General features: G+C 48.8%; 37 protein-coding genes across 37 annotated transcripts in view; 20 read left to right on the forward strand and 17 right to left on the reverse strand.

Annotated features, from left to right (window-relative positions):
* Positions 1-697: 697 nt before the first annotated feature.
* Positions 698-1,030, forward strand: F5Z01DRAFT_625067 (replication factor A protein 3; the record flags this gene model as incomplete). Its single annotated transcript, XM_046261401.1, has 1 exon — positions 698-1,030. The coding sequence occupies one exon, from the start codon at positions 698-700 to the stop codon at positions 1,028-1,030; it is 333 nt and encodes a 110-aa protein (XP_046116804.1).
* Positions 1,031-2,300: 1,270 nt separating this feature from the next.
* Positions 2,301-5,800, reverse strand: F5Z01DRAFT_624792 (uncharacterized protein; the record flags this gene model as incomplete). The annotated part of the gene is made up of 3 exons (XM_046261389.1): positions 2,301-5,526; positions 5,588-5,634; positions 5,684-5,800. 3 exons carry the CDS (start codon positions 5,798-5,800, stop codon positions 2,301-2,303), a joined length of 3,390 nt encoding a protein of 1,129 aa, XP_046116805.1.
* Positions 5,801-6,903: 1,103 nt separating this feature from the next.
* On the reverse strand, positions 6,904-8,049 carry F5Z01DRAFT_682427 (uncharacterized protein; the record flags this gene model as incomplete). Its single annotated transcript, XM_046265762.1, has 4 exons — positions 6,904-7,547; positions 7,601-7,750; positions 7,799-7,922; positions 7,978-8,049. 4 exons carry the CDS (start codon positions 8,047-8,049, stop codon positions 6,904-6,906), a joined length of 990 nt encoding a protein of 329 aa, XP_046116806.1.
* Positions 8,050-9,660: 1,611 nt separating this feature from the next.
* Positions 9,661-11,665, forward strand: F5Z01DRAFT_624955 (armadillo-type protein; the record flags this gene model as incomplete). The annotated part of the gene is made up of 6 exons (XM_046261397.1): positions 9,661-9,691; positions 9,760-9,845; positions 9,895-10,015; positions 10,065-10,178; positions 10,233-10,478; positions 10,530-11,665. 6 exons carry the CDS (start codon positions 9,661-9,663, stop codon positions 11,663-11,665), a joined length of 1,734 nt encoding a protein of 577 aa, XP_046116807.1.
* A 458-nt stretch (positions 11,666-12,123) lies between these two features.
* Positions 12,124-12,711, reverse strand: F5Z01DRAFT_624908 (peptidase S24/S26A/S26B/S26C; the record flags this gene model as incomplete). Its single annotated transcript, XM_046261394.1, has 2 exons — positions 12,124-12,309; positions 12,376-12,711. The coding sequence occupies 2 exons, from the start codon at positions 12,709-12,711 to the stop codon at positions 12,124-12,126; spliced, it is 522 nt and encodes a 173-aa protein (XP_046116808.1).
* Positions 12,712-14,712: 2,001 nt separating this feature from the next.
* F5Z01DRAFT_189720 (uncharacterized protein) lies at positions 14,713-15,233 on the forward strand. Its single transcript, XM_046257996.1, has 2 exons — positions 14,713-14,844; positions 14,908-15,233. Exon 2 carries the CDS (start codon positions 14,912-14,914, stop codon positions 15,140-15,142), a length of 231 nt encoding a protein of 76 aa, XP_046116809.1. The 5' UTR covers positions 14,713-14,844; positions 14,908-14,911; the 3' UTR covers positions 15,143-15,233.
* Positions 15,234-18,829: 3,596 nt separating this feature from the next.
* Positions 18,830-20,150, forward strand: F5Z01DRAFT_189878 (uncharacterized protein). Its single transcript, XM_046258000.1, has 4 exons — positions 18,830-19,104; positions 19,166-19,438; positions 19,501-19,659; positions 19,715-20,150. The coding sequence occupies exons 1-4, from the start codon at positions 18,956-18,958 to the stop codon at positions 19,992-19,994; spliced, it is 861 nt and encodes a 286-aa protein (XP_046116810.1). The 5' UTR covers positions 18,830-18,955; the 3' UTR covers positions 19,995-20,150.
* A 63-nt stretch (positions 20,151-20,213) lies between these two features.
* F5Z01DRAFT_189745 (uncharacterized protein) lies at positions 20,214-22,023 on the reverse strand. The gene is made up of 4 exons (XM_046257997.1): positions 21,699-22,023; positions 21,076-21,623; positions 20,948-20,997; positions 20,214-20,889 (listed from the first exon to the last, which is right to left on the reverse strand). Exons 1-4 carry the CDS (start codon positions 21,832-21,834, stop codon positions 20,307-20,309), a joined length of 1,317 nt encoding a protein of 438 aa, XP_046116811.1. The 5' UTR covers positions 21,835-22,023; the 3' UTR covers positions 20,214-20,306.
* A 313-nt stretch (positions 22,024-22,336) lies between these two features.
* Positions 22,337-23,851, forward strand: F5Z01DRAFT_189796 (P-loop containing nucleoside triphosphate hydrolase protein). The gene is made up of 2 exons (XM_046257999.1): positions 22,337-22,692; positions 22,744-23,851. The coding sequence occupies exons 1-2, from the start codon at positions 22,660-22,662 to the stop codon at positions 23,623-23,625; spliced, it is 915 nt and encodes a 304-aa protein (XP_046116812.1). The 5' UTR covers positions 22,337-22,659; the 3' UTR covers positions 23,626-23,851.
* Positions 23,852-24,850: 999 nt separating this feature from the next.
* F5Z01DRAFT_189776 (S-adenosylmethionine decarboxylase) lies at positions 24,851-26,820 on the forward strand. The gene is made up of 2 exons (XM_046257998.1): positions 24,851-25,266; positions 25,316-26,820. Exons 1-2 carry the CDS (start codon positions 25,152-25,154, stop codon positions 26,707-26,709), a joined length of 1,509 nt encoding a protein of 502 aa, XP_046116813.1. The 5' UTR covers positions 24,851-25,151; the 3' UTR covers positions 26,710-26,820.
* Positions 26,821-27,001: 181 nt separating this feature from the next.
* F5Z01DRAFT_659752 (H/ACA ribonucleoprotein complex subunit 3) lies at positions 27,002-27,499 on the forward strand. The gene is made up of 2 exons (XM_046263792.1): positions 27,002-27,246; positions 27,299-27,499. Exons 1-2 carry the CDS (start codon positions 27,072-27,074, stop codon positions 27,307-27,309), a joined length of 186 nt encoding a protein of 61 aa, XP_046116814.1. The 5' UTR covers positions 27,002-27,071; the 3' UTR covers positions 27,310-27,499.
* On the reverse strand, positions 27,500-29,194 carry F5Z01DRAFT_659753 (Nin one binding Zn-ribbon like-domain-containing protein). Its single transcript, XM_046263793.1, has one exon. It carries the CDS (start codon positions 29,012-29,014, stop codon positions 27,578-27,580), a length of 1,437 nt encoding a protein of 478 aa, XP_046116815.1. The 5' UTR covers positions 29,015-29,194; the 3' UTR covers positions 27,500-27,577.
* Positions 29,195-29,394: 200 nt separating this feature from the next.
* On the reverse strand, positions 29,395-30,711 carry F5Z01DRAFT_638052 (uncharacterized protein; the record flags this gene model as incomplete). Its single annotated transcript, XM_046262333.1, has 2 exons — positions 29,395-30,526; positions 30,608-30,711. 2 exons carry the CDS (start codon positions 30,709-30,711, stop codon positions 29,395-29,397), a joined length of 1,236 nt encoding a protein of 411 aa, XP_046116816.1.
* A 2,851-nt stretch (positions 30,712-33,562) lies between these two features.
* On the forward strand, positions 33,563-35,095 carry F5Z01DRAFT_624788 (putative amino acid transporter; the record flags this gene model as incomplete). Its single annotated transcript, XM_046261387.1, has 2 exons — positions 33,563-34,433; positions 34,488-35,095. 2 exons carry the CDS (start codon positions 33,563-33,565, stop codon positions 35,093-35,095), a joined length of 1,479 nt encoding a protein of 492 aa, XP_046116817.1.
* Positions 35,096-35,262: 167 nt separating this feature from the next.
* On the reverse strand, positions 35,263-37,214 carry F5Z01DRAFT_190061 (major facilitator superfamily domain-containing protein). The gene is made up of 3 exons (XM_046258001.1): positions 36,965-37,214; positions 36,691-36,908; positions 35,263-36,640 (listed from the first exon to the last, which is right to left on the reverse strand). The coding sequence occupies exons 1-3, from the start codon at positions 37,124-37,126 to the stop codon at positions 35,431-35,433; spliced, it is 1,590 nt and encodes a 529-aa protein (XP_046116818.1). The 5' UTR covers positions 37,127-37,214; the 3' UTR covers positions 35,263-35,430.
* A 7,011-nt stretch (positions 37,215-44,225) lies between these two features.
* On the forward strand, positions 44,226-44,802 carry F5Z01DRAFT_638055 (uncharacterized protein; the record flags this gene model as incomplete). Its single annotated transcript, XM_046262334.1, has 2 exons — positions 44,226-44,315; positions 44,365-44,802. The coding sequence occupies 2 exons, from the start codon at positions 44,226-44,228 to the stop codon at positions 44,800-44,802; spliced, it is 528 nt and encodes a 175-aa protein (XP_046116819.1).
* Positions 44,803-57,178: 12,376 nt separating this feature from the next.
* On the forward strand, positions 57,179-58,056 carry F5Z01DRAFT_638056 (uncharacterized protein; the record flags this gene model as incomplete). Its single annotated transcript, XM_046262335.1, has 3 exons — positions 57,179-57,319; positions 57,376-57,412; positions 57,611-58,056. The coding sequence occupies 3 exons, from the start codon at positions 57,179-57,181 to the stop codon at positions 58,054-58,056; spliced, it is 624 nt and encodes a 207-aa protein (XP_046116820.1).
* Positions 58,057-69,005: 10,949 nt separating this feature from the next.
* F5Z01DRAFT_190095 (uncharacterized protein) lies at positions 69,006-69,333 on the forward strand. Its single transcript, XM_046258002.1, has one exon. It carries the CDS (start codon positions 69,075-69,077, stop codon positions 69,285-69,287), a length of 213 nt encoding a protein of 70 aa, XP_046116821.1. The 5' UTR covers positions 69,006-69,074; the 3' UTR covers positions 69,288-69,333.
* An 813-nt stretch (positions 69,334-70,146) lies between these two features.
* On the reverse strand, positions 70,147-72,369 carry F5Z01DRAFT_682434 (uncharacterized protein; the record flags this gene model as incomplete). The annotated part of the gene is made up of 8 exons (XM_046265763.1): positions 70,147-70,473; positions 70,504-70,533; positions 70,555-70,568; positions 70,608-70,706; positions 70,773-71,112; positions 71,134-71,170; positions 71,234-72,045; positions 72,163-72,369. 8 exons carry the CDS (start codon positions 72,367-72,369, stop codon positions 70,147-70,149), a joined length of 1,866 nt encoding a protein of 621 aa, XP_046116822.1.
* A 1,056-nt stretch (positions 72,370-73,425) lies between these two features.
* F5Z01DRAFT_659765 (putative wd40 repeat pf20) lies at positions 73,426-74,937 on the forward strand. Its single transcript, XM_046263794.1, has 3 exons — positions 73,426-73,689; positions 73,735-74,579; positions 74,629-74,937. Exons 1-2 carry the CDS (start codon positions 73,633-73,635, stop codon positions 74,563-74,565), a joined length of 888 nt encoding a protein of 295 aa, XP_046116823.1. The 5' UTR covers positions 73,426-73,632; the 3' UTR covers positions 74,566-74,579; positions 74,629-74,937.
* Positions 74,938-75,022: 85 nt separating this feature from the next.
* F5Z01DRAFT_190329 (uncharacterized protein) lies at positions 75,023-76,191 on the forward strand. Its single transcript, XM_046258003.1, has one exon. It carries the CDS (start codon positions 75,101-75,103, stop codon positions 75,887-75,889), a length of 789 nt encoding a protein of 262 aa, XP_046116824.1. The 5' UTR covers positions 75,023-75,100; the 3' UTR covers positions 75,890-76,191.
* Positions 76,192-76,217: 26 nt separating this feature from the next.
* On the reverse strand, positions 76,218-77,035 carry F5Z01DRAFT_638061 (uncharacterized protein; the record flags this gene model as incomplete). The annotated part of the gene is made up of 5 exons (XM_046262336.1): positions 76,218-76,365; positions 76,432-76,518; positions 76,565-76,715; positions 76,768-76,903; positions 76,952-77,035. The coding sequence occupies 5 exons, from the start codon at positions 77,033-77,035 to the stop codon at positions 76,218-76,220; spliced, it is 606 nt and encodes a 201-aa protein (XP_046116825.1).
* A 168-nt stretch (positions 77,036-77,203) lies between these two features.
* On the forward strand, positions 77,204-81,415 carry F5Z01DRAFT_659776 (uncharacterized protein). The gene is made up of 5 exons (XM_046263795.1): positions 77,204-77,702; positions 77,752-77,808; positions 77,856-78,176; positions 78,236-78,437; positions 78,489-81,415. The coding sequence occupies exons 1-5, from the start codon at positions 77,289-77,291 to the stop codon at positions 81,272-81,274; spliced, it is 3,780 nt and encodes a 1,259-aa protein (XP_046116826.1). The 5' UTR covers positions 77,204-77,288; the 3' UTR covers positions 81,275-81,415.
* Positions 81,416-82,743: 1,328 nt separating this feature from the next.
* On the reverse strand, positions 82,744-83,289 carry F5Z01DRAFT_675696 (uncharacterized protein; the record flags this gene model as incomplete). The annotated part of the gene is made up of 2 exons (XM_046265178.1): positions 82,744-83,031; positions 83,077-83,289. The coding sequence occupies 2 exons, from the start codon at positions 83,287-83,289 to the stop codon at positions 82,744-82,746; spliced, it is 501 nt and encodes a 166-aa protein (XP_046116827.1).
* A 159-nt stretch (positions 83,290-83,448) lies between these two features.
* Positions 83,449-83,807, reverse strand: F5Z01DRAFT_659788 (uncharacterized protein; the record flags this gene model as incomplete). The annotated part of the gene is made up of 2 exons (XM_046263796.1): positions 83,541-83,807; positions 83,449-83,478 (listed from the first exon to the last, which is right to left on the reverse strand). A coding segment is annotated over exon 1 (250 nt), but the record flags the coding sequence as incomplete, so codon positions are not given.
* A 6,416-nt stretch (positions 83,808-90,223) lies between these two features.
* F5Z01DRAFT_638064 (uncharacterized protein) lies at positions 90,224-91,930 on the forward strand (the record flags this gene model as incomplete). The annotated part of the gene is made up of 5 exons (XM_046262337.1): positions 90,224-90,318; positions 90,367-90,465; positions 90,490-90,745; positions 90,859-91,353; positions 91,397-91,930. 5 exons carry the CDS (start codon positions 90,224-90,226, stop codon positions 91,928-91,930), a joined length of 1,479 nt encoding a protein of 492 aa, XP_046116829.1.
* Positions 91,931-98,949: 7,019 nt separating this feature from the next.
* Positions 98,950-99,516, forward strand: F5Z01DRAFT_638067 (uncharacterized protein; the record flags this gene model as incomplete). Its single annotated transcript, XM_046262338.1, has 1 exon — positions 98,950-99,516. The coding sequence occupies one exon, from the start codon at positions 98,950-98,952 to the stop codon at positions 99,514-99,516; it is 567 nt and encodes a 188-aa protein (XP_046116830.1).
* A 1,453-nt stretch (positions 99,517-100,969) lies between these two features.
* F5Z01DRAFT_689593 (uncharacterized protein) lies at positions 100,970-102,316 on the forward strand (the record flags this gene model as incomplete). The annotated part of the gene is made up of 8 exons (XM_046266082.1): positions 100,970-101,090; positions 101,268-101,693; positions 101,721-101,787; positions 101,818-101,844; positions 101,869-101,887; positions 101,915-101,917; positions 101,942-101,964; positions 101,986-102,316. The coding sequence occupies 8 exons, from the start codon at positions 100,970-100,972 to the stop codon at positions 102,314-102,316; spliced, it is 1,017 nt and encodes a 338-aa protein (XP_046116831.1).
* Positions 102,317-105,206: 2,890 nt separating this feature from the next.
* F5Z01DRAFT_659790 (uncharacterized protein) lies at positions 105,207-105,860 on the forward strand. Its single transcript, XM_046263797.1, has one exon. It carries the CDS (start codon positions 105,397-105,399, stop codon positions 105,847-105,849), a length of 453 nt encoding a protein of 150 aa, XP_046116832.1. The 5' UTR covers positions 105,207-105,396; the 3' UTR covers positions 105,850-105,860.
* Positions 105,861-106,002: 142 nt separating this feature from the next.
* F5Z01DRAFT_659794 (uncharacterized protein) lies at positions 106,003-107,060 on the forward strand. Its single transcript, XM_046263798.1, has 6 exons — positions 106,003-106,112; positions 106,171-106,270; positions 106,322-106,467; positions 106,521-106,577; positions 106,625-106,774; positions 106,819-107,060. Exons 1-5 carry the CDS (start codon positions 106,102-106,104, stop codon positions 106,752-106,754), a joined length of 444 nt encoding a protein of 147 aa, XP_046116833.1. The 5' UTR covers positions 106,003-106,101; the 3' UTR covers positions 106,755-106,774; positions 106,819-107,060.
* Positions 107,061-107,443: 383 nt separating this feature from the next.
* Positions 107,444-108,116, reverse strand: F5Z01DRAFT_659796 (uncharacterized protein). Its single transcript, XM_046263799.1, has one exon. The coding sequence runs from the start codon at positions 108,017-108,019 to the stop codon at positions 107,744-107,746; it is 276 nt and encodes a 91-aa protein (XP_046116834.1). The 5' UTR covers positions 108,020-108,116; the 3' UTR covers positions 107,444-107,743.
* Positions 108,117-111,537: 3,421 nt separating this feature from the next.
* Positions 111,538-112,747, reverse strand: F5Z01DRAFT_624786 (nucleoside phosphorylase domain-containing protein; the record flags this gene model as incomplete). The annotated part of the gene is made up of 2 exons (XM_046261386.1): positions 111,538-111,635; positions 111,691-112,747. 2 exons carry the CDS (start codon positions 112,745-112,747, stop codon positions 111,538-111,540), a joined length of 1,155 nt encoding a protein of 384 aa, XP_046116835.1.
* Positions 112,748-130,188: 17,441 nt separating this feature from the next.
* Positions 130,189-130,575, forward strand: F5Z01DRAFT_638071 (kinesin light chain; the record flags this gene model as incomplete). Its single annotated transcript, XM_046262340.1, has 1 exon — positions 130,189-130,575. The coding sequence occupies one exon, from the start codon at positions 130,189-130,191 to the stop codon at positions 130,573-130,575; it is 387 nt and encodes a 128-aa protein (XP_046116836.1).
* Positions 130,576-132,200: 1,625 nt separating this feature from the next.
* Positions 132,201-132,738, reverse strand: F5Z01DRAFT_606544 (uncharacterized protein; the record flags this gene model as incomplete). Its single annotated transcript, XM_046260771.1, has 2 exons — positions 132,201-132,455; positions 132,505-132,738. Coding segments are annotated over 2 exons (489 nt in total), but the record flags the coding sequence as incomplete, so codon positions are not given.
* Positions 132,739-132,780: 42 nt separating this feature from the next.
* F5Z01DRAFT_675702 (uncharacterized protein) lies at positions 132,781-133,123 on the reverse strand (the record flags this gene model as incomplete). Its single annotated transcript, XM_046265179.1, has 2 exons — positions 132,781-132,894; positions 132,917-133,123. 2 exons carry the CDS (start codon positions 133,121-133,123, stop codon positions 132,781-132,783), a joined length of 321 nt encoding a protein of 106 aa, XP_046116838.1.
* A 3-nt stretch (positions 133,124-133,126) lies between these two features.
* Positions 133,127-134,023, reverse strand: F5Z01DRAFT_190515 (uncharacterized protein). Its single transcript, XM_046258004.1, has 2 exons — positions 133,993-134,023; positions 133,127-133,810 (listed from the first exon to the last, which is right to left on the reverse strand). Exon 2 carries the CDS (start codon positions 133,718-133,720, stop codon positions 133,163-133,165), a length of 558 nt encoding a protein of 185 aa, XP_046116839.1. The 5' UTR covers positions 133,721-133,810; positions 133,993-134,023; the 3' UTR covers positions 133,127-133,162.
* A 429-nt stretch (positions 134,024-134,452) lies between these two features.
* The window catches only part of F5Z01DRAFT_624841 (uncharacterized protein), a gene marked incomplete at both ends in the record, with an annotated part of 1,152 nt that continues 755 nt past the window's right edge, over positions 134,453-134,849 (reverse strand). The window contains one exon of the mRNA XM_046261390.1: positions 134,453-134,849. This exon is cut by the window's right edge and continues 755 nt beyond it. Coding sequence (XP_046116840.1) covers positions 134,453-134,849 — 397 coding nt within the window.

Raw genomic sequence — 134,849 nt, forward strand, 5'->3', positions numbered from 1 at the left:
ATACTACGTACAATCTCGAACTGTGTTGACCATATTGTTCGAAGGAAAAGTTCCACAACAATCTTCTTTTTTGCATTATTCGCATTTTCAAGTAGGATTTGACTCTCACGGACCTGTGCTGCCCACACGTTGACTGCACCTGCAGCCAGTCCTAGTTACACCACGCGCGCCACAGCATGCAAACGCTGCCCGCTGCCGCTGGTGCTCTTTACCTGCGCAATGAGCCCCGAGTGTTCCTGATGCCCTAGCACTCTTCCATGTATTGTATTTAATTCCGCGCACCTTATGGCAATTTCATCCTGCTCTATTGGCAGGATATCTTCATTGATCGCGATTCGTGGCTGAAATGTGGCCAGTGATGTGGCTTGTGCAGGGGATTTTCCGTGCTTGCCGCAACGGCAGGCGCTGCTGCGTTGCTGCCCCGCGCCCCGTTTTGTTGATTTCAGGGTCAATGCCTCGTGAGAAAGTCCATCGCAACCCTTGCAGCCTAAGCGACCTCATCTAAGGCACCTTAGACCACATCACACTGGATTAGCACGGAACACACAGCCTCAACCACAAGTACTTGACCCTTCCTCACGCTTCCGAGTCCCTATCGACAAAATTCAGGCACACCTCGAAGTTGTCCAACTTGTCCCCCACAAGCTCACAACCGCTCAGCAAATACCTAGGTCCGAGCGACACTGTCCTTGGCATAATGAGCGACCAGATCGAGGCACCACGTGTCACAGCTCGTCTGTTGGACAATTTCATTGGGCGTCATGTCCGCATCGTCGGGCAAGTGATAGAGTTACGCGGTGACCAGGCAGTGATCAACTCAGATGGGGCCGTGACCATCCTGCTGAATCGCGACGCTCACCTCTCACAGAACGGAGGCGCGCAGATCATTGGCAAAGTGAACCCTGATCTCTCCATCAAAGCTCTCAACTCCGTCAACCTGGGGGACAACGTTGATTACAAGCTGTATGGCATGGTTGTCGAGGTCACGCACAAGTTCCCCCAGATTTTCCTCACGGGCACTTCGCAATGACTGGCCCGACCGGATCATGGCGCGCCAGCCTACGAACCGAACGTAGCCATGATCTGGTCACAGCCTGGCTCAGAAACAGAGCGCCCTCCGCAGCCCAACGCATCCCGACTGCCAAGGCGGTCCAGGAGATCTTCCACATCAACGGCATACACCGCAACCACAGCCTACACAGCAACCACAGATTCGGACTCGGACCAGACGCAGCGTAACACCTCACGCTCACGTTCGCGCCCAAGGTCACCATCTTCTGTTTCTCAACCCATCGAAATACAACCTGACCACTTATATGCATATTCCATTGATACCCGAAGCTCGAGAGATTTCACACAACCGTCGGGGTCACACATCTCGGCCACGCCTCAAGAAGACGAACTCATCTTATCCGCGCAGCCGCAGACTCCAATATTTCCACCGCCAGTCACTTCACAGACCTTTTCAGATCCCAGTCCACTGCCATCGCCCCCAGCTTCTCCCCCAGTCTCGCTCCAGCTATCGTCGGCGGGATCTCCTTCGAACTTCGACAGACATAATCGACACCCTAGAGGGGACATCACTCCTGCAGTTTTCGAAATGCATTCACAGCTAAGTCCGCGTCCTTTTCGACGAGAATCTCCAATCTCAGAAGCACGGGGCCAACCGAGCATCTATACGCCGGAGCCATCTCGGCAGGCCGCGCCGTCCGAGTCGTCGTTTTCCTCCGCAATTTACTCGCAACCAAGCATGCCTTCACCCACGCGCTCCTCCAAGATACCGCTTCGTACTGCACGGGAGGTCAACTACTTCGACGACGATGCGCTTCTTAACTCTGTTTTGGACGGGATCGGAAGGATGTCCGTCACAATGGGCCAAGATGGAGCGGGTCGATGGCGTATCAAACGAACAGACAGGGAATTTTAGGGGACCTCCCTCAATATGTTCCCTGTGTTTTCGGTCACTGCATGAGTCAAGCATTTGCATCGTTAGCGACGTCTCTGATACTTAGTTCGATTCTATCCACACGTTCTGATCAGCAATGAAGACTGTCTAGTTCTCATGCAATGTGCACTGAAACCCATTCATGTCTAAAATACCCAGTCGATACTGTTCTCCGTCCAGAAGTTATCGCATCGTCGTACGGATCTATGATACAGTGTTGCTTGACTCAAATTACAATGCTCTATAGGCAGACTGGCCAGATCGTTCAAGCGGCAGTTCTTTGCCATAGCTTCAGACACATCATCATGGTTGCTACCATTGAGGAGTGCTGCTTTATCGTCTGAGAGGCTGCACTTCACTCTCCCACATCAGCCTCGCGTACGCTCTTCAACTTATTCGCGAATCTTTCAAACACATGTATTCGTCGTTCCGCAGTTTCCGCCCGCTCTTTCCACATGCGTGACTCCCGTGCAGTCTCGCGGAGTTGTTCGCTCAATGTACCCACGTCTGAGTTCTCATGAGCTTCGATCTGGCGTCGGAGAGACAGCATCTCTTCAGTCTTCAGCTCCAGTTGACGCTGTAGGCTGCGAATCTGGATGTGCATGGATGTAGTCCGCCCGCGACGAGGCACAGGGGACAAAATACTCAGATCAGTTGAGTCCTGGTTCTCGTGCTGGCAGGCGGACGAATCTGGCCTCGTATAATTCAGGTGTTGTGCCACCGGAGGTTCTTCTCGGTGAGGCATCCACGTCCCCAAACTCGCAAAACCATGCTGCTGGCTCGGCTCAATAAGATGTCTGTGGTATTGAGAACCTGGGAGGTTTTGAGGCGACCTGCATCTCGGAGGAGGCTTCTTCTCAATGAAGTGGTCCTGTTTGTTTGCCTCTGCTCCCTTGATGGCCGTGGCGCGTGACGCCACGCTATCGCTGACAAGGAAGCGCCCTCCCGATGTTGTACTCCCCGGCTGTCGACTCAAAATCATACGTGGTAGTCTTGAGATCATCTTCGTATGGCTTTTGGATGGGGAAGAGTGTTTTGAAGGGCTGTCATTCTTCTCTGACATTGTTGCCGCTTTGGTCGAATGCGCTGACTTGATAGGGGGTCGATGCTTGCCAATAGCTCCGAGACTCTTCGGCCAATAATCCTGCTCGTGTTGAGAGGCGAAAACTTGCGGGTCGTTGTTTGCGCCTTCGAATTTCGCAGCTATTGCTCGAACCCCTGAATGTTTGCTTTCTGCATCAGAGGTTTTCGGTATGGAAGCCTCTTTGCCAATACTAAGCTCACTAGATGTGCCATCCATCCTCCCAGAAAATATGTTCCTGGAATCCATTGATTCAACTCCGCACACTTCTATTTGAACGGGATGGTCCAGGGCTAGGTCGCCGCGGGTCATCAAATAGGACCAAGGGTGGGGCGTCTGAGAGATATCGGGTACCATGTGTTGAGTTCTAGGTGCCTGGCCGTCAGCAGCTGTTCGGTATCCAGGCGTGACCTCTGATGTGTGTACTTGATTGTGCCCTGTCGAGTGGATTGCCGTCCTTATGGGGTTCCACAGGTGTCCAAGCGGACTAGAAGTTGAGGACCGAGGTACGGGCTTGAGAGTCTGCGAGTGTGAATATTGGGACATCTCGCTCTTGTATTTATTGGCTTGTAAAAGGTGCTCTGACCCCGTGGTAGGAAGCTCGAGACTTGTCTCTGCATCTTTAGGTGCATCTGAAGTCTGCCTGACATTGACAGGTAGCGGACCGAGTATCGATGTTTTAGGCAATGATGCCGCCTTATCAGCCTGACCAAGGTTGAGGGCTTTTGCAGGAAGTCCCCCTTGAGCCTCGAGATCATCGGGAGGAGCTTCGTAGCTTGCCGTCTTCGTGAGCTCGGAAGAACATGTCTCGCTCTGATCTGGCAGGTCGGATGAGACCGCTTGGGGATTCAGGAAATCTGTAATGTTGAGAGAGGAAGTTTGATCTGATGACTCCTTTGGGGCGTCCAGAGGGCCTTTGGTTGGTGTGTCATTAGGGGAGAGCTGCCTAGATGATGTACGAGGAGGCACGGCTTCCATGGGAATCCCAGGGCTACCGCAACCGCTCAACTGCTGGCGACAGCGTCCGGACTCGGACTGCTCGTTCTGCACGCGATTGAAAGGACTTTGATGTTCTTTGCGTGTCTGGTGAGTCGGGGTGGCAGGCAGAGACCTGGCTAACTGTGCGCTCTCGGTGCGTTGAGCAAGACTCGACGACGAGCTGGCCTCGCCATCGTCCACGTGTTCACCCTCTACCATGGTACTCAAAGCAGAGCCAAGAGGTTTGCCTGGGAGCCCCGTGGAACTCAAGCCCTTCTTTGACTGGGGCTTAGGCATGTGCATGTTGATACCGGCAAGCTTGGATAGTTCAGGACTTATGGCCCTGGAAACTTGGCCATCGGCGTCGCGTCTGTCAAAGATGCTATCATGCGGACGCTTAGTGGCCGATGGCCCTGAGATAAGAGGTCGGTCCGCATCGGCCTTGGACTCTGAAGTCGGCTTGGATTGGTGCACACCCATTGCTTTCATCTGTCTGACAATTTCCCGCCAATTTGAGATGAGCATCTCAGCGATATCGTTTGCAATGTGTATCTTGTCCACGACCGGTGTCTTCGGAGCTTCCTTGCGTGGTCCAGCAAATGGTTTGCGGCGGACCTTCTGTGCCTTCTGTAATTTCGTCGGCGATATTGGAAGAAGTAGTAGTCCCGATGCTGGAGTTGCGACATTCATCTTGTATTGCGACAGCAAGTCGCCAAGCAGCAAAGGCCCAAAGATAATTCCGAGTGCGTTATATCCCATCAAATCGCTCGTTGGCAACGGTCTCCCGTTATCATCTTCCGTCGGAGCTTCTTCTGCAGTTCTACCAACGAGACTCAGAAGCCCTAAAACTGCACAAATGAGCCCCCGTCGAAACTGCGACTCCACGGTTCCGATAGCAAGGGCTATCATTCGTGCTCGGACTTTTGTTTGCTTTGTACGCGGAGACTCTTGTTTACCGGCGAGTTGTGAGTGAGTGGCCACAAGAGCATCGAAAAGAGACAACGATCCCATTAGACCTCCTGGAAGCACAGCCAGAAGCCTTTTGAAAGTCGAGGCTACGTCGTGCACGGACGTAGCGAAATGGCTTGGAAGAGTAGGACATCGGACCGTGCCTGACACGCCTTCTGCTCCCTTCTCAGTCCTGCAATAGTATTCAAACAACGCATTCACGGCCTTGGTTGACCCTGGTATTCGAAACATACCCCCTGTAGCCGGATTCTGTGCCAGATGTTGCGCCGTAGCTCGGATGCATGTCGGAAGCACGAGTGAGCCGGGGGTATAGTCTTGAGGTAGATAGAGGACACTCTTCCCGCTAATCCGCACCATCGCCTGGAGATCGAGCTCTTGCGTAGACGGATAGGATCCCCCGACAAGACTCTGTGCAAACCCAGAAACGCTGCGCCGTCGTCGAAGCGCTTGATCGTTGATTATCGGTGCTAAAGGGGGTGTCGAGGCTGCGTGTGTCGACGTGGAACGGAGGAGACGAGATAGCCAGCTTCGCTTTTCACTACTCACAGACACACTTGTCTGCCCAAGGTGTCAACAAATCGCTTCAACCTTTCTTCAAAGGACTCACCTTGGACAATGTGTGCCGCCCAAAGTCACTAACCACCAACAACCGGACGTTGTGCTGCAAGAACGGTCAGTGTGGGATAACCTAGGCTCACAAACCAGCCTACCTTTTTAGCGAGCCGATTATATTCTTCGATAAACCAAGTTCGGTCATTGAGCTCGTCGGTGTCGCTCAGGAATCCCAGCTCCCCACTACTTGTCGTCCACGTGTGGCTGCTTGGCATCCGCGTGCCGTGGCGATGTCCTGGCAAGTTGTGAAATATCCAGCTGGCAGGGGAAACCAAAGCTGTTGCGCTTCTAGACGCAGCCAGCGGCCGGCGGTAAGAGTTGGTGCCATCGTTTGTAGGCTGCGAAGCCAACGTCGTCATGTTCGTCGTGTGCATGTGCGCGGACCACACTCTCGGGCGGGTATATATGCAGTTATGGATAGACAGTCGAGTATTGCTTCGATCTAATTCTGAAGATCAGATCGCGATTGATAGTACGACTCTGGGAGTGAGCTGGTGCAGATGTCTGTCCCGATGAGCGCAGAGTCTGCTATGAATCCGCGATTGCTACCACAAGTCAACACGGCTGCGACTCATCGCGGCCGACTACTGGCTTGTACCAGGTGTCTCAACAGTGCACTTACCTGCTTGAAAGCCAGCTGTAATTGGTCAGCTAATTCGACATGGAGCTGCCAGTCTTGTTTTCTTGTGATCATGACAAGAGTTGGAAGGTGAGGCGCTTCTGACATTGCACCTGCTGAACGTGTTTGTGTTGCGTGACGGGGCAACGAAAAGGAGAAAGAAACAACAGCCCGCAAACGTACAGGTGTAGTAAATATTTTGCACGTCACCCCATGCAGATTGCAAATCACTGCACAGGCAAGAGTGCATCATCGGTACGAGCCGAGGAAAAAGGCACAAGCGAGCTAAGCCACGTCGAACGGTGTGACACTGCATCTTCCAAGATTCATGTCGTATCATCGCGAAGTATACAAAAGATTCACTTTCATCTCGCATCCTGCGTGCTTGACGCGGCTCCGTCTTGCTACGTTGATGAAGCTCATGGGTAAGCCATGGGCTACTCTTTCAGATCTGCTGCTGAGCAAACCATACAAAATGTGCCAGGTGGCGATCTCCGACGCCCATTCAACAGCCATCGCCTTCATGTTGAAAGCTATCCCGGGTTACCACGGGCACTCGGGCCTTGGGGCCGGCTCCGGTGTCGTTGATGCCGAAACTTCTGGCATGCCTGTACCTCGAAAGGCCCAGCATCGACCCATTCCCATGTCTCCGTCTATGTGTCGTCGTCTCATGTCATCGTGAAAACCATAAAGGGCCTTTTACGCCTCCTCGGAAAGTAGCACCCACGTCAGAATATCCGACAGTGAAATGACACCCTTGAGCTTGTTGTCGTCATCCACAACAATGAGCCTGTGGACACGACTCTTGCGGATCGTGTCAAATATGGACTGCAGACGGTCGTGTTCCGAGCATGTGTATATCCCGGGGCTATCGTCGGGCCGTTTGCACAAGGCGTCGCCTATTGTGCCGTTCAACTCCTCGTACATACCGCCCTTGATGCACGGAATAATATCGACAGCCTCAAAGACGTTAAGGACCCGGCCTTTGTCATCGACTACTGGAACGCAGCTGATGTTGCGGGCGACCATTTGGTGAATAACATCCAGCACGCTGTTATCCATGCGTGTAGTTGCAATATTCTTGTAGGTGCCCATGTTGAGTTCGCGAACCGTTTTCTTGAAGAGAACGGTGTTGTGCTCGTTATTAACAGCGATGAACTTGAGAATTCGGTACTGGGTAATCACCGAAACCACCCATCCTTTCCCAGTCTCATCGTCGACGTCAATCAGAGGAATGCGGCGAGCTCGAGTGCTAAGCATCTGTTTGATGGCGTCGAAGAGTGGCATCAAGGGGTTCACGGATATGGTCTCAATGGGACTCGCGCCAATGGCCTTCTCAATATCTAAGCGTCGTCAGTCACTGGCGCTCTGGGCAATTGGTCTCGTGCTGGCATACCTGGTAGACTGCTCAAGCGGAACTGGTCCAGCTTGTACATTTCGTCGGGAAATTGATAGTAGTACTGAATCACGTTGATGTAATCGGTCGCGGTCAGCGTGCCCGCGAAACATGACTTTTGCGAGTCCCACAAAGGAGCAGACACAATTGCTGCACGCAGTCAGTAACCGTCAACCGTTGGAGGACATGAGCACATACAGTTCTGTATCATGATATTGAGACTCTTCTTAATGAGCAAGTCATGGTCGAGAACAATGAGTCGAAAGGAGAGTGGAAAGACGTCGTAGCCGCATCGAACTTTGAGGAACTCGCGGATATTTTGCTATCTCCAGTTAGTCGCGTGATCACGGCTTGACTTGCATAGAGGGATCACTCACCAGACCCTGAGTCTGCTCCCTGTCATGGATCGTTGGGGCAGGCGAAGGCTCCGGCGCAACGGCCGTAGCCATGGCGCTGCGATTGATGGCGAGGGGTCGCAGGTAGGACGACGGGGCGACAAAGTGAGGGACAGGTACTGAACGCTGTGGTGGCTGCGGCTGTTGCTGGTGTCCTCCCACTTGTTGAGGCTCAAAGGCAGCTGTCACAGGGACCGTCGCACTTTGATGGTCTGCCTCTCGATCGACTTCCGCCTTTGATTCAGTCGCTGTTACTCCTGGTTCTAGGCCGACGTGTCTAGTTGTCGCGGCTGGGGCGTCATCGATTGGCGGATTTCCGGAGGGGGGTTGCGATTGGGCTGGTATGAACGGATCTTGTGTGACCTGAGAAGCGTCGGCCTGAAGAGGTGCGTCGTCGCCCGGTTTCGCAGCTACAGGAACAGCGTCGGCTGAGAGATGCTCTGTAGCAAGAAGTCGAGGATCGTTGTGGGCGGGGGAGTCGACGCCGACGGCACCATCGTCTTCGCGCTGGTCGCCGCTAGTCGCGGGGCCATCTCCAAAACCTTCCTCCATTCCTCTTTTTCGTCCCTGTGACGTCGCCAAACCTCGCGGCTGGCTGGGGCGATGCCGTCAACTTGTGCGCCGAGCGATGTTTGTCAGGTGGTGGGGTTGATGGTATTGGTGAGTGAATATAATATCCAAGCGCGTTGACTAAGAACGGTTTCCGACACATTCAAGTGCCATTAGGCAGCATGCAGGGCGATCAGCGGGCAGGTGGGACGGACGCGAACCGGTTGGTGACACTGAATCCGATAACCAGCTGATAAGGCCAGGCAAGGTCAACAGGAGACCAGAGATCCGTGTTGCCGATGCCGCCGACAGTACGGAGTACAAATTATTATTGGACTAACAACCTGATTAATCAGTGAACTTGCCATTGCTAGTCGAGTCGAGGGCGATTGATCAGTCCAGTTATCTGCCAAGCTGGTGGCCTCGCGCCCAGCCGGGTCCTCAACCTTTTCGGGCGGTCAATTCGTCATCAAAGCTTTCATACCTATACGTCCTGTTGGCATCGTCATTCGGGCCCTCACATAGGCGGTGCATTACCTGTAGTACTTGTATTGATACAGAGGTACCTTACATATCGATAATGCTCATTCCGTCTCTTCAGGTCTGACTAGAGTGCGAGACCAATCAAGAAGCTTGCAGACAGCTCCTGTCCCACTAATAGCCGAATGGACACTAGCGTGAGTAGTGGATCCCTCAGGCCAGCGTCGAAGCTCTAGGTACGGCAAGAGCCCCAGTACCTTAGGTTCATGCACTCACATGAGGTCCCGCCGGAATGCACCTGCTCGCTTTGCTTGGGTCCGACTCCATCATCATCGGCCTCTAGTTGGGCTTCATTCCTCATTCTCCCGCCATCCCACGTCTACCGCCTTTTCCTGACCGCAACTGTCACGCAGTGCCAATTCTGCCTATCGAGAGCATCGAGTCCTTCCGTGACTGGATAGCGACATCGAAGGCCTGTCCTCGTCCTATCTGCGGCGCCCGTTGATCGCCCGACCGAGTCAATCGATTGCAACCAAAACAAACACTACGCGCGCATCACGCCTACCGCACATCACCGACTACTACCACGGAGCGATCGCACCGAGAAGCTGGGGACGTGGGCTTCACACATCTGCCATGGGTTTATGGAGCTCATGCTGCTGCGGAGGTTTGTTGTCGCCCTAGCCTTGCTCTCTCCCCACTGCACCCGTTTCTAACACCATTGTGCCGAACCAGGTCGGAACCGCGATGGCCTCTACGAGCCCGTTCTGGCTGACAGCGAACGGGAAGCTGTAGCTGACCTGCTGCAATACCTCGAAAATGTTGGTCATCGCCACACCGCCAACCCGAGTATGACTGACGTTATGGCAGCGCGGCGAAACTGACTTCTTTTCTGGCGAACCGCTCCGAGCTCTCAGCACCCTTGTCTTCTCAGAGAACATAGACCTTCAGCGCAGCGCGAGTTTGACCTTTGCCGAAATCACTGAGAGAGGTATGGCTTGACTGTATCCCGGGACTATACGGCCGCTAATACCGTTCAGATGTTCGAGAGGTAGACCGTGATACGTTGGAACCGATCCTCTTCCTATTGCAGAGCGCAGACATTGAAGTGCAAAGAGCAGCAAGCGCTGCTTTGGGAAACTTGGCTGTCAATAGTGAGTTGTTCATTATACACGTCCCCCGTTGGCGATGCATGCTGACTCAACTAGACGAGAACAAGGTGTTGATTGTTCAGCTTGGCGGCTTGACGCCTTTGATCCGCCAGATGCTCTCGCCCAACGTCGAAGTGCAGTGCAATGCAGTTGGATGCATCACCAACCTCGCCACGCATGAGGAGAACAAGGCGAAGATTGCTCGGTCCGGCGCTCTTGGACCGTTGACCCGCCTAGCCAAGTCGAGGGATATGCGAGTGCAGCGCAACGCAACTGGAGCGCTGCTGAACATGACACACTCTGGTATGATGGACTCAGATCCTGTCCAGATCATTTCGCTAATCACCCTGACAGACGAGAATCGCCAGCAGCTCGTGAACGCTGGTGCCATCCCTGTCCTCGTCCAGCTCCTTTCCTCGCCCGATGTCGATGTTCAATACTATTGCACCACAGCTCTCAGCAACATTGCCGTCGACGCAAATAATCGCCGCAAACTAGCGAGCTCCGAGACGAAGCTAGTTCAGTCCCTGGTGAACTTGATGGACTCGTCGTCACCCAAAGTTCAGTGCCAAGCTGCGCTGGCTCTCCGAAATTTGGCGTCGGATGAGAAGTATCAGCTCGATATCGTTCGCGCAAACGGCCTAGGCCCTCTCTTGCGTCTCCTCCAGTCGTCATACTTGCCGTTGATACTGTCCGCCGTTGCCTGCATACGCAACATCTCGATACATCCAATGAACGAGTCTCCCATCATCGAGGCAAATTTCTTGAAGCCCCTGGTGGATTTGCTCGGGTCTACGGACAATGAGGAGATCCAATGCCATGCCATCTCGACCCTTAGGAACTTGGCGGCAAGCTCAGACCGCAACAAGGCTTTAGTTCTTGATGCTGGCGCTGTTCAGAAGTGCAAGCAGTTGGTGCTGGATGTGCCAGTGACCGTCCAGTCCGAGATGACGGCGGCGATTGCAGTGCTGGCCCTGAGCGACGACCTCAAATCGCATTTGCTCAATCTTGGCGTGTGCGATGTGCTTATTCCGTTGACGCACTCGGACAGCATCGAGGTGCAAGGCAACAGCGCCGCTGCATTGGGCAACCTGTCCTCGAAAGGTAAGCTTCGCTCGGTTATGTTGGCATTGTCACAAGATTCTAATCATTTTGCAGTTGGCGACTATTCAATATTCGTGCAAAATTGGGACCAGCCACAGGAGGGCATCCACGGCTATCTTGGACGATTTCTGCAGTCAGGTGATGCGACCTTCCAACACATTGCAGCCTGGACACTCCTGCAGCTCTTTGAGTCGGAGGATAAGACTCTAATCAGTCTCATCGGCAAAGCCGAAGATGTTATTGAACATATCCGCAGCATCGCAAACCGCCATGTCGAGACTGGGCCCGAGGCTGAAGAGGAGGATGAGGGTGAAGTTGCCAGCTTGGCGCAGCGCTGCCTTGAGCTATTGGGGCAGACTGGCAACAAGACACACATTGAGGGCTGATCTGCTGCCGCCAGATGGTGGCATTTTTTAAGCTGACTTTTATTGATCCTAATCATGTCAGCCCTAGCTCACTCGGATCTGGGCTGGCTCGATCGCTTGGCGCGGACATGGCCAATCGCAGTGGTACGGCGTTTTCTTTTTTAACCTGGAGTTTCGATGATGCAGCACGGGGGCGATGGTGAGTGCGACGGCGCCTTATCGTGTGTAATTGCGCTGCTCCAAGGGAGCGGAGCGGTGCGGCTTTGTTTCATTTTGGTCTGAGAGCATGGTTTTCATGGTATTGATCTTTCTTTCGTACAAAGCATAAGCCACTTGCGCATATTATATATTACTCAACTTTAGTTGCTTGTTCCTAGATCGCGTTGCATCGGGAACCTCTCCGAACGAAGCAGAAGTACGTCCATTGCCGAAGGGGATCGCGTGCGTGTTACCGATCATTGTATCATCACCAAGCGCTCCTACGAACCCAGTTGGGATGTTTCCGCTGACTGCAGTGGATTGTGCAGCCACCCACTTTGTCCGTATGGCAGAACTCGCGCGACGACCTTGCCTTTGATGAGCGCGAGCGGCAAGGGTCCAAATATCCTCGAGTCTCTCGAGGCAGTCAAATTATCACCTAGCACCCAGCAATGCCCCTCTGGAACCTGGTCATGTGTCAGCGTCTGGTGTGATGAGGCGTTTTATGTGTTGCACACTAGGCATCGACTGACCTGGATCATCTGGTCCTCCCCCCTCTCCCCTGGTGTCCCCATGCAGACGTAGTCTCCCGGTAGGCCGACCAGTCTCTTGATGCCGTCTGCATTCTCCAAGATGGGGATGCGATACTGCACCAGGTCACCGATCCGGAGCTCCTTTCTGCGATTGCGCGCATGGGTCATGTCGGTGGCCACCCAGTCGCCATCCACGGCGAAGGTGGGACACATGGAGGGTCCGCTGGTCGCGCCGACGGCGAAGACGTGTGTCTGGAAGAGATGAACGGCGCACATGAGTTTGAAGGTCTGCAGGGTCAAGTGGAAAGGTCTTGCGCGGAAGTGAGTGAAGACCATGTTGGGCGGCGTGATGTGGGAGGAAGGAAAGAGATGGCGGTTTGAAGGGGATCAAGGAGGGCGCATTGTACGAATTGTGTGGGGATCGGGGATGGTGAAGAGCCGGAAGCCCTTGTGAATGCGTGAGGCTGTTGGCGATGAGAGATTATGAGGGCGACGAGGTGATGGATGGAGGTTTGTTTGGTTTGGACGGGAGATGAAGTTGCTGGGGATATACGCTAGCCGGATTGGGACACTAGCGTGGACGACTTTCAACGTGATGCGACTTGGAGTGCTCGATATTGGGCTTTAGAATTGTGAATGGAAATTGATGATAGTCGTATCAATGAAACATATTTAGTAAATCTGAGCTTGAAAGAGTGACTTCAGGATATAGGGAAAGGGTGTCGTTGTGAATGACACGGAGCACTTCGGACGGCATCGGTAGGTACCGTGAACTGTTCACGAACCAATGTCAAGCTATTTTCTCGAAGCTATTCGTGAATCAAAGTAGAATAATAATTCATAGCTTTTGTCTTTGAGAGATACTTGGGTGAGGGATATGTTTGTTGTGAGAGACGGACGAAGCAATGTCTATCGGTCTAAGTCGGGAGGCGGTAGTGATGCGGACAAGGCATTTGAATTAATCTTCCAGGGCTGAGTCTCAAGAGGACCAAGATTCCGCAAAAAGAGTCCGAGCGACAAATTTTCACTTGGTCGTAGACGGTCGGGTAGTCATGTGCCCTTTCTACATGTAGCAAGCCCACGCCAGCTTGGCGAAGGGGCCAAGGAAAAGCCTTCAGCTTCTACAACATGCACTATCCATCCAGCCCTTCTGTGCACTTGCATCGGAGAATACACGATCCGAGACTAGGCATCCAGATTCTACAAGCGATGCTGTCATGGTCACAGAGCGCCATCAAGGCCGGATGAGACCGGACTATTCATCGGCGTTAGGGGCTCCTCTCGATACAATGATCGAAATCCACCTTGAAAGATCCAATAGCAGCTACGTAGTACTCATTGGCAAGGCGTTTTTCTTGAACTGTGCAGTGGTATCTATCTAGGCCTTGGCGATCCGGGCAACAGAAGCAGTTGTGCGCCAGAGGATCGCGCTGAGGCGCGAAGTTCTCGCCTGACTCGTACAGGCTAGATCGAGCACGTCAACTATAACCCTCACTACAATAGTATCAGTGTTGCAGGGTTCACGCGCAACACTGGCTCAGATCCCATGGGACTTTGTCGTCGACATAGCGTCAGTGTGTTCATGCCGCTACAACGACACCACAGCAGGGTCAAGGACCTCTTTCACCGGGTATGGTACCCTCTTGGACAGAAGAAGGAGACTTGTGTCCCTTGATTTGCTGAGGAAGTATGCGGTTCATTGGAGACATAGTCGTGGCGGTACGGGACGCTTGTGGACGGGAATCGTCCGAGGCAGGGGAAGTGACGTGTGTTCCATGTATTGATTGTAACATGCCCGCCACATAGCGGCAGTGATAGGAAACTTTGCCCCTTTACCTAGTTGCCCTGGTTGTCTTTATCGCCGGGATAGCGGCCGATGTCTGGAATCTCTGGACTCCTCGCCTGGGGAGGTGGAACTAGGAGACGAGGAGTAAGGGTGGAGATTCCCCAGCACAAGGCTCGGAAGATGTATCCTTGCTTGAATCTATTAGTGTTTGCGCTACATTCATCTTTATCCTACTCACCACGGTGTGTAATCCGAGTGTTCATGTTGCAGCCTCGCAGATGCCAGTGGAATGGGATGTGGGGTTCCTTTCGCCTCCGCGCGTCAAGGCCAGCGCCAGCCCCTCCCGGCTCCGTGAGCCTCCGTCCACAATTCGACCCAGCTCTTCTTTCTCTTGCTCTCGGAGAAAAAAAGTAATCACCGACGACTCCCGAGGGCTGCATGAAGGCTGCAGATCTTGGGAACTTGTGCGCTTGTCCGCTGCAGGCGCCGGCAGTCAAGACGTCAGGAGCTGATGTGGCCCCGGGTCTACCTACAGTACCTTAGTTGTTCGCCAAGCACCCGAGGCGGTTTTGATCGATCGACGTCTGGAGGCTGGTATCTGACACACGACAGGAATGATTTTAACCTTATTTTTTGGCCGTGTCTCGAACCGCGCCGCCGGCAAAGAGCACAGCACAGCCGAGGTGTGATGGCCACAGGGATTGATCCTGAAGGGGGTGGTACTGATGACCCTATACGTCGCAAAGGTCGATGTCTCTCGAAACGACTTACTATTTGTTCTTGGTATCGTTTAGTTGGTACGCACACTGTTTCGGTCACAAGCAAATGACCATGCCCATTGTTGCACAACCAAGGCAGTGCAGTGAGGTGAGACGGGGCGTGTCATATGCCGATGCAAGGGTGAACGTTAGTGTCCAGAAGTGGTCGCTACAGACAGCACGATGCCATGCTTCGGAAATACATTGGCCGCCGAGGGCCTGATTGATTCACTGATAATAAGCTTATTTCGACAGTCGGGAGGTACGTAGTACACGTACGCAGCTATGCGCTCCAGTTTGGCGTGCGGTGGGTGACCGCGCCTAGAGGTTAGCTGGATGCAGTCACGACGATCATCCCCCCCCCTCCATCTCAGGGGTTCGATGAGGATGCACTGAGATGTCGGAATGTCCTTTGTGGTCATCCTGGATGTTTCTGGGCTTGGCTTGAAACTACCGACTTTTCCAGCGCCCGGTGCAAAGAGCCGCGGACTATCATGCAGCTGTCCGATTCAGGGCTCATGCTTGCGACTCGACTCAGACAGATCTATACTTGTACACACTGTCTACAGTAGTGCCATTGTGAGGCATTGCTGGAGCCTTTCAAGTGCCGGCGCCGGTGGGGTGCGGCCCCACGAAACGATTTGGCTGGTGAAGTGTCTCGTGGGGTATCTCGTGCTATTGATAGCGAAGTAAAGTCTGGTATGTGCGTGGATCTGATAGATAAGGGAGGAGAAGAGGATTACGAAACCTCCATTACTCAGGCGCCACTGGCTCGTGCGTCAGCGTGGAGTCAGAGAGGGCTGGCTGAGCAGCGATGTCACCGTAGATCAAATGGAGTGAAGCACGAATAGGTGCATCTCATCTCCAGACCAATGTTGACGCGGTGGAGTGTGTTATTATTCGTCAGAGGCGTGAGGCCTTACGATCGACCAATTGCGCAGACTCGCAGATTTGGACAAGCAACTCCACGCTGGACGCGCGTAATGTCCCAAGTTCATGTCCAGTCACTGACAGATCTGAAGTATCCGTACATCGATAATCAGTTTCCATGTTGCCAGCGGCCAGACGCAGCACCCCCTGTGGCTGGGCGGAACCCCTGCCGCGCTAGATAGGAATAGGCAAGGGCCTCATGTCATTTGTGGCAGGCTTGGCTGCCTGGACTGGACATCTGCGAAAAGCTTCACCTCATGGCTGAGTATTGTGCACCGTACCAGCTCCATCCGTCAACGACCACCACCGCATATCCATATACAAGATGCAATGAAATTCAACCCCCGCCAGGCCAAAGCTATGGCGAGGACACTGATCAGTATATCTGGCTGGCGTGGCACGTGAGCTCCCGTGGGAAAGACAAACTGCACAGCCTCGTCGCAGTGGGCCATGGGGAACGGTGAGATAGGTTAAGGTAAGTTAGGTGTCACCACCTTGGCGGCGCTGGAACGGCGTATCTTGGCGCTCATGCTTTGCTTCAGTCGATCGTCTCATCGGGACACTGCACTTGCTGACGTTGCATTCCGCGACAATGGGCGATAAGGCTACCGTGTTTGGTGGTTTGCTCTTTGAAGTTTGAGTTCAAAAATAGGTTGCATTGGTTGGAGAGAGGCCACGCGCTAGGGGACTGGAGCGTCGGGGGAAGAAGTAGAGGCCGGGGGCGTCGTAATCAGTCATCGTCACGGTATTAGCAGCAGTATGAACTTGATAATCATAATCATCGCAGTGGTCGATTTGCAGTATAATGATTAATACAAGCTCGGAGCCGCACCTCGATGTCCGATGTCGACTATCAAGCGCTGACGACAGCCGATGCAGCCACACTGCGCAAGATCCGATCTATGCACACACACCTACCTGCCGTACATGTAGATTGACGTGGCGCAGTATCTGTAGATCAGTCTGATAGATCTGGGAATCAGCGTCGCGAACATCCTCCCTGAAAACAGGCTACCGCACGCGCTTGTCAATATCTCCCTCTCATGATATCGTGCAGTCAAGCTCGTACGTAGATATGTCGATGGAGAACAAACGTGTAGAGTCATGACTAGCTTCAAGAGTAAGACACGGACCACTGCCGCAATCTTGATAAGATGCAACTCGGCAGCCAAGCCAGTGGCTGCTGCCACTGGCGTATCCGGGCGGTTGGACCCCTGTTCCGCTGGGCACTTCACCTACAGGCTACAGGCTACAGGGTGGTCTAGGTAGCCTAGGCTCTAGCCTGCCTGTGCCAATGATAATTCAAGCTACCACGCACATCCATTCGCCATAGTCCAATGCCATAAGCTACTCAATTACAGCGGATGCAGGCAGCCCAGACAACCCATGAGCAACCAGCAGTTTCGACATTTTGGTCCAGTCCCTGACGGCGGTCCATGCCCAACCCTGCCCTGCCCTGGACCTGGTTAGTGTTACCCAGTGGCTACCCGACCGGCTGTCTGAAACTGGATCCCCCAGCGCGAACGTGGGTTGCTGGTCTCGTGACATTCGCTGCTGACCTTTTTCCCATTGCGTCTCACCGTTGACGCCCACCACACCAACCAGGGACATGTTGCCCAAGCCCAGGAATGCCGGTACTCGACCCCTTGTTCCCTATATTAAGCTTGATACGCCATGTGGGTCTGAAACGAGACATGAGAATGCTTTGTCGTCGCGGGCCAATTTCACGACACCGGAAAGAGATGAGCTCTCTGCCCTCTTGCTGCCCAAACAATCTCCTCGTGTCATGGTCCGTGGCGCGCACAGGGCAGTGAGTTTGATAATTACTGCTTTTTCTCCTGATCTCCTCGAAGCCACGAAACCCAAGACACACAAGAAAGGAAACCTGAGACATGCGAGCTTCTTTTTTTATCTTCCACCTCCTGCGTGTTTGTATCCTGTGGTACCAAGACAACACGGGAGAAGGCGGCAAGCTCACGCATCCGCGTGATAGCCTCATGTCCATAGCAAGCCACAAACACCGACACAACGTCCATTGTCGACTTGTTGTTGACTGACTCTTGCGTCGTTCCCCCGAGCTGGATTAGCATAGCCACTTCAAGCTCAAGCATTCTCCAGGCTCGGCTCTCCGCGCCCCCGCGACCGTCCCGCAACAGCGTCCCGCCCAAGAGACTTGGCTCGTTCCCACTTTCCACCCGCCCTGCGATAGTCGCCTTGCAATGTGGAGTGGCGACCTTGTTGGTGTTGTATGTCTGCTCGACTAGTATCTCACTGAGGATACCCGCGATGGTGGAGAGGAGAGAGCCTGCAGATACTGCCCACGATCGGCGCCATCGTACGGACCTGTCTCAGCCCGCACACTCGTCGCTCCGCTGCTTGCGTGTCGATGGCGTACCTGTTGTGTGTCTCTGCCCTTTGACTCCTTCTCTCTGCTTGGACAGCGATGATGCGCTCTACGGCTGGCTACTGGCCCAGGAGCCACGTCCAGCCGCGATCTTGGCCCTGTGGACCGCGTAGCAGTCGTGCTCGCTGATGATGCACACACGTGCTTCTCTGTCGTAATTATGTTGGGCAGCAGGAAAGCTGTGATTGCCGTCCGGCACCAGTCACTTCAATTCCACGAGTGCGCTGCCGAGCAGGCTCACCCCCCGTCCCTAGACTCCCTACCCACACACCCTCCCCTGTCGTGGCTTCTCTTGACCCCTGCTGTCTACTGACAACGACGGGCGGCGAGCAAGGAGACGACGACGCTCGGGCAGATGCCGTGTCCCATAGCACAGAGAGATACTGATGGTCAAGTATATTAACATGTACCTTTCCCGCCGTCACGCTTCCATCTTTGACTTTGGACATGCTTGATGTGGCTTGACAAGAAATAGTACCACCGAAACCAAGGACCCTTCAACCTTCCATCCCGGCTACCTACCCTTCTGCATATCGAAGCACAATATTCTGTCATTCCACTGCACATCTAGTATATTCTCACGATATCTCACCTTGCTGGAACCCCCTCAGCCCACCCAGCCCTGTCTACTCCAACACCCTGGGCAACGAGCTTCGACAAACTTCCACTACAACCTCTTCTGGCCTGTACAGGGGAAAAAACATGTCACAATTTGTGAAGGATGAAGAGCTCTGTCAGCAGTACGCCCAGTTCGCATCGCACATGGTGGGGTGGCAGTTCAAAATCATCTACTGGACCATGTTCATGTCGAACCTATTCGTTCTCTTCTTAGCCTCATGGACTTTCACAAAGTATGTCACCCCCTCCATGAGCAATGTCATCTTTGCACATGTGACTAACGAGCACGAACAGGGGCCAGGAAGCAGCCGAGCGACTCAGTGACGATCTCAAGAAAAGGGCCAAGCGATTACGGTTCTATATATTCCTCTGTTTGGGTTGCGTTGCCGTTTCGGCTGTCATTGTCGTCATGGAGGCCTATGCACTGCTTGCACTGCAATTCTGCGATGGGGAGGACTTGATGTCCTTGTACTGGTCTACGTGGACAATGATCCAAGTGGGATCGTTGATCGCCATGGTGGGAATCATCCTCGCCATGTGCCACTCGTTGAAGCAAAGCCGGCATCCGTGAGTGTTCCTTCTATCGCTTGACCAGCAATCCGCTCTACAGTTGGCTAACTTCTTCTCAGCCCGTGGGCTCTTGCCCTTGGGACACCTGTCCTGGTCATCGCTGGCTTTCTGCATCTCTTCCACGCGTGCGGGAGAAAGGGCGTCAAGAAGATGAAGGCTTCCTTCGCAGCACGCGGCGACGACGACGGCAACCCCATGGGGGCCCCCATGAGTCAAGCGTAAGTTCGCTTCACACAAGGTATCCTCCCCCGTTGGGACTGACACGTTTCACAGCAACACGATTCAGGCACCAGAGGGCACAGAGGACGAAACGATCGAGGGCGAGTTTATCGGCTTCACCATTGACGGCGGTCCCATTGTCCGCTTCACCAACCGCTTCATCAACTGCCAATTCCCCAGCAACATGGAGCTCCTTGGCCATTGCAACGATGACCGACCCATCGTCGCGTACCGGAAGGACTCCATCCGGTTCATCTCTGATTCCAACAAGAAGGCCGTCTGCCCCGACAGACGCAACGACGAGCAGGAGGAGAAAGTGCACGAGAGCGTCTGAGGAGAGGGACATCCCGTCCATGGGGGGGTTGCAGCGTTCATATACATTCGGCGTTTGGGTCTTGGTATACCACGGGTTTCGAGGATTTCTTTTTACAGCATCAGATGCATGGATGGGACTGGTCATTTTGAACTTTTTGTCGCGCGGGAGGCTTGGCTTGGCTACGGAAAAGGCAGAGGCTGGCTGTGTGCGAGAATGCCCACTCGATACTCGGGGCCACGCGCGGCTCGCCGCCCTGGGTTCATGTTTGGTACACGTTTGTTTGATCTATATGCGCTTTCTATCAATATTGGTCACGAGAAGAACGTGGCCTCATCCAGTGAATTCCTCCTCTCTATGTCTATCATGCCTGTCTACCATGGTCATGTCATTCAGCGGTATCTCCGTGTCGACCCTCTTGTATCCCCTCGATCTACGCCTGAAGCGCTTCACGCCGAGTCGGACACATAGAGCCATGACGAGGACGCCAACCACCACCACCGTCGCGGACATCCATATCCTCCAGCCGCGCACGCAGCACGGGTACCAGGACATGAAAATGCCCACGGCCCACTGCACCCACGGCTTCTTGTGCCGCCTGTCGGGGAAGAGACCCTTGCGCACGAGCTGCTTCACGATCGGACCCTGCGGCCCCGTGACGAAGCGCTTCAGGCCAAAGTGCGGTACCGTCTTTTGGCGCGGGTCCGAGTCGGGGTACTGGATGTCCCCCCATCGGCCCTTGAAGTAGAAGAATGAGGTCTGATTGGTCTCTACAGCATCGTCGGCGTCTGCGAGGGCGAGACGGGTGAGATCAAAGGTGTCCGGGTCGAGATGGTAGAAGTTGGCCGAGAGCATCGGATCCCAGAGCTGTCCTGCGTCGCAGTAGTCTATCAAGGCGCTGTCGTGTATATGCTCGCTGTACGGAGATTAGCGGTCTGGAGTGAGGGTGACTGAGAAAGCAGCAGACGGCCTACCCGGGAGACTCATAGTTTGCGTGCGATCCATATGCGCTGAATACGAGGGGCTGGGGTCATCGCTTGTCAGTCACTGTCGTCTTGTTGTCCCGCCAAGTGGCCGGCTTGGACCAAGTATTTCTGCTTACCCGATCATCCTGTATCATCAAGCTATTGTCGCTCCAGTCAAATGCGGACCCGTCCACGTGCTGGCTGTAGTAGATCCCTGTGGGTTTCCCGTCACGGAAACGGACCATGTTGTGTTCCCAGTCGCCCACATGGTCACCAAAGTGCATACCGCCTCCGTCTTCCTCGATCAGCCGGTTCAGCGGCTCCATGACCTGCGTGATATTCGGGCCCCGGTCATATGAGTAGAAGTAAAAGTAAAAGGCGTCAAGATCACGGGCGCTCTTCTCGACGAGAATCACAATGCAGGCTGTCGCGTTGGCGATCCTTCCCGAGGGATCCGGTGTCTGGCCCAGCATCCACGAGGGCCAGGTCGTCACATCATCGTTTGAGGTCAGCGCGACGTGGGAGGTGCCGTTGCGCACATCGTTGAGCAATTCGAGGTTGTCCAGGTCGAGGGGGGGCAGATCCGGGATGCTGTCTCCGTCAATTCTGGGTGTCGTGTGCTGAATGTGCTGGAGCAGGTCGGAGGGTCTGAACGGATCTTCCGAGTGCAGCCAGATTAAAGGTGCTGTGGGTTGGGAAGAACACCATTAGCTCATGCCCAGCGAAGAATTGAGATTGACCCGTCCGTTGATTCTCATACCATTGCGCGTCACGTAGTCTGGCACGATGCGATCTGCTGACAAGCTAGACGGGTCCTCGTCTACATCGATACCACCAGGATGGCCGAAGACGAGTCGCACCGATAAGATGAATAGCACTGACGCGATCAGACCCATGTCTGCCTACACGCACACGGTCGACTTTGGGCTGTGCAAGCTGCGAGCATGCGCGCATTTGCAGCGGTCGTGGAGGTTGGAGAGGAAATGCTGCCCTTGACGTCAGACGCCAGCAGCAGAGCGCGTTCCATGCGATTGTTCTTATCGATACAAATACGATTTGAGGTTTATTCAGCATGGCATGATGAGACACGCCAGACTGTCCGGACTTTCGGTCGCTACCAAGCCCCGGATAACGTGGGAGAGGCCCGTATGGTCCATGCGTGTTTGACCGATTCAGCAAAGTGAGGATTAACTCGTCATGCGTCGGAGAAATACGACATCCACTTCAAAAGACGCCGCGCATTTTTGGTAATTGTGAGATGCTATCCGTACGGCTATGCAGTTTGAGTCCAAAGAAACTCTGCGCGGGAAACCATTGCAGTGGGTTTTGAGAGGCATTGACGCCAACATCCTACAGGGAAAACCAAGTACCAATGCTCTGGCACTTTCTTATATCAATTCTTCACTGTTATCCTGCCCAGCTGGCTATCGCGACACTCGAATACTGCCAGCTCGACTTGACCAAGCCCGTTCATTGGGCTCTGTACAGGGTAGGGAGAACATGGCGCTCACGGTTCACCCCACGGTCCCCACCAAGCAATGCCCCTCCGCCGTCATCGGCAACATTTTCTCGGTTCGCGACGGTTGCTTGCTTGATAAGCAAAACAGACTCATAAGAACCATCCTGGGGCCTTCTTAGATTCGCGATCAGAGAACTGTGCCCTTATTCCGTCGTACAAACCCCGAACCCGGCCATCAGCATCATTCAGATATTGCGCCACCATGGGCCTCGAGAAGGTCAAGCATATTGTGCTGGTACGTGAGAGGAACCTGCATGCCGACCTAGCTTATTAAATCTTCGGACAGGTGCTCTCCGGGAAAGGAGGCGTCGGAAAATCATCCGTCACAACCCAGCTCGCGCTGTCGCTCTCTCTCGCCGGCCACTCTGTTGGCATCCTCGACGTCGATCTCACCGGCCCCTCCATCCCACGCATGCTCTCGATCGAAACGTCAAAAGTCACACAAGTACCTGGCGGCTGGGCGCCCGTGCTCGTACACGATGCGATATCGGAGGAGAATATTGGCAGTCTGCACGCGATGAGTCTGGGGTTCCTGCTCCCAAACAGAGGCGATGCCGTCGTGTGGCGTGGGCCAAAGAAAACAGCCATGATTCGACAGTTTCTCAAAGATGCATTCTGGGGACCGACCGACTTCCTACTCATCGACACACCGCCGGGGACAAGCGACGAACACATCTCGCTTGTGGAAACGCTGCAGCGTGACGCCCTGCCGGGCCAGGTCGCAGGTGCCGTTGTCGTGACGACGCCTCAGGCGGTGGCTACAGCGGACGTGCGAAAGGAGCTCAACTTTTGCGCGAAAACCAATCTCTCGGTCCTCGGTGTGGTGGAGAACATGAGCGGTTTCGTATGCCCACACTGCTCAGAGTGCACCGACATCTTTGGGTCAGGGGGCGGCAAAGTCATGGCGGACGAGTTCAAGGTGCCGTTCCTGGGATCGGTGCCGATGGATGCGCAGTTTATCGCGCTGATCGAAGAGGGGAGGCGACCGAGATACCCAGTAGGGACAGAGGTTGCTGGCCATGATATATCAAGCAAGGCGGCGGAAGCTCCAGACGCGGAGGACAAGGGGTCGCTCGTGGACAAGTACAAGGACTGTTCTTTGTCACATGTCTTCAAAGGACTCACAGGGGGTCTTGTAGAAAAGATCACCGCGTCTGGTGGGAGGTGAAATAAATTACACTTTGATACCCGCGAGGAACTTAGGCTCAGGCGTGAGCAGAATCGGGCAGAGCCGCCACGCTGATCACCAATTCTAACTTCAAACCCATGCTACGATTGACGGACTTTTTGGAAATACTAATTGATTGAAAATAGGCAATACTCTTATACTGCAGGCTCACCAGAAAATTCTGCGACTCGCTCAGGTCAACGCAAATTTCCTGGGAGTTCACAGTTTCACCGAGCGCATGAAGAGCCCAGCTTGATATGACGTACCGTTGTTCGGAATTGCAGGGAATGACGGGCTTCACAGCTATCGGGCATCAACCCTACTGCGAATCTGATCCACGTCAACGCTTGGTGTAATTGGAACACCCAGCTCATTGATGAGAGCATACTTCATCAGGCCTTCAGCATCGGCAAAAAGTCCAGTGAATATGCCATTTTGATATCATGGCGGGATGCTGAACTTTTGTACCTGCTATTGCCCCTCCATCGGGGAAAGAAACGGGCGGGTGGGGCTCCTTCCGCACCTAGCCCGCCCGTGCCTGGACACAGAATTGACAGGCACTGCAGCTGCAGGTGCGAAATTCTGCCCAACCCGCAACCCGACTGCACTTGTGTCGAAATCGGTCAAATCCTGGACCTGGACCACCACCATTATTTTGAACCCAGCACACACGGTTGGTAGCTGTGAAAATCTCTCACCGACTCTCGCCAAGCTGCCTCTTCAGCTATTTCAATTAACACCACGATCTATTTGTCCTTCTCCTCGACACAGCGACGGCGCGCTTCGCTTCACGTTGACCCCGCGTGCGCAAAAAGTTTCTCTCCAGGCTACGTCAGTCGTCACACGATCTGCTCCCCCGAGCAAAACAGACTAAACTTTTTTTTGGTTAGGCTTTGGAGCTCTCGATGAAGGCATAAGAGAGTAGACCCTTGTCTCTGCTCTACATTTGACATCTGCCCACCACGGCCGGCCACTGGTTGTACTAGAATTCATCCTCTGGCCTTCTATGCGTTCGACTGATCTCCTACGCTTCCTCTTCTCGCGCCCTTCCAAGTATGTACCCAAGGAAGACGGCTACTCGCGCAACAGCTAACAGAACTAGGCCCCGATAACACGCCTTTCTCGTCTGAACAAGCAACAACACAACGCACCGCCTGCCCGTCTACCGATCCTAGGTCTTCTTCTACCAGATCCGATACTCCACCACAGGTATCGGACGACTACCTCCGTACCACCATTCCGTCGCAAGAACGGTTTCTTCACAACCTCCGCCTCCGGCCCCCTTAACGTCTATCTCTAGGCGTTTGAAAGACTTCTAAGCAGCTCATTGCTGCTGGCTTCCGCCAGCTCCTCGAGAACAACCACTTCCTGTGGGCCTACTCTCTCAGACAGACACCGCCAGGTCTGTTTGAGCGGCAGCTAGTGCTCCGCGGACTCTGCCATACGGGCAAAGATAGTCAGGCATCTTCCACCACAATCCTCATCCGCCTCGATTTCCAGGTGCTCCTGGCACTCGGTCAACCACGATGCCCAGCCAATCGGTTCCCAACAACTACACCTTCTCTCCTTCCGATGCGACACCTCATCTAACCATCAACCACGATGTCGCCGCCGACCTCGACTCGAGCAATGCTTTCGAAGGTATGTGATTCATAATTGTAAGTTTACACAGCTTGACTGACCAGCACAGGACCCGAGAAGCTTCTTGAAGTCTGGTTCTCTCCAAGCCCTGACGACCTGCCGGCCGGCGCCCAGCCTGATGGCCTGCGATCAGTTGCCGCTGATACGTGGGTGACCATGCTCGACATGGTCAACTGCAAGATCTTGTCGGTGCTCAAGTCTGACGCCGTCGATGCCTACTTGCTGTCCGAGTCCAGCATGTTCGTCTTCCCCCACAAGCTCATCCTCAAGACGTGCGGCACGACCACCCTCCTCCTTGGTCTCCAGCGTATGCTGCACATTGCCGCCCTTGATGCTGGCTTCCCGTTCCACAAGGCCGAGAAGGCGGACGAGACTTGCGCTACTGCGATTCCGTACCGTGTCTTCTACAGCCGCAAGAACTTTTTGTTCCCCGACAAGCAGCAGGGCCCCCACCGTAGCTGGAAGCAGGAAGTCAAGTATCTGGATGATATGTTTGATGGCGGCAGTGCGTACATGGTGGGAAAGATGAATGGAGACCACTGGTACCTGTACATCACCTCTCCCAACCAGGCTATGACACCACCTCGGACGCCCGAGGTGGAGGTCAACGGGCACCCTCCTGAGATGACCAACGGTCTGGCGACTATCAATGGCATAGCTGGGAACAACGACGAAACCCTGGAGATTCTGATGACCGATTTGGACCAGGAGAACGCGAAGCAATTCTACCTTGCCAACGCTAGTGCTGTTGCCAGCAGCAAGCTGCAAGCAGAGGCTGAGGACGCCAGAGGCAAGGCCCAAGAAAGTTTGGGAAGCTTGGATGAGGTCGACGTGTTCGACAATGTCGGCTCAGGCGAGGGAGCCGCCCAGAAGCTCGAAGAGACCGAAGCTCTGACCACAGAGGGCCACGCGCTGGGTACTGTTGTCTCTGAGAACTGCGGCCTCTCTGACGTGTACCCCACCAGCGTGTACCCCGATGCCTGCGTCGATGCGTACCTGTTCGGCCCTTGTGGGTTTTCGGCCAACGGTGTTGTGCCTCCCGTGTCCACAGCTGGGGACGTGGGAACGAAAGGTGGTCACTACTGGACGGTCCACGTCACGCCCGAGCCCGAGTGCTCATATGCCTCCTTTGAGACCAACGTCCCTGGCAGCCAGACGGGTCGCACCACGGCGGAGATTATCGAGAATGTGGTCAACATCTTCCAGCCTGGCCGTTTCAGCGTGACGCTGTTTGAGGCCAAGGGCAAGAGCGCAGACACGAGCGGAGCTGAGGACGGTATCTACAAGGGCCCGTCCCGCCGGACCTTGGTGGATCCTGTCAAGGGCTACCGTCGCGTCGATCGCATCGTTCACGACTTTGAAGACTACGATCTCGTCTTTCGTTTCTATGAGCGCGATGGCTGGGTTGGTGACAAGACTGCGAGAGTCGGGGAGGTTGAATGAGTCATTTTCTAGGTAGTTGTTGATTCGGAGCCATTTTTTGTCTTTTAGCTTGTCGACTGGATATAGTACATTGGGGATGTCAATACTTTTGGGATGAATATATCTTCTAGGTACGCGAGATCGCATTTGACACTTTCATACAGTAAGAGGCATGTGTGATTGGCTGCTGGACGACGGGACGTCGCTATGGGGCCGCCTATACGGATACTTATCGATAAAGCATGAGCGCACGTGACAGTAGATTTCCCAGGAAATTTTTGCCAGCCCCAATTGAACATCACCACCAAGAGCATAGCAAACGACGCCTCAAACCCCCAATCCCAACCACCTCCACGCCGCCGACGACATCCACTACCGCCACAATGCATCTCATGTACACACTCGACTCTGAGGGCAAGCGCCTCTACACCCTCAAGAAGGTCAACCACGGCCAGGTCACCAAGTCGGCGCACCCTGCGCGCTTCTCTCCCGACGACAAGTGGTCGAGGCAGCGTGTCACCCTCAAGAGGCGGTTCGGTCTGCTCCTGACGCAGCAGAGTGGGTGACCTTGCGGAGCTTTCGCAAAATACCTGAACTGACATTTTGGCAGAGGAGGAGTAAGCTTGATCAACATCTTGAGGACGACAAAAATATCAGAGGCCCATACATAGGCCACGACAAATCAGCGGAGGAAAGGAGAGATTTTGGCGCGAGAGATGTTTCGATGCGCAGTGTTTTGAACGGAGTTTGGGTCACGGCGTTATACACAGGACGCAAGTTCTAGGATCAAATGCATCAGAACCGTTGGGGGTTGATTCTCCTCCCCTTGGCGGATTCATTTCACTTTATTCATTATATGCTACGTGATGACTTGTTCTCTAGACTGAATCTACCGTTTGCGAGAATTGACATTCCGCCCAGCCCCCACGCGGATCTTGTCACCACCACCAGAACGGTTCCCGGTCAAGATGCCCGGCAGCATATCCTCATCCATGACATCCTTCTTGCGCGTCCTGCGCTGCTCATCCGTCGCCCTGGTGAACTCCTTCTGGTCCTCGGTGAGGATGAGCTCGTTGCCCCAGCGGTTCTTGCCGCCTCCATTCTGCTTTGTGCGCGGGGCCCGCCCGTTGGCCGTGCCGTGCACCGGCTTGGGGACCGAGAAGACGTTGCCCCTGTTGTTCCACTGAAAGTTCTTCTTGAGGTGGAGGGTCACCTGGCCGGTCCTGTCGTCGACGGTGCATGCGACGCGCGTGAGCGTGGGCTGGCCGCACGTCGGGCAGAAGCGGCGCTCCATGTCCCGCGTCGTCTTGAAGCAGCCGTGACAGCGGAGGATCCACGTCTTGAGGCGGGAGATGCGCGCCAGCGAGGGGGAGACGAGGTTGAGGTTCATGCGGAGGGCGACGTTTTGCATGGCGAAATCCGATGTGAGGATGGCGGCTTGGAGCGTGACGGGGGTTTGGCCCTCCTTTGCAGACGTGTTGGTGTCCTTGGCCTTGTGCTTCTTGATGTTGGTCGGGGTGATCCAGTCGCCGTCGTCGTCATCCTCGGGCTCGGAGCCCTCCTCGGTTTCAAGGGGGACCTCGTCTGCCTTTTCGCCCGATACAAGGGGCTTGTCTGCTAGATCTGTGGCTTCGACGGAATCGTGTGGCACATTGTGCGCCTCGAGCGTGGCCGTCTCAGCATCGGTGACGGCGTCCTTGTTGGGACCCTTGGCGTCAATGTCGAGCTTGGCGATGCCGTTGTCGAGTGCTGCCTCGTCTGCCTCCTCTCGTGACACCTCAGCCGGCGCGCTCGCGGACTGCTCCTCTGTTCTCTCCTTGGGTTCCTCTGCGACAGTCTGTTCAGCCGCTTTGCCCTCTTCTTGTTCACCCTTGTTATCTTCCGTCTGGTCCTGTTTTGAAGGAGGCTTTCCGTTCAGTGTCTTTTGCCCAGGCAGGTTCCGCAACCTCCAGTCACCTCCATTTCTCTCCAGCTCCAGCTCATAGGCGAGCGCCAGCACCTCTATATCCGTCCTGCTGAGCACCTCCAATTCGCCAGTGCGCCTCGCAAAGCCGATAATGTGGTTGACGCTCTTGGGCGCCGGGGACCGTAGTGTGAGGAAGGGTAGAAGCTGCGTTTCCACTCGTGCGCGTGTCGCCGCGTCGCGGATTTCGGGGATGACGGAGGGGAGAATGTAGAGTGCCTCGGCACGCGAGCGGAGGGTATCAGCCGGGGGATCGTTCTTGATGAGAGGCCCAGTGTCGACGACGAGACTGTGGATGGGCTTTTGGGTGGAGGGGGCCGCCTCGGCGGGTTGCGCAGTGGTTGTCGGCGCTTGATCAGCCATGATCGCAGGATCAACGCAGGGAAGGCTGAGAGGGGTTATGTAAGAGTCTCGAAGACACGGCGAGTTCGGCGACGTAATTTATTGATTCGTTATGGGCGTAATGTAAGAGATACTGGCAACGAGCGTAGGAGATATTTCGTTTGGAGATGGCGGGGCAATTTTTCTTATCGGAAATTTTCTTGGTGGGGGTGACGATAAGGGATGACTGTCACGTCCAAGTCCTCGAAAAGAAAGTATCGAATACCAATCGCGCAATTTAATAGAGGTCTGCGAAGACTATAGATTTATGGAAACGCGAGAAATATTAATACGATGGAAATCGAAAGTCGCGCACATGAGAAACCGGAGACCGCTCGTCTCTGCCACGCAACAAACATGGTCTACTCTCCAAAGTCACCTCCGCCAAAATCATCGCCTCCACCAAAGTCATCACCACCGCCCCCCGAGTAGTCGCTACCTCCAGGGTCCGAGCTGGAAACGGAGCCCCCGTCGCCTCCATACTCGCCCTGCTGCTGGTCGCCGTAGTAGCCTCCGCCATGGCCACCGCCCATGCCACCACTCAGGAGCGCACCACCAAGCATGCCTATGCCAGCACCGCCAGCCGCGGCGCCCAATGGCATTCCCCACTTGTTCTTCTTCTTCTTGTGCGGCATGCCGGGCGGGGCAAACCCACCCTGCTGAGGATAGTGTCCTTGCTGGGGGTACTGACCCTGTGACTGCTGGTATTGTCCAGGATACCCAGCATTACCGTGTTGGTTGTGGTGCGATCCATGCTGAGACATTCCGTACCCGGCGCCAGCTGCGGCACCTCCCAACCCAGCAGCGGCCAGCTTGGTCTTGGCCTTGCTCGTGAGCTTCCCCAGGAGACCACCACTGCCCTTTGACACGCTCCCTGAAGCCTCCTGCCCGTACTGAGGTTGCTGACCATAGTACTGTTGCTGATGCGACTGGCCGTGTTGAGGGTACTGTCCGGGACTCTGTCCGTAGGGCTGGTCTGGCTGCGGGCCCGGGCTTGACGGCTGACCATATGATGGCGGAGGCTGCAGGCCGCCGCCGTACGGTTGCTGGGGAGGGTATGGGCCACCTGGCCCGCCAGGTGGTGCACCGGAGTACGATGGCTGCTGCCCGAATGGCGGCGGCCCGCCTGCTTGAGGATAGCCATGCTGGGAGGGATGGCCTCGCGCGCGGGACTCTTCCTCTGCCTGGAGCTTAGCAGCCAGCTCAGCGTCGCTCCCTGCCGCGGCGGGTGGCATGGCGCCATGTGCTTGCGGCGGCGCCGGGGAATGCGAAGGCTGGCCGTGTCGCGCATTTTCCTCTGCCTGTAACTTGGCTGCTAGCGCCTCATCCTGCGCTTGCTGTGCGGTCGGATCAGGGCGGAACGGGTTCGTTCCAGTATTATGGCTCTGGGCAGGACGTCCGTCTGCGCCGGGTTGAGGTGAGTGCGCAGGAGGAGGTTGCGCGCCAGCAGGAGGCTCCCATTGCGATACTCCTGTCTGAGTGTTGACGAAGAACCTATGTATGCGGGGTTAGTCGGTGCTTCCAAGTTCGACGCCGGGCGCGCGCTTGCTGTATTACCCGAAGATGAAAACTTACCAGGCTCGGTACTGTTCGTTCCACTGAGATATCCAACCCTCGGGAAGCGGAGGACCACCTGCAGGATTAGAGGCCGCCGGAGAGGGCGACGCGTAGCCTTGCATTGCGAGTATGCGAGATGGGGGATTTGCGGGGTGCCCTGGCTGCCGATAACATTTCTGAGTGGTTTGGGCGGGTTTGTTGTCTAGTCGACTGCTTGAACGTGCGATGCGTCAAAGTTGTGTTGTTGGGAAGCTCTTGTAGAAAGAAGTATGATTAGTGCAAGATGTAGGTCCTTCAAAGAGCCAACAAGCCATCGTTGACGACGATGCTGATGATGTCAGTGAAGGCGGGGTGGCGAGCTCTATCTTGGTTTGAGCCTATAATAAGGGGCTCAGCCTCTAAGCTTGATTCTGGGGTGCGCCGCGTCGCTTCCCGTCAGGCTGAGTCCAGGTCACCGGACAGACTAGATTTCGTCAACCTGGGATGAGAATTGAGCAACGGCATGGCGCTGACTGTGGAATGAACATCTGCGCGTCCGTTTGGAGATTGAGCAAATGTCTGTGTGCGTCTACCCGTACGTACGAGTCTACGATCCGAGGCACAGGTTGCCAGCCGCGCCTCAACGCCGCTGGTAGCTCAGCCACGCCATCGCTGCGCCATGTGTGGCGCAGCTGAGACTGATAAAGTCACATGATGATTATTTCACGGAGTACAGGGTATTCAGAATCTCTGCTTTGAGACCCTGCGGCCGAGGACGCCACTGGGGTTCTGGACTACAGAGTACGTAGTAGTACAGACGCAGGGCCGGACGCTACTTGGTGATCATCCACCAAGGCTCGCCGCTCAGCAGACCCTATTACGATGACACGAGGCTATTAGTGATTCAATTACACATTCGCGATACGCTCAAGGCCCCGACCCTGGGCCAGACCCTGGAGTCGATATCGGAGCTCAGTAGAATTTGGAGTTGGAGCTCCGGACGAGCTTCTAGAAGGTTTCAGCCCCATTTACCGCAGAAGGCGCCGAGTGGGCTTCACGATGGAGAAGATGAGGCTCAAATCCACTGGCTGGAAATTCATTACGAAAATTGGTTCTCGTATGACACGACAAAACTCCAGCGTGGTGACCCTGACGAGAAGTTAATTTCGCTCGGGCATTCACCGAGACTGCTTCACGGGAATTTGCGAAATTCACGCAGGATTGTCAATGCGCAGTGGATGCCCGAGCAATCCATTTGTCATGGACTCAGCGCTTCGAAGATCTCGAGAGGATGGATACGTCAGCCTAGAAATAGGTAATCAGGCAGCACAGGGAGAAACAAGTGTTTACTAGGCTTGAAAACGTCCATCGTCCTGTGCCTGCCTCTCTGACTAGCAACTTGCCGTATACGTGTGAACGGCAATCGTTGTTCCCGAGGCGGCAATGTTCTCGAAGAATGCGATGTGGAAACGTGCAGTGATCCGGCATTCCCATGCGTGTCACCAACGCTGCAGGTGTGACTGGATACCCGTGGAAGCGCTGGTCGCGCCACGCGTCCATGCAACCAGGAGCTAATGAGCGGGATTGGTAAAACTTTGCTTGCACTCACCCGACCCAGTCTCCAACAGCGAGAATGATCTTCAGGTACGTTACTGGTCCGAACGAGCCACGACTCAGCAACGGCCAGAGGGGGCGAATGCCACCAGTGCTGCTGCCAAGCAGAGATTTCAAGGGTCCGTGCTTCTGCAAAGCCCTGACGTTGGAGGCTTGACGCGCCTCTGACATGGCTGTCGGCAGTCATCCCCCCCTTAGAGTAACGACACGCAGAATGCTGTGTTGTGAGAGGCCCAGGCGGTGCGGCCGTCCCGTGGCTGCCGCCTTGGCAACGAGATCGCTGCAGTGCCAAAACTGCCAATACTGCCTGATGCGGTATGTGGGCTGAGGGAAGAAAATGACTTCCGAGACTTCATCGCTTCACGTTCCGACATCGATGCAGTCTGTCACTCTCTCAGTGCGACGGAAACTACCTTCATCTATTACTAACAGGTCATGCGGACGATCACGGACCACCCACCGCATTCGCCCCCCGTGATGATACTTACTTAGGTACCCCAGAGGCCTTCGCAATGAGCCGGCGGTTTGCACTAGCCCGGACATGGGCCGGGACTGGGTTGCCGGGCGTACTATGGATCTACTATGGATCTTCGACATGACGTCTCGAGTCAATCCTCCCAAAGCTGGTGTCAGAAGATCCACCAGATTACCCTCACGAAAATGCTCAACACCTTCCGAATAGCCGTTCTCAGGGCATCACGACGCACAGGCGCGTAGGCCGTGACTGAAGCCTCTCCGATCCTACGAACCTGGGGCGGCTTTGCGGGGGACAATCTGGGGGGACCAGGTCGACGCAAGGGTCAGCAAGCTTTCGGTAACGTGCGTTTATCATGACATTGTCTTTTGACTACGTCTCCGTTCGCTCAGCCTATCCCGTCTCGCCAGAAAGGAACAGCCGGCCTAGGCGACGGCGCCATTCGAGCTTTCTGACCCACCCTTGTTCTCGTCGACGAATATGTCCGCACAGTAGCGGTCCCGGACGTGCCTAGGATCTGAGATAAGGCGACGTGCCTGGACAGGCCGTTCCGGGGTTGGCTGTCCTCCTGTGCCTTATCTAGAGTTTTGGCTACGAGGGTTGTTCCTTCCTTCACCGCGCTTGCGTTTATCTCCGTCCTACAGACTCCAGGAAGTTGCCATACAAGTACCTGCCATACCTCCGTTCCCCCAGCCCACTACTGTTGGGGCCCATTCACACACAAACTAGAACTTGAAAAGAGCAAGACCTCCCTCCAGTTCTTCCTTTCCTCTTCCCTTTCCCCCCCACTACTGCCTGTCACCACTTGCCAGTTTTCTTTTCAAACTCTTGACACGGGCTCTACTATTTTGTGCTCTCGTGAACTTCAACCACAGCACATTGCCCTCTCAAGAGCACCCTTCAACATGTCGCCCAACCAAAACTACCCCGAGACAACGGGTCAGGATGTCTCCCACGTCGTGTCCGACCCCGTGGCCCCCTCCCACTCCAAGAAGCACGGAGGCGAAATCAAGCATGATGACAGCGGCAGCGACACCATCGGCACAACGGTCGTCCTCGGCGCCAACGGCCCCATGTCGAGGCTGGCTCTCACCACAGACGAGGAGAAGCAAAAGGCCGAGGAAGGCCACGCCAAATTTCACCGCCTGGGGTGGAAGCGTCTCACCATCATCCTCATCGTCGAGGCCATCGCGCTCGGCAGCTTGAGTCTGCCGTCGGCGTTCGCCACCCTGGGCATGGTGGCCGGTGTCATCCTGTGCGTCGGCCTCGGTCTGGTCGCCATCTACACCTCGCACATTGTCGGCCAGGTCAAGCTCAAGTTCCCCGAGGTTTCGCACTACGCAGACGCTGGTCGCCTGCTGTTCGGACGCGCTGGCTACGAGATTGTCGGTGCCATGTTTGTCCTGCAACTCACCTTTCTCGTGGGCTCCCACTGCTTGACGGGCACCATCGCCTTCCAGACCATCTCTGGTGGTGGCACATGCGCCGTGGTTTGGGGCGTTGTCTCGGCTATCATTCTGCTGATTCTGGCCATCCCCCCTACCTTCACTGAGCTCGCTTGGCTGGGATACATTGACTTCGGTTCCATTGTTGTCGCCATTGGGATCACCATGATCGCCACCGGAATTCAGGCCACCGATCAGCCTGGTGGTATGGCTGCCGTGCCGTGGTCCGCCTGGCCCAAGGAGGGCTGCACCCTGGTCGATGCTGTCATCGCAGTCACCAACATTGTGTTTGCCTACAGTTTCGCCATTACCCAGATGAGCATGATGGCTGGTACGTATTTGACGGAACAAGAAACAACGTAATGGATTGCTAACTATTGGGCAGAGATGCACACTCCTACGGACTACGTCAAGTCCATCTGGGCTCTGGGTATCACCGAGATCATCATCTACACCCTCACCGGCGCCATCGTCTACTCGTTCGTCGGCGTCGGCGTCGAGTCCCCCGCCCTGTCGTCCGCCGGCACCCTGGTCGCCAAGTTCGCCTACGGATTCGGCCTCCCCGTCATCTTCATCTCGGGCTCGATCAACACCACCGTCGTCGGACGCTACATTCACGGCCGCGTGTACGCGAACTCCGTGACCCGGTACATCAACACCCCCAAGGGCTGGATCTCGTGGTTGATCCTGATCACCGTCATCACCGTGATTGCCTTTATCATCGCCGAAGTCATCCCCTTCTTCAACGACCTTCTATCGCTCTCCTCGGCGCTCTTCATCACCGGGTTCACCTTTTACTTCCCCGCGTTGATGTGGTTCATGCTCCTTAAGGAGGGCCCCTGGCACCAGGGCGCCAACCTCTACAAGAGCATCATCAACGCCGCCGTCTTCGTCGTGGGCGTTGCCATCCTCATCGGCGGCACCTACTCGAGTATCTGGGATATTGTACGTCACCCTCTCCTAACGCATTGCGTCTTGCAGCACCTCAGCTAACATACAATGTACAGGTTCACCAGTTCACAAACGGCAACGTGCGCGGCGTCTTCTCTTGCAGCCCTGTCTCATAAACAACGGGAGTGCAGGCAAGTCTCGTCCGCCACAGTTTGTACGATCATGACGAATGTCGAACGGGGGCGTTCTTGGCTGGTAGCATAGCGTTCCATTAGCGTATCATCAACTTGTTTCTCAAGGTTCACAATCAACATTTCCCAGGCGAGCAAGTGACTAACAGGTCCGATATCGTCGGACGAAGATAAGAGAAGAAAGAGCGCACACTATGGCTTAAAGTCAAACATGTAATTTGGCACGGTCCATCGGCCCGCCTCAACTCAGTTTGAAGCGCCAGAGTCTATGCCTTGGGTGCGTGCAACGGCATGCTTCGCCTCGGGAGCCTTTTTGCCGACATCCTGCTCGAGCATGTCGCCCCCCAACGACGGGGGCGTCTCCTCATCCGACCTCTGCCCGGCCGTCTGGACCGCATCACCGTCAAAGCCAGCCTCCGCAATCTCGGGGTGGCGTCGATGCCACCACAGCAGCCCCAGCTGGGTGAAGATGGTGACAGCGGCCATGGTGGTGGCGAGCGGAAAGCCAATGGGGTACCGGGGCGCGTCCTCGACGCGCCAGGCGCCGAGGGGGATGGTAGCGTGGCCGACGTAGACGAGGGTGACGGTCATGGCGACGATGATGGACCTAGCCTCGGGCTCCTTGCGCATAATCTCGGCCATCCAGGCCATGAGAGAGGGGTTCCCGGCGTTGGTGCCGTAGGTCAAAAAGTAGACGGCGAGGACAACCTTGTCGTTGGCGGGCCAGCCGCTGAGGATGGCGAGGAAGAGGGCGGAAGCGGCGTTGGAGGCGACGCTGACCTGCCAGCGCCAGTGCTTCCAGTCGGAGAGGGCGTTAAGGCCGACGCTGGTGACGATCTGGAGGGTGTAGCCGCCGAGGGGCAGGATGTTGACCTGGTAGGTGCTGTAGCGCAGGGTGCCGTCGGGGTCCTTGATGCTCTCGAGGTAGAGGACAAAGTAGGCGTTGGCGCGGTGGGCCCAGGCGCTGAGGGCGAAGGAGACCATGACGAGGTAGGTGACGGGATGGGCGACGAGGCGGCGAAGCTTGTGGCGCAGGACGGGCCAGGGGATGAGGCGGGACGTGGTGGTGCCGGCGTCACCCATGCGCGCCCTGCTGAGCCTCTTCTCGTCCTCGGTGAGCCAGAGGGCGCGTGTGATGGCGGGGGAGTCGGGGATGGCGACAAAGGCGACGAGACCCTGGCCGATGGTGATGGCGCCGGCGATGACAAAGAGCCACTGCCAGCCGGCGACACCGTGGACGCCGTTCATGTTGCGGTAGAGGGCGGCCTGGACGACGCCGAGGAACATGGCGCCCGCGACGTCGGAGACGTTGAAGATGGCGAGGCGGATGGCGAGCTCCTTGGGGGTGTACCAGTTGAAGATGAGGGCGACGACGCTGGGCCAGAAGGAGGCGGCGAGGAGGCCGAGGAAGAAGCGCAGGGCGAAGATGGTCTGCGCATTGGGGGCCTTGTACGTGCTGTGTACTGGTGTCAGATCGTGCAAAGGAGGTGTTAAGGGCTCGCTTACAAGAGCACGAGGAGACCCCATGTCACCTCGCAGAAGGGCAGGAAGAGGGACGGCCGGACCTTTGTCTGGATGAGCTGGCCGGGCACGAGACCAATGGCGTAGCCGATGGAGAAGTAGGTGTTGAACTCGACGAGCTCGTTGCCGTAGAGCTTGAGGTCCTCACGCATGCCGGAGACGTAGGCCTGCGTGGTGGCCGTCTGGTCAAGCTCCTTGATGAGCTGTGGTTCGTCAGTACCATGGCTCGCCTCACGCGTGTCAATTGGGATACACTCACACCAGCGACAAACATCCAGAAGAGGAGCATCACGTCGAGCTTGAATAGCAGGACGTGTCTTGGTTTGCGAAAGTATGGAATCACCTTGGCCACGGCCTTCCACACGCCTTGGACGCTGCCCTCATCGCCGACCCGGTGGGACTCGTCGATGGACGAAGTCATGGTGCAGCGGCCTCAGTTTCTTTTTCCCCTCGAGCGCAATGTACCGCAATGTACCGCAATCAATCAGTGTCTAGGCGAGAGGTGGTGGTAGAGTGCTGGTGACCAAGTCGGTGGTTGTGGTCCTTATTGGCGATGAGAACTTCGGAGAATTCTTTATCTAGAATTTCGCCTCCGCAACTATATCAAGCTTTTAGAAGCGAATTGGACGTTGCTTGGCATCGCGTAGGGGGTGGCGGCGTACTGCCGACGGAGGGGGAGGGTGCTGATGGAAATAGAGGAGCAGTGATGGCCAACTACCACATGGCAAGATGACTCTTTGTTTATGACTGGTTCTCCGCAGATCTGTGGCGGACGCAGGGACCAATGGCGGCCGGAGGCAAACCTGGTTCCCGCGATAACGTGATTGAAGAGCCAAAGGACGACATTGGGAGGGGGTCGACGAGAGCGAAGGAACTGCCTGTGTAGGCAGAAATGGTCGGCAGGGCGCGATGTACGATATGGAGGGTATCTTGTGCTCATATAGTAAGAGGCTTGCTTGGTTTGACGCGAGATTCGACAGTCGGGAGAGTTTGGTGATGATGTGCTTTGCGGTGCGGAGGTGGGCGGTGCTTCGTTAGTGGGATAGCGTTAATGGGGCGTGTTTGTGGGGGCAAGCTGCTATTTCGCTAACAGCCGCCCACTCCATCGCACGACAGACAGCATGTACCTAGGGTAGGTCAAAGCGCAGGGTCAAGACGCGAGGAGGAGACGACCAATTCGTGCCTCGCGGTCATGGATGCCTCCATCATCCTCGCCACCCTCTCCATCCAGAAACTTCCCCCTCCATTTGCGCTGACGAGGACGGAATTACCACTCCAGGCACGCTTCGTGATAGTGTGTTCCGACCCCTGCCCAGATTTAAGCTTTAAGCTTACGGCACATTATCTCGGGACAGTGGAGGCTAGACGGGCCTCGTTAGAGAAGCCTATTTCGAAGCCTCTTGCTTACTGTTCAACAGCGTCTACAGCACGCGTCGTGGCGATGGCCCTTCTAGCTTTTTTGCTCCTCTCTTTAGCTACCGAGATAATTTACGGTATATAGCGCTCAGACGCGCCCTAGTCTGCCACATACGACCATACCTAGTGGAAAATACGGGATCCCGTCCGCTCTCCCATAGTCAACCCGCTAAGGGGAGGCTTAGCTATCTTGATCCCGTGTCACGTGACTGAACCTACCGTCCGCGCCGACCGTTTTCTCCCTCCGCTACCGCTTTCACCGTTTTACCGTTTGGCTGCGCCGCGAGCTTCCATCTGTTAGTGCTGGCCTTCCTCGTCTTGCCGGGGCTTTACCGGACGCGCCCACGACGAGCGTCGGCCGTCCTTATGACCCTTTCCACACCCCTTTCATTCCTATCCTCACGCCATGCTGCGCGGGACGGCCCCCAGCGACAATAGCGACCAGGGCTCACATAGAAGATATGTCTTCGGTGGCATACAGGGTCGCCGCATTAGTCTTGCTCTAGATTACATAATTCGCCTTGGGCGTTATTCTCGCGCCGAATATAAAGTCGAGAGTCTTCCCCTGACTCTCCAAGCTTCACCTCTTCCTCACTGCCACCGATAGGCGACGGTCCAATATATTAGTACCAAAGACTTCTAAGCGGTTTGCTTCCTTGCGACCCGAGAGTAAGGCTACTATTGGCGAGAAACTCTAGTTTTAGCGAGACACTCGGCGCGACACTTACTCGATTCTATCGGACAAGACCTAGTCAAGTCGAGATCAACTATAGGAAGATTGGCAGGCGTGAGTATACCTTAGAGAAGAAAATAGGAATAGCTAATCGGTCTAGTTTCTTTTCGCAAATAGGTGAAGACCTAGAGTAGATCTAGCTCGATCTTTGCGATAACAAGGACGAGGCTAGGAATCTATGCCTCGTGTTCCTCGAGGTTTGCGTGGAGAACTCCTAAACTCTTCGACCTATCCTTGGACCGGAGGAGAATGCTTATATATAGATAATTACCTTTGCAAACGCTCTATTGCAAATATAGAAAGGACTAATAGCACACGCAGACGAGAAGGTGCTCGATTAAGCGCGGAAGCGTGACCCGAAGAATAAGGCATATTAGATACTGAAGTACACGAACCACGATAGCGGGCGTAATCGCGGGCCCGCTAATCGCGTTACCAGCGTGAGTTACCACGAATAGAAATATTATCTTTACTCACGTATCATAGGCGATATAGTATAAGTTAGCGCAAAAAAAGAACCTTACTCTAAAGTAGATATTTGTTAAACGAGAAGCTACCACGACAGATGTCCTTATTATCTTGGAAACTCTGTGGATTCGAGCCGTTGATATTTCGTGCATACTATCATATCGCGTGGCATTCTATAGCGTCGTTCTCGCTAGCGCGATCGGTAGCTTTCGTCCTAAGGTTCTTATGCAAATGAGGTACCGAGACGTGAATTTTATCGTGGTCCGGGATCCCAACGGTTAGTAACGTCCTAAGCTTGTTGCCAATATCACCATTCACCATAACAAGAAAAGCCCGCATAAAGCGCGCGATTCCCAAGACGAGACGTACGGTATTGTATTCCCATCTCATACTTAGTATCTAACGAGGAGAGTTCAGGTTGTCATTTTCTATCACGTTGGTTCTAGATAACCTTATATGTCTTACGCGCTTGCTTGTTTCGCGAGCTCTCACCGATCAGGCATTCACAAGGCCTTTCACCTCCGTGGAGGATCTCCTCACCCTACCACGGCTCGAAGGCGTGGACTACCTTAAGGTATCGTGGAAACCGGAGATGGCCGATAACGAGATTATCCCGATAAAATATCATTAGTACTACAAGATTTAGAGTCTAGTTAACCTAGCTGCCGGATTCCGCGATGGACTGCGTCCGACGTCGATAAGGGTGGGGGCTGGCGCCCGTATCGGTGAGTTCCCTTACACCGCTCGAATACTTAAGACTCATAGCATTCGCAAGGGAAATAGGCGGGCTACTCCGTAATTATATTCTATCGAACACGACTTAAGTATACGAACGGAACTACTAGCCACGGCACGTACGAGAAAACTTAATAGGATTTGTATTCCGAGATATAGTTAAAAGTAACGAGGAACTTTACCAAACCCTTAGGAACGTATTACTTTCACGGGATAAGGACGCCCTACTCTACGTGAGCTAGGAAGAATACGACGGCTTTGAAAAGCGCAAAGACATAGGAGAACTACGATAGTAGTATACTACGGAGGTTGCGAGATCGTCGAGCGACTCGGCCTAGGCTAAAAGGATTACCGCTAAGATATAATGGACCCTAGATTAGCTCTGTCGACTTAGAGTCGCGGAGCTACGAAAGGCATATTTTAAAGAGGTTAATAAGCTACGTAGTACCGGGCAGAGTACCGAGGCTATACGTAGCGCTACCGCCGTAGAAAATCCCCGCGCTACTCACTATTAAGGTTAATATTAGGATACCGTGAAGATAGGAAAGCTCTTGGGGAAGTATCGAGGCCTTAAGAAGGATAAAGGCGAGGCCCCAGAGCCGGCGTTTAAGGCCTTAATTATAAATCACCTACGAGGCGAGGCGATCTACGTATCTATAGACAAAGCGGCAAGTTTAATAAGCATACGGGAAGATCCACCGTCGAAACCGAGACCTTCCGGACGAAAGCGCGAGAAAGCGAAGTGCCTCCTCTATAGCGATACCTTAGGGGATCGGTCAAAGCTAACGAGGCATATCAAATCTCGTCATAAGTTCGAGGAACCTTTTCAATGCCCCGCATACAAGTTACAAGGCATAAATACACTTGTTCCCGTTAGAGGACCGGCTTAGGCTACCCACGTAGAGCGAGAGCATAAGAAAAAGAACGTACCAACCCTCACGGGAGCCGAGCCCATGCTAGCGATACCATGCCCGTTATACGATAAGTCGTGTTCCGGAAGGCTAGGTATTAGCTTGCACTTGCGTTAGTTTCATAGGCCTAGAGGCCATTTTAAAAAGACATAGACCTATATCCTATGCAACGCTAAGATAGAGGAGGCGGCGGAAGGCTAGATCGATCACTGCGAACGGCACTGGGAAGAAGGTAGTAATAAGACCTGCTCTGAGATGTCTTGTAAGAATAAGGATTATGAGGCACTGGGTGCGGATGGGTACTCCCTAGGCACAAAACGACAGCGAGAAGAAGAGCCAGGACCTTTACACAATGCCAAACGCGAGAAAAGGATCTAACAAATGGAATTCGAAAATTACAGCGACCGTCATCGTAGAGCTAAATCTACGGCTTGTCTGTCAACCTAAGCGTTCAAGACTGACTAACCCAAGCACTTGATGGTGTCATGTAATCCGAACTTTACCTAAGAAGGTGCTTAAATAAAAAGGGTAGGTGTACGGGTTGGGTTCGGCGGCTAGAACGTACTTAGGCGCTTACGATGAGAATAGAACGCACGAAAACGAAATCGCCCCGAACGCTTATTTAAACTCGAATTGACATATAAAAGGGGGCTTCTTGAGCGGATATTATTGAGTTTGAGCAGTTCAAACCCTGCTCATTAAACACACATTATGGCAGCTTCAACAGGCAACCACCCTGGCACCTCTATAAACCTTATAGAATGCACATAGTCGCTCGCTTAGAAAAGCTCACTTGACGCACGTCGAGGTCGGAAATATCGTGTAACAAAGTTATCTAAAAGACGCCAGATATTATTAAAAAAAGTCTATTAGCTTTAGCGAGACTGTGATATGGACGTATATATCGTTATAAGAAGCCGAAGAACGAATTAAGTATGGAGGTACTTAAACGACTTTGTTCCTCCTACCGAGCAAGAGCTAGTAAGTTAGTGAAAGGCAATACTCGATCTAAACTTATTAATATTATAGTTATTAACATACCCTGCCCCCATCATCCTCAATCCGATGGACGTGGAACTATCCAAGTGCTAGGTACTATTCCTCCGCAAGGTGTCTCCTGGTTCTTGGCTTCTATTGATGCTGGATGCCCTCTGCGTTTCATTAAAGTTACAAGGTGGCTACAGCTAGATAATCTACACTCGACCCTGAATTAGCCGTTCTAGACCTATAGCAGCGGGCATTCTTTTCAGCCCAATCTAACTTATAATTCATTCCAGCGACTAAAGAACGGGATCTTCATTTTAGAGACACGGCACGAAATAGATTTCATAAGAACCATAGTTATATGCATCAAACCCACGTATCAGTAGAGTGTGCCAGTACCCACTAATCCCATGGTAACCATCTCCTTTACGCTTCCTTCCTCGGCCTCGAGTATTCTAGTGCTCTCAATAGCATCTTGTCCCTGGAATACTTTCTTCTGGGTATCCTAACTCATATAGATAGGCAGAAATTCAGCGTCTGGCTGGACTTCTAAGGTGAATATAGAATCCTTAATCTAACCAAGTTCCCACAAGTCCTTCCCTTTATAATACTTGGTTTCATTAACGCCCTCGGTAGTAAGACTCCAGAACCCAGGACTATTCCTTCTTTTGATCTAGGTGTATTCCAGGTCGAAGAGCATGATCCTCACTCCGCGAAGGTTGAGAGCGCTACCTAGAGTAGGTAGTTGAACACTCGACCCGCGTGGCTTGTTTGGCTTCTTGACCTTAGCATTGTTCCGTCTGCCTTTGCTAGTGGTGGTCTTCCCTCTAATATCTCGTTGAATCTTTCGTGCTTGCTGCTTTCTTGTGTTCCTCACTACCTTTCTTTGGTCGGGTTTGGTGACCTCTAGCGCTAGGGGCACTGCATTCGCCTTAGTGATGTTCTTAGCAAGAACCCGGGTTGTAGCTAGTATTTCACTACTTGCGGATTCTGTTTCGGTTATGTCGTTGTTCGGGGTCTTGGGTCTTTTAGGTATGCCGACACTGGAAGACCGCTAGTTAATTCGTTCCTTATCTTGCGGATAGTGTGGAGTTGAGAAATCGAAAGGTACGACTTCTCCGCTTAAGAATTCGGTGAAATCGACGTCATTATATATTTTATATACTATAGGCAAGAACTAAGCAGGGTCTTGGGGAGTCGCACTAGCTATATTATGATTATTAGTCGTCCGTGTATTGAAGTATAAGTTATTTGGTTATTAAGGAACCAAAGTTATAACTAGAATTAAGGACTCTATCCCCCTTATTATACTCTTGTGTCTGTCATATGACGTATGTCTGAAGCTGTTGGCGTCTCACGTGTAGTCTTGATAGTTGTGATCTTCCGCTACTGGCGGTAAGGCACACTTCGTATCCCTCTCGCGTCCGTGGTACTCAAGTGTGGCCGTTCTAGGCCTATGTTGGTGACGGGAAGACACGGCTGATATGGCCTGGCTGACCTGCCCCTGACCCGAGGCTGGGAAGAAGATCCCAGCACTGGGCAGCATCTGGTCGCATCATGGGCCATTGAGTCTATTTCGAGGTCACTCTGACGTCTCAGCGACGGCTTGAGTGGGCGCTTTGGTGTCAGGTGGTCCTACGTGGCCTCCGCCTGACCTTGAAGCTCGCTTCAAAGGCTGAGATGGACACCCGGACTAACTAGCACTGTATAACAGAAGCTAGGCACTGTCTGGTCGCATCATGGGCCATTGAGTCTATTTCGAGGTCACTCTGACGTCTCAGGAGAGATTCGGGTGGGTGAATAGGCATTCGGTGACGATCTAGACCATGGGCGGAGCTGATCAGAGGCGGTTCCGGCCGACACAAGGGCAACTTCCTTCAACGACCAGGCGTACTTTCAAGCCACTTGGCCGGTAATGTGGCCGTCGGGGCTTCTTCTGTTTCGCGTTCAGGGATCGGATAGAACTTCTAATGCCTTACTAGCCCTCGTTGAATCCTCAGCCAGCCTCCTAGGCTCACTAGGTGGACTATCGTTCGTGTCATGGCAGCTTGGACATAGCCAACGAACAACGCGTATCAGCCTCGTGCATAGTGTCAACGCCTATCGGTGCCTGGTGCGGCGAAATCACATGATTGTAACAAGTATAAAGCCATGCATTCCCGCTCCAGGATCACTCCTCTCTTCTATATCTCAGCACGAACCAAGATACCAGCTGCTTATTTTGTTTCTACTTATCATTCGCTACAATGTCGTCCTAAGATACTGCCTCAACCATGCTCATCTGCCCCAAGGACCTATTGTCCTCCGATTCAATGACCCGATCGAGAAAACGGTCACCTTCCACGGGATCGCTCACTAAGAATGTTTGTTCACTACCTAGACCTAAGACACCATACTAACGTCGATGACTAGGAAAACAAAAAACCCAAAGTCCTCGATCCCTTCGAGTGTGGAGAGACATTTGCTAACGACAGTGATGATATATATTGTAGTTGTGAGAGCGAAAGCGATAGTAACGCAGAATTTCTGATTCCTTTCGCTCAAACCACGGAAATAGATCACTCTATGGCGGCCAATCCGGCGGAGGAGGCGGAGCTGCTGAACTCTAAGCGGGTCGTTACTAACTTTTTTATTCGCTACTCCTACACTAGTTATATCAAAGTTTTAAAGCTAGATAACTTCCTAAGGATGTCTTTCAAAGACTTACTAGCTTTTATTCCGGATGAAACTCCTGGGGACTACACATGGCAAAGTATGTCGGATATCTGTATCAGTCTGACTACAGATGATGGTGTACTATTCACCGACGCCCTACCTTTTAACTCGCTCACCAGCAGCTTAGCTCCTTAGTTCAAGGAAATGCAGTCAAAAATGGAGATTTGCGTGGGGAAAGAGGTATCAAGTTTGGAGATCGGGCAAAAGCTGGTTATCTCCGCCACGATTAGTCTTTGGCATGACTTTTGGAATCTCTCTCAGCGGAGTGAGGGCCCCTTGTAGAGTCAGCCTCTACCTAATAGCATTCATTGTTTGCAATACTACGCCGTATTTCTTCAGGTTCATATAATATAAGATTCCATCGGTTGTGAAAACCCCTCTGAGTCTCATATCGGTCCAGCATCATCCTCGCTTGCCAAGTACGTTCATATCTCCGACTACGTTCTTCAGCCTATCGTCTTAAACGTATTCGTTAAGGTTGAGATCCTTACCTATTTCCCTGCGCTTAGCGAGATATAAGTCAAAGGGCGGGAGAGTAACGTTCGGCATCCCGTAGGCTAGACTCCTCGTCCGGCGTTACCATATCTTTGGACGGACAGTTAGGATAGTAGACGAAGTTCCTCACAAAAGTATTTATTAACTTATCTATATCAAAAGTAAAGCATCCGAAAAACTTTATGTCGATATAGTCGTAATAGCTGTGCTTCGTATGCAGGCGGAGTCGGTTGTCCTCGTATTGGTTATATATCTCAATAATCCCGTTCGCCCTTCTCTTGCACTTGACGCACTATTTTATGAGTATAATGCACATCTTGTTGATTGTATACTAGTAAATAAAATGTCGTGGAAGAACTGAGGCACGTGGATTGCGTCAAATACCAGTTAACCAAACGGGCGTCTAGCTTCGGTGTTGCCCCTGATTACTAGTGCCGTTTCTGACTTAGAAAAATTAAAGTCAACGTTAAATATGGATTACTAGTAAGTTAGTGTATTTATAACTAGTAGAGAGCAAGGGCGAAAGTACATAGATTGATTATAAACTTAAATGTTACCAGGATCATGTCGAATGCTAGCTAGACTTACTAGTCTCTAAATTAAGACATTACTAGGATTACGCCAAATACTACGCTGGTATTCAAGATAGCAAGATACTAGGAGCTTTAGATACTAGTAGCCTTAGTTAACTTCTTACTAGTGATACAAAGTGACTAGTCTGCTCTAATTTAAGGATGCTAGTAACATACGTACTTACCAGCATGTGATATCTTAAGTTACTAGTGCAACTTAGCGAAGCACACGGGCTAACTAGTATTCGCCTATTTAGGTTACTGAAGTCGCTTATTTAAGGACCCGGCCTACTAGTATATACCTGCGTGGGTTACCGCCTATGCCTAATTTAAGGACGAGACTATCTAGTAAATGACCTCTTAAATTACTGGTATTGCTTATTTAAGAGCGTTATTAATAGTGTGTGTATGTTTAACTTGACTAGTAGGTGATGTGAGTGGTGTCTAGTAGCCTGAAGATTTGGTTGAGTTTGGATAGGAGACGCTATGATTTAAACCCACATATCTAGCAAAGGTCGTACTAGTAACTGAGACCTAATTCCTTCAATATAAGAGACTGGGATCAAGTTCAATTTCTCTGCTCACTCAACACTATAGACTTCTCTAGCTCTCGGTACGAAGAGCGAACGAGATCATCCAAAAGCCTGCAACGTCGCTAGTTAGGCGCTTTATCACTCTAATGAGATAACAGAGTTGGCTATTATTACTATCTTATTATAAACACTCCTATCGAAAAGCGGCTGCCAACATAGAGTCACCGTCGAATTACTAATATAGACCTAGATATAATCTATGATTCCAGAAGGACATATTTGCAGAGTAGAAGCCCTCTAAAAAGCCTATTGCTTAACCAAAATCGGGTGTGCGTCCGGTCTTTTCGCCCGCAGTTCTTCTACATCGTATATCCAAGGCTTCCTAACTATAGTGAAATGCAATATATAAACTTAAGTGAAAAGCTTATGTAACCCTTCGTCGATACTCGGCTTTGCTATTTGATCTAGCGCGGAGATAAACCAGGAAGGGAGATTGATATCCTCCCAATGGCTGTTTAGGGTACTATAGGTTCTAGGAAGCTCCTTAAAAATATCTTAAAAGAGGCTATTCACTACATCCATATCGTACGTATCGGCCGTTAACCGTAACATTACTTTCTTAACGTCGCTCCACAGCCTTTGACTAGGCTTGAATGACATAAAGGTACTAGTGAATATATAATTATCGATCCAATAGGCCTTTAGAGCTAAGATACTCGCTAGTGGTAGGTTAAAAACGTGGTCCAGGTCTCTTAGGATGAGTTAGTCCGAATCTATCGCAATGATACGCTCTAGTGGCGGGCTCTTATCAACCAGGCCGAATACGACTAGCTTGAGAAGGCATCCTTGATAGTAAGCGATACTACCTGGATAGAGTGGAGGAGGAACGCTCTTAATAACGGTGGCTTCTAGGTTCGCGAATGCCTCCTAGTAGACCGGAGAAACCTCGTCGGAGACTAAGACAATAATACGGTATTTGGTATAGAATATATAGCGTAGAGTGAATATATTGATTAGAGTCGAACAGGCGTATATGTCTTGCGTGGCATAAAATACATACGCATTATGAAAGCTGGCGGAACCTTGCCGTAGGAAATAAAGAATATAAATCATAAAAAGTAAAGCAATAGAAAGGAACGCTAGCTTCGCCGTTCTTCGTAAAGATAGACGAGTGCTAAAAGCCATTGTTCGTTAGAGCGGGCTCGTGAAACTTGTGAAGGTCGTTATCGGCAAGGGAGGCATGTAAGCTAAAATATAAAGGTCTTAATCGTTCGAAGGGTCTACTTCTATTTACGGGTGGCAAGAACCCTCGGCGATTGCGATTGACACGCGTTCTATACTTCTCGAATAGGAAAGTACTTCTAGACTCTAGGTAATGTTATTACTCCGACATAAGAGTTAGCTCGCGCCTTGGTTTCCACCTGCGCTTGTGTCGACACTAGAGTGAAGGTCGGGCACATCGCATCACTTAGAGATGTAATAAACCAACTCAGACGTGACAAACTACGCGCTGCAGGAAGCTAAGCACAAATTGTCACACTAACCCCACTCGCCCTTTGCCGCCTTCCCCGTCCCGACAGTACGGTACGCTAATATAGGTGCATGCAACCAACCCTTATCCATACATAGGCATCATTGTCCGATAGGCTGTGATAGTGGGCTCGCTAAGCTCTGGTCTACTAGTGGCTTCTCGGAGGTTAGGGGCGATAAGGACCGGAACTTAGACGACGTTCTTAATTAGAGGGAGTCTAGAAGTAATTGCTTGAATTGAAACCATTTCTAATTATATCCAAAGCTGAACCGAAGCAGGCGGGGCTTACTATCCTCTTCCTCCTTCTCTATCCTCACTATTGCTAGCTCTGCCTAGCACCCACTAACTTCGCCATCCCTCCGCACTACATCGTATCTTAGTTCTCACCCTACTCCGACCCACACGAAGATCCTCTGGCTAACCAGGCCGAGGGATCTATCACGCGCGCTTAGGTAGCGCTCGCTTAAAGGGTCGGGGGAGGCCGGCCTAGCGTCGACCTTCACCCCACCGCTAAGGTCAGAACCAACACTCTTTGAAAGATCGAGGAGTCTCTAAATAAACATGCCTTGTTTAAATAACCCTGCTTATGTACAAACAAGATTAATAGCATCGTCTAGAACGCCCGCTATCGTCCCTCTGTACTAATGCTTTCCATCATACTACTGCCGAGATCAAGCGCCTAGGTTAAGATAGCCTCCGACGGTACTCTCTATCTTCATTGATATTTGGACACCTTAACTAACGCGTTAGGAGGTGATATACTGCTGTTAGTCGAGTCTCTTGAGCAGCTGAAATTGTCCGACACCCCTCCACAAGCTTGGTGTGTGATCTATGAATCCAGCCAGCGCCTCGATCCAGATAACATCAAGCCGCTACAAACAGAAGCGCAGTGTTTGCCCAATCAGTTCAATAATAGATCTCCCAAGCACAAGAGGGTCGAGGAGCTATACGTTGCCGCATCTAACGATGCGTCGACTTTAAGCAAGGAAGATATCTGCCGGGCAGTAGGGTTGTAAGGCTGTCGTCCGCCCCGCTTATAGCCGATAGGACGGCTAGATAGATTGTACTGCGCGAGAGAGCAGTATTATTGCTTGCGGTGACCAATCAAATAACTGCCATTGGCCGAAGACAAAAATACGATGCCTGGTTCCAAACTTATAAGATAAACAATCGCCCTCCTTCTAAGCATTTCCTAAGACAGAACCTAGTCTAATTAGTTATCGCTATCATAATTCATACACCTGCCCCGCGCCTACCTATTGAAGACATAATCCCAAGCCCGTGGCACCAAATGTTATGTCCATCGGATACGATCAGAACCGTATCTTTCGCCGAATACCTTCTTCACATATACCCTTCGCTTAAAGAATTCCGAGAGCAAATTGTCCTTGTTTATTGCTATATTTGCAAGATTCTTGGACCATAGGACGAAGCTCTTTACTTCGACGTCTTCGTGAAAGCACGAGCGAGCCTCCAAGAGGACCTTTCTGCCGCGCAAATGGCTTTCTGTCTCCTTACTCTGTTGTGCTACAAACGAACCCATATGCAGACACAGGGGATAGGACCATGCTATGGTAGCTTTATTAATGACTTTGACGTATTCCTTATACACGAGGTTATCGCTATACACCCTAATACTTTCGAAAAAATGCTGGCATCATTTCATCGAGTACTTAGCGCCGAAGATTTCCGAGACAATGACCCCTTGCTGGTCAAGGTCATCGAGATGTTTGGGTGTCTAAAATAACTCCTGGTACTCACTGACACGCACTCCGATACTTACTAGGGGAATAGGATCTCCGATCCTGTTAGCCACAACCAGGCGTTCCTTAGTCTTTGTTATATTGTGGGATGGCCTTTGTATAAGTGCTGCGCCCCGTAGGCCAGATAGTCTGGCTTCGATGCTTCTTCGGGATCATAAGAATATGGAGAGGTTCATCAAGTTCCGGTGGCAAGTACCGATGCTGATAATGATAGTGGTAGCATTAGCCCGCTTTAAATCTAAGCAAACTTGGCTCACGTCTGAGGAATCTAGAAGAGTGGAGGAAAGGATATGTACTTGGATCTGACCTTATCAAACGAGACATCCTTGTTTTCTCACGATCATGAAGTAAATTGATATTAAAAACAAGTACGGAAGCTTCAATTGGTCTGTCTGCCGAAGAGGGGGAGTTTAATTCCGGTTGGTGTTAAATCCCAATCTTCCATCGCCTCTAGTGTCTTCGGGCTGGACATAACTGCGGGTTCTGTCTTTTTATTCACACTCTAATAGAATTAGCAGAATTCAAATATTATTTGGTTGTCTCACCGCTAGAGCAATGAATGTATTGATAACCTGGGGCAATGCCTCAAGCTGAGCGCCAAGTCCTTGCATAGCATCTATGACCAAGCTATGGGAGCTCTTTTGATTATTTAAGGATTCCCGTATTAGGCGAAGCTCCTGTGTAATCACAGGTAAGCAATCAAGCTTATCGGAAATCCGAGATAACAGAAGTAAGTGATCTTTCTGATTAAAGGCCATGGCAGCTCGATTTTCAGGTGGTTCTTATTGGTAGACGGGTATGAATCGCAATTCGATAGGGGGTTGTATATGGTGTCTATGATCTATCATAGAAGAACGACGGGGATAAGTGTAGTTAGATATTCTATAAAAAAAATAGAGTATGATGAAGTGTCTGAGTGGGAAAAGATAATATGGAGGTGAACGACCGTATAAATACTAATGCAAAACCGCAAGCTACAAAAAAGACCTCCCAGTCTAGCTAAGATCTCTAGCGCACGACCGCCTATTTATCACCTTAAAATTAACCGCATTAACTAGCAGTCACGGTAATCGTCGTTATCAAGGACAACGCCACCACGGGGACGATTAAGCCGTGCCTCGACGCGTGACTCATGAATACGCTATCACTAACCGCCTGCGACCCTACTATAGTAGGCTCAGGGCCTATTCGAATCGCTAACGGTGTCCTGTCCGATAGCAATTCCGGAGCCTAACGCGTCCCCTCCCGGGCTACCGGAGTCTCCCGTGGTTAGGAGTCGGAAGTAGACTAATCTAAGTATGTAAGCGGTTTATAGTAGATAGGGTGAGGTGTGGAACTTAGAATATACGGGCACGCCTATTAGGGGTAGCGATAGGCGTGGCCTCCTGAGAAGTCACGGTGATCTCTATAGGCGTCTCTGGACGTGGAGTATTCGTTCTCGTGGTCTCTAAGAGCTCTGTACTGGTTTCTGGTAAGGTGTAGAACGAAGTAAGCGATGTTATGATAGTCGCGGTAACGCTGCTCGTGACCGTTGTGCTCGCTTTCGTCACAGTGGTCAAGGTCGTCAGTATTTCAATTTTTTCCTTCAAACAGCCAACCTGCCTAATATTATAGCGCGGCATAATCTCTAAGAGACCCCTAGATATTTCGGCCTGATTATAAGTAGGAGTTATATCGGAGCAACGCCTAGACCGGTTAATTCTTTACCGTAAAGATAGTTGCGCTTGTTATATTGCTTACTAGACGACGTCTACCAGTCCATTGGCCACTTCCTTAGGTATAGCAAAGCTGTTGACCTACTTATTGTCACAAGACGTAGCTGCAAACCCAAAACTGATGGGGAGATAAGCTAGATCACGGTAGTAAATCGTCGCCTCGCATTCCCTGGACATCGGACTGGTCACGCTGACCTAATAAGCTTAAGGCATTCCAAGGTGTGCAAAGACTTACACAGCGGTTAAGGAGGACTTTCCTGCTCGCAGCTGGAGAGCTGGCTTAATCAGATAGTGAAGAGGTGGAACAATCTTGCCTAAGACGGCCTAGAAGAAAACGGCGAAGAAAACGATGAATTTCATGGTGAGGGTGTGTCGATATTGGTGGCTGATAATTGACGGATGGGGTGGCAAGTCAATGAGACCTTATCGTTATGATGGAGGGCAGATAGGGTAGTGTGGAGTGGTGAATTAAAGTTTTAGAGCGGCGGTGGCTAACACTTATAGACAGGGAACACGGCATTATTTAGACGGCGTCTAAAAAGACGCAAAAAGAACTAAACCAACCTGGGTTCAATATTAGGCAATATAATAAAGGTTAGGCGAACTCTCCCAGATCTTCAAGTACTTCCTTTCATACTTCACTTTACCATACTAACCCAACCCTAATTATGCAGAACCTTCGCAAAGTTTTCATAATAGAAGATTGTTATAATACTCTCTCTTCGCTCGATCTTCTCCTAGCGGAGGGTTCGGCTACACCGAGATTCGCTCCGTAAGCCTCTATGGAGCCAGGAGACCTCGATTTCTTGCTACCGGTCTCACATGTATCGAATACCACGTCCGATGATTTCTCGGGGTTTTGGGCAACAGAGGGGATTGGTGGCGACTATCACTTCTTAGGGCTTCCAAGCCAGGTCATGGCTGTCGAACAAGACGCACCATTTTAGTCGTCCACCGACACTATGCAGTCATATACCTCTAGTACCCCTGCTAAAAAAGCGGACGAGAGTTTACGCAGGTATGCACAACGAATTTATTTAACTCCGTATGTACTAAACTTCTGCAGCTGTCTAAATAACCTTGAATCACGGATGAAAGAAATTAAGCTACGTTTCGAGTCGTTGCAAGCGGATATCGAAAGCCGATTTTAGGCTGAAGCAAAGGCAACTCTGCTCCATTCGACGTCTCGGATAGATCGGAAGCTTGATGAAGTTATGGGGGAAATGCAGACTTCGAGGGCTGATCTTAAGGGCGTTCAGACAGGCCTCAAGGACTTGCTATGTGCTCTTCTTGTTGATGGGAATGGTTCAAATAACCCGTGATAAGTTCATATACCTTCAAGGAGATATCGAGTTAACAGTAGGCTAAACAATGCTAAGTTATGCGTATGGAACGGCTTCGATGACATGGTTAATATTAAATGTACTCTGACGATCTATATGATATGATATGATTATGTTCTCTTTAGCAAGTATGGTGGTTCCGGCTACACACGGATATCGAATCAATGAGTTAGTCTAGGCTTTAAATACGGTGATACTAATATTGGTCGCGGTTCTTCAACCGCGCTTAAATACACGCCCTCTGTATTTAGGTTGAGGCCAGTCATATAAGTGCGGGAGGGGGCTATTAGCTATAAGGACCTTTCCGAGTTAACTTCTGCTAAACACGCTCACATCGGCAAGAGTCATATCCACAGTTACCTGCAAGGTGTTGGACTCATCTAACAAGGGGGTGGAGTATGTCCAGGCAATTATCACTTGCAAGTATAACAGCTTTATCATCGCGAGATATCACGCTATCTCTAATCACCTGGGCGACATTAGCGATTGGTTTCCTCTCAACCCGACCCAATAGGCGATACCGCAATCGATGCCTCTAGCGCCATGCACGTCTGTGTGCTTAACCTTTCTCCTCCCTTATGAAAAATAGAGCTCTATTCAAGTCGATGTGGATATTACTAACGGCGAGTCGCCCCATATCGTGCTATACCTCCGGGGTGATAGCTATCATTTAGAATATACCAGCTCCACCGCAGACTTTGACGATCACATGACTAGCGATGGTGAGATTTGTTCCACACTAGAAGGCCGCGACGCGACTATCAGCACTTTCGACCTTCGGCATAGTCCTTGCAAACGCTCACGAACGATGGCGGAGATAGATTGAGGAAAAGAAATAAGCTAAGACTGAATCACACGTAGGTTTCGCTTTATAGTATCTCGCGTTAGCATATCCTATCAATATATCGCCTTAGCGCTTATTCTCCCTCGTGACTGATGGTGCGCGTTCTTGAGTGGTATGTCGGTCCTGGTCGACCGTAGAAAGATAGTGTGCTAGTGATCTCCTTAATTGGCCGCGGGTGGGGGTATTTTTCTTAGCGTACCGTGCACTCGGTACGGACCGTAAGACCAAGCAACTAACACGTGGATTCGTCGGGGAAAATATAGTAGATCCTATTGGCCGACTATCACACCACTATCAGAGATATCACACAAACTAAGACAACGAAGACTACTAAACTAATAGAAATAGACGCCATACAATATCCTATTGGCTGGATCTATAGAAATTCTAACCCTCGATATACTGCAGGCAAAGGTCCTAGCACACTCCCGGAACGAGCGACGCTTTTCAAATACCATTCCTTTCTAAGTAAGTCTTCCGATATAGCGCTATAGAACGCTGACGATCGGAGCCCTTCTGGCAGCCCTTTCTAGAGTGTGATGAGTGCTGCTAGGTAACGATATAACTCTGCTGATTCCTGAGCGATATGCCGGACTCGCCGAGGTGCCTCAGCGTTAGCTACGTCTAGGATCACGAGATTTCCGTGCTTAAAAACCCATTGCAGGCCGCATAAAGCCTCTCGTCTTGTTTTCAGTTGCGATAATAGCCATGCAAAGCTAACTTTCTCGATATATATAAAGAAATTCTTCCCGTAATTAACGAATAAGGAGCTATTATACGCGTTCCCAATAACGCCGTGTAGGTTGCCAGACCCACTCGTTGCTAAAGTGTTATAGTAGGTTATGTGGCTCGCGCACCATCCCCCAACAAAACACTACATTCCTTTGCTATACGTGTTATTTAAGAATCGCAGAAGGCTTAGTGTGCCGCTATAATAACAACCCAAAAACAGCCGAATAGCCTACAGTCGCTTCCCGACCCTCACGTGCCCGTAAAGTGCACAGGGATCGTGACGAGACCCTAACCGCGCTACACGACGGCCACTTATCGGCACCACGCGCACTTCTCTATTCGCATTCATGCTTATACGGACACTATCGCCGGGTGTGATCGCTCGACACTTGGCGAATACTATCGTAATCTAATATAGTTTACGTCCGAGAACGGCAATAGCGTCTTCCGAATGCAAATACTGCACCCAACTCCAGATAGCTTGCAGAGGTGCGGCATCCATCTCCACACTACTCCCAGTCTCGAGCGCTAAAGCAATTAAATCGCCCTGTGTCTCCCAGATAACGCCACAATAAGTGAGAGCCTTGACTATATCGTGGAGACACTCTCTATATCCTAGCACGTAGAAATCCTACTGCGACTAACGGCATATTATTGGGAAGAAGTACTAAAAGGCTCGAGGACTAACGAGAACAGAACCAGTATCAAACAAGACGGAGACAAGAGTAAGAGGGTTCGCAAAGGACGAGCTAAAATACCTCACAGGGCATATTCTAGAGTCGTAGCATGCTTAGACATCGGCAACGTCTAAAAAGGTTCTAGCGAATGATATGACTTCGGAGAGGTTAAGTCGATCGACTACGCTCTGCAAAACGTTGATTGATAACATGGTGTGATTTGGTGGATTATTTTAGGCCTAATATGACATGAAGCGTAGTATTTGGATATTTATATAGCACTAACGCTTGTAAATAGAGATATGATGTACCTTAAAGACGGCTGCTATGTATGCTCGTAAACAACTTAGCGCGCTAGATTCGAGCCTATAATAAGTATTAGAGCTCGTCTATTGAATTCCGTGGCACCCACCCTAGATTTCTCCCAGGCGCAATCACACGCGCAATCACACCCACAATCATACCCACTCTATACGCACCCTAGAAAGATACCCCTCGACTCACCTCAAACAGGACACCCCCTGGATGAAGACTAGCGTCTAGTTATAGGCGCTAAGGAGATACCTAACGGCACCTTCGCCAACGAGGTCACCTGCTTTTATTAGCATAGGTGTGAAGCCAAAGTTTGTTATCCAATGTCAGCAGACATTTACGCATAGCAGCACTTCTTCTGTGGTATCTAAGGTATCTTTGCATTTTGCTGTGGATATCTAGCCCTGGAGAATGACTGCTAGGGGGAAAACGATGTGGAGGAGCCAATAGAGAACAATACTATGTCTACGTGTCGGATTTTGAACGTAGACGAATAGTCTTAGATAGAGGAATGGACTACTATAGTCCTCCAGGCGGTGCCTTTATCCTATCTTTAAGGGGACGAAGATCAACTATAGGAGGAGGGAATTAATATCTAGATCCCTTGGCGCTGGTTGGAACTAAATATTTCACAATAACTTATACTTTGCACGATACCGGATTAGATTCTTTACGCGTCGTTATATGCAGAACAAAACTTAAGTTGGATTGCCTCCCGCTCCCGCTTATAGTGCGCTCTTTCTCGTGACCGTCGCTCCTCTCCATAGATCGATCTATCACGTGCTAGCATGAAGGATATAAAGCAGCTCTCCTCCCCTAGACTTATTACCGAAATCTCCAACTACTTCGTTCCCTCACTCAAAGATCGACCACCGGCTGTTATCCAAGCCAGCAGGAACTATGCCTCGTCTGTACAAAGTTGATTGCTTGTCTCAGCTTCGAGACGACTGCTAGGTTGGTGTCCTCGCGTCTTAGGTGGACTACGATTAACGACAAAAGGCACGATATAATGAAATCGTGATAGAGCAGGCTCAGCGTTTCTGGCAGCTGGATAATATTCGAGTGCAAGTGCCAGCTTCGGTTCAAGACGCCCGACGATTTGTGCAAGAGGCCAAGTGCGTCTTCATCTGGAGTCCCAGCCGAGTGAGCTACTCATAGCTGCCCTTGCAGTTCCACTTAGCTCTGAGGACAATTTCGAAGCTTGACAAATCGGACCAAGAGGAGTATTTTGAAGAGGTGGGACTGCTTATATAGCGCTATTTTTTCCCAGGCCCTTGGCAACATAATATGAAGTACTCCATTCCAGAGAACCTTGAGGATCTTACTTTCACGTATAAATGGTCGCCTACCGAGGGATCATTCTCTGATCTCGATATTAAAGCACAATCATTCTAGGTACTCTATTTTAAGGAGAAGGGCATTTTCTAGAAGTCTTAAACCTTAGTAGATAGACAGAGGGACAGGAGGGAGAGAAGGACAAAACATTATTAAAGTCTTAAGCTAGGAAAACCCTAAATCTGCTAAATACCTTTCCAATCACCCGCTCGAGGACGATCGGAATACTATTTCCATTCCTGGTGGTGCTATTTCCCGTAGTTAGCTCAAAAACTATTCGTACTCCTTCGTGACCTGTCTCGTGGGGGTTTGTCTAGGTGAGGTAGTAGTTAAAAGAGAAGACGGGCCGGTCGCTGGAGATTCGCTCTTTTGTAGAAATATAGGGGTTGAACTTGACGGGCTACGCGAACTCGCTTCTGCTAATAGCTGTCTTGCTCGGAGGATTGAGTAATTTTCTTGGGCATCCTGGTTCGATTGCGCTGTCCCCTTTCTTAACATCTTAGCCGAAAGAAAGGGTCCTTGGCCATTAAGCTCCATGTGCCTGATCATTAATGCCTCTGCCGTTGAGCCCTAGATAGCCTTAAAAGTCGTCTTCGTGAATATCAGGGGCTTTCGACGCTCCTCCCCTTCCTTAAAAGCCAATACAATCGTCCTGGTCGATGACTAAGCCACTAGGTCAATCTTTAGATGTTCTCCTAGGACGGTTCCCTGATTCCAGGACGCTGAGAATTCGTTCGGAATTACGGTATTGTGATATTTGTAGAAAGTACTCTTCTCGATTGGGTGATCCGCAGCGGAGAGTAAGTACCCACGCCTTTGTTTATCTTTCTCTAGCAACTCACTAACCAATATTTAGCCTGAGGCTATAATACACTCGATAACGCCCCGGCCAGGTGTATTGCCAATTCTCCTAGCAGCCGGAATCATAATCTCGGCCCACTAGGGAATCGGCTCGCCTCGGCTATACCTATCGGAAGTTATTCGGATATCAATATTCACCGGGGTTCCCCTATTATCCTGCTCGATAGAAGGTTGGGGTTTGCCCTGTCTATCCGAGCCTCGCTGTGGGATCTGATTGGGAACACCTGTAGAATCTTCTTCCCTTGGCTCGGGTTTCACACTGATTCCAGCGCCAGTGCCACTGCCAGTGCCAGCTGGCGCAGGTGTTGGCGCAGGTGTTGGCGCAGGTGGTTCTGGCACAGGTGTTGGCGCAGGTGCTGGCGCAGGTGCTGGCGCAGGTGCTGACGCAGGTGGTTCTTCTGGCGCAGGTGGTTCTGGCACAGGTGTTGGCGCAGGTGCTGGCGCAGGTGCTGGCGCAGGTGCTGGCGCAGGTGCTGGCGCAGGTGCTGACGCAGGTGCTGACGCAGGTGGTTCTTCTGGCGCAGGTGGTTCTGGCACAGGTGTTGGCACAGGTGCTGGCGCAGGTGCTGGCGCAGGTGGTTCTTCTGGCACAGGTGCTGGCGCAGGTGCAGGCGCAGGTGGTTCTTCTGGCACAGGTGCTGGCGCAGGTGCAGGCATAGGTTTCTGGTTACCGTAAACGTAATGTTCCGGCTCGATCTATTTCTGATTCTGCTGAATATCTCGAATCCATACTTCCTATATAATCACAAGTCCCCGTTCTACTGCTATAAGCCAGGTCTAGGGAGGTCCGTTACTCCGAGCTCTCTTTCTAGTTTCAGTTATTTCAACTTGCTTAACCTATTATATTATTTCGTTGCTTGCCAGCAATAGAGTAGCTATGGAGATACTCTTCGCGAATTCGACGCGATCTTTATATAGCTCGAGTAGCTCTTTGATACTTCCGTGGGTCAGGCCCTCGAAAGTGCCAAGGATTGTGCATGCAATCGGAGCTATCTCGGTGATATAGAATACTACGGGCTATTGAATTACTCAGAGTTAAATATCTCGGACAAGGTGAGCTACATAGAACTATATATACGATAGGCATGCTTTAAATACAGCTGGCGGGCCCCTTATTTAAACATATCAGCATCTAAAGTAATGTTTAACGTCTTCTAGTTCAAACCCTTTAAATAGTTCCTAATCTAGAACAGGTCCTTAACTAAAGTTATCTAGGGAAGGGAGACTTTTGCATACCCGAAGCAGAAAACGCTAAGCTACTATGGTTATTAAGTTACTATGATGTTATAAGACTTAGCGCAGGCGATTCTATAGATAGATAGAAAGCTAGGTAAAGACTAACTATGAAAGGCCGCCCCTTATGAGGTTCGCGTAATGATGCTTAATACTAGGCAGCATTATCGTGATCGCGCTAATACAATCTCCTTAATCTCGTAGAGCTCTTCGCACTAGGCAACACTATCCGCGGTCGGAACTCTGTCTCACGAAACACAATAAGCTTCCTATCCTAACTATTAACGATAGATTCACGTATATTAGCTGTGAAGTCGGGCGGCCCACATGCTTTTTTCGCGTTAGTGAATGAATAGAGACGTAGTCTCGCTATGAAGACAGGCACGTACTTGCAACAACCATGTGACCCTGAGACTTCCTCCGTTCTTCTAAGATCTTCGACGTAATAAGATAATCGAAGGAATGCTTTAATTCTAAAGGCTCGACACACCACCAGAAGTTCGAGGGATTGAAAGGCGGCGGACCCTGTCGCTTGCCAGGGTATCCGCACCAAAACACAAGAAGTTGCTATAAATCATCATTAGCAGACTATTTCTCGAGCTTCGTTAAATATAGCGCACATTCTCTGGATCCAATCGCTGAAGAGCCCTTAACTTATCACGGACGATATCCATTTGTATATTATCTTCTATAGACTAGAATATATCGATTTTCTTCGTCGCGTCCCGGAATAATTGCTGCTTTAATAATATTCCTTTCCTTTGCTGCAACTCCAATCTCTCTTGTTCACTTTGCTCAGATCTTGTTGCCCTCTGAAAATTAATAAGCTGTGAGGTTATAGACTGTAGCTTATTTTTCACGTTATCGTCGTGTTTCCTTCTTTCCGCGAGCTCAAGAGCCAGCGGTAAGATTGCGGCCAAACCCACGCCCCTGGCTGTCAGAATCATATTTTCGTAGGCACCTAGCTTTAAGTCTTTGCCAAATGGGCCCTCTAGAAATATTCGTTGCCCCCTTTGTAGCCTTGCAAGCACTCCGCTATAGCTACCTCGGCGGGAGAGGAGGAACGACACACTCGACATCCGCCGAGATGGATGAACTTTATCTAGTATATGCTAGAATACGATGGCCGAGTAGCTATATAGTAACGCATAAGGGAGAAATAAGCCAGGAAAGAAAATCTAGAAATACTTGCTAGGGATGATTTTGATAGGCTTTCTGAGCACCACCTCTATACGCATTAGGTCTATGTTGCCGGAGATCTCGACGATCTCTGCAGAGAGCCGCCTACACAGAAGGCGGTAGAGACGATACAAAGCGAATATATACTAGGCCACGATATAGATACCCGCTATAACCCAGGCACGCACCTAGGATTGCATCAAGGAGTGCCAAAAGAGTGCGGTAAGGCCTGAAAGGGTTAAGAACCGATAACTAGGCAGGAACCACCGTCCAAGCCAGAACCGCGCGACGCCTAATAAGAGAAGAAGGCTTACGGTAGCAGTAGAAGCTATCTAGTTGAGTATTAGCAATAACTCTAGGCATGAGCACTAATATGAATCATACCACCTAAGCTGAAGTTACAAGGAGCCCGGTCCTCGGCTTCAGACTTATAACAACAATAGCGTGCACTAAGCTATCGATAACTACCACCCTGCTAATCTAGTGGTGCATAAGATGGTAAGTGCTTCGGTGGACGTTAAAGGCTTCGATCACCGGTCTAATACGCCCACCTAGGCACAATAGCACTATATTGATCGCGGCTGCATACGTAGCTCTCCTTTCCACTATGCGCCAGTCTAGCTAAGTAAAGGGTGAGAAGATCATTAGCATGTTAATAACGACGAAGACGAGGATACAGAAGGCATCGAGTCGAGTCATACTATCGTAGAACTTACCGCGGTTGATAAGGAGCGGATAATAGAAATGTCTTGCGACTTTGCTGCGAAAGTTGGGTATAAGAAGGTTCAATATCCATAACGTAAATGCAGTTCCAAAGATGCCGCCAAAGGCGATAAGGTACCACCAAGTACTATCCATTGCGGCCGGCCATATACTTGCTTTACACCGTGTCTCTTGATTCATAGGGGCGAAAGGCTTTGATAAGGCTTCGGCTAGCATAGCGAGGTATCTAAACAAAGCACATCGTCTATTCAAGGATAGCGTTTAAAATCCATCAAACCTGTGGCCCCCTGTGCCGCCGTGTGGGGCCAGCTACCGTGCTAATGGAAGCGCGCGCTTGTCGATCGCGCGTAGTCTATCCTATGCAATATCCGATGCGAACCACGGCGGTTACGGGAGCTTTAAAAGCTCAGAGAAGTCTTTGGTATATCCTCTTTCCTCAATAACTCAAAGCTCCTTTATTACTTATTTCCTTGAGTACTATTTTTCATTTGTGGTAGCGGAATCTCTCATTCGTTTATTCTCCTCTATCGAACGCTATGGCTCCTCGTCTTCGTAGCGAGAAAAACAAAAGGATCTCTCAAGGGATTAGGAACCATGTAAGGGGCGTTTGCAAGAAGGCGCAGACTTTCAATCGTCTTTTTAGCGGTAACGCTTTAGTCATCGTCCGTGCTAGTAGAGGCGCGTTCACATACTATCAATCACGCCCCGAGCTCTTCGACATGATCAAGGAATAAAGCTTGCGGGACCTTCAATAAGTCGATCTTAATTTCGACGGACATTTATCACCTTTGAATGCCGATTTATCTTCGGATCTTTGTCCCAGCCCTTTAGGATCCGGGGGCTTAGTTTCTTCACGGGACGGCGATAGGACCCCCGCTCCTGACTCAACCAAGCCCGTCGGCCAGATTCGCCGGCCGCCTCCGCCACGAGCCCAAACCAGAGTATCGAAGCCACGTCTATCATTTGCACAGAGGAAGTCCATTATGGATATCTTAGCGAAGTACTAGTTAAAATATATCAATATACACCTAAATGCTCTCCACTAGGCTCTGGAGGTCTTCAACGGCCGTCCACTTCCTTCGTGCCCGTCCAGCAGCATTGGCTTGTCTATACAATCTCCAACCAAATGCCGAGTACAAGCCTTAATCACAAAATAGTTCCGCAACCGTATAAGGGCACCTGCTAATATTATAATTCCGCCCGTCTACATCTTCAAGACGAATATCCAGGATCGAATCGCAAGACTTAACTTCCAAAGAAAGATTCATAGAAAACGATCCACCTCTTAGAACTGCCTGGAGGCTTTATTCCGTAACAAGGAATTAATAATGTTGCTAAAAATCGTCTGCAATAAACAAGCATAGTCTCTCTCGATATGCCTTTGATATCAGACCTTGAAGCGTTGGACTAGGCGGGAGCCGATAGTATAACGTCACTTGAAGTACCTGGGTTTGCTTATAAAGCTCGGGAACGGTGCGAAGCTCGATGAAGAAAAGGGAGGCTACTATGAGCCCCCATACCGGTTGCGGAGCGACTTAAGTCGAGCTTTTCGTGCTCCCTGCGGTGATAGAGATATCTGCCTTTTGCCTACGCCTTGATTAGCACCTATAGTTCGCCCACTGCTAGAGACTAACTTCTTGATGCTAGGCATACGAAATGTCCTCCCCTCCGCATCGTATTCACACCCTAGACGTTGGAATGGACGACTAAACCGCCAACAGAGCCCCTTGCCAAACTTAATCTTAGTCTTACCCCATTTAATATCACGAATAGCACTCAGGTGATATCGACAATCGTCGAAAGCCTAGGTCTCGGCAAATATTCCGATTGCAAAGAAAACGCCTACTATTCGTTAGCTCGAGGTGCAGTTATAGAATCGAGCCTACCTTAGCCTATCCTATCTGCGGCATCAAAAAGTTCATAGAGCGATACGAAACATAAGGGTACGCAGCGGCGGATGAGCCTTAGCTCCTTAAGTATCTCGTACATGCCTCTACCTTCCACGATATAGATATATCTCACACCCGCCGTGGGAGGGAGCGCCGGCACATATGTTAATATTGCCCGGTTGCATAGTAGACAAGATGAAAGTATCGTGGGCCACGATAGGTCCACTCCGGCTTCCCGGAGCATACAAGAGTCACAAAAGCAATGTCTATACTTGAGATTATAGATAGCGTTTTCTAAAATACAGAATGAGCAGTTTAAGCCGTCGCGCGAATCAACGAGTTATATAGTCTTAACCAGGTCCCTGTGAGTTTGTATTGGCGACGTGGTTATGTTTGCGATCTTAACGAAGGCAGCGCCGATCCGTTAGCGTATACCATAGACGCATAGAGCGGACTTAACGCTCTGCAATATTTCCTCGTAGAGCGCTAAAAATATTTCTCTTGGTAGGAAAGCTACTCCTTATTAGCATCCACGATCTATTATAGGGCAAGTACAAGGTACATACAATGCATCTCTGCAGGGTAGGCATCCAAGACCAAAGCTAAGGCGATCGTTCGAATAGAGTTATCTCCGAGACTAGAGCTTTAAAGAAAGGATCGAATATTTTAGCGCATATTTTCTAGAAGCGCATAATATGTTCGTGAAGCTTTGATAAAGTTGAATAGTCGAGGTGAACCTGTTGTAAAATTATAGATTACTGTTCGCAGAAGCGACTTATACTATGGCACAGCAAAGCCAATGCTACTATAATCTGCGGATGCACGGGCTAACAGCTCCGCAACCAGACGTGAAATATCGGGCATACTATAGATATGGCTTATTTCGAAGCATCCGTTAATAATCTTGAAGATTAGCGAGGCACTATATCCCTTAGTAGGGTCGGTCTTCCGCAGGGCTTCGGCAAGCTAAGCTGCGAGTTTGCTTCGAGTCTCTTGTAGGTGACACCCCACAGGGGGACGCACTAACACAAGCTGTGTGCGCGTAGTGCTGCCACCCAACTATATGCTTCGCTGCAGCTAATAGCATAGAAATTCAACCACCTTCTCCAGCCCACCATAATCGGGCACGAAGACGACAAAAACACCGGCAAAGAATAAGAGAATATCATGGTATACGTGCTGAGCCACGTCTCCTAAGCGTGCTAGTGCGTGTGGCATATAATGTCTCGAAATATTCACAGGAGCTGCGCCGGCATTGACCCGTGTAGTGTTTGATTCGTTTGCCTAGTGCAGCTCACAATCAAAAACCAAAGCATATCCCAGACTCGTAACGCTAATAGCTCTGTGGGGTTGGCTAACGATGCCTATTATTTAGAGAAACTACCTCTTTAGTTAACCGCCGATCAGGGCTGTGCCGCATTGCACCGGTTTAGTTATCTGATCAAGGACTCGATAAGCACTAAGATACTCCTCGATATAAACGCCAGGGAGGCCGGATGCGTTTCGAGTTAGTCGAAGAAGAGTATGCATGTTCTCGCTCTGCTATCTCATAGCGTGCTGCGAGCGGAACGAGAAATAGTCTCTGGGAAATTGTGAGACCCTATACGTATTTGTGGTGAAGCACCAGCGGCCGTAAATAGAGCGTCCGTGAATAAATCGAGCAGTAATTACGCACGTATCATGCTATCCAGATGCTATCAATTAAATTGCGCCATGCCTCGGATTGATTCTGGTCAACACTAGCGAGTGGCATTTATTTCCTGCGCAGCATGGCCTTATTGCAAGAGTATTTGGACGGGGTCGTTCGCATCCCTGTTCGCCTCCTAACATCAGATGGCTTTAGTGAGTGCCCCGTATCCTTCTCCAAGCGAGCAGCCGTTCTTAAACTCGAACACTTTCTCAACAACTCGGCAACGCCTATAACTAGTATCGTGACACCGGAGACAATGCTAGATCTACTACGAGAACTAGGCATTACCCTAGGCAAATTTCGGCAGACCCTCTATCGAGTAGACAACGCGCTGGTTAACTACACTATCCCAGTTAGTTGTCTCGTGGGACCGGATTGTCTGCAGAAAGCCAAAGATAGCCTCGGGGCCGATTACTAATGTCTCGTTCGTATTCATTGCTTGCCGAAAGGTATGTTACTAAGCTGCATGGCTTGACCAGGCTAAGAAGCCCCCCTAGAGATGCTAGGACTATTCAGCGATGGTGAAATATGTCGATAACTACTTCTTAACCCCGAACCGTATTTAGCTAAGCAATAGTTATCAAGATTGAAGAAAGGCAAGAGACGATATATTCGAATAATTATAACCAAAGGGCCCATTTGGACGGCGATAAAGGAAGTTGCTAGATTCCCCGGCTTGTAGGAAGGCATTTAACTCGGTAACTTTGCAAAGTATCTTGCGGCTTATTGCGATGGCGCTATCGTGAGCTACTAGAAGCATATTGAAACTATCTGGTCTAAAATTTTCGAGGGACTAGAAACGGATATCCCGCTACTAGATAGCGATACTGTGCGGGCACTGTAATACATAGCGCCAAGCCGCAGCTGCCAGGATCGGGAGACGATGAAAAGGCTCATAGCAGAGAAGAAGCTTTTCCCGGAAATACGGGGTAAAGACCACCGCGCAAGGCTATACCGCAATATCATAGCAAACGACCACGTTCTCCCAAGCATATTAACCTTTCACGAGAATATGCGGTATTTGACGATTGGTGTCAAAATACTCGAGAAGTATATCCTCCCACGGCTAGCAAAACAAGCCACTAGACCGGGGACTACTTCAAAGGATCTCATCCTACGGCTACGAAGAGTTTAGAAACATTCCGAGCTAGCCATGCTTAGGAGAGGAGAGGCATACGTTTTCTTACCTTTCGATCGAGTATTCCTATCTATACTTATTGAAGCTTTACGCCACTTCCCCTTATTAGGCACTAAGCCGCCTTTGTAAGACTCTAAAGGTCAAGGCATCAATACAATGCCCGACAATAACTATATCTCTGAACTATGCGAGGCCGCATATTAGAACGCGTTCCGCACTAAATCTATTATAAAGTTACGTGGGACTAGCTCCGTCCGTCTAGAGTTACCGAAGGAGCCCTAGTGCCTCATAGCTCGTTGGCGCGGCGGCAAGCCAAGTATTGAGATATATAGCGTCATAAGAGCACAGGGATTCATAGGTTAGTTACTGCAGTGCAAACTAAACCAGTCTAGTAGTTCGACGAGGGCTAATCCACCATAGGTATTATATGACTTGCTCAGGGCATTCTTTGGGAAGGCGATACTAGACCTTCCTTATTAATATAAGAATATATCTCAACCTGTGGAACAAACTACGGTATCTCGCAAGAGGAAAGGAGACTAGATATCGTCAGAGTTAGGTGCACTCGATATAAGGAGTGAGGCAGAGCGTACGAAACGCAGAAACATAATAGTTCGTGAGCAATCCGACCATATTGTAGGGAATAACGACTCCGTCACGGGCCAGAGTCATACAGGTACTTCCACTTCCGCCTAGCAGGCCGAAGAGCTCGACATAACTATAGAGGATTGTTAGGTGCCGAGTATAGGCGAAGCTGTCGAAGGTAGTATCGAGGGTTCGACACAAACAGAATAGGCTCACGAAGATGAAATCGGTGTTATCTAAGATCGGCACGCTGAAGTTGAACGTCCTAGCCGGATTCTATCCAAAGTCGCGCCTGGCTTAGCACACAGACCGCGGACACCATAGCGCTAGACTCCTTATAGCCAGAAGGTGATCCGTGATAGCGAGAGAGAGGTGACTCCAATCCGTACTAAGCCAGATACTAGTGTGGAGAGGTTATTGCTAGAAAGGCAAGCTATGCGATCGATTCTATCACCACTGGACCCGATACATACAGCAGAAGCTATGCGCAAACCGGAGACCGCGCTATTAAACCCGATAGCTACTAGTATTACTCCGGAAACACCTGATAATAACATAGCTACTGGAAATATTAAAAAGGAGACAAGTCCTGCCCACATGCACCCGATGGCCGCTACGCAGGGTAAAGTAGTCAACGACAACGACGACGAAGTTCCTTAGGTACTATCTATGAATAAACAAAGACAGAGAACTCCGCCTACGATAGAAGAGTACGAGGAGGAGCTATAGATACGTTATAGACTAGTAGTGTAGATTTATATAAGACTACTTATCTTGTTTATTGGACAATGCCAAAACTAGATTTACTCTCAGCCTGCCTTATAACTAAATTTTTCCGCTATTTCTAGGCGATTCACTATTATTTTCGCTAGTACGGGAACGTCCCCCTTAATAGAATAGACTCTACTATATAAAATCTCGATCCCACGCACAAACCAGCATAAATAAAGCAGCTATATATATAATGATATCTCTTCTACGCCAGCTTGAAAAGCTATCCGCGAACCTGTCGGTTCAGTAGTGCAATATAGTTAATATGCGGTTAGGGTCCCGTTTCGATAGGCATTGCAGTAGGAGCATATATCGGTGATATTAAAGAAATTATCTATCCTAGCATTAGGTTGCAACGGTGTCGGAAAAGCATCCGCTCTAGTTCACCAAATACCTTCTGACCATGCCCTCAATGCCCCCTATCAAGATGTCATCGCCTTGCGGATCTAATGTTACTTTATCTTCAACCATTGCAGAAAGATGAACGCATGCCCTAACGAGTCTATCAGGAACATTATCTAGGGCTATATAGGCCAGTTTCTTAAACGTAGCGTTATCTATTTTAGCATGGTTCTTACTATACAAACGTATTAGCTATGAAAGGGACGAGACATATAGGTGATACGTACACGAAAGCCTCAGCAACGTCAGAGTAAACCGCCAACAAAAAAACTAACGGGCCAACGAGCCTGGCCCAACGCCCACCGATTCGCTTGCATTCCTATATCTTAGTCCTTGTTCGTATAGTTCTTAGGTCTGAATCTTGGGCCCTGATATACAAATCAATTGCAATACTGGAGTTAACTCGACCGCTCTCTAAAGGGATAGATGCGTCTTCTCTTCCTTGCTTTATTCTGTCCTCCAACACGCGAAAGAAATTTGACAACTAAACGTAACCGAATTTAGGTGGCAAATTGGTTCCTTCTTGGCCGGCAAGAACGTCATCTAGAGCGCCTACGGCTGCTGACATATTGAATATTGCAAGCGACGCGTTAGACGGGATGGTTGTCTTGCGGAGAAGTCTCGCCCACGCCGCTAACATCGGCTCCCAAGATTATATTAAGAAGTCAATAGCGTCGTGCCTAACGAACTTGCGCGAAATTGATATAACCTGAACCAGCGACCTCTTTCTTTTGGCCCTTTGCCTAACGGGATTGTGACCTCTATCTTTCAGACGCGAGGCTAGCTGTGAATATCCTTGACCGGCATATTGATCATCCTTTGGCGTTACTCCAGAGTTCCTTAGTGCGCCAAGTAGCATGTCGGGGGGGCAATCAGACTTGAGAATAGATTGAGAGGCTGCGTGCCCATTCCACGGGCTAACGGATACGCGTGTTTTGCTTAGCTTCGCGTCAAAGCTATCTGCTCCTAGCTGCTCGGTCATGTCTAGAATGTGCGGCATCTTTATATATTTTTCTAAGCTCTTCGAGATACAAGGAGGTTGAGTTCCTGCGCAGCGCACTAGCTGAACTTCCTTATAGAGCCATGATGCGACGCTCTTGCTAGTCGTTTATTTAGGTGGCAGTTAAATTAACGTTGCCTATACAACTCAAACTTCAATTTAAGGCCACTAACAAATATAATATAGCTATATAGTTTGACATGCTACCTGTCATAGCGAGGGTGTCTGGATATGCTGTCTGCACAGGGTTGTAGATGAGTGCTGTGCGATACTCGAGACATCGTGCTCCATGGTGCCGGAGAGAAGTGTACTCGTGGGGGATATTTAATAGGAATGCCACAGGCGGGTGCCACAGTCGGGTGCCACAGGGAGGTGCCACAGGGAGGTGCCACAGGGAGGTGCCACAGGGAGGTGCCACAGGGAGGTGCCACAGGCGGGAGGACAAGGCTCATTGAGGCTGGGTGTGGTGCTCCAGAGGGGGTGCTCCAGAGAGGGTGCCCAGAGGGGGTGCTCCAGAGGGGTGCTCCAGAGAGGGTGCCCAGAGGGGGTGCTCCAGAGGGGTGCTCCAGAGAGGGGCTCCAGAGGGGGTGCTCCAGAGAGGGTGCTCCAGAGAGGGTGCCCAGGGATCTGCATCACCAGCTACTTGGCATTCCGGCGCGGCTGAATGCCCCCCAAAAATTCCTCTTCATTAAAGACAGTGAAACCTCCACGTGGCTCATAAGCTTCATTAATAATCCTCAATGAAAAGACTAAAGTTTTCACGAGAACATGCCCGTCGCTTACTTTAAACCCGAAACTTTGAAATGGTCGTACCGTGAACTCTAAGGATGTGCTTATTTTAGTCAAGTCTTTATTCAAACTCTGCCTACCAGGGCCTCGAAACTAAGCATCCTCGCCCACTGCTAGCTTAATTAAATCTAATCTTAATGCGAAAACCCATACAAAACCCAGTGCCTAGCCATATTTGTAACGTAGGAGAATATATAATCTAGATCTTCGCTATTCGCTAATATGGAGCTAGACATGTTATTCTCGCAAGGCTTTCAGCCTTTCTAGTTCAAAGAGTAAGCCTTTGCGAGCTTTGATGACGTTCCTTACTGATGCGTGCATTAGCACTAGCCACCTAAGGACGAAGCTATTCAAATTTATCGTGGGACATGATCGAGTAGAGTATTACATCCATCAGTCATTGCTATCCTATTTGTTAGCTTCGTTTCATAACCTAGTTAAGGAGTCTGCACCTACGGGCGTGACTTGGGTGGACGTCGACGAAGATATTTTTTCGCGTTTTGCTTAGTTTGTATACCACGGCTCTTACTCGGATTTCACCCTTGAAGTTAGACAAGACCCCGCCTCCGAAACGCTAGAAAAGATAACTACGGTAAATACAGAGCTACCAGAAAACAAAACCTCGGTATCCGCCCGGCTCTTCCCCACCTTCACCGCCGAGTCACCTTAGAATGCCAGCAACGGGGCTTTCAAACTACCCTACTCTCTTACGTCTTGCCACGCGGCAGCGATAAAGCGGTCTCCCCACTCACTTAGCTCACGGAAGCGCAACTTAACACGGTATCACACAATCGCGATTCCAAAGATGAGAGCGGTCCCTCCAAAAAGAAACAAGACTTCATCCAATCGCTCATGACTGGGCGAGAGAGACAAGAGGAGGGACTAAGATCTCTCGTGAATTAGTTCGTCGGCAACGCGAAAATTTACACCTTAGCGAATAGATACGCCATTGCTTCGCTCATGAATTATTCAATTTTAAGACTAACTTCGGAGCTGGTGCAATGGACTATAACGGAGTCGACATTTATGCCTGTATTTAGAGAACTAGTCCGTTATATATATCAAAATACTACGGCGGGGGAAAGCCAGATCCGGCGGATTGTAGCATACTTTACTGCTTGTATGATAGAGGATGTATCTAGTCTGGACGGCTGGCCGTTGTTGCTAGGTGAGATGCCCGAATTTGCTGTAGATTTAGTTCATTAGATGACGAAACGATTCGGCTAAGGTAGAAGTAGTTATAAGAATAAGAGTTCTTTAGGGGTATAGAGGCTAAAGATTCCGTTCGCTTGTGTCAGGTAGAGAGAAGACTTAATCTTTTATCTAATCGGTAGATCCTAGGACTCTAGTATCACCCATCCTCTATGTTATCGCGAAAACAATCTGATAGATCGACGATATGCTTCCCTGATCTGGGTGAGCTCTTGTGCAAAATCGTCCTTTGCTAGTTTCGGGGCATCGCGCTTCCTCTTCCGGTTCGGGCTTATCTGGATAAGAGCTTGACGGCCGCGGTACTTAGCTCTTTCTAGATCTACCGCCATGAGTTTTCCGTTCTCATTACATAAGATATTCCGCGGCTCTGCATCATGATAGAGAGCGCACAAGTTGTGCAAGGCATTGAATATCGTGGTAACACCGTCAACGATTGTCGCTTCGTCCAGGCGACCAGGATATTCAAGTATGGGTCGGCCGGCCTAGCTAAGAAACATAAAATAGAAGTTAACACGGCCGTCGTAATGCCATGGCCGGACTAGCTTTATACTCCCAATACACACCGGGATGTGCGTCCCTTATATGTCGATGAGTCGATCATACATCGCATTCCCACGCCGTAGAAAACGTTCGTTAACGGTCTCCATACCCTTGGCAACGAACGTATAACCGTGAGACGACAGTCGGACCTTGAAAAGCGAGCCCCGCGCCCCAGCTCGATTCATCGACATACAATCGGCGTCGCGGCCACGATCCCTGGCAAGTTAATCTCGTATCAGACGGAGAAAGATAAATCTTTTAACGTGTTGCTGCCCGTGAAAGTTACGGTTAGGGCAAGAATCGTCCATTGGCCCACCACATGCCAAGCCTTTTAGACATGAATGAGTGCAGAAAGGTCGATCTTGTATGTTCTGCTTCGGTGTTAAGCTCTGCTCCTGTTCTCTCCCCTCCGGATCGCCTCCATTTTCAGCGACCACAGGGTCTGTAGCAAATCTGCCGCTGCGCGGATGAGGTGAAGGAGACGGAGGGTCATCATCAGTGTGATTGTCATCGTAAGCTGGCTGTTGACAGGTAGACTTAGACCGGGTGCGAATTGGCGATCTTTTGAAGCCTTTCCACCGCTGAGGTTTATACATAGATACGCGGGACCTTTTGCTTTTGCGCTCAGCCGTGGGAATACTATACAGAATTTACTCATATTCAATAGCCCAGGTACCAAGCCGGTCAGCTTCGTCATGCCACGACTCTAGAGGCGGCCTCGACCGGAGAGCTTGGAGAATGAAGGCAAAGACTTGCGCAACAGCCGTGCGATGGAGCCTTGTTTCGTCGTCCTCCATAACGTCCAGCTTCGGTATGCACGTCGAGTAATAGACAACGGAGGGATCATCTAAAATATGAAGGAAGATGAAGACTTGTCCAGTGCAAACATAGCCGTACTGGATGCCTTTGCCGATCATGTAGGAGAAGAGCTGGGTCACGACTGCCGCTGCGAGCCGTCGGCTCGTGAACGAAAAACCTTCTCCATCTTGATTTATCACGTCGCGTTCTGGCTCAATTCCTGATTCCAGGCCCGCGACAACCTCATCGACGCTGAGCTTATGGGGCGCCTTGTATTCAATTACGATGGTGGGGATCTTTTGACCGTCTGCGGTTTTGTAAATGCAGAACTGATCCGCTCGATTGCCTTTTCCTTTTGCTTTGCGACGTGCCTTTGGTGCCGTAGAAGGCTTTGATGCCGATGCTGTAGCACGAGCACCCATGCTCCTAACAGCCATGTGCTCTATTGGCTCGGAGATGGAATCTGGACTGGCACCGAGGTTTGTATGGCTCTCGAAAGTCACAGTGCCGCGAATGCCAAGACGGCGCCTTAGGAGTGTGTCCTTGGATACTGTGTCGATCAACTTCTCCACTGCGTTTTCCACGATATCACGTTCAAAGTCGCGCAGCCCGATCTCACTGCTGATAGGCTTGACCAATGACTTGACGTACTCCATCTGATGCAGGGAGGGAAGGTTATGCTTCGAGAAGAAAGCGTCGCTTATAGAGAGGTCGTGCTATGTTTCTTCTTGTCGTGTTTCGAAATCGATCCAGGGAATGATATGACGAGGGAAAATTCGGCCGGTTGGGTTCGTGGTATCTCCTTGGGTCGTTAAGGAGCGGTCGGTAATCACTTCGGCAGCAAGGTCGAGCCCATGACAAGCCTCGATGTATTGCTGAAGCGCTTGTGGACGCGACTCTATCGCCAATTTCTCGGCTTCTTCGCGTCGATGCTGTTCCTCGTCTCGTCGACGTTCATTCTGGTTTGCGCGACTCTCAGCTTCTTCGCGTCGGCGTTGCTCCTCTTCGAGTTGACGTCTTAAATCTTCAATCGTCTCCATTGTATTTATTTGAAAACGTGATTGCTGTTGCTGATTGCTAAAATCACCAAGTGTGACAGCAACTTGTTTTGAACACGTAGATGCCTGTGGAAGTTCGTGGTAAGCCCACGGGTCAGAATGCTATCGGAATATACTGTACCTCGCAACGCGCTGTTGAAGTGGGGTCAGCGGGATCCGGGGTTTCTCCGCGTCAGAAGGCTTACGGACGAGCATTTCAAGAGCACAAACGCAATGAACAGGATGGAAGTGCACCGGTCAAATATGATGTGGCTATGATCCTTACGATTAGTTTAGCAGACACTTACTTCACGAAGAGCTTTAGAGTTCAATCAACCTTGTTGTATCGCCATACGAACCTTCATGAGGATGTTATACACATAGGTCAGGAGCTATCTCCGGTGGCCGTCTCCTGGTGTTTTGACGTCGAAATAAGGTCTTCAAAGAATTCACAATCTTTCTTTGAAGTTAGTACAGGATTAAAAACTGTGTTACAAAATGGACAGACAAGAGAACAAGTCGTCCCGTTTTTATGCGCCACAGTCGCTTGCATTCCACCTGATGGAACAACAACAAAATACCCCAACAGCTCAGCCATCAGAGGGTGACTTAGCCCGCCAGATCGCACACTCCAAAATGCATGCTTTGTAAGTAGTTGAAGAAATGCCGCCGACGCTAGAAGAACTCTATGCTCGGATGATGCAGCAGATTCAAAAGCTGAAAAGGAGGGACCCTGAGTTCTGTCGGCTCGTGCTCTCGGCAGCTACCGTAGCATATCGTCCGCTCCACCTCGCTGAACTGGGGGTCTTATCGGGCTTACCCAAGGAGATCTCAGCTAACGCGGCGTCCGTTCGAAAAGTGGTAGCTCTGTGCGGCTCGTTCCTTACGGTCCTGGAGGACAACTTTGTATATGTCATTCACCAGTCGGCCAAGGACTACTTAAGCGACAAAGCAGCCGCCGCAGTTTTCCCCACTGGTCAAATAGACGTCCATCGTGGTATGTTGGGGCGGTCCCTGCAGGCTATGCAAGAGACACTCAAGCGTGACATCTACGGTCTGCGCTATCCCGGATTCCCTATCGACAAGCTCAAGATACCAGACCCAGATCCATTAGCGGCCATACGGTAGTCCTGCGTCCACTGGGTCGGCCATTTCAAACATGTCTACAGCAGTAGCTGTCCTATAGATCAAGGTGTCTCTTATATTAAGCCTATTGGCCGGTTCTTTCGGCAATTTTGCCTTTACTGGCTCGAGGCATTGAGTCTTATGGGACACATGGGAGACGGCGTTCTCTTGATCACAAGACTCGAGAACCTGCTAAAAGTCAGTGTACATCCGGCGCTGTAATAGTGAAGCTAACCAGGATAGGAACAGTCGTCGGATCGCCAATTAGTAGATCTTGTCCAGGACTCACGCCGGTTTATCCTCCAGAATAGATGGGTCATTGAGAACGCTCCACTCCAGACATATGAGTCGGCTCTTATATTCAGCCCAGCTAATAGCTTACTACGAAAAATATTCGAGAATGAAGAGCCAAACTGGATAAAGATAAAGCCTATAGTGGAAAGCGCCTGGAGTTCTTGTCAACAGACGCTCGCGGGCCATAGCGACTGGGTCAGCTGTATCGCCTTCTCGCCCGACGCCAAGCTCATAGCATCAGGGTCAAGTGATCACACCGTCAAGCTTTGGGATACGGCGACGGGGGCCCTTGAACAGACGCTCGCGGGCCATGGTGACTGGGTCTTCTCTATCGCCTTCTCGCCCGACGCCAAGCTCATAGCATCGGGGTCAGGTGATCGCACCGTCAAGCTTTGGGATACAGCGACGGGGGCCCTTCAACAGACGTTCGATATTGGTGCTGCAATCACAAATCTATCATTCGACAATACCAGCTCACGCCTAGATACAGATATCGGCCGTCTCGAACTAGCTAATAGGACTGAAGCTTCGTCTCGAGCTCCGGTTCCAGAGCAAGCACAACGCCATGAATACGGCCTAAGCCATGATAAATCCTGGATTACCTGGAATGAACATAACGTACTATGGCTTCCACCTGACTGTCGGTTTTCTACCTCGGCGATTTCATATTTTGCCATGCCATCGACAACAACAACAGTCACAATGATTGCCCTAGGGTGTCTTTCTGGAAGGGTTATGTTGATAGGGCTCCTGGGTTCTGGGCCTTCCTCTGTATCATAATTTCAGGACACTCCCTTATTGATCAGCACCCTACAAGGATGTTCCAAGTGAACCCGGACATACCTCGCGCACGCAGGCTGCGGTAATGCTCATAACCACATCGCATAGCTAGTAACGGCTGTGATGCCCATGCACGTGACAACTGGAGTAGCCCAGAGGAGCTCACATCGGAAGACGATGACTTGCCAGAGGCCCAGGCCAACGCCTAAGCTTTGTTTTCGGTCATCTATAGATGCCAATCTTGATTGCTGCCGGTTGAATTTGGCGCTGCAGACATGTTGACTATCATAGTGCTGCCAATGGACCGGTCGAGGGAGTCGAAGCCTTGTGATTGAGAGTAAATTGTCGATGGGCGGTGGTCGTTCGCTAGCTAAATCTCGCGGCCGAATTTGGACAGGGGCTAGCTGTTGACTCAGTACAGGCCAGCGATCTATGAGTCAGCAGCACGTGCCATCTCCGCCAACGTGATCGGGTGACGAGGGAACTAAGAGTCAATGCATTCTCTCATCTCTCTGGTACTTCCGCATCGCCTACCATGACCACTACCATGGCCTCCACCGTGTCACCTTACCTGCGACGCGACGAGTACATCGACCTACAGAACCGTCAAGCGGAACTCCTAAAGCATGAATTTGATGCCGTTCGCCGATCACACGGCCACCTCGGAATTGAGACAAAGGACGTAAAGGACGACATCAAGGAACTCAAATTGTCTATATTAGAAATCAAGGCCGATCGTATACAGTCAAATGCTTTCCAGAGGAACGCGTCTTTGCGCAATCCAGTTACGCCTATTCGTCCACTCGTTGCCTTTCACCCCGACGGAGGCATCATCCAACCCGATTCTAACATCTTTCCGCGATTTATAGACGACTTCTACGCGCTTCGAACTCTATCCAACCATGATCAATATCGCACATTAGTGTATCTTGCCGACTTCTACGATATTCCTCTTACTCCATTACATACTTCCGATGGCGACAATGAACACGATCCTAGACGTGTCGTTGACTCGTTAGAGGCGATCTTAGGTCTTAACGAGGACAACATTGAAGCTTTCCGCCAGAGATTCCGGCACTACGACGACCAACCTCGCCAACTATCAAACGTTCGCAGCTTCACCCCTCCGAAGGCGCTCCCTACCCAATTCGACCGAAGCGTGACCAGGAGTACCGCGATTCAAGAGAACCTGGCTCGGCCCCAGTCCATAGCGAAACTTCCGAAGACAGGACAAGGCTCAAATGGGGACCTCGCGATACTCCGTCTCCTCAACGTCCTACTGTTAATAATCTTTGGGCAAGAGCAAGACCACAAGACGCGCTAAAGGGTGGTAATCCATCATCTGAAGCAGGCAGTAAGACCAATCCATTTACAAGTTCGCGAGAGCCATCCGGACACAGAACTCGGGACGAAGCATCAGTAGAACGGTGATTTGCAATAAGCCGCAATATACAGCTCCATCCTACATGAGGTGCGCTCCGGCAGTCATTGAGGCAGAGAGCAGACTTCGTGATCCGCTTGTAGATACGTGGTCTGCCGCATTGGCCCGTTTTCACTCCGTCTCAAAGACAGGTTAGCCTATGCTTTCGCGCTTCCCGGTTCCGCGACAGAGCCCTGAGTCTTCGATATCCGCAGTAATTCAGAAACCACCTTTAGCGTAAAAGATCCATCAATGAACGCTCAGACACATGGACAGAGCTGCTAGGATGAGAGGCAGATTGGTCATTCATCCACGAATAACCTTCTAGCGGTCCAAGAATATTGTCGCCTTTGAGGCTGGAAATTGGAAGAATATAGGCCCTATGGTAAGCATGTGTTAGTTTCATTAACGTTACGCTTTATATAAAGGCACGAAGTGTTCCATACCGATCTGTCTTTAGGTTGGCTGCACTGAATGTGCGCACTACCTCTGTAAAGGTGTGCTCAGACCACCCGACCAAATCCCTACCGTCACTGCATAAGCCTAGGTCGCAAATGAGTAACAGTGTCTTGCACTCACATCTTATTCACTAGTATAAGCAGCCTTTCTCGAGGTTGGAGTGTGCCGCTAGACAGAAGAGACCTCAGCTCCTCGGCCGAGGACCTCCAGTTCATCGATGCGGCAGCATCTAAAACCCAGAAGGCAAGATCAGGTTCCTTGCTTTCTATAACTGATGCGTTAGTTTAGGACTGCTGAAAACGGCAAGAACGTTGACGACATACTCTCGACGACAATTCTCCCTGATGGAGCATAGAACGACAGGACGCGACTGCTTTTCTCATAGAATGGTACGATCTCGTTGAGTTGTGACACTCCTTCACGCTCCAAAGCCTCCAGTTGTGTTAGTTCAAGTCCGCACTACATATCGTGAGTAACCACTCGAAAATTTGGAGACATAGATAAAACCTTGTAGATGAGGGATCCAATAAGTGTCTTTTTCCCGGCTTTCTCGTCCCCAAGAACTGTCAAGGTCTTGGTAGCCATGATCATGGTTAGCAAGAAGGTGATGAGTGGTCCAAGACCAGTTCGCGCTGTTTACGTTGGGCCCAGATAAATGATTGCCCGCTTACGCATCGCACGTGACAGGCTCCGCTCGGATACGCAAGTTGTTATCCGATAATCTGCCGCTGTCACTGTGTGAGTCAATAATTCTTGATACCCCGCTGAACGCTCGAATTTCCCTCAATATAAGGCGTAATGAGTGCGCGGCTACTCCCGAGAGCGCCATTCAGTTCCCGCACAGATGTTGGAACGATTCAAGTCCAAGCTTTCAAGGCGCTCTAATTCGTCGAGCAGGCCTGTCAATTCATCTTCAAGTATACGGGCACCGGAACCCCTTCCCGAAAAGCTCGGTCTGATCCCCCTCTTCCCTGGCGAGGGCCAGCCAGATGTGTCGGCTCCAAGAACGTACCCTGTGGACATCATTGCGATTCATGGCCTCAATGGAGATGCTTACTCTACTTGGACCCATTTCCCAGAGGGAGAGGGAGAGGGAAAGCTGTGGCTTCGTGATATTCTTCCGGGGTCTCTGCCTGGTTGCCGGGTCTACACGTACGGCTACCCTTCAAAAGTTTTCTCCGACTCATTCGCAGGGGTACACGAATCCGCAAGGTTACTTTTAGCCCACATAAGAGACATACAGGACGACCCAGCTATTGTACCACTACCCACTCCAGATGTTCAACCCGTTACTAATGTGAAGCCAGGGTCAGCGTCCGATCATCTTTGTTTGTCACAGCCTTGGTGGCATCGTTTGCAAGCAGGTTCGTAGCTGAATGCTTGTGCCAACCAATGAGCTTACCGCAAATAGGCGCTAGTGATAGCCCACGAGGATGATAACCTCTATGGACTCGTGTTGAAATCGGTAATCGGCGTGGTGTTTCTGGGAACTCCTCACGGAGGCAGTGGTGTTGCAGATATCGTTAGCGTGTTTGCAACGATTGTCAATACTTTTACGGTAACTGCATCAGCCGGGATACGACATAGGACAGCCAGAACCGATCTGCTAGACCATATTCGTTCTGACTCTAAGGCGCTCTATAGCCTTGTTTTGGCCGCTCGCAACCGGCTGGCAAAGCTCTCGGTCGTCTCTTTCTTTGAGAACTACCCGATAGCTCCATTGTCCTCGCTTGTGAGTAAACAAACTCTTGTCCAGAGGCCTCATGTTTCAAATCAATAATACGGAAGCAGATCGTCGACCAGAAATCTGCCACGCTAGGTATACCGAACGAGGAAGTCATCCCTCTGAATGAGGACCACAGGACTATCTGCCGCTTTTCTGGGGAGACGACGAGCTACAAACTCGTAGCCAATGCCCTTAAAAGGATTGCGTCTGTAACCGCAGAGCAAAACTCAGTACTACAGCGCTCGGAAACTCACTCGTCGAGTAGATGTGAGTTACCTACTGATTGATATTTATAATACAATCCTGACCGTATTGAAGCCCTCAGTGAAGCTGAACGAGCCTGTGTGAGACTACTCTACTCCAGCACCTTTACTGATGAAGACGAAGACCTGAACAGATCTAAGCCTCCAACGCCAACCCCAGGCACTTGCCAATGGATCCGCACCCACAATGCATTTGTGTCCTGGCTTGAGAGAAGCAGCAATGCTCTTCTTTGGTTGACAGGCCATCCTGGCTGCGGCAAGACAATCCTATCTTTTGCTTTGGCCCAATACTTTCGTGAAAGTTGGGCCGGAAAGAAATCCCACAATGTCCTCTTTCATTTTTGCGACAGCACACATGGCAAACAGACGGATGCCAGAATAGTACTCATCAGCCTGATCCTCCAGATTATCAATCGCCGACATTCCATGATTCGATACGTTCGGCGGGTGTTCGAGATGCAGGGACAAAGTATGACTCGATCTTTCTCCGCGCTTTGGGGTATTTTCCTCCAGATTGTCAGAGATCCGCGCGCTGGCTCTTTCTACGTCATTCTGGATGCATTGGACGAATGTGAGAAATCCTCCTGTCGTCAGCTCCTCGAGTCAATCTCCGGAATGCTGGCAGACTCTCAACATTCAGCACAGAGCAGTACCATTGTCAAGTTCCTCATAACAAGCCGTCCCTTTTTCCATCGGTTATATGCTAGCGCCAATCAAATCCTACGGCCTCAGATATCTATCGACGAGGGGCAGGCCGGCTACGTGGCAGACTTGCACAATTTCATCGAACAGAGAGTTGAGGAACTATCTCTCAATCGGCGATATCCAAACGATGTCAAGGAATATTTGCTAAACGCGTTGCGCGCCAAAGCCGATCAATCGTTCCTTTGGATTCATGTCGTTCTTGTATCGTTAGAGGAAAGTCTTATGACTTCCGTGAGAGATATCCAAACCCTCATCGGCAGTATTCCCGACAAACTTGCGGATACATACACGCAATATCTTGCCACCATCCCGTCTGGCCATCAGGACCATGCTGCGCAATTTCTAAAGCTTCTGCTAGCAAGCTCAAGACCCCTGCACCTGAACGAAATTAACATCGCTTTCACGATTAATGCGTCCCATGCTACCAACGAGGACGTCACTCGGGACACACAGAGTTCGATGGACTTTACCATCCAAGGAGTCTTGGGTCCTCTGGCACGTGTCTCCGAATACCATGTGTCTTTGATCCATCAATCGCTGAAAGAGTTTCTTCTAGACGCTGGCAAAATACCCGGCAGCTTCTGTGCCACACGCCTGGTCAACATGGAGGATTCAGCGTTACAAATGGCCTCTGCTTGCATGGAATACATTTGTCTTGATGACTTCAGCGTCGATCTATTTTCGCCAGTCACTCCATCTAGTAAATCTACCTTTAGCTATTCTGATCTTCAGGCAGAGTTACTTGTGGGCGGTTTTTCAGAGGACTTCTGGGATGACGAAGCACATTATCTTACATCCGATACGCTGTTTCGTGAGCCAGACGAGCTCAATCCAGAGATCTGCAATTCGATCAACTCAAAATACGGGTTTTACAGCTATGCCTCGTTGCATTGGGCAGAACATTTTGCTCTTTGCGAGGGAAGCGCATCCGACAGGCTCAAAGAGATGGCCAAAACACTATTGAATGTTGAGAGCGGATACTGTCGCAACTGGTTGCAATTTCACCGCACACAATCTACCGACTTAGTTGACAACCTCACAAGTCAGCATGCTATTGTTTTGGCGGCATATTTCAACCTACACCGTACCTTGCAAGATCTTCTTGATAGTTGCGACGCCACCGAGAGTGTCAAGAATCGAGGTCTCTATTGGGCGTCCCGCCTTGGCCATGATCAGGTTGTTACTGTTCTGCTCGTGGCTGGCGCGAATCCTAATTCGCAGGAAATAGAAAGACAGACCGCAGTCACCACTGCATCTGAACACGGCAATTTGTCATGCATTTCGGCATTAGTAGGAGACAAACGGACCAATATCTCTGGGCGGGGACGACATGGGAGGTCTGCCTTGTCATTCGCGTCGGGCAACGGACACATTGACATCGTGACGGAGCTACTTTCTCGAGATTGTAGTAACGCTGATGATACGGATGCCTCTGGGTTTACGCCTTTTCTTTGGGCAGTGGGTGGAGGCCACCGCTCAATCGTTTCGGCCCTGGCGAGACACCCCAATGTTAATATCAATCACCGAGACAAAACAGGACGTACAGCCGTATCATGGGCTGCCGGAGATGGAATGGTTGATATTTTAAAAGATCTGCTTAGGCTGCGAGGCATAGACGTTAACATCAAAGATAAGGGCGGAAAATCGCCACTCTCCTGGGCGGCAGGTAACGGATGTACCGATACGGTCGAGGTGCTCCTCAGAAACAGAGCGGTAGATATAGCAAGCGTTGATAAAGACAAGAGAAGCGCGATATCTTGGGCTTGTGGCGGCGGTCATCACGATGCGCTGATTAAATTGTTGGACAGAGCACGGTGGGGAGTAGACACGGAAGACATTGACGGGTGGACGCCCCTAGCGTGGGGCATACAGAAGGAAACGCCCAAAACAGTCGAAGCTCTTATATCTACTGGCAGCGTCCAAATTGAACGGCGCGACCGAAGTGGAAGGACAGCGTTGTCTTGGGCCGTTGCGTACGGACACATGCCCGTGGTGAAGACACTTCTGCAAGCAGGAGCTGATCCTGGAGCTAGAGATGACTATGGCAGGACACCTTTATCTATTGCAAGACAGTTGGGAAGGGATGATCTGGTAGGTGAGCTTCAGAAGCACATTGTCGAGGACATAGATAAGTAGCAGTTGTTCTTCGGGATAGGTCATAAAATACACTTCTCAAACTCAATATTCGAGCGTGATATTGTAGCAATTTGCAACGCAGTAGTGATGCACGGTTGGGTGGTGCCACTCCCATTCTTTGGACCCATGTGTGGGGCATATCTGGCCCGTTGGAAATATACCATCGGTGCACTGGCAGCCTTCTGGCATGGCCGCAAGTTATACGTTCTAAGCGAATTTTGCTCCCTGACCTGAAGCGGGGCTTAGCCAAAGCCAAGCCGCTCGAAAGTTAATCCGAGACACCTCATTCTACTAAACGTCGTTCACGCCGTCTCAATCTGTGCTGTAAGCTCATCGATGCGCGAACAATCAACACAAGAGATATATCATACAACCACTGCAGGATGTCGAAATATCCCACGCAATGCCAAGTTTGTTTGGATGATATCACATCAACGGAAGATCATATTACGCACTTAACTCGACATTCGGTAAGGTTGCTGCCTGCCGGATGCCTGCTTGTTGACACGATTTAGTGTGCAGTCTCTTTGCTAGCCCAAAGTCTAGCTGAAAGACATGACGCTGAAGACACACATGTTCCAACAGCTGAGACAGATCATGAATCAGCGAGAAAAAGTCGGGCTCGCTCAGCCGCAAAGCAGTGGAAATGCCCAGAGCAGTGGTGTAACAAGGTTTTCGACAGAGGACAACATGCACTACGGCACCGTTTGACACGTATAACACCCATATAAGTAAACAGGCAGTGGACTGATCAACCTAAGCAGACTATACTTGGAACGACGTTTGCGTATCATGTGGTGACATATTCACCCTGGCAAGCGTATATATAACCCACACCTGTAGAGGGCATGGCCTAACGCGGCAAGATGTTAGGGACCGGCAAAACTATGTCGCGAAGAAGCTGAATTTGGATATGACTCATGCTCAATTACAGCGGGGGAGGCGCGTGAGGCAAAAAGAGCCGGGCCATGCCTCCACGTCCTAACATCCGGCAGTTCCATTCGAAGCGCATGGGCAGTCATCTTCAGATCCTACGCGGAATACAGGGGGGATGCCATCAGCGCCATTTTACTCTACCCAACTTAACGCTTCGGAGGTCGCTCATGGAACTATATCCCAATCCACACCATATCCTCTCAATGGATTCAACTCACTAGTCGAAAGGTACTGGTGGGACCCGCTAGTCTAGAATCACGTAAATGACGTGATGGGCGAGGATGGAGATATTTTTTCAATGAACGACTACTGAGCGGTAATGGTTTTCTCATGAGGTTTCGTTTCAAAGTCGTACTTGACTATCATAGATGCGTTTGCAGAGGAGTTGATATCGCAGGCCACGCTAACTCAAGGCTTTCCTAATGCAAATATCATTGAACGTCCCTTTTCAGCCTGGTGTAGAACTCGCCTAATTATGAATAGACTGTTGGTTGTCAGACTGATATACTAGCAAGCAACTGGGGAGTGTCATCTTACGCGCCGCCTTTCTCCATCTTTATTTCCTTTGTCGCGTAATTTTCCGCAACGGTAGGTGGATATCGATAGAAGCCCTGGTCGTCTAGCTCACCGTCAGAATCGATTATGAGTGAACCGTCCAGACATCTGTACAACGACCCAGAGCCCAGCATATAAGCAGTAAGCTTCTTCTTCGCTTGATCTGACTTTTGGAACCAGTTGTACCAAACTCCAGGCACCGTGCCCCATGGAAAACGAATCCTAGGCTGTCGTATCGAGTAGCTTCCGAGAATTGGTTTGAGACGCTGAAGTGGTCAGTAACTGTGCAAAGATGTTCGTGTCTTACATACTGGGTTATTCTCAAGGACTGGCATAAAGTAGTCCAGGCTAGCAACATCCGTCCTGATTTGTTTCGTGTTGTACAACTCATCAACCCGTTGTCCGATCTCTGCATCCTCTAGGTAGAAGATTCCATGGGTGTCCAGGAACTGTAGTGTATCATCAGCAGATATCGACGACGAAACCTGAGAAAGCTCAAAGGGGTCATCTGCAGGCGAAGCCATATGATCTATGATGGCGATGTTTACAAGGCGAAATGACTTAGGTAGTAATTGAGAGCAATTAAGTCACGCGGATAGCATGGTGGGGTAAATGTGTTGCGCACCCTCGTTCTCCGTATATAGCCGTCGCGCTGCTCCTCAAGGTACCGGCATCACTTTTCACCCAAGCAAATACAGTACTCAGCTTGATAAGTACAAATACCTACTTGCACGGTCTCTGCGTGACCTATAGAATGGTGACTAATATATGACAGGTTGCCTACATCAACAATGGCCGACCCTGAGTGTGGCAACTGCTCCGGCACTGGCAAGACCCCCGAAGGCACGGTTTGCACATTGTGCAAATGAGAATGACGCAGCCAGAGGTTATGAAAATCGGATTAGGGATTGCAACATATGCGCAGGGATTGGATGGCAAAAGCATATGAACAGAGAGCACTAATGCGTACATTTCGTACATTTCGTACATTTCGTACATTTCGTACATTTCGTACATTTCGTACATTTCGTACATTCCGTACATTTCGTACATTTCGTACGTAACACTATGTACAAACTAAGCCTATCCGGGCATATATGGTTTATAGATCGATGGCTCTTGTTCGCTGATCTAGACAAAGGTTGGCTTTAACTTCCACTCACACTACACTGCACTCAATAGGCCACCTTTTATTGAGTCCTTCGTTTCCCCTATACAGGAATCGTCGGTATTTCACTAATGCATGTCCCGAGCCGCAGCAGCATGTTGCGGCAGCAGGCCCAGGGACGACCACGGTCCCTGCAACCATGCGAGCAGCCAGCCGCGTTTTAGGTCGTAGATCAGCTATAAAACATCCACGACTTGCACCAGGGGATATGGATAACTCAGTATGCCCGGCCTGCTGGTGTGCTAGTGTTGGTGTCTCTGCGAATTGCCGATAAGAGACTCAACACCGGATTTTTGTTATCAATGTTGGAAGAATTGCCAGGCACTATCACTCTTGCCTCCCCTCATTACCTCTGCTATCAGTTAAGGCAAAGGTCGAAGAAGCTGTAAGTATCTCTGAGAAATCGATATCCCTGATCCTAATATTAGAATATCCTTGATTTTCATCCCTCGGGTTATTTCGAGCAATCGGATTAAATTTCATTTTCGTAGACAAGAGCTGACAATGAAAGAGTGACTATATCATCGCAAAGGACTCTACTACTTGCACAAACCGACACGGCCAACGTTTCTATCGCCAGATATGCCAGCACCTGCCGAGAAAGTGACGGGGACGTCAGCGTCATCGGAGCCTCTAGAATCTCGAGCCTAAGACAAGGAGACACAACTAGCTGGCTTCCTCTCTAGCTCTCTACTTGTATTAGCCGAAGCGGCACCGAAGAACCACATGCACGCTAATTCATCAGTCGCGGCTGCCTAAAGCATGCTCCAACCCAATTTGAAGCCGAGTCAATCTCCCGGCGATGCGTCGTAGTCAAGCATTACGGCTCGTCGTACGCTAGTAGACGTCGAATCCTCAGCATCCGGTTCAATATCGATCGAGAAAGCTATAAGCGGACCGTGCGAAGACTATATAAGCTAGAAAACTTTGGAAGCTTAAGAAGACGATGCGGACACCGACGTTTCAAGGGGTAGTAGCAAAACTCCTAACACTTCTCTAGAACCACCCTAGGGCGAAGGATTCATAACTAGTATGCTATAAAATACACTTACGCTTTAAATACTCCGGAACGAATTTGGGATTGACGCATCGTAAGTAATTTTGCGCCGACAAAACCTCTATATTATGAACTAATAGATTGGTAATTTTCTAGGGATATAGTGAACTAGTTTGAATATAAAAATGTGGCCCAAACTTTGATAATCTGAGCATGCACGCGTAACTTGCAGTTATCGCGGATCGCTGTGACGTTCGGCCTTGATCCAGCTACCGGGTAGGTAGATCAAGAGTTAGTTCGAGCGGTCGTAGTCACATTCGAGTGCAGTGGAAGTATTCTATGCGTTGGCAATTGTATTGATAGCCGAGTATCTAGGTAGAGACTGACTATATTGAAGCCAGGCTTCCTCTATAGTAGGCGGATCGTTCTGTGAATGATACCCACAGATCATGAGGCTCACACGATGAGCGCAATGGTCCGGATCATGGTGTTTCGTAGATGATCCACCGTGGTTGGTTGAAAATAAAGGGGCATACGGTCCTATGTCGAGTCGTAACAATCGCTCGTAAGGATTATATACACCTCTTATTGGCTGATGATGTGTCGGGCAGCGCCCCACTCTCAAGTCAGTTAACCCCGCGGAGGACGATGTCTTACAATTTACTACAACCTCGAGTACTTAAAAAGAATCGCTACCCGCTAAATTATGGAACACAATAGATATCTCGTCACTTTCCAAATGGATAGCAAGTTTCAAGAGCTCGTGGCAGCTGCCACGGTTACCGCCCAAGGAGCAGGGCGAGAGGAGGTCAAATCTCGCCACGATCCCTAGCGAAGCCTTGGCCTATATAGGCGATCGTATGGAAAAGAAACCAAGGAACTTTTCAAGTATTTCATAGAAACTAAGGTATGCGCGGAGATTCACGTTAGGATACTCGTCTAATATTATTCGCAGGAGCTTAAAATCTCGACAAAGTTATCGGAAGAATATAGTTTATCCCTCAACGAAGCCAAAATACCAGCGATATATGAGCTAAAAGAGGATTCTTGGTATACCAAAAAGCCTAATGAGGTAGCCATCGTACTACTACTAGCACAAAGCAGCCCGAAGATCAGCGTCGATCTAGCGGACAAGATAGTGCAGGTTAACTCTCGAATCGTGTTAGTGCTTCCTAGGGCCGATTTCCAGACACCTACAGGAGATATTTTCATGGTTATGCCAGTTGGAACGAAGAGACTAGATCAGAAACAAAGTTAGGCCTGTGTTTGTGCGCTGCAGAGATTGATAGCCAATATTGATCGCGATACCAGGGCTTTCAAATCCCGTCTGGTCAACCCTTTTTCGTCCATATCCTCCCCAGAAGCTATTCCCACTCACTTACCCGATCCTGCGATAGGTAAGTATTTGGTGTTTCATCTAATCCCCATGTCTCCCAATTTACGTCCACAGAAACGGATAGAGAACCCCATACAGCCAATATATCGTGCGTCTCAGAAGCGAAGTCTAGTAATCTATAATCCGGGAACACAAAGTCAGCAGCCAGCAGCCCGTTCTGTGTCTCTGGGTTGTTGTCTCTATAAGCAAAATGTGATAGGCCTTCTTAAAGCGGACAGACTGACTAGCCACACATGTCTCGTGAGGGATCAAGTGAGCCTAAAGAGAGAGTGTTATATACCGCAGACGAAGGCTATATAGAGTGGTCATTCGTAGGAGCCAATTCGACGCTGAGGTCCCGTTGTTGGCGCTCTGACAGGCTGCTCAATGCTGTGTTATTTGAGAGGGCCAATTACGGGGTACTAACATCGCCCGTGAAACCCAGGTGGGAAAACGGTTGGTTTTGCCGAGGCTGAGTTAAGGCGGCATTTGCGAGACCTAGAAGCGAAGAAGATTCGACGTTTTACGGTGCAAAGGCAGACTCATAGCGGGGGGCGCTGCCTATGCTTAAAGCGGGTGGGTTAATTAAGGACGGAACGACACCGGTGATGTGGCAGAGACTAGGAAGCTAAGTATCCCACTAGTTATGGCGTTGGCCACCCAATGTAGGCAAGATCACACCTCGTGGCATAGGGGAGGGTGTGAGCGTGGCGAACTCGGCAGGTGGCTCCTGATTTGCGGAATAGTATACACACCGATAGTCTGTCTTTTAGGATTCTTAATACATCTGTCTCAGACGGCCGAGGGGAATCGTGAGAGTTGCATGTACCTCCTCCTCAATCTTGCTCGCATCGGCCAGGTTATGATACTGCGCCGAAAGTCGGTCTAACTAAGAAGTCACGTCTGGATCCTCGTCAATCAGGTTTTTCAAGCCTAAATCATCGCAAACGCTTCTGTAGCTATTGCTATGTCAGTTAACCGAAAACTTACTAGGCGTTTAACTTACCTAGACCCTAAAAGCCATGCTAACCAAGCTAGATGATTGAAAATGGGGGTACTGTTAGGTAGTTTATGAAATTTGAGATCCCGCAAGCCTTCCAGCGCGTCCTCACGAAATTTCGGTATCCCGCTCTGCCTTAACTTTGTTAATCCCGTGCTGAGGCTCCCCCTTGCTCGCAAAGAGGCGAAGTATACCTAGGCGTTAGCGCCTTTAGTCTAGTAGAGAGAATCCAAGATCTAATGGAATTCTAATGATCGTCTCTCTTCTTGCCCTTCTTCCTAGGTGTATGGATTCCTTTCCGTGCGTGCACGATGTATTATTCGAGCAGTCTCCGCGAGGGTCTTTATATCAAACTTCCTTTTCGACGCCTCACGTCGCACATCTTTAGATGCGTCACGGTGCGTTTTGAGCTATTACTCTAGTAGAGACGCTAATTAGTCTCCTTAGTCCCCGTTCCTGGTTGACTGGTAATTGAACAAGTCCGTAAGAGCATTAAAATAATGCTTTGGCTTGTCGGAGAGAATAGTCATCCCTAACGAGCAGTCATCTACTAGCTGAGTAGCGCAGCACTTAGGCTCGAGCTCAAGCTGCGTCTTTTCGATGATCTCGTTGGCTTCCTCCGCAGAGAAAACCGCCTGTTTTAGTTTCTTTCTTAGTTCCGTAGCCTTGGTCATAATATGGCGTGATTTTCTTTTCGCGCCTGGCATGGCCTCCTCAGGCTTGACAAGATCATAAAGCTCTCGTGCAAGCTGCTAAGCTTCGTCTTTCTCGGCATCTAGAGGAGGTCGGCTTAATCCATGGTGGTCTGTCTGGTAATCTGGCGAATTCTCGCCCTCTTCGTCGCCAACAAGTTCCACACGTCGTCTATAGTCGTTAGCTGAATCAAAGGCTTACGTGAGTCCTTTACTCACTCTATGTTCAACCACCCCCCCCCCGCTTAAAAGCTATTTCATGGATTTCATCGAGGCGACGATTGACCGTTGTCTCGTCCGGGATTGGGTTTGGACCGTACGGCCGCCACGTAGCGCTGCTCAGAACGTGGCTCGTGTCCTTTAACAAATTAAGGCTTAAATTTGCGGCAACTCTGCCATTAGGAAATTCAATGATAAGAGAAACGGCTCCCGCCTCTCTAGGTAAGTTCACCTCTGCAGCATCCGAAGCTATAATCAGAGGGGCCATTGTTCAGAAGGTGGAGCGTAGCAGTGTGAATCAGAGAATCGTGCCACGACTCGGAAGACAGAGTAGAAGGTCACCAGAATCAAAGTGCTCAGACGACATGGAAGTCACTCAAGTATACCCATGTTTGTAAAAGTTGAACTTTACAAACAGGGGTATATTCGAGTGTGTGTGGAGCCGAGGTCATGAGCGCCCCAGCGAGGCTCAGCTATGGGACACTGTGATGGGACTCTCTGTTGCGGCTGGCATGCCCGTCGGCCGGCACCCATGCGTCTTGGTCTCCTGTGGCATTTTCGTATGAATCCAAATTGTGACGGCAGGGGTGCGGGTTGCCCTCGGGTCAACTGGTGCGACGGCACGGCACATCACCACATGGCCCACCTACTTTAAAGGTGTGAATAGCGAGCTATATACATCGTGCCCCGGCAAGATCAAAGTTCTTGCACAATGACTCTCTCACCGCCTCATCATGCCTCTTGCGAACCACGACCAGCTCCTGGAAGCAGCTTGCGCTTCCGGCCTCGTTCTAGTATAGGACATCATCTGCTGCATAGTCATTGTCCGCCCCACGTACGCGGTATCTGCAAAGAGAGCGGTGTTTGCTCTTATCTTTTTGCCTATGGCACTCGGGATCGCCTTTGCAGTGGCTTACGCCTTTACCAAAGATCCTAGCTGGATCAGAGCCTAGGAGTGTATGATTTTGCTGTCATGCACTTTCAACGAAGTACGTCTCAACCAAAGGGCCCGGATGATACTGACTAGCTCAGGGATTGTGTTTCCTTTTCCCCCTCAGCCAGAGCGTGAAATATGCAGAAGACCTGTATTGGCCTGACACAATACCTATAACTGGACTACTGGTTTATTTGGGGATCGTTTGCCCTGGAGTTGTTGAGCTGGTCAAAGCTGGACAGGAGTGGCTTTGGGCAGCACCCTTGGGCCCCCGGGTGGCATACGTTCTCACGGCTTGTTATGGGTGGTATGACAACTCCGGGTATGAGACAGGGAAGGAATTTTCAACCCGCATAGCTACAGGCTCATTGGTATCTCTGGCCTCGGCTGGGTTCCTTGCGGGATACTTAGGTGGTGGGTTGCCATGGCATCTGCTGCCTCAATGTGCTGCCAGCCCTCTATATGCAACTTTGGCCCTGCCGAAGGTTGTGAAGCAATGGCAGGAACTTGTATCAACCAATTTGCGTGACGGGGATGGATCGACAACCGAGTTGACAAGGCCAAGGTCACCGCACACACAGCTACATCACTTCGACTCGGAGCGGTCCTTGCGGTCAGAGTATGGAGCTACGCCCACACCACAAGATATGTAGGACTCCGCCTTTTTGCAATGAGTTGCTTGCATCAGTCACCATACATGTACCATAGCGCTTCATAAGACAGCCTCCCTGTCATTACATTATTCCACCGTTCTTCCCTCGACAGCTATGCACTTTGTGAAATATTTAGCCAGTCTGACGGTCCTATAATAATATCATTGTTAGATTTTGATCACATGATCGGATCCACAACAAATAGGACCATTCTTTACGAAGAATGTCTCTTGTCATTGCTTTGTACTATTTCCTATATTTTCCGCGATATGTCGCCTCAGAATCGACCAGCCGTATGCCGCCATGCTGCTTGCTCTGAGCTGAAAGTCGTGTGCCAGGATACGTGCATGCGCCGTGGTCGTTCTATTTCGATATATAGCCGTCGCTGCTGCCGACCCTCATGCTTCACATGGTTCCTTCATGGACACGCTGCTAAATCCATTTCCGAACACTCTTCGACAACTTCGCGACCTTAGAGCCACTGTATTCTATTCTACAATGGATTCTCGCAAAAGGTAGGCAGAATTGCGCCCCTCGTGAACTAGCACTTACTCTGAACACAGGTCTCCCTCCCCACTGCTTAACCCGACAAACACTCCCGAATTTCGACCGAGTCGCTCGAAGAGTCGCTCGGATGAGTTGGATGTTCCTAATGCATTATGGTAACTATCAAACAGCACCAAGAGTGATAAAGGCGCTGATGAGAAATGGCTACCATGCTTGATTTCATGCAACGATCTCAAAGTCATGTCTGCAACACGCATTTACATAACTCCTTTCCAGCGTTTTTGGTACTGGCATGTTTACGTTCTCAAGGACATTTTCCCAACGATGAAGCGCGAGGCGCCTCTACTGAAACAGGTCAGCGCTGATGAGCAGCAGAAGTTTGCCAGGGATATACAGACGCACTTGAAGGATAATAATCTCTTCATCGACTCGTTTGTTAGTGAACGTGTGGAGTCGATTTTATTGTGGTTGGAGTTGCGATACGTTTTCGATGATACTCAGGCATATTATCAATCTCTATTTATTACTATGGCTCCTAACTTATCTAGGGAAACGAAAGCCTCCGATCTGGGTTCTGGCGATGCCTGTTACACTACGCTACCATTTCATCTGGGCACGATGACAAATTTATTCACGCCACAAAGTTAAACTGCGATGATCTGGAGGACTTGACTCTTCGAGCCCTTGACAAAATGTCCATGGCAGAAGCCTTACATGCGATCGCCCTTCTGAGAACCCTATTGGTCCAATGCGGTGGCCAAGAACTGTCGCGGCAGTCTTCGTTTCCTCGAAGTCGCCAAACGTCTGCTCATGTCTTGAGCAAGCTTTTCGGGACTTTTAAGGCACAGGGACCATGGGTCTACGAAACAGGGGGAAAGTTGGTCACGAGAATCACCCAAGAAGGACAGCGGCCGATCGCAACCGGATACAGGCCTGCATTTGATAAACCAGACTATTGGTCTTCCGCGCCAGACGATGTTCTGTTCTCGCTGAAATATAAAGAATGGATGGAGAATGGCGGTTTTACTTCTCCCCTCAACTTGGTACGCCAACCCTCCGTCGCAAGTCATAACTAACAGTCCGCAGCGACTCCCTGATCTCGTTGGACTCCATATCACCGAAGCACAAGCTGAGACGATTAAAGAGAAAACAAACGCGCTTTGTGGAGATATTCAAGTCCCATCCCAGTTCCATGACATACTAGGGCTCTTGTGGTACGTCGCCAATGGTCCATCCGACGTCGACTTTCAACGTCACCTACACCGCGCCTCGTCCAGGTTTAAATCCTACTTACGACGAGAACTTTCCAGATCAGATCAGGACCTAATGAGTGACTATTTTCAATCCCTACTGTCAATTTTCTGTGCCGTCGAATCTCTCCCTCTCGACGGCACCCTAACACATTCCGACGCCGACTTAACATACTTCGTCGATCTCCTGCAGGGTAGGACACCTTCGTCTTGGAGGTCTCTTCAGTCGGTGCTTGATGCTTTTGACAGAGCTCGCAAGCAAATTGGGGAGCGGCCGGAAAAGGAGGATGATGTCCGTGTGAGGTATTGGATGTTCAGGCTCCAATCTCATGATCATGAGTCTGCTTATGGCAACTGCACTTTGAAGTGAGATCGAGGGAGGTCCCGAGATGTGTGCTTTCTGTCAGACACTATTTTTACCACGCATACTGCTGTTGGATAGCGTATGGATAATGTGTGGCTGGTGTGGTGTGGATCTATGAAGGATTTTGTAAGGGGCTTACAGCTTGAGGGATTTTGGGGGACACTTCATCAGAACATCAATCAATATAACACAATCAGGCCTTGTGACAACTGCACCTTTCTTACTATATTATAATGCTCCATTATTCCAACAGTTCACGCGTCCTCATTGGTTCCCCGTTCATAGTTTAGGTTTCACTACGTATTCTGCATTCTCAGCTAGGCTAATTCATGCACCGGATTGAATGCTTGTTCATGCACACGCGTACGATACCCCACGATAGTGCTTCCAGATGGCTGAGCGCAGGTCTCAGTCTTCAGTGGAAGATCTCACTCAATCCCCCCCGATTTCGAGAGATATTGCCGCTCGAGTTGAACCTCACGGTACTTTGGGCTGCGGAATCTGTGAGTGGAAAAGCTCGTTCCTAACAATGCTGGGTATATGAGAGGCCTGAGGTCTGACATGACTGAACTTGCTTTAGATTCATACTTCATACATTTTACTAGGCACACCATATTCGAAGTAGGTCTCTCCACTGCTAGTCAGTCAGTTATGCTAACTATTTCCAGAATGTGCGAATTCTATTCCACAGAAGTTACGGAGTACGATCCCATCACGAGAGAGACAAGAAAGAGCACTACGACTGGGCATAAGAAGAGAGAATTTAGCCTCGACGACTGTCCTACTTCGAAGCCGAAGAAGGGGAAGGCAATAGGGGTTTCGATCTATTGTCCACTCGATTGCTTCGAGCTGTGGTTCGGTCCCCGTAACCCCCTATAAGCAACTTTTGCGCCTGTATTGATCGCATGTCATTCAACCAATGCCTGATCTTTTGCTCTTGGCGCAACGGCATAGGCGTAGCCGTTACACGAGACCGCCGATAATTTTCACTTTCGAACAAATTGCTCTCTGAGTACTTTGCAATAAACACCCGTTCCGGTGAACATCGCCATGCTTGTGGGATAAGGAGTTTTCTTCGAAGGCGCAATAGTCAAAGTCGATGACTAGCTCGTGACCATCTCAATCCTTGAACATGATGCAGTCCTAGCGAAAATCGTCCCGTACCACCCTAAGGGAGAGTAGTCCATTGTGGGACAGAGCTATCTAGAAACTATTATAACGGCTCCTTTACAGAGTTCAAGCCTATAAGCACATCTGCGTTGGTCTTGTGCAAGGGGCAAGTCAGCTCTACTTTCGGTGTGCTCATACTTTCCTCGCAAAAAGGCCTTAAAAGCTTCGCCGACACGCAGCAAAGATTAGAAATTCCGCCCTTCTCTTTTTATCTCGACATGTCCTCCTCCCGGGCTTTTGTAAGTCTTGAGCAAGTCGAAGCTATTTTCACCAAGGCCGATATGTTCAGGCGCGAATACGTGACTGGCGACCAGCTCAACGCAACAGAAATATTCGACTCTGATAGTAAAGCAATGAAGGAGGTTGCTACTGAGTTTTTGGATCTTTATGGCAGAGAGCTCTGGCCTACTTCGATTGATACGGAATGGGATAAGTGAGTGCGTACGGTGCCTTCCGGAAACGCAGGCTTACTAACTTCACGCAGTATCTCAACGCTCATGAGTAAGCTTTTCACAGAGCTCAATCGGTTAGAGGCTAGAGGATATCACAACGGAGACAATCTTCCTTGGCAAATCGAAGAGACCTAGTCTTAATTGGTTTTGGCGCAGGGAGTTGGCCGCAAATATATTTGAGGGAAGTCCATCACTTTTATTCCGACCGTAGTAGATTTCTCATTATAGCTGTTGCTCTTTAATTCTTGCTTGCGCATGGCTCTTCATGCTCACCACCAGCACGTGCGAGCCCGCCAGGCACGATAGGGAGTCCAGCGCAGCGGCGACTGACGGGTACACGGATGACGCAAGCCGAGCCAGCACCGGAATAACCTGGATAGCAAGCACGCGGAACTTAACAAGACCTATGCACGACAAGATCAAGTGAGCTCTTTTACAACGCTGCATTATGAGCATGACAGGCAGCATCCGTCCTTCACCCATTTTTTATTGCGTATAATAAGAACCATGGTCCCATTCTTCTCTTCGTTCCTAACCTACTCTCTTCAGAACCCGATCTATGAGACCTAGGCATGATAGCGAATAAGGCCGAAACTAACACGACCATCAACTCGCTCCAGTACTCAAGCCAATACGCTAGAGCGTTCCTCGAGTATCCACCAACCTATCTCGTTTTCTCTAAAGACGCCATCAATAATATCGTTAAACAGAATAAACGATCGAAGGTCGCCGACATACTCTTCTCCTTCGTAGTATTTATTAGCGGTTTCAATAACTATCTTAATTTATCTCGCTACGTCATTCGCAATAGCGCCGGGGAAGACTACGTTAGAATCATCCACAAATAAGCGTACTACCAGACGTATACTTAATATCGCTTCACCCCTACCGACGAAGACACGGTAAACCTCTATAAGCTTATATTCTTAATCACCTACGTCGACCGACTACTTCGGAGAACAAAGACTCCTTGCAATATAATTAGGCAATCTATATATTAAATTATACCCTAAAGCAGCGAGTTCCTAGGCATTAAAGAGCAACTTAACTCTTAGGAATAGTAAGAAAATTCCACGCTATACCGTGATATTAGAAGCTAATACTATAGGTTTATAAATTCAGCGATACTCTATAGGTCGCTCTCTTCCGAACAGCACTAGTTACCATTATTAACCTCTGCTTTCATGAGTAGTTTCAGCACGCAGCTGATTTAGGTTCAACAACAGGCCCATAGATATACATAAAATCTTAGGCGCGGTCTTCTATCCTAGCAGGGCCTACTATAATAGCTTGCTACTAGCTACGGCAGCAATAACAAAGCGTATCTTCTGAATATATACGTAACTATAATACTTACTCTCGAACTATCCCAAAGCATTTAGGTCGAGTACTTATCGAGCCAAGCTTTATACAATCTACAGTAACTAAGGCGCTCTAACCCTTTAGGGGCAGCCTATAGACTAAAGCTTATCGGCTAGTAAGTTACTAGATATATAGTGAATACTTCGTTAATATATATAGCGAAATCTAGATAATAGAACGGCTATATAAGACAGGGATATAAAGCACTCCGGATTTTCATAAGATAGTGCGTGAAACCTTATCCTTCTTAAGCCATTGTTATAGATATACGTACGCTGCATGGATAGAACTAGTTATATGCCGCGTCGAGACGCTTCGAGATACTAAGCCTAGCTAGGTTAGCTCGTGGTACTTTGGGTTGAGCAACCTATCACGTGATCTCTCCTCCTATTATTCGCATAATTATAACTACGACATAGGAGCTAGAAGCGACGATGAGATTAAGGAGCCTAGTTACTCTGGAATAGTTATCGACGACCATAGTCACTATCGAATCATTATTACGGGTTGCTACGTGCTATCATAGCATCGAGATAGTCGGGAATCTATATAGCTATTCACCTAGATAATAAAGCCTGTGTAAACGGGGTATTAGCGGAAATAACTATCACAATCTCTTTACTACGGCTGAACAAGCGAGACAACAGAGCTAGCGACATTAGATAAGATAACATAGGCAGCCCGGAAAATCCAGAACTAAGTCGGTGTATGTGATACTGCTATTCATTGCCGTTTTTAAGGGCGGCAAACTAGTTGCCTTACATTGCGGCCTAAGAATCGACCGGAGAAACAAGCGGTTAGATGGCGACCCTTGTGATAAACTACTATATAAACGATCGACTCTTCGCTGCTTCGGCATACTTTGTTCACTTACGTATATTTAGTATAAAGCAGCAACCTAAAAATCCAAGGACTTTCTTCGTGTAAGTATACCCATCCGGACGATCACACGAGTTTTGACATCAGAAGGGCTTCGGTTGATGAAGATGGGATCTTTGAGGAAGTGGCTTAAAGTGAGCTTCAAGAGCTATCCCTAGACGAACTTGACTTCTACGAGATCAGAATCAGAGTTAACAAGGACGCAGAGGAGCTTCGAAAAACTATTAGCGTTAGCCGATTAGATGTACCGCACTGGTGCCGAAGTATTTTATGGTCACGCTCGACAGTTCTTCGACAAACGATCAAGAACCTAGTACCTGGCTAGCAATGCCCCCTCAGACCAAACAGCGACTTCTTAGGTATAAATCATTATCTAGCCCTTATCTAATACTCACCGTTTTAGTCAACCGCACGACTTTGTTTAGATTATACCAAGCCTTATGCGTCGAGAACCTTAAGACCGATGCTAGTATGATCCCTTACTATCCCTCTCTTCTTAAGTTCTTGCGTTCAGAATTCGATCTTCTCTAGCAATCCCTAACAAAGGAAATCAATACAAAACGATTTTCTTTTAACTCACTTCCTTATATATACAAGTTAGGAGAAACAATCGTCGGAACGTGGCCTGGGTCTAATACTATGTTTAGCTCTATATTCTAGGGCTTTATTCCGACTTAAGACAGGCTCACTATACAACTCGACAGCGATTGCCTTACAAGAGTATATTTTAGTATATATCGATACCTATATATGATTCTAGAGTATTAGGGAATAAGGCATATCACTAACTTCGAAGTATACCCCCTCTGCTTCTATAACGACGGAGAAAAGGCAACAGGGACTTTACGATCTATAGCGAAGGCGATAATACCTATCATAGGTGCGCGAGTCTGCTACTAGCATAATAGCTTTATTATTCGGAACGGATAGAATTCGCTTCCGCACCTGGGCCCCGTGTTGCTAGGGTACTACGATAAAAGCGAAGAGTATCTAGTAACACCCGTGAGGGACGTCCTCGACTTGAGGTGCTACTATAACCTAACTCGAATTCCCACTTAGTCTTCGTTATATTATTTGCTAGTAGTTTAAGCATATTTTCCTTCTCGTCTAGACGTAATAATAGGTATGTGAAATTCGTATATAGACGAACTAGCTAACTGCCTAGGATATATGCTGCTTTCGGATCTAACGCCGATAAGGTGGGCTGAGAGCGGTATTCAAGGCCTTACAGAAGATAGCGACAATATTATAAGTATAGTTGCTTAAAAGTTTAATAAAGGCGAGGCTGTCTCCGCGAGAGTCTTACTCAGGTCCGTAGAATTATCAAGCACGTATTATAGCTAATATTCATAGGGCGACGGACAAGGAGAATCCAAACGTGGATATATAGCGAAATATAATAAAAAACATAGTCTTCGCAGAGATAATCGCTAATAACATAAAGGTTCTACTTATCAAGGTATGGTCGTGCTTAGAAGCGCAAAAGAAGGTAGCTGAATCCGAAACCTAGATCACCGGCGACTACGCGAAGACAAGAGACGGTATTTTTAGCCACGTGTCTCGCGCAATTAAGGTTGCAAATGATAAGCACGCAGCGATTCTACTCTCCGATATAGACTATCTTCTCGGTCTCCACGGGGTAGTCGGCGCTATATTATATTATTTAAACGCTTCCGCAATCGATATAGACAAGCTCTATAAACTTATAAAAGCCTATCGGGGGCTTCTTTTTATCTCAGTGAGCAATTTATCGCAGCTTCACCCGGACTAGGCATAGCGTATAGATCACACGATCACACCCGATAGCGAAGATACTATTAAGCTCTGCGCCGCTGAAATCAAGGATATTATCACTAGCAAGAAAAGTGCGGACGCAGCCATAGATTTAGTAAGATCCCTGATCTAGGCATAACTATTATCGAGCTAACAGACACGAACTCGAAGCACATCCATGCATGGATTATCCTCAGCAATCAAACATTAGTCAAACAGGTCAAAGAGGATATCAAAAGGCGTACGGACTTGTCTAGTCCACCTGCTGCGCCGATCGGCTATTCATAGCCGCAAGAATCACGAGTCGACCTCGGTTTTGGTTTTTCTTATCGAGTTTTCCAATACTCTAGCACAAATATGGAGGTCTCTCTGTATTTCAATCGTAACATAAACGCCGCATAAAATATCTTTCCCGTAGTAGTAAAATAGGTCTATCTCGAGTGTCGAGTTGTAGATCTGTCCTCTAGCCGCAACAAGGTAGTATTGTCTCCTCGGGCTGCTACACACCACAAGACGAACTAGTGTAAGTCCGTCTCGCAAATTAGAGTCAAGTATCGGCTTCCGAACATCAGGTAATCCAACTATTAGCGTAGAATCACGTACATAAAGGAGGTGGGCTAGAAATCAGTTAATGCTGGGTGCAACGCGCCATATAGGGCCCGGTGCTGCTAGCCTCTTTCTACAAAATCTGTGCCCAGTCCTTTATCGACCTAGCTCTCTGTCCTCAATCACGCCGGGTCGGACATGATCATGTCAACCAACGAGCCTCCTTTGTCGATCAGTTTCTACATACCACCGGAGGCCGCGTATTCCGTTATAAGTGTCGATTAGAGTAACTATAAGTTCGGTCTGCTCCTCGCTCTGCCTTACCTAAGGTAAACCCGGCGTGGTCAACCCGAGCTCCCGACATTGTCTTCGTCTTCACAATAGCGTATAGATGCGTATCGTCAGAGGCATACGATAGCGGATCCGAAACCAATGTCAATACACCCGCCCCAACCACTCCGTCGACCTCCCCGCATAACTCCTATCACTTTCCCCTGATCTCATAGGACTTGTATTTCCTCAGCTTACAAGACTACGCGAGCCTGGCTAATAATGATCAAATTCACTCAAGCGAGCTCGTGCTTAATGACCATATAGGGTTATTTATGTCAACCCCCGAAGCACTCAACCTCGAAGGAAACGGCTATAATCTCCTTCGCGCGACGGAGGGCGAGAAGCGGGAAGTTAGAAACGCGGCTCTACGTGATAAGCACTATTAGCCTCGATGTAGAGGAGCCATTCGGCGATATGGCGTTCAGCTAGGGTATGCTATGCGTGGGCTTCACGGGTCTGCCCTGGTTGACCTTGAGATACCCATCCTAAGCGAAGAAATCAAGGTATATCATGTCCAATCTGCTTGCAAGTAGCTTAACTAATATAATTCAGGCCGAGGGAAATATACACGAGTCCGCTAAAGCCCTCTTATTCTACGCGATCAAATGCCACCTAGCAATATGTGAGGAGAGCTCACGCCTCCGTGAGTTTGATGCTCGCGGGGTTTGGACTATAGCATGGATGAATCTTAGGTCTACTTACCCCTCGACTCTCCATGCTATCGGTCTTCTCCGAAGGTTGCTAGGCATGTTCGGAGCGTCTCAGCTTTGTTATCCGCCCCTCATCGATAAGCTGCAAACACCGTCAGACAACCTCAGGCTTCTGGCTTCACTACTAGGTGCAACGTCTCCCCGAATTGATAGGGATTTCCAAGTTATGCCGCTGCTTAAGAAATATCATCTATATCAGGGGATTAATATCGTCGCTTCCTCACAAAAGTACACGGAGTACATGCCTAAGCTTTTTCTAGCACCTCCTCACGTCTTAGTAAGTTATCCCCGCGAGTTACACAAGCTATTATCAATAACGGGAAAGCTATACGCCGAGAAACTATTCTCGTATCTAAACTTTTCTTAGATAGAGAGCAGCATGTAGTTCCACGACGACATAGTAGATAGAGGCTAGGCTTGGGAGGAGCATCTCACTAGCCACCTAATGTCTCTTCTATTATGGACGGGAAGAGCGTAGTTACAAGAAAACACATAGCATACGATCTAGCACGGTGTTCGAGAATATATCTCGGGCCTACAACAAAACATTAGGTCCTGCTCGGAGAGTAGTAAGCTTGCTGCCCTCTTAGTAGCATGTTTTTGTTTTCAATCCCTTGCACCTTCAGAGGAGGCAACTCAACCGTTAGCACAACCTCTAGCCGATTTGGATATATTCCTCAATGGCCAGAAGAAGCAACTCCCCGACCTTTCGATTAACATTTGTTATTTCTATCAGGCCTGTTGCATGGAAGGGCCACGAATCCGCGATTTTGTTAGGAGCTTCCACGAAACGGCATTTAGTAGCTTTTTCTGCGGGTACAGGCTAGATAGTGGCATTACTACTGCCTATTGGACCTAGAGGCTGCAGGGTTATGATCATAGCAAGGCGTTGACTTTTGCGGTTGGAGATACGCGGGCTTTGCTTCATCAGTTCGATAGTTCTACAGATACTTCCCTCTTAACCTTAAGGTCTATCATATAGGATAAACATTAGGAACGTACCCAAATAGATATTGCTTCCAATATTATGCGTTAATTAAGAGTGAAGCTCCGCGGAGCTCAGTCACTCGGCGAGACATACGTCTTGCGTCTATGTGACGGTGAAACTCAGCCGATGAAGCAGCAGCACGGACCATTTCGAACAACGTGATCTATCTAGTCTAGTTATTCAACTTCACATGGCCGTAAGGGTACAAAGCCCGCTAATCTAATCGATTTCCTACCACGCCCGTGCTGGCGAGAGATATATTCCCACTGGTCGAGATAAGCTTGCTCTATCTGCGCCTTCGTTGGGATATATACGCGGTGCATTTATCACAGGGTCTGTGATTGCAAGGGTTAATAATATTATTAGTCTCCGGATTAATAACACGGGTGAAGACGCATCGCCCATAGCGGTTAGGGCCATTCTAACACATACAGTAGGTCTAAGTACCACCGAGCTGGAAGTGGCGGTAGCTACGCTTTTCGCACAAGGAGTCTCGCTAGTCGGACCGCGTGTGGGACCGAGAACCGCATATAATAAGTTTGCCGGTTCGACGGGAGACCATGGCATCGGGGCAGTGGGTAATCTCACGACTGGTGTGACGGCCGCAGCGATAGATAACTGTAGTATTATGGCATATATTAAACACCGAGGAATGCTTAGGGCAGGCAGGGGAATCGGGCAGAGAGTGACTTTATTTACGCTAGTTGCCTTACTTCAAGCTGCTGCAACAGCTTGTGATCTACATATAATGAGCTAAAAATAGCTTATAGACACGATCCCGGATATATTTAGACGCACATCGCCATCTCCATAAAAGGCCTCTGTCATATGCATGCCCAATCAATGCTGTAACTCATCTTCACTACGGGCGGATAAGGGGCAGCAAGCCGCGCGCGTTGCTAGTCACTCCCGGGCATTCGCTGTGGGGGAAAAGTGGAATCTTCTAGCCACGCGTTAAGCTTCAGTCTGCGTCAGAAAATCCGACACACACCAACTCACCTTCCTCTCTTATCTCAGAATAGCTCGCTTCACGACTTATTCTTATTGTCCTATTAGCGAGCTAACGCAAACTAGATATTTGATTCACATAATAATATCTCATTATCGCTTCAGAGAGTCTCATACTATAGGCGAAATAGGCGAGTTGGACAGGCTCGCCGTCCTCCAGATCCATGCGGGCGACGGTGATGGCGCAGACCTCATTTTCAACTTCAATAGCCAGCGAATCGCCGTATCGATATTCCCCAGCTCTTCAAACCACGACCGAAATCGGCGCTCAATACAAGACCACCTCATCGATGTTCTGGGCCGCGCTGCCTCTGACGATATGGGCGACTTCGAGTACGAGGAGCTTAAGGACGAGATTCTAGGGGTTATTTTAGATGCAGGCAGGACTATCTTTAAAGCTCAAGCCACGCTCCAGATAAAGCTCAATCCACCGCGAGATCTTCACTCGGCCATTTATCCCCCGACACTTCATTTCCAGCTTCTAGACACCGACGGCAAGCCTGTTATTATCCCTATCGAACCAAGCGATACCTATACCCTTTCTGCGGGTAGTATAGGCTATAATAGCGCCGAAGAGGATGAGTTAGACATTAACAATACCCTTCCTTACTACACAACCAAAGCAATACTTATCCGGGAGATGTTTGTAGAAGGCGGTAGGCACGCTGCTAGTCGGGTCTTGGTTAACGGCAAAGAGATGTTCTATAAGGCTGTCGTAAGTAGAGGACTGATTGGCACTAGCGTGGGGCGAGAGCTATAATACTTACAGGAAGTGCGGAAGCTTCCACCACCTAAGCTCGATGCTACAATACATACCCCGTAGCTTCTGGGATATATAAGGCACGAAGATATGGGCCGCATTGTCGGTTTCCTTCGGCAATGGATCCCCGGACGCCGCCTCAGGGATATAGACGTTCCCGCGACGCCAGTACAGCGGAGGCAAAAGTGGATTAGGCAGATCCGCGAGGTAGTTCACACCTTACACGCCAAAGAGATAATCTGGGGCGACGGAAAGGCCAGCAACGTTATTATCGACGAACAAGACGATGTTTGGCTAATTGACTTTGGGGGCGGCTGGACTTATAGCTGGGTGGATGAGGAGTTGGTGAATACGATTGAAGGAGATGCACTAGCTATCAGTAAGCTTTCAGAGTTTTTGGTAATTAATTGATTAAGGAGTCTAAGCCCTAAGTCAACATCCCGTTCGAATAAACACTATCACGAATCAGGCTTTATAATACGAGTTTAAGCTTCGTGGTACGAATATTCATTTTCTTCGACATAATTACATAACACTAGGCCACAGCTATCGTCAAAATAATACGATTAACGAGGATAGAAACACAAAGTAACAAATTAGTCCAATGCCATGACTCATTTCAACGCCTGCAGAATAACGCTGAGATCAACTCTTTTGTTAAACTAGGTGGTCTCGCGCATATTCATCACCCGGCTCATGGTTTCTGCCTGAAACTCGGCGAGTCTCTTCGTAGCGGTGTAGAACCCACCCAAGTCCGAGAACAGAGGTATTTACACAGCGCTCAGGACCTCGGTCTATATCGAGATTATAATATGGATGGTCGTGTATAAGGGTACCGGGATCGATTTCAACCATTCAGAAGGTAGTGCGTTTCGTAGCTCAACTATAGTCAGGTGCAAGAAATTCTATCGATCCAAGGTCTGGATATATATCCCTCCCGGGAAGACAAGATAGATCTTTGTCTTAACGGCCCCGGAATTCAATACGTCTACGACATCCCCAAGCTCTGGGTAGTTGCATTCGTCTGTTTGACTTTCTGTCTTAATGCCGATAGTATCGCGAACCGAGGTTCCAACGTCTCTGTAATATTGGTTGCCCTTTCAACGAGTTAGCTTATATTAGCAGCACTCATGACAGCACTACCTAAGACGGATATTCTATGCTTTCATATGGTCGTTTCGTAGGCGAACCATAAGGCGGGATAGTATCCATGTCACCCGTTGGACAATGGATAGTTATTATTGAGGATATGATAACGATAATGTTACGAAGTTGATATAAATATGGTAGAGAGCGAGAGAGGGGAATAAGACAACTTTATACCCCTCTAGATTTTCTATGCATCTAAAAATAGATGAGCATTATAACGCCTTGTAGTCTGCCTGGTCTAATTCTGTAAATATAAACGATCTATCACCCCTGTATACTAATATCGTGAGATAAGCTGAGACGGCGATTGCCACGCTTGATTGACGTGCCATTGAATGATCTAGCTGCTCATCAATATTCGGTTTCCGACCCGTCACGACTCTATCAAGGTGTTCGAAGAAGTTGTTAGCTCCACACAATCGCTCAGCACCCAGTTGGATCTTACACAATTGCAAGAATGCCGGGAGCTTGTTATATATTTCTTACATTAACCACAAACACCTTCTCCACCGCCGCAGCCTGGTAATGTTTCCGAATTATCAAAGAAACAACATCGCGAGAGGTACCATATCCAGTCATCTACTGCTATTATCCTCAAACCAAGCACGGGGTACATTCACGGATGTTCAAGCCACAAACGACCGATTAGAGATATACTCGATATAAAACCAGAACTAACTCCGAAACGATAGCGAAAGAACCCTACATACGTAAGACACGTCTAGCAACTCAGAGACTAAGAAAATCCCGTGCTTAAGTTCATCGGCTACTTTAAGAAGGAACAGACAAACCAGGACAGCGGCGAAGGGGGTGTCAAGTTTCCAGGCGTTAAGGTAGGTAATATACTTCGAGTTAAAGCAGTTCATTATTGCTAATAGCTTCTTAGCCTCCTAAAAAGAATCATCTCAAAGCCCAACATACTAGATCCCATCAAAACCCCGTAGACACCGGCAACGCAGAAACTAACAATCGCTATGGGAGACCAATACCCATCCTACGTGGTATATACCCTCACTAGCATCATCAGAAGTCCAAGAAGAGCATTTTAAAACCCGGGCCTTCGTCTTCATTAGTTCCGTTCGACCTCCGAGGCTTGCGGCTTACAATAAAATATTGGCAAAAATCCAAACCTGATTATACCTCATGCTCCATGTGCACCAGGACACGCCGGAAGCACCTAGAGAAAACGAAATACAGCTAATGACCAGAATTGGAGTTCTCTTTGCAAAAATTTGAATGATCTGCCCTGCTTGCGTGTGTTCTAGATTTTTTACGTATGCAATCGTTATGAATATTGCTAGAAGAGTGACGAATCCTGCGAGGAAGACCTAGTTACACATAGCCGCCAAAATGTCTAAGACATAACTTGAATTCTGCGCCTCAAGTACCATTAATTGATAGCGGTTTAGGGTATGCGGAGGCAACATGGTACGAGGAGTATGCGGGTAATCATAGATGACTATGGACCAGGACCAAGCGTGCACTTTAACTTAACTCAATCAAACCGTGTGCTCAGACACTTATTTGTTGCGCCGTGCTAGAATAGAGACGGTGGTCGCAGTGATCTTGTTTTAGTGCAGGGTCTTAATTTAGGTCAGCCGAATTCAAGAGCTAGCACTAGCAATGCCAACAATTCGTCATAGAAATGAAGGTATGATCTTATTTTAGTGCTTCGAAAATAAATACTCCTCTTTAGAAACTCGATCTTCCCCTCACTAGTTATATACTAGAACCATATCAAATATGCTAGATATAACATAGACCCATGCGTTAGTCATTGCCGGCATGCAACTACCCTAGACCCAATCACTCCGTCTTGAATTATGAATTATTCTGGTACTACGTTACAACGCCTCTGTGCGGCACTGCCCCATTTCACAGAAGGAGTTTTGAATAACCTCTCGGGCTCAGAAGCTACATGCTTTCTCGCTATACTCAACATTTTGAGGAACAAAGAATAGGAGCGTACGAGACATCGGTTTATTACCTTACTCCGAGACATGCCCGAACACGCACCTTGGATCGAGGGTTTGATGAAAAGAGGTCACAAGGTGTTCTTAATCGGCCATGACGTGACTCTGTGGAAAAAACGACTCGAAGATCCCCTCGAATATTGGAAAGAGCGATCCGACCCTTGGAACGAGGAGCCCCTCAAAATTTAGATCGCGGTCAGGATTATTACTAATCTATTCAAGAAACCATTAAACGTTTATGGATTTATAAGCCACAATTATTGTTCATATGGAACCGATGTCGACGGCCATATCACCGCAAATCCGCCTAGTCAGGGCCTGGGCAGACAAATCCTAAGACGTAATATTCTACCAGTGTCTAGAGACGTCATGCCTACTACACAAAGCGTCGCGTGGAGGAGGTTAACTAAGCCTAATCTCAATAACATCAGGGTTGTATGGGCAGACTTTCCTGATAGCTCGGAGCATTCTACCCCTCGCGTCACGATATGCCCTATTCAAGGAAACCTTCGAACGCCAAACGACGCTATGAATGGTAACCATTTTCGACAGAGTCTTAGCTGTCTCCGACTTCCACCAGGAGCCGTTTGTGAGATCTCGCACACTCGAAAAATCTGCCCTTCTATGCCATATATTGATTTAGGTAACGGGAAGCTTCAAGAATGTCAGCTTATTGACCCGTTGGATAAAAGCCGAGAGAAACATAAGTTTGCTATTCTTATTAACTTCTCGTGCTACGGAGCGCAGGATGATCTGACTCGTCCTCTTGGTTTGGATGTGTGTCGTACCCTACAGGGTATCCCATTTTTTAATGGGACATGAAGGGATGATTGTTCTTTAGGGAATTGCTTTTATGGGGTTATTGAATTTCAGTGTTGGGCTAGACATGCTGACGTATCACCTGACTACAGTCACGTGTAAATAAGATACTCTAATGGAACATCCATGCTGACCGCCATCCGCATCTCCGATCTTCCTCGCGATTTGAATGACACAATATCAATCTAGAACATTTTGAGGCTGCCGCGACGATTGAGCCATTCTGAGGTCCATCCTTACCGGGCGTCGGTCACTATGCCATCGGCGTACGTGCTGCGTCTGCTATTATGGCAACCTGAGTTGACTGACACGTTGCTCTTTCAGTGTAATCGAGCTACAGGAATACCTCAAAGAGGGATACTGGATTTATGGGCGCTTCTATGGCTCCTGGAAATCCGACAAATATTTTGTTCCTATCGACTCGGTACGCATATATTGCCTAACATTTACAAGCATTTCAATTAATACCATCTAGGAGGAGTCGAAGCGGCTCGATCTATTTCATAAAGTATTCCTCGTCGCCCGAGGCAAGCCATATAGTGTCCCTATTAAACGGCAGCAACCTAGGATCATGGACCTTGGTACAGGCACCGGCATTTGGGCAATTGATGTAGCTGAAAAGTGCGTCTGACAACTCCAAGCTTTGGTTGTCGATACTAACTCGTATGTTACAGCTATCTCATCAGAGCTCACATCATGGCAGTAGACCTGAATCTGGTTCAACCGGCATTGTAAGTCTTGCGAAATCAACTAAGACCGCGGACTAATATTTTTCTAGGATTCCCGCGGGGCTTGTTTTCAAACAATACGATATAGAAGAATCAACGTGGAGTCCATTACTGGCAGACTGCGACTTGATTCATATGCGAATGCTACGCGGCGGTATTCAAATAGAATTATGGCCGTAGATCTATCAAAGCACCTTCAAGTAGGTAAAATATTGCGAATGTAGCTAGCGCTAAGTATGACTAGGCACTTGACACAAGGTTTTGGCTATATAGAGTAGGTTAAAGTTAACTGGACTCCTAGATAGGACGACGACGTTGTGAAGCCTGAAGACTCTTTATTCCAAAAATGGTCAGAGCTCTTCCATACTAGCATAGATAAATGCAATCGCAGCGTGACAGTCACACCTACAGCAACGAAAGAGATGATCCAGGCCGCAGGATTCGTCGACTTTAAGCAATAAGTTATCAAAGCCTACGTGTCCCCCTAGTCTCTCGATCCACATGAACAAGAGCTTGCACGCTGGTTCAACCTCGGGTTGAGCTATAGTCTCGAATCTCTGAGTATGATGCCCTTGATAGAGAAGCATGGACTGGATTACGAATAAGTTCATAAGCTGTGCGCTAGTGCTCGGCTTGAGATCTATACTCTGAAGTACCGCACCTACTGTAATATGTTAGTTCCCTTTGGTGGTCGGCTTTCATGTGCAGGTTAGTGTTGTGGTAATTTCTAATCGCGCTATAGATACGTGTGGATAGCGAGAAAGCCGGAGCAGAGTCTGATAGCTGCTGGTGCAGATAATTGAAAACCGGTCATATAATTGCGGAGGATAATAGAAACAATGCTTCGAGAGCCACGCTATAACTTAATTGTCATCTAGCACCCCTATTGACGTTTCGTAGAAGATTGGCTGGCCGAGAGGTAGGCACCATGTCATTCGTAGGACTCGTTGCCCATTTTCTTCGTGAAGTGAGCGTTGTTTCGCCGTGCCGACTATGGAGAGGACAAACGGGGCGGGTAATGGCGACGGCCGCCGGCTACTTTGCCATTGCCCTTAGAGTTGTACGTACCTGAATATTGAGACTTTGAACCCCGCTAGCTACATATTACTCGCTACTTAATACTTTGTGACCGGTAAGTGCTTATGTAGAGTAGCTTCATATGAACCGCACTAGACGCTCATGCATTTGGCGGACATCACGAAGCTAACGGTAAGGTCAAACTCGACGTGTGGCCGTGACGCTGTCTGCTGCGGCGTCATCTTCCAAAGCTTGGTGGGCGAAGGTAAGCATGGTTTGTGGAACAGGTGTCGGCTGGAGAGGCATGTGCGGCGATGGCAGCGTGGAACATTATAGATCTTAGCTACGCGTCGCACACTTAATTTTGGGTTGGTTTGAAGCGCTTGAATAGCAAGAAGGATATTAGCTTCATTCCTTTGATCTGACATTGCTGGTTGTTGTAGAACAATTGATCAAATGACAATGATGGATGATGATAGAAAAGTGGCCGGTTCGCTTGTCTGGCCGGTTCGCTTATCAATCACGTTACAGTATTTGAAGGTCTCTGAGGAGTTTCAACTAGGTCCCTTACTTCAGTGGGACCTCCCTTTGCCAAAACTCATAGTGTGGAGGCCAGGTACATAGTGCTCTGAGTCGTGTGCGGGTGATCTTCACCAAGAATATGCCGGCGAAGGTCTAGAGTAGTGTTATGAAGTACTTCAACCTCGTTATATCGGCCCTGCGTATGGTACGTCGCCGCGAGGTCCGCTATACTGCTGATCGTATCGGGGTACTTCTCCCTAACTATATCCCGTCGGAGATCTAGTACTTCCCGATAAATACCTTCAGCCTCGATATATCGGCCCTGCCTATGGTACGTCGCCGCGAGGTCCGCTATGCTCTTGATTATATCGGGGTGCTTCTCCCTAACTACCTCCCGTCGGAGATCTAGTGCTCGCTTCTTTAGCGTCTCCGCCTCGTTATATCGGCCCTACCTATAGTACGTCGCCGCGAGGGACGCTATACTACTAATCGTATCGGGGTATTTCTCCCTAACTACCTCCCGTCGGAGATCTAGTACTCGCTTCTTTAGCGTCTCCGCCTCGTCGTATCGGCCCTGCCTATAGTACGTCGCCGCGAGGTCCGCTATATTACTAATCGTATCGGGGTGCTTCTCCCTAAATACCTCCCGTCGGAGATCTAGTGCTCGCTTCTTTAGCGTCTCCGCCTCGTTATATCGGCCCTGCCTATAGTACGTCGCCGCGAGGGACGCTATATTGCTAATCGTATCGGGGTGCTTCTCCCTAACTACCTCCCGTCGGAGATCTAGTACTTTAACCGAAATCTCTTTATCCTTATCGTATCGGCCCTACGTATAGTACGTCGCCGCGAGGTCCGCTATACTACTAATCGTATCGGGGTGCTTCTCCCTAACTATATCCCGTCGGAGATCTAGTACTTCCCGATAAATACCTTTAGCCTCGTTATATCGGCCCTACCTATAGTACGTTGCCGCGAGGGACGCTATACTACTAATCGTATCGGGGTGCTTCTCCCTAACTACCTCCCGTCGGAGATCTAGTACTTCCCGATAAATACCTTTAGCCTCGTTATATCGACCCTACGTATAGTATATCGCCGCGAGTTCCGCTATATTACTAATCGTATTAGGGTGCTTCTCCCTAACTACCTCCCGTCGGAGATCTAGTGCTCGCTTCTTTAGCGTCTCCGCCTCGTCGTATCGGCCCTACCTATAGTACGTCGCCGCGAGGGACGCTATATTATTAATCGTATCGGGGTGCTTCTCCCTAACTACCTCCTATCGGAGATCTAGTACTTTAACCGAAATCTCTTTATCCTTATCGTATCGGCCCTACGTATAATACGTTACCGCGAGGTCCGCTATACTATTAATCGTATCGGGGTGCTTCTCCCTAACCACCTACTATCGGAGCCTTAACGCCCTTTTATTTATAAGCTCTTTCTCCCTCTATCGTCCTTGATTATAGAGAAAGCCCGATACTCGGCGGAGCAATCCTAACGTAGTAACCTCCGTCCTACTAACCTCCGCCTACTCTACTACTCGTATAGTATACGTTATATACTACTCGCACCGTGCCTATAGCTTCCCTTCCGATACCGGGAAGAGCTTATCTACTATCCGTAACGGTTAACTCGAATAATATACTTCTCCGTTATCTAGTCCACCTTCCCTACCCGCCGTATCCCTAAGGGCCGTCTTTATCGGCCCGCCTATACTTAACCTATACCGTATAGCGTCTTATATAAGCCTATATATCTTATAGCTTCGCCTCCCGTCTTCTCTCTAACGTAAGCTAAGAAATAAGAACTCCTTTAGTCGTATAATAGCCTACCCTACCTAAAAGTCGGTAGTCTCTCCGGTATAGTCCTCGTCGACTATACTATATCGACTAGCCGTCGCTATTAAGTCATACGGTATATCCTAGCTATCTATATACGCAATTATATATAGGATCCGGTATAATATCTCGCTCTCTGCTCGAATCCCCTCGATCGAGATCCTCTATATCTTAAGCACGCTATTCGATACCTCTAGCCGTCGATATCGGTTAGTATCGCTTATCTTTAAGACTTCCTAGCGAGTTTTGCCTTATTCTAAAAGGTTTAGATAGTCCTCGACCGATATCGATATACGCTGTATATAGGCGCTAGCTTGCGAGATTGCTAGCGGGAGACGTTATAGTTCTTCTAGTAAAGCATTAACTCCGACCTTACTAAAAGTCGACTCGTTATCCCTAACCCTTATAAGAAGCGTTATCGCCTCCTCCGTAGCTATAGACCGTACCTCGATCCCTCGACGCGATCCTATAAGCGTGCCGGTAATATATTCGTCTCGACTTATCTATAGCAGCGTTCCCTATGATACGTAGGGGATATAGTAGCGTAAGCTCTCGTTCGTCCCTTATTATACTAGACCGACGCTAAATAACCCGAGATTATTAGCGTTATCGAGGATTATAACCTATACCGACCGTTCTCCTATCTTACTATAGACTATATTAAGTAGATCCGACCTATTAAGCCGGTCGTCGACCCCGAGCTTCTTCCCGATCGCTTTATAATCGGACGTGAATATCGCTTCGCTATCGGCGTGCACCTAGAAGACGTAGCAATCCTTATCGTTATCGTATCGTCGATACGCGTAGTCTAGTACTACCTACGTTTTTCTTACTTTATTAGTAATAGTATATAGCTAAGCCCTTTATAGAGCGATATACCCGGAGCCTCCTAAGCCCTAAAGGGCGGCGCTATAGAAACCTAGTAATTATAGTAAGAGCTTATCTAGTCGATCTATAAGAGCCCCACGACGGACTATATCCTCGTTACGGGGATAGGGAATAACGCGGACGACGGCGGTAGGGGCGGGCTAGTAGGGCGGGTAGTAGTAGACGCTACCGTGGATATTGCCTTAGTTAATAAAGGTCTGGTCGCGGAACTGGCTGCGACTAACGTCGCGTCGCTAGTCTCGCCTATTATCGGTTATCGTCGCCGTCGTTCACCAAAGGATATAGTCCTCAAAGAGTTGGGACTTTAGCGGATGCATGAGGCACCGACGTGCCAACGTAGCCTACTTCAGCCCCTCACGTGACTGTGTAGCAGCAGCCATCGTCTTTAGCTTTGTAGTAGAGTCCTGCTACGCGACGTGAACTCTTACCAGTTTTCATAGCAGGGCTGGCTGTTATGTGTGAGCGATACTTCCACTTCAAACTACTCGTGTAGGAGAGCAGTAATCTCACGCGTTTATGTATCTGGTTTTTTGACCACTCTATACAATGCATCAAGCATGAGGAGAGTTGTTTTGGCATCGGGCAGGGGTTCATAAGAGCTATCATGATACCAATCGTCGAATGGTCGACTGCTTTCGACAAACGGCACGTGCGGTACAGTACATACATAGCACGTCGAGGGAGACCCTTGACGTAGGTCAATATGTCAGGTTTCCGCCTACGTCACCCTGATTAATCAAAGTATTGTTTCCAAACGAATTGTTTGCAACGCTTCGTCCACTCAATGGCCGTTGATCTTCACGCACGTCAGTCTGAAAAGTCTGAAAGAAGAGGGAAACAAAATTAGGTACCATTCGGCTGGTTTGAAGCTCGGTCCCCGTCGTGAGCCGCGTATCGCCCCAGGATGGCCTTGGCCACAGATGCAGCCGTGGCTGCCGCAAAGTCTTGCCAGGCCTTGTTCTTGTGGCTATCGGCATAGTCACAGAGGCCTTTCACAACAATACAAGGGACTTCATCCCAGGCCCCTGCGCCTTCCATCTCGAAGGCAATGAGGTTGTGTTGGGCGGCGATTTGATCCCGTTCTTCCCCGCTCTTCATCACTGTGTTGCCTGAGCCGATTCGACCTATGTAGATCTCTGGCCTGAAATCGTCGTCGCGGGCATGATGCTCTCTCACCACTAGGTCAGCCGAACCACACTTGGTGTCGGCACATGACGCCTTGGAGGCTGCCTCGCAGAAGGCACCCGAGCCATCGGCACACAAGTCACACGAGTCCCAGTGTTTGTGAACATGGTCCGAGGAATATAGTCGGTCTTCAGTCGTCCCAGGATATCGGTAATTAGCTCGCCGCCGCTTGTCCCTAGCCACTTTCTGCAAGTGGTTCAGGTGCCCTGAAGCCTCAGCCTGAAGCCGCTCCCTCATCAGCTCTGTTTCAAAGACGGCAAGGAGACCTCGGATGTCTCTGTTGGCTCTCGCAAGGCTGTCTTCGACCGTATTCTTCACAGCAAAATGTCCAGGATACAACCTGCCATAGTCGTATTGGGTGATGGACTTGCTCACTACCACGTCGCCTAGAAATGCATGACTGCCACCAATGTAAGGGACCCCTCCACATATGCCGACAAGGAGAGCGAGCCTTAAACCAACATAGCTCGATCGCAAGCTAGCGGTTGCAGCCGCGGCGCTATTAGTACCCATATTCGGAAGGACAGCTAAAACAATGTTATGGTCTCCGATGCGACCGGTTATGTAGGTATTCGTGTCGCCATCTGCTCGGCCGTAGGGATCGCGCACCTCGTCCCAAAACTGGTCGAAGAGTAAGGTGACGGCATCGGCCTCGCGAGGTAGAGCGCAAATGATGGCAACTCGGAAGTTTCTGCGGTCGGCGGGCGGTTGTGAGGGAGCCATTGCGCGGTTTATGGCTGTAAGAGAGGAGGAAGTTTCAAGCGGACACAATCAGGATTGTCTAGTGCTGCATGCCGTTGTCACGTGAGGGGCTGAAGAAGGCTACGTTGGCACGTCGGTGCCTCATGCATCCGCCAAAGTCCTAACTCTTTGAGGACTATATCCTCTAGTGAACGACGGCGACGATAACCGATAATAGGCGAGACTAGCGGCGCGATATTAGTCGTAGCTAGTTCCGCGACTAGACCTTTATTAACTAGGGCAATATCTACGGCAGCGTCTATTACTACCCGCCCTACTAGCCCGCCCCTACCGCCGTCGTCCGTATTATTCCCTATCCCTATAACGAGGATATAGTCTATCGTAGGGCTCTTATAGATCGACTAGATAAGCTCTTACTATAATCACTAGGTTTCTATAGCGCCGCCCTTTAGGGCTTAGGAGGCTCCGGGTATATCGCTCTATAAAGGGCTTAGCTATATATTGCTGCTAATAAAGTAAGAAAAACATAGGTAGTACTAGACTACGTGTGACGTTCGGGTCTAGACTAGCTACCGGGTAGATAGAATAGAAGTCGGGTTTGAACTAAGTACACTAGGATGTCGTTGACTTGAGCGGTCGGGTCACAGTCTATGTGCGAGATAGTGGATCTTGCGTAGACAATTGTATTGATAGCTAAGGAGCTGGGTAGAGACTGACTATGGTGAAGCGTAGCTCCCTATATACTAAGGTGATTATTGTTCCCGACAATGATCTGTTCTGCTTGTTCGTAGTGATCCGTGATGATCGTAATGATCGCGGGCGCGATCATTCGTGTAAGTGATGATTATGCTGTGAGTGGGTAGAAAAAGTGGGGTGTGCCTGGAAGCACGTGAAGGCCGCATACTAGGTCGTAATATGATGCCCCTCCTTCCGAGATCTTGTCCCTAAGATTATATATTACGCGCCCTTCCCCAATCCTATTAGTTCTAGTGAGTTTTCCTCTTCCTTGTTCAATCTTCTTGCTATATCCGGCCGTGTCGCTAAGCGTGCGTAGAAATCGTCCTTTGACGCTAAGGAGCGTAAGATCCGTCTTCTTGAAACCATCTTTGCGCATTCCGTCGATATACCTGCTTGCTCTAACTACGAGCGCCGTGGTCTTAAGACCTGTCAGGTTTTAGCTGATGATTCCTCTCGTTGCGCCGAGTGCGTTCGTTCAAACCGCTCGGCCTGCGACGTTGGTGGGGTCTCCACCTCGCAGCTTCGTAAGATCGCCGAATAACACTAAAAACTCGAGACCGAGCTCGAGCGGGCGGAGGAAAAGGTCCTCCGTCTTCGAAAACAAAAGAAACTATGGTTCGAGAAGATAATAAGAGCCGTGTCTCGTGGTATTGATAGCGTGGAGGAGCTAGAACGTGTGGAGCGCGAGGAGGCTGAGCGCGAGCAGAGGCGGTTAGAAGTGTCGGGCTCCTCCGCTAGTCGTTCCTCCACTAAGAACTTTTTAGAGCCTGACTTCATGTAGATATGGGATACTGTATACGAGGATGTGCCGTTGGATCTGTCGATTCTAGTGGATTTCGGTTTGGCTGGGCCCGATAGAACTGTCGCAATAGGTGGCCGCAGTTCGTGAGGTGTTTAGCGGGTTCCTATGTATTTTCGTTGCTCGCATAGCCTTTCTATTTAATAAGGTATTTGATTTCTCCGTTGATTGTTCGTTTATCGAGTATCCGTTCTGGTTCGTAGAGTTCCTCGAGAACTTCTAGTTCGTACTTGGTTTTTGCGTTTCGTGGTGCTTTTTCGAGTAGTGATATGTGAAAGACTAGGTGCATCCTCATGCTTGAGGGTAGTGAGAGTTTGTAGTTAGTGCCTGAGATGATCTCGTCGATCTTAAATAGTCTAAGTTTTTTGTGGTCGAGCTTCGGTGAAGGTCGAGTTATTGTGAAATTTTTACGTAGTAGGTAGACTATATCTCCCCTCCGAAAGATCGGTCCCTTCGATCTTTTCTAATTATAGTACTTCGATATTCGTGTACGTACGAATTCGAGCTATTTCTTTATGTGTTCATATAGTGAGCGTAATTGATCTACTTTAAGCATAGCTTTCTTAGCAAGAGGTCTATCCCTTGGTATTTTATTGCCGAACTCGGGTTCGTATCCGTAGTTCGCGTAGAATAGTGAGATTTTGGTTGATTCCGTAGGTGCGCTGTTATAGGCGAGTTAGGCGAGTGGTAACTTCGAGACCCAATCGTCTTGCTTAAAGCTAATATAGCACCGTAAGTACTATTCCAATATCTAATTCAATCTTTCTATCTGTCCATCCGTTTGTAGGTGGTAAGCTATACTAAGCTTGTGTTTGGTCCTAAGCTAAGCTATTAATGCTTGCTAGAACTTCGAGGTGAATGTCGTTCCTCGATCCGAAATGATTTCTTCCGGAAGGCCGTGGTTGGCCACGATATATTTAAGCATTGTGTATGCGAGTATTTCTGCATCCGTTGCTTCTTAGTATGGTAGGAAATATCCGAATTTGCTTATCCGGTCCGTAATAACGAATATACTATCGTATTCGACGTTAGATCCTGGTTCCTTAGATTTGGGTAGCTTCGTAATATGATCGAAGGCTATCGATTCCTATGGCTTTGAAGGCACTGGTAGTGGCTTTAACTCTCCGTATGGCTTATGCCGTGTAGCCTTGCTGCGCGCATAATCTTTATATTGTCCGACGATGCGTGCGACGTCTACCTTGATTCCTTGGTAGTCGTACGTTCGTCGTATTCGTTTAAGAGTCTTTCTGACTCCTTAATATCCTGCCGTGGGATGCGTATGAATATTAATTAAGATTTCATCGCGTAGTAGCGGTGGTATCTAGAGCAGTCTATTCCTAGTAGGTCCTTTTCTTATTTCTATCGCGTAGTCGTTAGGTATTTCTTTTTTATATTTTAATACTTATTCTAGTATTTTATCGTAATATATAGTGTCTGCTTCTACTCTGAATATAAGAAGGTTAAGTGCTATTTGTACGTAGTTTCCTTTGTTATTTTATTAAAGTATCTAGCCCTTGGCTTTTGGTACTTCGGTGTTGTAGTCTGGTCGGCGGCTAAGTGTATCTACTCTGCTATTTTCCGAACCTTTCCGATAGATAATTTCAATATCGTAATCGGCTAAGAATTTAGCGTATCTTGTTTATCGTGCGCTGAGTTCTTGTGTTATCGCGAAATAGGAGATATTTTAGTGATCGGTGTAAACTTTAGTAGTGAACTTCGTTCCTAGCATATAATGCTTAAATTCCTTAATAGCTGCGATAATTGCTAGGAATTCCTTGTCGTAAATGGGGTAGTTTAGTTCCGCACCGTGGAGTTTCTTTAAGAAGAATGCAATTAGTCGTACGTTGCTATTATCGTCTTATTGACCGATTTGTGCTCCTATGGCGTAGTCCGATGCGTCTATTTCTAATTCGAGTAGTCTTCCGGGGTCGTAGGTTGTGAGTATTATATTTAATAGTATAGTGTCTCGCAATCCTTCGAATGCCTTTTATTGCTCCGTTTCCTACTTAAATTCTTCTTTTCCCTTAGTGAGTCCCGTGAGTAGTGCTGCGATTTTCGCAAAGTCGCGTATAAAGCGTCGATAATAGTTCGTAAATCCCACGAACGCTTGTACTTCCTTAAGCGTTGTTAGCACGGGCTATTCTTTGACTGTATTAATCTTTGTTTATTCTATTAGGATTTCGTTTGGTCGGATCGTGTGTCCGAGGAAGACGGTTTCTTATATATAAAACGCACTCTTTTCTAGGTTAACTAAGAGGTTCGTATCTTAAAGTATTTTTAGTACCTAGTGGACGTATTTCTTGTGTTCTTTAAGGTTTTCCGAGAAGATTAGAATATCGTCTAGGTATGCTATAACGAAGATATCTAGGTACTCCCTAAGTACGTTGTTAATCATTCGTTAGAAGGTAGCTAGAGCATTAGTGAGGCTAAATAGCATTACTAAATACTCGAATAGACCGAACTTGGTGCGAAAAGCTGTCTTCTATTCGTCTCCTTTCTTCATGCGGATTAGGTTATAGGCTCCTTTTAGGTCAAGAGCGGTGAACTAGTTCTTGCCGTGAAGTCTATCCTTGAGCTCGTTAATAAGCGGCAGGGGTGTCCTATCTTTGATCGTAATATCGTTAAGCTACCGATAGTCCACGACTAGTCGTAGCTTCCTATTCTTTTTTAGCACGAACATAATAGGATATCCTGCTTCCGAGGTAGAGGTTCGAATATAGCCTTTCTTAAGCATTTCGTCGATATATTCTCGTAATGTTTTAAGTTACTTCTCGTTAAGGTTATAGAGTTTGTAGAACTTAGTCGAGGTTCTAGTTTTAAGATAGATTTCGTGATCCTACTAACTATATTGCGGAATACCCGTTTCGAGGGTTTCCTTAAACAACCTACTATACTTTCGGTATTCTAGCGGTATATTCTTTATTCGTTCTTCTTCTATTATAGGTTTCTTCTTTCTTTCTTCTTATAGGGCTTGGTTTGCCTTAAATATCTTTTGTATAATGTTAGCGAGGATTCGTTTTCCTTGTTTGTATTGTATACCCGGTTGTATAGCCTTCTCGGTTAGTACTACGGCTTTTGCCTGCTTCGGCTCGCTTATATCCTTCGGTAAAGATCCTTTAGAGGCTAAGTCGTCGCGAATATTCGCTTCCTTCTAGTTAAATAGTGATCGTCGCGTTATCGTGTCCACCCACGCTAACTAGCTAGTGCGCTAATCGACTACCGGATTACTTCTCGTTAACTATAGGTGACCTAGTATTATATCGTATTTATATAAGTCTATAATATCGAAGACGATTGTCTTATAGTGTCCTTATATCGTTGCGTCGAGATAATCGGTCTCGCGGTCGATAGTTCTACCATTATAATCGAAGCTTTGTCCTTTAATATTAAAAAGCTTATATGCCCGAGTCTTGTGATTCTATAGTAGTATGTGTCGGTTAACCACTGCTAGTGAGATATAGTTGCCTATTGCCCTACTATCTAATAGTACTCGTAGGCAATATCCGTTGATCTAGACTTCTAAAACCGTTTTCTGTCCTCCGTCTATCTCCACGGAGTAGAGGGTCTTTGGGTTTCCTTCGTCGTCTTGTGCCCTTTCTATAGGCGATGTTAATAGTTTTTTAACGGGTAGTATTCTATATCGATATTGTTGTCCTCGGGGTCGTATGCGTAGCTGCTATCGTACGACTCTGGGTATATCGAGGGATATTGTTTTCCTTCTTCTTCGTATGGGTGATATATATACCCGTAGCAGTAGACTCCGTAGTCTAGTGTGTATCCTTCGAAATACCTGTGTGTAACATACTACGTGCATGCTTTTCCTTGCGGAATAAGGTATTCTCGTGCCTCGATTCTATGTCGTAGGTGTAGCGTTTCCTTCGCTCTAGTATACCTTTCGTGGTTTGTCTTGCCTTTACTAATATAGTCTCGATTCGCTTGTTCGGTAGGGTCGAACGGTAATCTTATACCGTTAGGGTGCTTCTCGTATCCCTTGCACCCTTATCCGTAGCTTAAGGCGTATTCCTTGCTCTTGACTATCTTAATACCGAGCAATACCTTTGCGGCATTCTCGTGTCGCCGGAGCTCTTCTATCTCCTTTTATTCTCTGGTTCTATGCTAATCGAATACCTTTGCCTTAGCGTGTCGTGGATAGTCCACTAACTAACATCCGCGCCACGTTTTCTAGTCTCGTGCGTATACTTCGGGGTATTTTGCTAACTACCTTAGTATTATATATCCTATACTAGGTTCTACGTATATATATTCGTAGAACTTCGCTTTATGCTTTTCGTATAGGTCGTTGATAACGCGGGTGGCTAGTCCCTTAATTAGGTAGATTTAATGCCTTCCTTTATTAAGTGTATATATTCTGCAAAAGTAGTATATATAAGAGATCTATAAGAGTTCGTAGTATTTTAGCGTATCTAGGTATATACGTGGGTCGTCTCCTAAGACTATTCTTCGGCCTATTACCTAGTTGATTCCTCTGTCTAGTATCTAAGCGGGGATAACTATCTAGAGGTCTTCTCCTTGCGGCAGGGGGTCGTATCGATCTATCGCTGCTTCTATCTATTCTCGTGGGGTTGCTCGTCCGTGTAGTAGGTTGGTCTCGAGTATCCTTTTCTTTTGTAGTAGTTCTTCTTCGTAGTCTAGGGTATCGGTTATATCGCTTCCCGAATTATCGCTATCCTTAGGGGTTATAGTGATTTTCTATATAATAGCAAGGGTCCTTGCCTTCGGGGCTTTTAGAAACTATCCCGATTCTTCCTTGCCGCCTTTGTGGGTATAGTAGTTATTATCATAGCATCCTGACTAGTGTAGGGCTTCGTGCGCCACTAGTTGGTTCATAGGTTGCTTATTAACCTTCTTTGGCATTTTTTCTATATTAGCTGCTTGGTTAGGGCATAGCACCTTAGACCAGCTTGGGTACTTCGTATCGTAGCCGGACCTAGTTATGTTTAGTTACTTCGGCTTACCTTCAGGCACTAGTCTCTAGCCCTAGCCTCGCCCCTTCTTTAGTGAGCGGTATTCGCGCTTCCAATGACCTAGCTTGCCGTAGTTATAGTAGGTTGAGTTTTTCTTGTTATTGTCTATCGCGGCGAGTTATCGTTGCATAGCGTCTAGGTCTATAGGTCCTGGGTTTGTCGTATATGCCTATACTATATTCTACTATCGGGGGCGTCCTTGGTTTAGATAGTAGCGACGTCCTCCGTTGCTATTGTTTCTGAAGTTTAGGTACGATTAATTTATATTCCTCCCTTTGCCTAATATTTTACGCTTTAGGTATAATCGGTTGTCGATCCTAATTACGTTCGTGATATACTCCGTGAGGGACTTAGGTGTGTCTTTGTCGTAGAGTTGCTCCTGGACCTCTAACTTTAGACTATTGAAGAAGTAGGTTATAAGGGGTTCGTCGTCCTATCCGAGTCTGCTGGATAGTTATCGAAACTTTAATACGTAGTCCGTAGCAGATCCCGTTTGCTTTAGGGTTCGTAGGGTCTTAATATTAACCCGGTTCTTATCTATATTCCCGAAGACGTCCTTAATAGTGTTCTCGAAACCTTCGAAGCTTGCGAATATAGCTTGAGTTTCGTCGTCTTAGAGGTTGGCCGTAGTCTCTATAAAATCCCTTATACGTGGTTCGAACCACGCTAAGGCCGTGCCGGTGAGATATATTCCTGCGTGAAGGATCTTATCTATATTATCGGCGAGCTTGGTAGGGAATAGTCGATAGTATATCTTGAGCTGAGTTAAGAACCCGTTTAGTTATCCTAGGTTGCTATCGAACGGTCTAGGTGACTTAGGCTTAATCGTCTCGCTAAGGTCCCTAACGTTATTATTCTCTATATCGGCTATAGTGTCGTATTGCTTAAGTACTTAATACGGTAGTATACTAAATAAGAGCTATTAATATATAATATTCGGGTCTAGACTAGCTACCGGGTAGATAGAATAGAAGTCGGGTTTGAACTAAGTATACTAGGATATCGTTGACTTAAGCGGTCGGGTTATAGTCTATGTGCGAGATAGTGGATCTTGCGTAGATAATTGTATTGATAGCTAAGGAGCTGGGTAGAGACTGACTATGGTGAAGCGTAGCTCCCTATATACTAAGGTGATCATTGTTCCCGACAATGATCTGTTCTGCTTGTTCGCAGTGATCCGTGATGATCGCAATGATCGCGGGCGCGATCATTCGTGTAAGTGATGATCATGCTGTGAGTGGGTAGAAAAAGTGGGGTGTGCCTGGAAGCACGTGAAGGCCGCATACTGGGTCGTAACACTACGCGTATCGACGATACGATAACGATAAGGATTACTACGTCTTCTAGGTGTATACCGATAGCGAAGCGATATTTATATCTAATTATAAGGCGATCGGGAAGAAGCTCGGGGTCGACGACCGGCTTAACGGGTCGGATTTACTTAATACGGTCTATAGTAAGATAGGAGAACGGTCGGCATAGGTTATAATCCTCGATAACGTTAATAATCTCGGGTTATTTAGCGTTAGTCTAGTATAATAAGGGACGAACGAGAGCTTGCGCTACTATATCCCCTACGTATTATAGGGAATACTATTATAGATAAGTCGAGACGAATATATTACCGGCACGCTTATAGGATCGCGTCGAGGGATCGAGGTATGGTCTATAGTTACCGAGGAGGCGACGACGCTTCTTACTAGGGTAAGGGATAACGAGTCGACTTTTAGTAAGGCCGGAGTCGATACTCTACTAGAAGAGCTATAATATCTCCCGCTAGCAATCTCGCAAGCTAGCGCCTATATGCGGCGTATGTCGATATCGGTTAAGGACTATCTATATCTCTTAAAGTAAGGCAAAACTCGCTAGGAAGTCTTAAAGATAAGCGATACTAACCGATATCGACGGCCGGAGGTATTAAATAGCGTGTTTAAGACGTGGAGGATCTCGATCGAGGGGATTCGAGTAGAGAGCGAGATATTATACCGGATCCTATATATAATTGCGTATATAGAAAGCTAAGATATACCATATAACCTAATAGCGGCGGCTAGTTAATATAGTATAGTTAACGAGGACTATACCGGAGAGACTACCGATATTAAGGTAGGGCAAGCTATTTGTTACGACCCAGCATGCGACCGCATGCGCCTCTCACGTGCACCCTACTTTTTCCTCCAATCATACCACTACGCATAAAGTATGGCTCGCGACCTCACCGTGAGCCTACGCTCTAATATTAACGCATGGCTCACTAGATCACGACGCTCCCGTAAGCCCTTACTTTCATAAACTAGTATATAGGAAGCTACGCTTCACTATAGTCAGTCTCTACCTAGCTCCTTAGCTATTAATATAATTATCTACGCAAGATCCACTATCTCGTATATAGACTATAACCCGACCGCTTAAGTTAACGATATCTTAGTATACTTAGTTCAAACCCGACTTCTATTCTATCTACCCGGTAGCTAGTCTAGACCCGAACGTTATATATTAATAGCTCTTATTTAGTGCACTACCGTATTAAGTACTTAAGCAATACGATACTATAGCCGATATAGAGAATAATAACGCTAGGGACTTTGGCGAGACGATTAAGCCTAAGTCACCTAGACTATTCGATAGTAACCTAGGATAACTAAACGGGTTCTTAACTTAGCTTAAGATATACTATCGACTGTTCCCTACTAAGCTCGCCGATAATATAGATAAAGTCCTTCACGTAGGAATATATCTTACCGGCACGGCCTTAGCGTAGTTCGAACCACGTATAAGGGATTTTATAGAGACTACGGCTAACCTCTAAGATAACGAAACTTAAGCTATATTCGCAAGCTTCGAAGGTTTCGAGACTACTATTAAAGATATCTTCGGGAATATAGATAAGAACCGGGTTAATATTAAGACCTTACGAACCCTAAAGTAAACGGGATCTATTACGGACTACGTATTAAAGTTTCGATAACTATCTAGCAGACTCGGATAGGACGACGAACCTCTTATAACCTACTTCTTTAATAATCTAAAGTTAGAGGTCTAGGAGTAACTCTACGACAAAGACACACCTAAGTCCCTTACGGAGTATATCACGAACGCAATTAGGATCGATAACCGACTATACCTAAAACGCAAAATATTAGGAAAAGGGAGGAATATAAATTAGTTATACCTAAACTTTAGAAATAATAGTAACGGAGGACGTCGCTACTATCTAAACTAAGGACGCCCCCGATAGTAGAATATAGTATAAGTATATATAATAAACCTAGGACCTATAGACCTAGACGCTATGTAACGATAGCTCGCCGCGATAGATAATAATAAGAAAAACTCAACCTGCTATAACTACGGTAAGCTAGGTTATTGGAAGCGCGAATACCGCTCGCTAAAGAAAGGGCAAAGCTAGGGCTAGAGACTAGTGCCTAAAGGTAAGCCGAAGTAACTAAATATAACTAGGTCCGGCTACGATACGAAGTACCCAAGCTAGTCTAAGGTACTATGCCCTAACTAAGTAGCTAACACGGAAAAAATACTAAAGAAGGTCAATAAGTAACCTATAAACTAACTAGTGGCGCACGAAGCCCTATATTAGTTAGGATGCTATAATAATAACTACTATACCTATAAAAGCGGTAAGGAAGAATCGGGATAGTTTCTAAAAGCCCCGAAGGCAAGGACCCTTACTATTATATAGAAAATCACTATAACCCCTAAGGATAGCGATAATTCGGGAAGCGATATAACCGATACCCTGGACTACGAAGAAGAACTACTATAAAAGAAAAGGATACTCGAGACTAACCTACTATACGGACGAGCAACCCTACGAGAATAGATAGAAGCAGCGATAGATCGATACGACCCCCTGCCGCAAGGAGAAGACCTCTGGATAGTTATCCCCGCTTGGACACTAGACGGAGGAATCAACTAGGTAATAGGCCGAAGAATGGTCTTAGGAGACGACCCACGTATACACCTAGATGCGCTAAAATACTACGAACTCTTATAGATCTCTTATATATATTACTTTTGCAGAATACATATACTTAATAAAGGAAGGCATTAAATCTACCTAATTAGGGGACTAGCCACCCGCGTTATCAACGACCTATACGAAAAGCATAAAGCGAAGTTCTACGAATATATATACGTAGAACCTAGTATAGGATATATAATACTAAGGTAGTTAGTAAAATGCCCCGAAGTATGCGCACGAGACTAGAAAACGTGGCGCGGATGTTAGTTAGTGGACTGTCCACGACACGCTAAGGCAAAGGTGTTCGATTAGCATAGAACTAGAGAATAAAAGGAGATAGAAGAGCTCCGGCGACACGAGAATGCCGCAAAGGTATTGCTCGGTATTAAGATAGTCAAGAGCAAGGAATGCGCCTTAAGCTACGGATAAGGGTGTAAGGGATGCGAGAAGCACCCTAACGGCATAAGATTGCCGTTCGACCCTACCGAACAAGCGAATCGAGACTATATTAGTAAAGGCAAGACAAACCACGAAAGGTATACTAGAGCGAAGGAAACGCTATACCTACGACATAGAATCGAGGCATGAGAATGCCTTGTTCCGCAGGGAAAAGCATGCACGCAGTATATTACACATAGGTATTTCGAAGGATATATACTAGACTACGGAGTCTACTACTACGGGTATATATATTACCTATACGAAGAAGAAGGAAAACGATATCCCTCGATATACCTAGAGTCGTACGATAGTAGCTACGCACACGACCCTAAGGATAATAATATCGATATAGAATACTACCCGTTAAAAAACTATTAACGTCGCCTATAGAAAGGGCATAGGACGACGAAGGAAACCTAAAGACCCTCTACTCCGTGGAGATAGACAGAGGATAGAAAACGGTTTTAGAAGTCTAGATTAACGGATATTGCCTACGAGTACTATTAGATAGTGGGGCAATAGGCAACTATATCTCACTAGCAGTAGTTAACCGATATATATTGCTATAGAATTATAAGACTCGGGTATATAAGCTTTTCAATATCGAAGGATAAAGTTTCGATTATAATAATAGAACTATCGACCGCGAGACCGATTATCTCGACGCAACGATATAAGGATACTATAAGATAATCGTCTTCGATATTATAGACTTATATGAATACGATATAATACTAGGTTACCTATAGTTAACGAGAAGTAATCCGGTAGTCGATTAGCGCATTAGCTAGTTAGCGTGGATAGACACGACAACGCGACGATCACTATTCAACCAGAAGGAAGCGAATATTCGCGACGACTTAGCCTCTAAAGGATCTTTATCGAAGGATATAAGCGAGCCGAAGCAGGCAAAAGCCGTAGTACTAACCGAGAAGGCTATATAACCGGGTATACGATATAAATAAAGAAAACGAATCCTCGCTAATATTATACAAAAGATATTTAAAGTAAACTAAGCCCTATAAGAAGAAAGAAAAAAGAAACCTATAATAGAAGAAGAACGAATAAAGAATATACCGCTAGAATACCGAAAGTATAGTAGGTTATTTAAGGAAACCCTCGAAACGGGTATTCCGTAATATAGTTAGTGGGATCACGAAATCTATCTTAAAACTAGAACCTCGACTAAGTTCTATAAACTCTATAACCTTAACGAGAAGTAACTTAAAATATTACGAGAATATATCGACGAAATACTTAAGAAAGGCTATATTCGAACCTCTACCTCGGAAGTAGGATATCCCGTTATATTCGTGCTAAAAAAGAATAGGAAGCTACGACTAGTCGTGGACTATCGGTAGCTTAACGATATTACGATCAAAGATAGGATACCCCTGCCGCTTATTAACGAACTTAAGGATAGACTTCACGGCAAGAACTAGTTTACCGCTCTTAACCTAAAAGGAGCCTATAACCTAATCCGTATAAAGAAAGGAGACGAATAGAAGATAGCTTTTCGCACTAAGTTCGGTCTATTCGAGTATTTAGTAATACTATTTAGCCTTACTAATGCTCTAGCTACCTTCTAGCGAATAATTAATAACGTACTCAGGGAGTACCTAGATATCTTCGTTATAGTATACCTAGACGATATTCTAATCTTCTCGGAAAACCTTAAAGAATATAAGAAATACGTCTACTAGGTACTAAAAATACTTTAAGATACGAACCTCTTAGTTAACCTAGAAAAGAGCGCGTTTTATATATAAGAAACCGTCTTCCTCGGACACACGATCCGACTAAACGAAATCCTAATAGAATAAACAAAGATTAATATAATTAAAGAATAGCCTATGCTAATAACGCTTAAGGAAGTATAAGCGTTCGTGGGATTTGCGAACTATTATCGACGCTTTATACGCGACTTTGCGAAAATCGTAGTATTACTCACGGGACTTACTAAGGGAAAGGGAGAATTTAAGTAAGAAACGGAGTAATAAAGGGCATTCGAAGGATTACGAGATACTATACTATTAAATATAGTACTTATAACCTACGACCCCGAAAGACTACTCGAATTAGAAATAGATATATCGGACTACGCTATAGGAGTATAAATTGGTTAACGAGATAACGATAGTAACGTACGACTAATTATATTCTTCTCGAAGAAACTCCACGGCGCGGAACTAAACTACCTTATTTACGATAAGGAATTCCTAGTAATTATAGCAGCTATTAAGGAATTCAAGCACTATATGCTAGGGACGAAGTTTATTACTAAAGTTTATACCGATTACTAAAATATCTCCTACTTCGCGATAATATAAGAACTTAGCGCACGATAAATAAGATACGCTAAATTCTTAGCCGATTACGATATTAAAATTATCTATCGGAAAGGTTCGGAAAATAATAGAATAGATATACTTAGCCGCCGACTAGACTACGATACTAAAGTACTAAAAGCTAAGGGCTAGATATTTTAATAAAATAACAAAGGAAACTACGTATAAATAGCACTTAACCTTCTTATATTTAGAGTAGAAGCAAACACTATATACTACGATAAAATATTAGAATAGGTATTAAAATATAAAAAAGAAATACTTAACGATTACGCGATAGAAATAGGAAAAGGACCTACTAGGAATAGACTACTCTGGATACTACCGCCGCTACGCGATGAAATCTTGATTAATATTTATACGCATCCCACGGTAGGATATTAAGGAGTTAGAAAGACTCTTGAACGAATACGACGAACGTACGACTACTAAGGAATTAAGGTAGATATCGTACGTATCGTCGGATAATATAAAGATTATACGCGCAGTAAGGCTACACGGCACAAGCCATACGGAGAATTAAAGCTACTATTAGTGCCTTTAAAGCTATAGGAATCGATAGCCTTCGATTATATTACGAAGCTACCTAAATTTAAGGAACCAGGATCTAACGTCGAATACGATAGTATATTCGTTATCACGGACCGGATAAGCAAATTCGAATATTTCCTACTATACTAAGAAGCAACGGATATAGAAATACTCGTATATATAATGCTTAAACATATCGTGGCTAACCACGGCCTTCCGGAAGAAATTATTTCGGATCGAGGAACGATATTTACCTCGAAGTTCTAGCAAGTATTAATAGCTTAGCTTGGGACTAAATATAAGCTTAGTATAGCTTACTACCTATAAACGGATAGATAGATAGAAAGATTAAATTAGATATTAGAGTAGTACTTACGGTACTATATTAACTATGAGTAAGACGATTGGGTCTCGAAGTTACTACTCGCCTAACTCGCCTATAATAGCGCACCTACGGAATTAACTAAAATCTTACTATTCTACGCGAACTACGGATACGAACCCGAGTTCGGCAATAAAACACTAAGGGATAGACCTCTTGCTAAAAAAGCTATACTTAAAGTAGATTAATTACGCTTACTATATAAATATATAAAGAAATAGCTCGAATTCGTACGTACACGAATATCGAAGTACTATAATTAGAAAAGATCGAAGGGACCGATCTTTCGGAGGGGAGATATGGTCTACTTACTACGTAAAAATTTCATAATAACTCGACCTTTACCGAAGCTCGATTATAAAAAACTTAGACTATTTAAAATTAACGAAGTTATCTTAGATAGTAATTACAAACTTTTACTACCCTTAAGTATGAGGATATACCTAGTTTTTTATATTTTATTACTCGAAAAGGCACTATAAAACGCAAAAACAAACTACGAACTAGAAGTTCTCGAAGAACTCTACGAACTAGAACGGATACTCGATAAACAAACTATCGACGGAGAAGTTAAGTACCTTATTAAATAAAAGGGCTATGTAAATAACGAAAATATATAGGAACCCGCTAAATATCTCAAGGATTGTCGGTACCTCGTGAAGAACTACTACTAGTAGCTCTAGCTCTAGATAAAAGGACTACGTCTATAAAATCATTACCTAAACCTAAGGACGACTAGTTAGGATTGTTAGGAAGACCTAAGAACCTTAGGTTATTCTTAATCTAGTGCTTATAACTATCTAAAATAGGAATAGCTTTAGCGGGAGCTATAGATCCCGAGTTATCCCGCTTATCCTCCTTAAGACCGGCTAAACCACGGCGAACGGAGTCGTTAATACGCTCTTTTATACGTCGACGAATCTTCCGTATCCGCGTTAAACGACTAATAGCGGTCGCGAGCTTAGTTTGAAGACGAAGGAGAGCCTCTTTAGCTTTCTCTTCGTCTTTCTTAAGCTTCTCACGCTATTTAAGCAAACGATTTACTAAAGAAGGTTAGGAAAAGGAGTAAGAAAAGAATAAATATATACATAAAGACGCTATAAACGTCCCGTCGCAAGGACGACCGCGACGAATACACTCGCTATATTTCGAAGACCTATTATCAAAACGACAAGGCTTCTGATTCTTGAAATAATAGGTGCACGGCATATCTACGTTAGTACCGTCATAAGCAATAGCGTAAGCAAGCTTTAGGCGTTCGCGAGTCTTTCGAGCAACGTTAGAAGAGCGACTAGATATAGCGTTAGTATATGCAAAAATGATAAAGGAGAAGGAATTAATAGGACTCACGAGTATAGACTAACGATTAGTTTTAATTAATTCTAGGGATAGAATCTCGGGAGGGGAGATATTATATTACGACCTAGTATACGACCGTATACGCCTCTCACGTACACCCTACTTTTTCCTCTAATTATACTACCACGCATGAAGTATAGCTCGCGACCTTACTATAAGCCTACGCTCTAACATCAACGTATAGCTTACTAGATCACGACGCTCCCGTAAGCCCTTACTTTCACAAACTAGTATATAAGAAGCTACGCTTTACTATAGTTAGTCTTTACCCAGCTCCTTAGCTATCAATACAATTATCTACGCAAGATCCACTATCTCGCACATAGACTATGACCCGACCGCTTAAGTTAACGATATCCTAGTGTACTTAGTTTAAACCCGACTTCTATTCTATCTACCCGGTAGCTAGTCTAGACCCGAACGTCATACTATTATTCGACTAAAGGAGTTTTTATTTCTTAGCTTATATTAGAGAGAAGATAAGAGCCGAAGCTATAAGATATATAAGCTTATATAAGACGCTATACGATATAGGTTAAGTATAAGCGGGCCGATAAAGACGGCCCTTAGGGATATAACGGGTAGGGAAGGTAGACCGGAAAACGGAGAAGTATATTATTCGAGTTAAGCGTTACGGATAGTAGATAAGCTCTTCCTAGTATCGGAAGGGAAGCTATAGGCACGATACGAGTAGTATATAACGTATGCTATACGAGTAGTAAAGTAGGCAAAGGCTAGTAGGACAGAGGTTATTACGTTAGGATTACTCCGCCGAGTATCGGGCTTTCTCTATAATTAGGGATAATAGAGGGAGAAGGAGCCTATAGATAAAAGGGCGTTAAGGCTCCGACGGGAGGTAGTTAGGGAGAAGTACCCCGATACGATTAGTAGCATGGCGGACCTCGCGGCGATATACTATAACTAGGGACGATATAACGAGGCTAAAGGTATTTATCGGGAAGTACTAGATCTCCGATAGGAGGTACTTAGGGAGAAGCACCCCGATACGATTAGTAGTATAGCGGACCTCGCGGCGACGTACTATAGCTAGGGCCGATACGACGAGGCAGAGACGCTAAAGAAACGAGCACTAGATCTCCGACGGGAGGTAGTTAGGGAGAAGTACCCCGATACGATTAATAGTATAGCGAACCTCGCGGCGACGTACTATAACTAGGGCCGATATAACGAGGTAGAGACGCTAAAGAAGCGAGCACTAGATCTCCGACGGGAGGTAGTTAGGGAGAAGTACCCCGATACGATTAATAGTATAGCGTCCCTTACGGCGACGTACTATAGGTAGGGCCGATACGACGCGGCTAAAGGTATTTATCGGGAAGTACTAGATCTCCGACGGGAGATAGTTAGGGAGAAGCACCCCGATACGATTAAGAGTATAATAGATCTCGCGGCGACGTACTATAACTAGGGCCGATACGACGCGGCGGAGACGCTAAAGAAGTAAGCACTAGATCTCCGACGGGAGTTAGTTAGGGAGAAGCACCCCGATACGATCAGGAGTATAGCGGACCTCGCGGCGATATACTATAACTAGGGTCGATATAACGCGGCTGAGACGCTAAAGAAGCGAGCACTAGATCTCCGATAGGAGGTACTTAGGGAGAAGCACCCCGATACGATTAGTAATATAGCGAACCTCGCGGCGACGTACTATAGCTAGGGCCGATATAACGAGGCGGAGACGCTAAAGAAGCGAGCACTAGATCTCCGACGGGAGGTAGTTAGGGAGAAGCACCCCGATACGATCAAGAGTATAGCGTCCCTCGCGGCGACGTACTATAGGCAGGGCCGATACGATAAGGATAAAGAGATTTGTCGGGAAGTACTGGATCTCCGACGGGAGGTAGTTAGGGAGAAGCACCCCGATACGATCAGTAGTATGGCGGACCTCGCGGCGACGTATTATACGCAGGGCCGATACGATAAGGATAAAGAGATTTCGGTTAAAGTACTAGATCTCCGACGGGAGGTGCTTGGGGAGAAGCACCCCGATACGATCAGTAGTATAGCGGACCTCGCGGCGACGTACTATAGCCAGGGCCGATACGACGCGGCTGAAGTGCTTTATAACACTGCCCTAGACCTTCGCCGGCATATTCTTAGTGAAGATCACCCGCACACGGCTCAAAGCACCATGTACCTGGCCTCCACACGGGAGTCGTTACAGCAAATGCGGTCCCGTGATTCAGAAGAGCCAAAGCTGCGCCATAGATTTTTCAGGGAACTTGCGCAGGCTATGAGTTTTGGCAAAGGGAGGTCCCACTGAAGTAAGGGACCTAGTTTTATCTTGGGGAAACTCCTTAGAGTATGTACCTACAATACCGTATGTGCACCATGTAAGCTGCTAATCAGCCACTAGTTTTGTGATCACCAATGAGGCGTTTATGCAGGAGTAAAGGTACGCTTTAGTCGCCGTACTCGGTTTGTTTTGATATGAAATTTATATGGAATATCTCTAGTTCCCGAGTCTAATTCTTTATCGTATGGACTATCACTGCTATAACGTTCCGTTATAAGTCTTCCAGAGTATATTGAGTTACCCGTAGATGCCTGCTGCGCGTCACGCTCGGTATCGCTCTAATTCGGATGTTTCAGTAGACATCGAGACGCATTTAGTGTACTCACGGCCCATTTCATCCCAAATATTACTTAGTGAATATACGTTAAATATTGCGTTTTCTTCCAAGACGTGAAGGCAAGCATGGATTGTGGAACAGGTGCGGCGATGGCTGTCAGCTCTTATCTCAAGCTTTTATTAGAATCAACGGGGAAGCTATCGTTGCCTGCAGTAGCTGGCGCGTGCACTATTTTAAGTTAACGAGGAGCAGGGATAAGAGCCACCCCCTTCCATACCCCACCCCCGACCCTTGCGCTTCATGTGCGGTGGGGACTAATAATTTTCTTGCACCCTCTAACAACTGATCGACGCTCAAGGATACGCCCGTTTTGTGGACGGTTATGTGATATAACGGTATAGTGGATCGTCGCTACGTGGATGATAACCTCCAAAAACGGAGATCATGGGCATCTATTCTGGATGCCTGTTCTTCCACTTCAAGCTGCCAGCATCCTGACAGCAAAGAGTCCTGAGGGGCTGATTAGTAGCTGGGTCGGTGACGACCAGCGAATCCCGGCTGTTGTATGTTTGTTTTGTTAATCTTGTCCCCCTTTTTGGATATGGAACTACTACGGGGACCTCTCTCAGGCCGGGGCTTAGTGGCTTTGGTCAAGAGGCGTACTGTTAGATCCGTGTAATGTAACTTTTGCACTATCGGTAGAACAGCACCCCTTGGTGACTTTGTGCGCAACAGAAACTTCCGAATCACGACGCCTAGCCTTTGACTCTCTGTTCCCTTACTTCTTTTCGCTTATCTAACGCCCGTCTTTATGAACCGCCTCGACGAGAGTCTATAGATTTGTCACCACTAGTTATTTGTACACGGGAATCCTCTATCTTAACCATATGCGACTCTGGAGTGATTTTATCATGATGTCGCGCACATCACCAAGACATGAGACTATTTGATTGTGATAGCGGCAGTGGTCCTGAGCTGACCGAGTCAACCTATCTCGTGCTTAGCACACGGGCTATAGTTCAGTCAAAAATCGCAACACGAGCCTTCCTGGATCGCCTGCCTATCTCTCCACGGCCCAAAGGACCCGAGGCATCACGTCAACGTTCAGCTCAAGAATGCCGCAAAGAGTAGGGGAATAGTATAAAGTAGACGAATGCGATAAGACAGACGAATACTGCAAGTATCGAGACTGTGCCTACATAAGCAAGAATAAGACAGCGGTGGCTGTGATTCCCAATCCAAGAGAAGGCAGCATCCCCATGTGCGTCGCCAGGTCATCTTCATCATCGCTATCGTCCTCTCCCTCGCCAGGGCTGGGCCGGGAGGACTCGTCGACGTCCTGATTTTGGAACTCCTGGAGCTCCTGGGCTGCTGCGTCCACGTCAGGACACTTGCCATCCACGAGGTCCTGCATTGTGGATCGTTTGCTGACGCTGCCGTCCGGTTTGTAGGAATTGCACTCGATATTCTTAATACTACGGCGCGAGTACAAGACGTGGGCGAACATGGAGGCCTTCTGGTTCGTTTTGAATCCGCTCGCGACACATAAGCTGCCCGGACAAGTGGAATACTAAGCGAAGCGCGCGCAAGGCGCACAAGTCAGCATGCTTCCACGCAACGTGGGCTGGATGCGGGAGGGCTGGCTTCCACTCATCTAGTTGTAGATCTCGGGTTGGCCTGTGTCCCGTGCTTCGCAGAGCGCCTGAGTGCAATTGAATGCCTCTCCCATCCAGCCGCTTGTATGAGGTGTCGAGCAGGCCATCGCCTTTCTTGCAATCTTCTCCCTTGATGTGTACAATCTCACCAAATGTATGCTTTAGGCCCAGCCAGTGACCAGTCTCGTGAATGAGCGTGCTGCATCGGCGTTTGCCTGGCTCGAATTCGTCCAACACCTCCTACTCCATAACGATGCCGTCGAGTTTGCCCCATTCGTCGGCGTCCTTGGGGAATAGGGCGTATTGTTGCGGCGCGCGGGCCCAGGTCAGCGACCACGCTCTGATTGCAGTCTTCTGCGCAAGTCAAATCACCTACCCTGACAAGATTATTGACGCTGCTCTTGGGGTCGTTGGTGTCCAGGCGAGGCAGGATCCATACGTTCATGGAGATCTTGCTGCCTTGGTGCGTCTGGCGCTGCCAGCGCTGCAGCCGCTCGTTATATTTCTTGACCCTGGTCCAGTTGTTGTTGCTGCCGCTGGCTGGGGGTGACCCATTCTTGGGGGATTTGACAATAAAGGCCATGCCGAGTAGTCCTTAAACGGCCAGATTCTCTTCTATAGCTTAGCGTCGCACTCGGCCTTCGAGAACGGCGATTTCCCGAGCCTCTTTCTTGGTCATTATCGTGATGGGTCCGTTGTTTTCTTCCTCTAGGATATGTTCATCTGCAATCTCAGCAGGCAGATACGGCTCGGTCGAGTTGTCGAGCAATGCAGGATCCTCGACGAGGATGATTTCATCGTCATTATCATCCTCATCCGTAGCCGAGGGATTTTCCGACGCGCCCGTGGGCGTCCCCGAGGAGTTGATGCCGTCGGTTTCAGAAGAGGTGGCCAGTGATGTTTCCAACGTCTGGGTGTCTTCCTGCACTTCGCTTGATGGCTCGGTCAGCTCACTGGACGCCGTGCCCGGATTTGCTTGGACAATCTCGCCCGGTCTATCCCCTCTAGTTTCCGTGACCGGCCCGTCGGGGACAGGCGCAGAAACCTTAGGGACGGAGTTGGTGACAACGTCCAATGGCTGACCGACAGTGTCCGAACTCGGGGCGACGTCTTGGGCGAGGGCCAGCCTGGCACCCGATAGGGTCAAGGATATCGCCTTGTGGGCGGCGGACGTTCTCATGGTGAAGATGGTAGTGACGCAATAACATCGGAGAGCTGTGAAAGTCTGGGGTAGGGGCTATGACCCAGGCTTCTTATACACAGGCCGACACTGCTCCAAGTCAGAGATGGGACAGACACTGGGTTACCAGTCACAATCCAGCATGTAATCTGAAGAGCTAGATATTCAATAGTCTACTCGAAAAGGAAAGGCCAAAGTCCTTCAGCCTTGAGAACAGAGAGCACTGTACATCGCACGCACCACCAAGATGTTCAACTTGTGGGTATACGTACCCGTGTACGAGTACAGCTAGGACGTGATCCAGCCGCCATCTTGTACCGAACAGCCAAGGTCTCCATCTTGCCAGTTCAGCTCATGGAGCGATCTCGCAATAGGCTGTCCGTGACTGGACGTGGCCTTGGTGGTCACTGTCGACCATGCTCCCATGGCGCAGAGTGCCGGTCATGCCGACCTTGTTGTCGCCGCTCGTATCGAACGCGAGCAGCTTCTCTCGCAAGCGCCTGTGGCAGCCTGGCTGATGTTGTGTCGAGCCTCTACTGCGATACGCCTCCGCCGTAAAGAGGAGAGACCAAGGACTGTTCAGCATTGCCAACACAATGCGTAGAAGAGCGATGAAAGAGCGCCGCCAACACCAAGATAACCAGCAAGATTTGCGCTTCAGTCGTCTTCATCGCTGCACAGGTCAACTGGGTTCTGTGCCGACGAGCCTGCGCATTCTATGGAAGAATGACTTCATTCCAACTCAACCGGAACATTCATTGTCTCCGTGTCATTTCTCGCGACAGCTATCGCGCCACGGAGTTGCGATCTGAGTCCCCTCTCGTTGCTGGATTCTGGCACGTTGTCCTGGGCGCTGTCTTGATGACGGCGTAACATCCCACTCACGCCCGGCCGCGCATGGCTTTTATCTGAGACAGAGTCGGCGTAGCTCACGGTATACGTCCACGTGGTGAGGAGTTGGAGTGCCGTAATGAAGCAGACTAAGAGCCTACTCGGGGTCATAGCGAGGTTCAGAAAGAGAGAGAGGAACACCCCTATCCAGAGCTGGTATCGAGTGATAGCCGAGGCAAAAAGAGCTTTGGAGTTGTACCAATGGTAAGCCCGCGGACTGGGGCAGGCAAATTCCTTC

The sequence above is a fragment of the Emericellopsis atlantica genome, assembly GCF_019669845.1.
Source record: "Emericellopsis atlantica unplaced genomic scaffold F5Z01scaffold_19, whole genome shotgun sequence".
Lineage (NCBI taxonomy): Eukaryota > Fungi > Ascomycota > Sordariomycetes > Hypocreales > Bionectriaceae > Emericellopsis > Emericellopsis atlantica.

Bases quoted from the DNA above. Each gene is read 5' to 3' on its own strand.
- F5Z01DRAFT_190329 (XM_046258003.1), top strand. From the start codon at position 75,101: ATGACCACTACCATGGCCTCCACCGTGTCACCTTACCTGCGACGCGAC.
- F5Z01DRAFT_659752 (XM_046263792.1), top strand. From the start codon at position 27,072: ATGCATCTCATGTACACACTCGACTCTGAGGGCAAGCGCCTCTACACC.
- F5Z01DRAFT_190061 (XM_046258001.1), bottom strand. From the start codon at position 37,126: ATGACTTCGTCCATCGACGAGTCCCACCGGGTCGGCGATGAGGGCAGC. The intron at 36,909-36,964 runs GTGAGTGTATCC...GACGAACCACAG, and splicing joins TCTGGATGTTTGTCGCTGGT to CTCATCAAGGAGCTTGACCA. The intron at 36,641-36,690 runs GTAAGCGAGCCC...ACCAGTACACAG, and splicing joins TGGGGTCTCCTCGTGCTCTT to CACGTACAAGGCCCCCAATG.
- F5Z01DRAFT_190515 (XM_046258004.1), bottom strand. From the start codon at position 133,720: ATGAGAACGTCCGCCGCCCACAAGGCGATATCCTTGACCCTATCGGGT.
- F5Z01DRAFT_189745 (XM_046257997.1), bottom strand. From the start codon at position 21,834: ATGGGTCTGATCGCGTCAGTGCTATTCATCTTATCGGTGCGACTCGTC. The intron at 21,624-21,698 runs GTATGAGAATCA...CCCAACCCACAG, and splicing joins AGACTACGTGACGCGCAATG to CACCTTTAATCTGGCTGCAC. The intron at 20,890-20,947 runs GTAGGCCGTCTG...ATCTCCGTACAG, and splicing joins GCAAACTATGAGTCTCCCGG to CGAGCATATACACGACAGCG.
- F5Z01DRAFT_189776 (XM_046257998.1), top strand. From the start codon at position 25,152: ATGCCCAGCCAATCGGTTCCCAACAACTACACCTTCTCTCCTTCCGAT. The intron at 25,267-25,315 runs GTATGTGATTCA...TGACCAGCACAG, and splicing joins CTCGAGCAATGCTTTCGAAG to GACCCGAGAAGCTTCTTGAA.
- F5Z01DRAFT_659796 (XM_046263799.1), bottom strand. From the start codon at position 108,019: ATGTCAGATCAAAGGAATGAAGCTAATATCCTTCTTGCTATTCAAGCG.
- F5Z01DRAFT_190095 (XM_046258002.1), top strand. From the start codon at position 69,075: ATGACGTTCCTTACTGATGCGTGCATTAGCACTAGCCACCTAAGGACG.
- F5Z01DRAFT_189878 (XM_046258000.1), top strand. From the start codon at position 18,956: ATGTCACAATTTGTGAAGGATGAAGAGCTCTGTCAGCAGTACGCCCAG. The intron at 19,439-19,500 runs GTGAGTGTTCCT...ACTTCTTCTCAG, and splicing joins TTGAAGCAAAGCCGGCATCC to CCCGTGGGCTCTTGCCCTTG. The intron at 19,660-19,714 runs GTAAGTTCGCTT...CACGTTTCACAG, and splicing joins GGGGCCCCCATGAGTCAAGC to CAACACGATTCAGGCACCAG.
- F5Z01DRAFT_659790 (XM_046263797.1), top strand. From the start codon at position 105,397: ATGCCTACTACACAAAGCGTCGCGTGGAGGAGGTTAACTAAGCCTAAT.
- F5Z01DRAFT_659794 (XM_046263798.1), top strand. The intron at 106,468-106,520 runs GTGCGTCTGACA...CGTATGTTACAG, and splicing joins GCAATTGATGTAGCTGAAAA to CTATCTCATCAGAGCTCACA. The intron at 106,578-106,624 runs GTAAGTCTTGCG...ATATTTTTCTAG, and splicing joins AATCTGGTTCAACCGGCATT to GATTCCCGCGGGGCTTGTTT.
- F5Z01DRAFT_659753 (XM_046263793.1), bottom strand. From the start codon at position 29,014: ATGGCTGATCAAGCGCCGACAACCACTGCGCAACCCGCCGAGGCGGCC.
- F5Z01DRAFT_659765 (XM_046263794.1), top strand. From the start codon at position 73,633: ATGGGACACATGGGAGACGGCGTTCTCTTGATCACAAGACTCGAGAAC. The intron at 73,690-73,734 runs GTCAGTGTACAT...TAACCAGGATAG, and splicing joins GACTCGAGAACCTGCTAAAA to GAACAGTCGTCGGATCGCCA.
- F5Z01DRAFT_189720 (XM_046257996.1), top strand. From the start codon at position 14,912: ATGTCTCTCGAAACGACTTACTATTTGTTCTTGGTATCGTTTAGTTGG.
- F5Z01DRAFT_189796 (XM_046257999.1), top strand. From the start codon at position 22,660: ATGGGCCTCGAGAAGGTCAAGCATATTGTGCTG. The intron at 22,693-22,743 runs GTACGTGAGAGG...ATCTTCGGACAG, and splicing joins AGGTCAAGCATATTGTGCTG to GTGCTCTCCGGGAAAGGAGG.
- F5Z01DRAFT_659776 (XM_046263795.1), top strand. From the start codon at position 77,289: ATGTTGGAACGATTCAAGTCCAAGCTTTCAAGGCGCTCTAATTCGTCG. The intron at 77,809-77,855 runs GTTCGTAGCTGA...TACCGCAAATAG, and splicing joins GTGGCATCGTTTGCAAGCAG to GCGCTAGTGATAGCCCACGA. The intron at 78,438-78,488 runs GTGAGTTACCTA...ACCGTATTGAAG, and splicing joins AACTCACTCGTCGAGTAGAT to CCCTCAGTGAAGCTGAACGA.